Genomic DNA, 144,179 nt, shown 5'->3' on the forward strand with positions numbered 1-144,179 from the left:
AAAGAAGCTGTGTCGCTCTTGTTGAGATATCACTGACCTGCAGGTAGCTGAGTGGGGGGGGGGGTTTCTACCAAAAAGACCTTTTTAAGGGATTAAAGTCTAATGATAATAACACAAGGGGATTTCTAGGGTTCACAGTGTTTCACATTCATTGTCCCAGCAAACCTTCAACAGCCTTCTAAGGGAGTACAGTATCATTAGCTCCATACTGCAGCTGAGAAGAGCATTGAATGTTAACAGCTGAAACTCTTGCTCAGCATATTCAATCATTCTTAAATCTACATTATTAGTGACTTCATTGGGACCAACATGGTTTTATTTCTTATTTATTTATTACATCTATATCCCTTCTTTCTCCCAAGGAGTCATGCATGGTTCTCCCACATCCCATTTCATTTCATCCTCCCAACAATCCTGTGAGGTAGGTTAGGCTAAGAGGCAGTGTGATTGGCCCAAGGTCACCCAGTGAGCTTCATGGCTGAATGGGGATCCGAACCCATGTCTCCCAGGTGCTGGTCCAGCATTCTAACGACTACAACCACACCGAAGTTCTCTGAATATGTGAGTATTGGCAAGGGACAATCATTTGATTACAATAAAGAGATCTGTTGATTCCATTTCAAATGTCTTGTTTCTTTAGAATATGAATCACTGGCTAGGACTTCTCACAAAAAAAATTAAGTGCTGAATAAATAAAACATAATGGGTTAAACATTAGAAAACCTAGATTGTTGTCAAGGGCGCTTCCAGCCCAAGGAGCGCAGATGGCAGAGAGTTCGTTCTTGTTTGTCAAAGATAACACTTACAGTAGCTTCTACAGCTCTGAATACCTACCTACACACAGGTAGGCAGCTAAAATGTAATTCTGAGCATGGTTGGCTCACCAATGGCATGGTACAAAGGTGAGATTCAGGGTCATAAGATGGTTATGTAAACTGGTCTCCAGTTACCAATTCATTCAATAAATTTCAGATTAAGAATTTGGCTACTTGTGGAAAACACATCTATGGAACATGACTTTGTTTCTGCTTTCTTCTTCTTCTTAGTTTTGACTTCCTTCAAATAGCCAGGATTAGGAAACTAGCGCAAGGCCTTTGCACACAGAATTCAAAGCAAGGGGTGTCATCTCGAGTTGCAGGCAAGTTGGTGCTCCCTGTTGTCTTCCATAAAGAGAAAATACTTGATATGTGCAGAATTGCCCTTTTCTGTTCAAAGCCCACTGATGCAAATGCAAGAGCTACTCGATGCGGAACCGTGTAACCAGGAAGCCACTGGATTGCAGTCAAGGTGTCCCATCCTAATTAACTGTACAGATACAGTTCAGAACTCTGTTGCCATCCTCTGTGCCAGGAGTAAGCAGGAGCAAAGCTGTTGCCAATGGGGTCGTTTGAGCCAGAAATCTTTCGGGACGGCCTGAGTGATGTTGAAGAGCTAATCAGACCTGACAAACCAAAGAAGCTGCCAAACTTACAGAAATGGCATAATTATTACCTGATTTAATGAGGAACTCAAAGGCCTGCTATGACTATCTTATAGACGACCTCTTGAATTCTGCATTAAGTGGGCACACTGAGTTGTACTTGGAATGTGGAATTGCTTACCTTACAGAAGGCATGTCACAAATCTAATCTACTGTATATACTTGAGTATAAGCCTAGTTTTTCAGCACATTTTTGTGCTGAAAAAGCTGCCCTCGGCTTATACTCGAGTGAGGCGGGCGATGGGGGCAGCGAGAAAGAAGCCCTTTCTCTCCGCTCGTGCCGCCACCCACTCTCCCCTGTCAACCATTCCTTAAGAAGCGTACAATAACGGCGGTTCTTTACTCTCCCCAGGCAGCTTGTTCCATTCCTGAACTGCTCGCATAAATGCAAACTTGGCAAAGGAGGAAGAGGAAGGAGCAGCCCTAAGGGCTGCTTTCGGGCTGCTCGTTCCTCCTCCTCCTCCACAGCGGCAAAGGTGAACTGGCTTATACTTGAGTCAATAAGCTTTCCTAGGTTTTTGTAGGAAAATTAGGTACCTCGGTTTATATTCGGGTCGGCTTATACTCGGGTATATACGGTATATCATTGTATATGGAACACACATCATGCTGTATGAATAGGCCTGAGGCATGACCGCCATGACTAGGATCTTTGCCACAGATGCAATTAAAGACTGCATTTGTAGCTTGGAAAAGAAGTGCTTGAAAGCTATTTTATTAGCCACTGCATTGCACTTGCTAGCACGAATCAAAGGGCAGTGTGTCTTTCTTCACCACTGCTGGATTTCCAAACAGGAACGCTAGAAAGTAAACTTCCTATAAAAAAATGAAACACAGTGTAAACAAGAACAAACGTAAGCAGCTGAATAAGGGAAGCTTCTGATTCTGTAGCGATGCCTAGGGATGTTATGGTTCCACAAGTGACTTGAGCTGATATAGCCACAGGGCAATCTCATGCTTGGTATATGGACGCATGGATTCTGCTGTTGACTTTTGGTTGCTCTCCTTCTATTAAAAAAAATCGATTACCAGACAGCAAGGCAAATATCAGGAGTGGCTAACACGTGGCATTCCAGATGTTGTGGAATTACAACTCCCATCAGCCCCCAACAGCATGGCCAATGACCAGGAATGATGAGTTGTTGTTCAACAACGCCTACAGCACAGAGGTATCAGTCAGAGGGCTTTCGCAAGACCTGAGACTTGATATTCTCTAACTTGAGAAAGAGGAACTTGTGGCACCCTGGGTATTGTCTGACTCCAGCTGCCATCATCTCTAGCCGGTGCAGCAGAGGGCCAGAGATAACGAGAGCTGTTGTGAATCAATGTCTGAAGGGCCACAGACATTGAAATCCCTGGAATCACTGAATAAGCCACGTGAAACCCAACTGGGATGCAATTCACTCAAAGTATGTGCTTCTTCGCTGGAGACCCCTCTCCCTCTCTTCCCAAGGGGAAGGCCACTTTGGGAATTGGATCTAGAAGCCGTTTTTAATTGTAGACTGTAGGCAACTTTTCACCAAAATGGTTCCAAAAGGGTTCAAAGAGCATGTTCTAGCAAACATTGGATAAGAAGCATAACTCAGTTCAAACAAACTGGCTAGATCAGGGCTAGCCAGCGTGGTCACCCCTGGATGTTGCTGGATCACAACTCCTATCACTCCTGAACATTGGTCACGTTGAATGGGATGGATGGGAGTTAGAGTCCAAGAACATGACTATGACAGGTCCCCTGGAGTGGATGGTTTACTATGGAATGTGTTGGATCAATTATGGACTCTCTGAAAGACGAAGGGAATTTATTTTGGGTATATAAAAACCCAGAATCTCAATGGGGTTCTTTCATGAGCTTTATCTGATATTTTTTTTCTGCAGCTTTGTACTTTTAAATCGAATGCTTCAGCATAACGATGGAGACTTATTTTATGATTATTTCATTATTTATAAAGCACCCCAGCTATTAAGACGGCGCTGTCCAGTTACTAAAATAGCAGTTAGGAATCTGGACTGGAGAGAGAGAGAGGGAAATCAAAACCAGTTGAGAGGCGGGGAGGGAAGTCAACTGTTATAGGGCTAAGCTTGTTATCATCCCCGCCATTCTTGAGGTTTTATTGGTTTCCTTTTTGGCAGTTTGTTACAGACAAGCGCAGGCTTAAATAGCTACGGAGGCTGAACTTCTTCTCACCCTTACAGGACTTCCAGAAGTAAGGCACAGTTGCGGCCCATAAAGGGGCTAGATCATGAATTGACTTTCCCTTTGACTTCAATTCTTGAAGGTCTGAGACTGATTGTCAAAAGAATAGTACTTTTAAAAAGCAGTTCACAGGAATAGGTTGGGAAGCAACAGAAAAGTTGGTGCTTTACTTGCTAACAGAAGCGGCAGATAACATTTGTTTATTTATCCCACCTTTCCTCCAAGGAGCTTGAGCTGGTGCCTATTGCCCTCCCACATTTCATCCTCACAGCAACCATGTGAAGTAGGTTAGGCTGAGAGACAGTGACCAGCCCAAGGTCACCCAGGGGGCTTCATGGGCTGAGTGGGGATTTGAACCCTGGTCTCCCAGGTCCTGGTCCAACAGTCTAACCACTGCATCATGCCAGCTATAACATTTACAATGTTTCTATGCCTTTGCTTATTCAGTTGTTATCCCGCTTCCTTATCCCGAAGGATCCCCAAGGTGGCTTACATAAAAAGCCGTTTCCAGGTCTTGTGGGTAAAATCAACATGCACGAGGGGGGACAGGGATGTGCCAAGTGGCCTGCTCCCCCCACCCCATGGCATAGTGGATCATGAGTAATGCCATGTGTCAGAGGTGGTTAAGAGCAGCATGAAAGGAACTGCCTTTTTAACTTTTTGGATCTGTTATGCACACCCAGGCATTACTCTCCTGTGTGAAATTGGCACGCAAGGGGGCAGTGGAGCCACACCCAATTGGCTTGTGGGATTTTTTTCAACTGGAACTCACAGGAACTCAGTTCCGGCACCTCTCAGGTGAGCGTCATTGCCATTCTAAGAGAACAAGGAAGGTGTTCATGGTGAGTTCCGGCACCTTTTAAAAGAAAAACAGCACAGCCAAACACCATACCTGCTGAGCAGCTCCTTCTCCTGGCATCCATGCCTACAGTGTGCACACCTGTAGGCTGTCTGGGGCTGATGGGAACTGTAGTCTAAAACATCTCCCAGATTGAGGAAGAAGGCTGTCTGAAACCACTCCCTGGCACTTCCACCTGCCCTCTTTTCTTCCGCACAAGAACCATTGTTTGTAGCAGCAAGGCACTCTTGCATGACTTTGGAAGCAGGAATGGTAAGTGCTTCTAATACAGAAGCCTAGGATATTGTGGTAAGCACTGTGAAACAATATAATTGCTCTTGAGTGCTCATTTCCATTGAATCAGCAGTGACTTTCAATCTCCAGCAAAGAGACAGTATTGATTTTTGGTCTCTGCAAGAGTTGAGAAGATGAGGAAACTCGTGCTTGCAAACGCCAAGTTACTGTACTCTGTTATTTTACTCAAGTTCTTGGTGCGCAGATATCGAGAAAGCTACCGATGTGACGTGACAAGTGCACCAAAATTGGAAAAAAAAACTCTGGCTAATGAAGGAGCTATCGTTCCAGCATGGGCCACATCTGATCTGATCAAGCACTCTTTGCCAGTGCAAGGAGATTGCAGATTAATTTACTCTTCCATGCAACGAATCCAGCTACTTTATTAGGGGAAATCAAAGCTTTATGTTTGGAAATACTAAGAAAAAGAAGGCAAAGGTGTGGGGCTGGGGGAGCAGGGGCGAGAAAACCACATGCCTGTTTCTTTGTGAAACTCAACTTTTTAAATATATATATTTGAAATGGCGGATAACAGGTGCTGCTAAGAACTTTACTGATTTAGAATGGCGAAGGAGAAGTGGATTGGCAGCGGCAGAAATCTTGTATGTACCGCCTGCCACGGGTCTACATCACTCTTTGAAATGTAGACGCTGTTCTCGGCTTGTTTGTACACCATGTTCTAATGCTCAGTGTGTGCGCTGGCACAATTCTAATAAAAGAACGAGAGGGGGAAATGTGATTTGCTGAAAAGCAGGAGGCATCCCCCCCCCATACCTTCCCCCAGAAGTTGTGAGAAAAGAGTGAGGAGAAAGCAGATGCAACTGGTAGCCACCATTATAGTTTCAAGTGTGAGAAGGGATGTCCATATTCAGATTCCAGATGAGCAATCACATTGCTCTGCTGCAGCAAAAGACAAGAGGGGAATCTAGTGGCTCCTCAAAGTGTGTGTTTTGGACTACAATTCCCATCAGCCCCAGCCAATGAAGGCTGACTACAAAGACTAGCATTGTAAGACAACTTTTATGGGAATAGGCTGATTTCCCCCCCCCCTGATAACTGTACAAAGGTGTGGTGTAGAATTGCTCTAATTAAACCTGTCTAATGGAGCCATCCTAACTTCAGAAAGCTGGCATAAATTACACTGGCATAAATGAACCCTATTCTAAATTCTCGTTCTATAGGAATCAGACTGGCAAGTATTCAAACTGCCTTTCAGCTTAGTCACATGTCTGAGCAACCCAGTGGAATTAATCAATATATTAATATAGTAATTTAATACATAATATTAATTAATTAATTAATTCAATAATAAATAGTTGTAGTCTAACAATGTCCAGAGAATGCCAATGCTGGCCTTTCCTATGCTAGGGCCTGCATTGAAACTTTATTTCTGTAATTTTTTTCTGGAGCGTCGCAGTTTCTGAAGTGTGTGTTTTTCTTCCTCCCCTCCTGACCCAGGGCCACGGGGTGGGGGTGGTGGGGACTAGTGGTGGTAGCAGTTGTGGGGAAGGAAGAATTCAGAAAAGAAGCATCCGTATGTGCAAAATAATTATTATACGGTTTGGTTACCCTGCTGGAATGCACAGGGGAGCTGTACCAGTTAAGGGAACACTGCAAACACTGGAGCACCTGAATCTGAAATCTGGGCATCAGAAGCATCCTGCCAGATGAGAGCAAAGGACCGTCTAGTCCTGCATCTTCCTTGCTCTGGGATCCACCTGGGAAGGTTACAAGCACAGCATGAGAGCATTAGCTCTCTCCCACTGGTCCTTCCCAGCAACTGCGATTCAGCGGCAATCTATGCATACTGCCTGCAAATATTCTCTACAGGTTTTAGAACGTTGCAATGCGCAAACACGGCAACAGCCCCCAAACTTGGGAGCCTCTGAAGCTGTAACTTCACCTTGAGACCGTTGCTCTTATTGGGGATGTTTATGTCTTTCCTTTAATTCTCTTTCTCAATCAAGATGCGATTTCGAAACACAAGCAAACAAACGTCAAGCCCTTGCTTTCTCGCTTCTTCCGTTCCCGTTCTGAAATTGGGCCAAATTGTAAATTTCCATTCAGAGTGACTGCCATTTGCAGATTACCTTTATAACTAACAGACACATGCACACTTCCTAAACTAGTGGAAGCCTTGTAGTTCTTTGTATGGCGTTTTGAGACCAGCTGCCTTTGTAGACCTCCCTAATCTAGAAAATAAAAACTCAGTCAATTGCCCATAGCTTGACTACAGTCATTCAGCACTACTGGCATCCCAGCTGGATTACTTTAATTTGCTCTTTGTGGGGCAGCCCTTGAGGTCCGTGCAGAAATGAGGAGAGGTACAATATAATTTCTATAAATAAATAATGGGGGGGGGCGGGGGCAAACACCAGCCAATTAGTACCAACCCCTAAAACAGAGAGCAAAACCTACTATCAACAGTAGGAGATTTATGTTAATACATTTTCCCTTTGACTCGTTTATTTATAAAAGCGTTTATTGGCCACAACCTAACCAAGGCAACTCACAATATCATGACCAATAACAGTAACAACGGCAGTGCAGCGAAAAAAACTATGGCAGCAATATGGCCAATTATTTAGGACTTTCGTTTGAAGTCTTTCTCAAACGATATATTTTATATGTATGTAGAATGTAGAAGGAGGGGATGCGGAGTGCATTAACCTGAACACAAACTCCCACTGGGAATCAGCTGTGACATGGGTGCCAGGATGGAGTGCCTTCACAGAAATGAGCAAGGACTGGATTTGCGAGAGTTTTGACTGCACCTGTTGCTGCTTCTGACCATCTTGATAGCTGCTGGCAGGAGCATTCTCAGAGAAGAGCTGCGGTCTGCCTGCTGTCCAGCTAGGTCCCACCCTTATGCCCTTGAAAGTGGGAGGAGGAACCCAGCAACTAGTGCTGCTGGTGAAACACTTCCCCTTCTTTTCTGCAAATGCAAAGAGGCAGGTGAGCAAGCAGCAGATCCAGGCAGCGACTGCAGGCCAGAACCATAGCTACGGGGGGGGGGGGGGCTAGCCAATTTGTTTGTTTTTTGGCCCGGGTGAAGTTTCCAGGGGCGCCATTGAGGCTCCCAGCCTCTGTGTGTGTACACAAATGCACGTGTGCGTGCCAAGCTGGGTCTTTGGCCCCGGGTGAAATAAAGCCTAGCTCCTGCTGCAGGCAGATGACTATCAACCTGCTCACTGGGAAAAGCTACCAGAGTCAGTTCCATGGTTGGGGGGGGGGGGCTCAGACAGTAGACTAGACCCGTGGTGGGTCATGTGTGTGTGTACAGTGGTACCCCTGGTTACGAACTTAATTTGTTCTGGAGGTTCATTCTTAACCTGAAACCGTTCTTAACCTGATGTACCACTTTAGCTAATGGGGCCTCCTGCTGCTGCCGCCGGCGTGAGATTTCTGTTCTTAACCCGAGGTACTACTTCCAGGTTAGTGGAGTCTGTAACCCGAAGTAACACTGTGTGTGTGTGTGTGTGTAAAATAAAATTTGATATCATTGTCAAAGTTTATTTGTCGTTGCAACTATCCCGGTCATTTCAACCAAAAAGGAAATAAAAGTATTCTATGCATACTGTGCAGAATTGCATAGATACATTGTTAAAATACAGTACATCATATAAAATACAGTATACTATATAATCTGATATAGTAACTGTAATTTAAATGGAAATACAGGTGACCTCTCCATAGTGGAGAAGTCTGTGACCAAGTGACCCGTGTTACCTGCTAATTCTGCTCCAAACCCCTTCCTGCTCTCCCTTCTTATGACTCTTTATCTTTAAGCAGGACTTAAATCCAGCCTCTCTCTGAGCAGAGGACTGTAAAGTAGGAAGATAAGGCCACCTTTTGAACAGTTCAACTCATGAAGGACCAGCAGGGGAAGCAGATCACCTGAATATACACTCTGTGGGGGAGGGGATGCACCCAAGGATGTGGGTTTTCTTTTTTTTGGGGGGGGGGGTGCGAATTCGAAAAAAATAAATCCAGAAATTTTCCCTTTATGCAAATTAAGCTGATTTCCTTAGGGCGCTTTGCATTGGGGAAATTTCCCGATGCCCTAGAGGGTGATCTAACTTAGCATGTTTGCCTTACTTGTATTCAGCCAACAAAACAAGACAAAAGTCAAAACTGTCAAGCTTGCCTAATGCTATATTTGCAGAGTTGACATCCCTTCGTTGTTACTAATGAACTTACGAAACATTGAGTTTCCCGTGGGAAAAATATAAAACACTGGAAAACTTTCCACCTTGTTTCACTGGGTGCACCCAGTGCTTGGGCTGGTGGAGAGGGGAGGTGTGAAACACCATGCTGTTTCCGCCTTAACATCCCTTGTGTTTCTGTGTACATGTGGTCCTAGTGTACCCCTGGCACACTGTTGTCACCATGCAAATCCTTTCTCACAGGCTGGAATCTGTTCTCTCAATGCAGAAACGTGCAGATTTCAGGCATGTGGGATCTACTTGGTTCCCCCCAATCCCCCCCCCCGAGATTAATCAATCTTAGCCAACCTATGAAACAGTGGCTTAAACTGGTGGAATTACATTAAGGTACACATGCTCAAGCCTAGGGATTTGCAATCAGTACCAAAACCAAGCCACACAAGTCCTTTCACATAAAAAACTACTTCTGGTTTCTCCCAAACCAGTCATTTTTCAGCAGTATAATTGTAGGGAGAACACTCTTTTTAGTTGCTGCTATTATGACATGGGTGGCGTTGTGGTCTTCTAAACCACTGAGTCTAGGGCTTGCTGATCAGAAGGTCGGCGGTTCGAATCCCTGCGACGGGGAGAGCTCCCGTTGTTCGGTCCCAGCTCCTGCCCACCTAGCAGTTTGAAAGCAGTCAAAGTGCAAGTAGATAAATAGGGGCTGCTCCGGTGGGAAGGTAAACGGCGTTTCCGTGCGCTGCTCTGGTTCGCCAGAAGCGGCTTTGTCATGCTGGCTACATGACCCGGAAGCTGTCTGCGGACAAACGCCGGCTCCCTCGGCCTATAGAGTGAGATGAGCGCCGCAACCCCAGAGTCTTCCGCGACTGGACCTAACCGTCAAGGGTACCTTTACCTTTATTGTGAAACAACTAAGTCAGAAACTTTTGCTGATCTTGTACAAATCACTCAGAGTAGCCCCCTTTTAAAGACACTTACGAGGCCAGGGGCCAGAACGTTCTTTTGAGCCCACCACATTCCAGTTCTCTTTTATACTTCATTCATTTTTATGAATTGGTTCCTGTGAAACATATCAAAGTGATGTAGCAATATGTTCTAATTGCACTGCATGTCAATGTCATTTTTCTCTTACCTGGAAGCCCCCCCACCCATAAATTCATATAATCATTTATTTTATTTTAAGATCTATATTTGATATCAGATTCCTGATCTCGAAAACGCAAAGACAAAAATTACAAGGGTTTCACTTGCATTGTATTCAGGGGTGTGTCCAGAAAATTTTGCTTTGCAATTATACACACATAATTTGTGTGCATATTGCTATAATACACCTGGGCATTTTCTCTCTCTCTGTGTGTGTGCATGTGTGCATGTATGCTTTGTTGCTGGAGTAACACTCCATGACATTTAGAAGCCTACACCGAGTTGCAGAAAATCTGAGCATCTGAAAGCACTCACACAGAAAACATGGACACACACACACACACAAAAAGGCGGAACTAAAATAAAAGTCAGTAATCTTTCTCCTTTTTTATCTTAGGGGCAACTGAGTGTGTGCCCCACAGCACACCTGTCTCTTTTGCTGCACTGCTGCTGACAGTAAGCAGCTCCCTGCCTCTTCCTCTCCAACTGGGCCAATCAAAAGGAGAGGGCAGGGACTAAGCTGCAGGGCAGCCTCTAGAATCAAAGGGAGGGAAAAGGAAGGCCCTCCTACATTGCTTTCGAAAGTGTGCAGGAAAGCAGATGGAATCTTCTCCACCCAGCCAGCTGCTTTCTTCTTGCAAAGCAGCTCAGACCCTTAGTTGGTAGAGCATGAGATCCTTAATCTCAGGGTTGTGGGTTCAAGACCCATGTTGGGTGAAAGATTCCTGCATTGCAGAGGGTTGGACTAGATGACCCTTGTGGTCCCTTCCAACTTTGCAGTTCTATGATTCTGGTGTGGCCAGCAGCTGAGGCCAAGAGGCTTTCTCTCTCTGTGGCCAGTGCTCCCCATTGCTATTAAAAAGAGCCTGTCCCAAAGATCTACCGTTACACATTTTGACGTCACCAAAAATGTTTACACATGGTGGTGAAAAAATTGCATAAAAGTTGTTGATATTTTTTTTAATGAAATGTATATACTTCTTGATCAACAAAAAAACCTCTAAGCAGTTTGCATAAAAAGAATATAAAATACTGATGAAAAATAACGAATGAAAGCAAACTTTGGAAACAAGTAGGCGTAATAGGTATCAAAATAGAGATAAGATGAGCAAATTGAAGAACAAATATAATAGTCTGGGTAGGCTTGCCTCAACAACAATGCTTTTTAAGCAAACGTTGAAAAAAATGCAGCAAAGTTGCCTGCCTATTATTGATAGTTCCGGAAAGTAGACCGGGAAGCATCATGCAGAATCGCCCATGTCCAAACCCTGTCATCACCAAGGAGGGCTGGGAATGTCCCCTGCCGGAGAGCTGTTGCCAGTCAGTGTTGGTAATACTGAGCTAGATGGGCCAGTGGTCTGACTTGGAATATGAGGCAGCTTCCTATGTTCCTAAGACACGCTGGTGTGAAACAATCCTAAACCCAACTACAATGTTAATTTCACATTGCTTGTGTGCAACGGCCTTTGCAGTGTGGTCTAAAGTTGGAAATCAGTTGGCATTCGACTTGTCTCCCCCACAAGCAAGTTCTTCATATTAGGCTGCGGACCTGGTGGCGAGCTTTGGGCCAGAATCTGGCCACCGACTAGGGTTGTTGATAACAAACACATCGCACTTGTTATGTTTAGTGCGTGCATTTGCTGGCACTGTGGGTATGTGGGGGGTGGGGGGGGGTCCCTCCAAGTTCCTTAACAGAATCATTTCGTGCAGGGGTCGGGGGCGCAAAATTACCTGATCTGGGGGCCCCGGTCTGTCTAGAAGAGGTGGTATGAATCCGAGAGCCGTACAGATCCTTTGCGTAAAGGAGAGTTTATTTTGGAGGACCTGTCTTTTTATTTTTTTAAACATATATTCGAATCCCCTGCAGAAATCCGTGAGGATCCGTCTTTTCCCTTTTTCCCTGAGGGGGTGAGAGGCAGTCTGATTGACAGGCAGAAATCTGATCCTGTGAAAGACGCGGAGAGCCAATGGGATGCGGAGATCCATCAGTTTGGATTGGAGGCCCCTGGAGGAGAAATAGAGGAAAAACCACCGAATAAGAAACCCTGTCAGTGGCGCTTTTCGCTTCCAAGGGGGAAGTGCTGGGAAATAATTAATGTTTTTTTTAAAAATTAAATTTGGAGGGACTTCTTTTGGGGCGTGCGTGCGCGCGTGTGCGCGCAGCCGATCGTCCGGCGGTACCTTCAGGTGGGTCTTTGCAGCAACTTTGTTGTTCGTAGCTTCGGCTGATTACGTGGTTGTGGTTTGCCAAAAAAAAGAAAAAAAAAGGTAGCTCAGCCTTCTCTCTCTCTCTCTCTCTCTCTCTCTCTCTCTCTCTCTCTCTCCCGTTAGGTGCAACGCGAGTTTTGTCGTGCGCCATTGCTAGTTCTGCACACGTTTACGAATGAGCGGGGCTAATTTTCTCCCCAGCGCGCTCCAAGGGACGAAACGGGCATGCCAATAAACAGCTTTCCTTCTCCATTTGATTTCTTATATTAAAAAGTCCTTTCCTTCTTTCTGGCTGCCTTTTTCCGGCTCTTGCTTGTAACCCAGCAGAAGGCAGCGCAGAGAGCGAGAGAGCGAGAGAGGGAGGGAGGGAGGGGTATGTGTGTGTTTTTTATGAATGGGACTCTGGGAGGATCATTAGCTATGCAAATTCAAGCGGTTCATTCATGAGTGTGTGCGTGTTTTTTTTTTTGGTTCTTTGTTTTTTAAATAAATAAATCTAAAAGCCATTTTGTGTTCTTGTTTTTAGGCTGCTGGAAGACTACATCTGGAGAAAGCCTCTTTTAAGTCCAATGTCCAGAAAATAATAACAATAGCAACAGCAACAAAAAAACACTCGGCAAAAGTCTGCAGAATGGATGGATTTTATGACCAGCAAGTGCCTTACATGGTCACCAATGTGAGTGATCAGTTCCAAAGTTGTTTAAACTTGGATTTCTTGGGGGTTAGGGGGAAATAAAGGGGAGGGGGGAGGAAAAGCTTTTCAGAGGGAAATATATATATATATATATATATATATATATATATATATATATATATATATATATATATATATATATATATATATATATTTGCAGTGAGAGGAGGATTCCTGTGCCGTTTCTGTGAGGTAGACTTTTATTTCGATATATTCTGTTTTTTTCTTCGAAAGACCATCTCAGACTGGATAAAAACAAAACCATCACCCCCCCCCGCCTGCCCCCCCCATTAGTGGAAGAAGAGAAGAGCAGCAAGGGCTGATCCTGCTTTCAAAGTTTCTGCCAGAGGGAACAAACTTACATTTTTTAAAAAAACCTGTCCATTTTTTTTAAAAAAGGGGACTTTGATGACAAATAAGCCTTGAAAACAAAGCAGCCTCTTGTTATCAACTCCCTCTTCTCCCAACTAGCTTTAATGAATGGTTGACATTTAAAAAAATACTTTTATGTAGGTGTTAGTGTTGTAAATTTCTAAAAAATATGTCATATGCTTAATGCAGTGTTTCTCTGTACAGATGTGTGTTTTGAGTAGGTGGGTTGAGACATAAAATATTCCCCTGAAGAAGAACAACGATGGTGATCCGGTCACAAAATTCTAGTTTGCAATTTAGCTTTTGAGCCATTTTAAAGCAGTTTTACCACCTATCTCTTTCGGCTCTTAATTTTTTTAAAATTTTTAAATATACTGCCAGTGTGAGTTGTTGCATTGCCTTTCCTTCTCTCCTCTCTCTCTCTCCCCCCCCCTTTCATTTTGTTTATTCTTTCAAAGTAACCAGTCTTTTCTATTTGTAGAATCCCTGTGGGAGAAACTGTAATGAGAGACCAACAAATGTCAGGAAAAGAAAATTCATTAACAGAGATCTGGCTCATGACTCAGAAGGTGAGGATTTGTGCTGGGGGGGGGGAGGGTGAATAATTTGTATTGGCTCCCCCCCCCCCCGGCCATGCCACCCTTGACAACATGTTGCCCTATGGTGTCCCCCCAAAAAATATTTTGGTGTTTTTATTCTCCTCCACCTCCCCAAGCTTGGATTCTTGTCTACCTCTATTTATAGAAATGAGACAAGAAAACCACATTTAATGATGTGACACAAGATGACAAAAGCAATTCACCGCTAAGCTGCTGTATCTCTCCATGAGTCACCCTTCTCTGTGTTAGGTATTGCTGCACAGAAGGGACATAAATAATGCCGTACACCTGAGGTGAGAATTAGGCGAGGATTGACATGGTGAACCCTAGAAGCGTGCGTGCGGATCCTTTGCTTGGAGGTCTTGCTGGCTCCCCATCGCAAGAAAGTTTATTTGTGCTGTTGACCCTATTGCTCTTCGGAGAGATATCGAACTCGTGACGTAGACTGCCTGCCCAACCAGGTTGTTTTCCACATCGGTGATAACAGAGTAAAAGGATCTGTGGCACTGTTAAAGGCCGGCGTGAGCCTACCCTTAGCACCCTGCTCTCTTAAGTTGGCCAGTGGCATTGACAATACCATGAAACACAAAGAGGGAAATGGGTAGCTTATACCTTAACCTCAGAAAACAGCTCATGCCAGTAAGTCCCCCAAAGCCAACTTCTTAGGAGTTCATAGCAGTGTCACTGCAATCCTTTTTCAGGTTGTTTCAGCCAGGAAGGAGATTCCTGCGCATGCAGTGATCAGCTGTTCTGCAGTGGCATTTCTTGTACAGATTGTTCTGTGTGATGACAATCCCTTGGGCGAGGTGGGTATATGGAGACCCACACAACTTTTTTTCCACACTGCAAGCGAGGCGCTGCAGCCCTTTGTGAAGTTGGCTGCCCTAAGACTTTCATTTAGAAACCTTCACAATGTCCACACAGTCTGGACACTTGCAACAAGAGACCCCCCCTCTCTCCTCCAAGCTTGGTTTTAGCCCACAAACTTCACAAGCATTCAACATCCACCTGCAAAGACTGATCTGTAGCAACTTGGGAAGTGGTTCAGTATTTGCGAATATTCTGTTAAACTCTCTCTCCCTCTCTCCCATAAGAACGTTTTTTGATCATTCTGAATCAGTTTCCCAAACCGAGGACTGCTGCAGTCCTGCAAGTAACTAAATGTAAACCAGAATGACTTAACTCTGGAAAATGCAGACATTGGGTTCAAATTCTGCTCAGGTTTGGATCTGAGTGTGTGGTATAATAAGAAACATAGAGCCCTTGCTTTACTCTGACATAAAAAGGGGGGGGAAGTGCTGCATATCCAACATGGGTGCAAATCACCGCCGCTGTTCGTGCAAAGCTTTATGGAACAGGTCTTCAGTTGTTTTAGGGAGAAACAGATTGTTTTAAATGAAAATGAGATTGGGATACTGTGCTTGGTTACCTAGGAGTAAGTCCCAGTGAAATCATTGGGACTTACTTCTGTACAATCATGCAAACAGTCATGCTGGGCATTTGTCTTTTGAGTGACTGACTAACAGCGCAATCCTATGCACGGCTACTCAGAAATAAGCCCCACTGACTTCAACAGGACTCACTCAGAAATAAGTGTGCCGGGGAAACAGACATGCTGTGCCATGTGTGCAAGTTAGCTGAAAAGGGTACTGGTTATTATTGCCTGGGTTGATAGTGAAATAAAAGCGTTCGGTTACATGTGTTTTTTTGTCTAATCGAAATCATAATAATACAGCACGATGGGGGTATTTCCAGTTTGAATCTAGGCTAGAATAGAATTAACAAGTATTTGTCTTTACAGGGGTTGGGGTTGGGGAGTAAAGTACGTGCAAGCACTTTATGTATAAATTGAAAAGTCCTTTATCCATCTCTTCCTCTTTTCCTAGAACTGTTTCAAGATCTGAGCCAATTACAGGAGACATGGCTTGCAGAAGGTAAGGGGGGAAAGTCCTTTGGCAAAAAAATAAAAAAGGGAAAAACAACTCTGGATGAAAAAAAAGGGGAGGGTGGGTTGGTGGAGCGGGAAGGGGGGGGGGAGAGGAAAAAGTCCTGAACTTGCTGTCTTAATGTTCAGCCCAATTAATTGAGCTCTAAAAAAGCCACCTCATGTGTCATGCATACATTAGAGCCTCTGATGAGTTTGTCTTTAGGGACTCTGGGGCTGCTCTACCCAATGTCATCACAAATTACCAGGAGAAATTGCTTCCAGCTCACAATCACATCTGCTTTTGGCAAGAACTAATGCTCCAAGACTTCAAGTTCCAAGCCTCTGTTCAGATTTTAATTGCAATTGATCAGGTTTATATTATTGTACCTCAAGAGACTGCATACAGCCAGATCTGGGCTTGCTCTTTCCTTTAGAGCAGTGCATACAATTGTTTGGTCTTCTGGTGGAAGTACTTTTCTGATGGCAGAATATAGTTTCTCTGGGTTCATCAGGACGGGATGCTTCAAGATTTAGGTGCAGGTGTCTTCTTCCCACCTTGCTCACAACACAGAACATTAGGTGTGTATCGAAATGCTGAAGGGGCAATGTGGTTTATTTGTGTTTTTTTTTTGTTATTTATCAATCCTCTTTTTTTTTTTAAAAAAAAAGAGAAACTGTCTTTCCTCCCCCCTCGTTTCTTTTATTTGTGATCATTTGAAACCTGATGCCTTTGCTGCAGCACTGCTGACAGTTTTTAAGAAAACAAGTTGTAATACTGAAGTTGAATAGCTGTGAATTTTTGACTCGAACAGAATGAGATGTTAGAAGTTTTGCAAAGGCAAGAGAAGTTGTTCCTAGCTGAGTTACATTTCGATGCTGTTTTCTGTGACGCATTCGGCTATTTTAAATCTTGTTTATTTGCACCATGAAGATGACTCAGTATAGATTATCTTGTGTTCTTTTTAATATATATTACCTTTAACTAGAAACATCCCATCTCATTCAGATGTAACTAGTACTGTACATATATTCTGACTTGCTTGTACACATTAGGAATTCAGGGTTTTATTTTTATATTTTTAAATCTCTTGCTGAATGTGCATTATTGTTTGTTTGAATGGACATTCTGTTTCTTTCGGAGGGGAGAAGCAGAAGGGAGGGTTGAATGTGATTGCTTAACATAGAAAGGAGGAAATGTTGTAATGGTATATAGACTGACTAGCTTTTTGATATTTCTCTATATAGTTTTGCCAAGTTGTTAGCACATATATAGCGTAAGCTTTTCCGTCCTTCTTTCTAATCTTTTATTCTTAGTCATGCTTTTTATATCCAGCATTAGTTATTGAGAAACCAGGTGCCTTGTGTACATAATAGACAGTTAAACTTTAAATTGGAAGAGCACTTGAAATAGGACCTGCTCACTGAAACCCCCCCTTAAAATGCAACAGTGACTCATTATGTTAAGGTAACTTTACCAAACATCTCTGAACAACTTCTTACTCAGCTTAATAAACCAGAACATTATCAAAACTGCAAAAGCTGGAATGAGGCTATTAATTCTCAACTGAGTGATGCAAGTTTTTTTGTTTTTGTTTTGTTTTTTAATTACAGTTTGTATGTTGGATTTGGGCTAAGTTGATAGTACCTAGGTATTGGCAGTCATGAAAAAAATTATTATTGGAGTCAGTATTCTTGCTGTGGAATCACTATTTTTGAAAAGTGATTGAGTATTTTCATACCTTCCATAAGAAAGTTTCTGTTGCCTGTTATGTTCAGGAAGAAAGGATTTGAAAATCAGTCATCAGTTTGTGTGTGTACACATCCATGCAGGTGAATTGAGAATTTAAACTGCAATCCTGTGCATTTACCTTGGATCCAGCCCAATGGAAGACAATGAGACTATCTTCTTGGTAGACATGTACTGTATCCTATATCCGCTTTCCTGGGAGTAAGCCAGGAAACTTGGTGACACTTATTTCTTCAGTAGACATGTGTAGGCTTGCACTTTTAGTGAAGCTAAGTAAAATAAGATAGCATTACTGAAATATGCTATTTGAAATGAAGGACTGCACAGAAATATGTATATATTGTGAACTGATTCAACCACTAAATGAACTTTTAAAAGGTGACACTGATCTAGTTACTTCCACATTACTTAGAAATAACTGCAGTTTAAAGTTTGTGTGTTGGAAGAAGAGGACTTCTTTTTTTAAAAAAAAACAACAACAACCCCAAAAACAAACTACACCATCACAATTTCTTAAATCTCTTTTTGCATGTTGAAGGGGGTGCAAGGATGGGATTTAGTGCAAAGGTTCAAGAAAATCCATCAGGGGTGCGGCGCCAAATGCAATTTGACCAGCGATGACTTTTTAATCTCTAAACAGCTCTTTAAACTAATCTCATTTTTTTTTTTACCTTTCCCTCGATTTTGTCAATTGATGTCCTCCTGGTTCTTTATAAAGTTGCAGCCCTGCCAAATTGGCCACCTTGCTACATGTTCACATAATTATTTCCATGAAGCTCTGTAGCCAGGAAAGTGACCGTGACATTTTGATTCTCTCCTCTTCCACCCCCCCACACTTTCTTTCTTTTTTTAAAAAAAAACTTGGAGCAATAGCAATTGACAAGATTCTCCTATGAGTTGGAACTCCCACTGGGTAGTAACCAGGTCAGGGAAAAAAAAAAAACTCTTCTCTATTGCACTGCAACATACTTAACTCTGTGGATATGAAGGATTGAGGGGGTGGGGATGAGAAAGAATTGCCCTTAATAGTTGAGACGCTTCAGCTGCATATTTATCAGCATCCCTATTCTTCTGCAGAGAATGTTGCTTAAAATGAGTAATCATAAACAGTCTATTCTCTTTTCAGTGTAGGCACAAAAAAGTGCCATCGGTAACAATGGGATTTACATATGTATTGGAGGAAGAATATAATTCAAAGTGGTGAATGGAAGCAGGCCATCTTATTTTGTCGCTGTTGTGTGATGTGTACACTGTGCCAAGCCCAGAATGTCACATTCAAAAATTTGTGGCATCCTGTAGTGCAAGGACGCTGCAGAGAGTTTGACAGAATTTGTTCCTGTTTTACATGGGAAGAACAGAATTAAATCACTGGCCCCTTCAGTGGGGGACGACGACGACGAAACAAAACTCCTGTTCCTTTTTGTAGTGGTGCTGAGCCTTTGGAATTAGCAATCGATACCAGGGTACTAAGAAATAATAATGAAAGCCTGTTAATAATTTCCTCATTTAGTCAAACATTAATATCGTCTCCTCATAGTGAAATACTACTTGGGCGCTTTTTATGCACGCATGTAAAAGTTCCCTTGAATCGGGGGAACTTGCTGTCAGGTGGTAAAAGGATTTCAGTACCACTGTGTGTGATTTCTTCCCCTGCCACTCTCCATACCGTCGCTGCCCAGGGTGAAGTCATGGCGGCCCCATTCTTGACCCAGCATTCTGTAGAACCCTTGTACTGAATCTGTAGCTATTGCATAAGTTTGCCTTCATAAATTGAAGTTAACTATTGACTTGAAATGATCAGCTCAAATATGAACGTAATGCATTTTTTTATTATGGGAAGCTCCAGCTGTTTGTTCTGTAACAACAACAACAACAACGAAGAAGAAGAAGAAAAAGAAAAAAAGGGGGGAAGTAACGTGCTGAAAGCCTGCTGTGTTATGTTGGAAACACTTTTGTGGTTGAAAGAAAAATAAGCTAAAAGGGAAGTATGCTTTTAAATCCTTCTTGAAAACATTAAAAAAAAGATGGATGGAATAACCATAATGTAAATATTATAGGAGGGACTATTAAGCCCCTCTTTCTGTTAACATAAGTATTGATTTGGCAAAATGTCATCTGGAATTTTTATGCAGGCTAATCTGTTAATCAGAAGGGTAGGTGAAGGAATTGCTCCTCTCTACAAGGTGGCGCCCAGGTAATAAGGTCTTGATTTCTTTAAAATATATTGGTCCTGCTGAATATTGGTCAGCTTTGGTGAGTAAACTTTTTAAGAAAGGCTATGCATCAGGTCACTTTATACTGTCGACACCTGTATATTATGGGCACCCTTGTCAGCTCTGACTCTTGCCTCTCTCTTTTTAAAATGAAACTAAAAGTTGCCAGTAGTAGTCGGTGCCCCCTCCCATAACACTCAAATTCTCATTTCAACAGCAATGCAAAATGTGCAACATCGTTGTTGTTGTTTTCAGGTGGTGTGTAAATCAGACCAACTTCCATCTCCACCCCGCCTGTCCCAGTCAAGAGAGTTGAAATAACTTTGTAACTGCAATCCTATACAGTACTTGTTTATTCAAAAGAGAGTATCACTGACTTCAATGGGACTTGCTCCATGTTAATTGGACATAGGATTGCAGCCTTATGTCTAAGGATCTCGCTCTGCACTGGTCCAGTGCTTAATAATAATAAAAAAACATGTCTTCTCTTTCTTTTTAAGACCACATAATCCCATGCAGGAAAGAATGTCGAGAAATCAATCAATGGGATTTTGGAACGAACCCAGTACAGTAAAAGTCTAGAAGTATTTGAAAAAAATGATATTGAAATCTAGCATACATGGTTTTTCTTCGTTGGGGGACAGAGGTGGACTTTGGAAACAGCAGCTTCTTGAAGTTGGGGGGGGGGGGAATAAGCTTTTAAGTGTAACAAATGATGTTCCAAATGGGCAATTCTGAGCTTTATGAGGATCAGTGAACTATTTTGTGCCATTGAGGATTTCTAGCTTGCAGTTCACCAGCTTCACAACCTTCAGAGGCTGCTTTTAAAAATGCTTATAACTTTATGTTAAGTCTGAGCCGCACTTTTAAAATCGCCTCAAATTTTATACACTGTTCATATTTCATGAAAGGTGTGGGTTGCTAAAAGTTGTTTGCACAAAACCTTCAGCACTGCTCACAATTTTAGTACCAGAAGATGCAAAAATGCCCTGGCCTTTTTTCAGGTGGTGTCGTACTGTCTTGTATAGTTCATTTTTGAATATTCGTTGGTCACATAGACGAGAGCAAGGTCCAACTGATTTGCTAAATTTTAGCCACTCGATAACTTGCTTCCAAAATAATCAAACTAATATTTATTCCAGGTTTGTGTTCTATATCCTCTACCAAGGTGTCTTTGAAAGGCGGGTGGGAGACTTCTTTAAGGAAATACCTAATCCCTTCATAACCCGAAATTACTGATATCACGAGTGGAAGTGCTGCCATACTCTGAATAAAGTTCTTTAGACAAGCAAGGGGATATAAATAGGAGTCTCTCCTCTAATCCACTCTATCTACACCTCTCTTTTCCAACCCCTCTCCTCCTATGTATGTCCTATAACCCTCTTCCTTCAGAGAGCACCTTTTTAGTTTTTCCCTTGACTTCCCATTTATATTAAGTTTGCCTGTCCTTGTAGAGCCTGTGCCGTATGTGAGACTAAGCAGGGAAATAGATGTGTTTATGTAAAAAGTTCAAGTTTACTCTGTTTTTTCTCTCTCTCTCTTTTACTTCTTCTTTTTTTTCCCCCTACCGGGGTGTGACAAAAAAAGATTGTGGTTGAGGCCAGATGTTTCTCGCTGGATTCTGTTTTTTGTGAATGGAGGCAGCGCTCCAGTTTTGACTGCTTGTCTTGAAGAATTGCTTAGGAGATCAGCTGTCTCATTCACTGGCAGAAAGAATGACTCCTACGTCTTCTGCCTTGTTTGGCTCCAGGTCATTGTTACAGTGGGTAGAGCTGGTTTTAATTAAATAGCAGCTTCTTCTTTTTTTGTATAGGCTGGTGCCTAGTTTTCCATCCTCTTCTCCCCCTCCTTCCCTTCAGTGCACATACTTTTTTTTTGTATACTTTCCAAGAGAAGAAAGTAAATTGATCCTCGGCTTTTGGTCTTTCTTTTCCAGCCTGCTTCTGGCTTGCTTCATGCGCTAAAATGCTGGTGTCTCTCCTCTCCTCACCCTGCTCCGGCTAATTCAGATTTCTTCTTCTCCTTATTAAAAAGGGGTCTGAGATTCATTTCAGTACTTGTAATAATAATAGCAACAACAATTTGTTATTTATATGTCGCCCATCTGAGTGGGTCGCTCCAGCCGCTCTGGGCAGCTTCCAACAAATCAAAACACAGTAAGACACCAAACATTAAAGACGTCCCTAAACAGGGCTGCCTTCAGATGTCTTCTAAAAGTCAAATAGTTGTTTATTTCCTTGACCTCTGATGGGAGGGTTTTCCGCAGGTTGGGCGACGGCTACTGGTCTTTAAAATGCCAAGAGATCAAGCTGCACGGTCCTGTGCACACCTGTGCCCATCCCATTAAGCTCAGGTCAGACTCATGAGGATGCAAAACATCCTGTGTAGGAGATTAGGCTGAAAGGAGTTCATGATTTTTAACTAAGCAAGTGATTTCTAGGGAAGTGTGTGTGTGGGGGGGGGAACCCCATCTAAACCAAGAAAGCTCCCCTGAAAGATCTTAATGCAGTGTTGCCTCGACTTCTTACCTGTGGGAAACGGCGAGAATTTGTGTGGGGAGAAGGAGAAGCATTTGGCAACGATCAGTCTTAACCAAAGAACAGATGTTTGTCTCTCAAGTCGGTGGCAACTTGTCTATTACCTTAATGCAGAACGAACCTGACAGAGCTGTTCCCAATATTGCCACATGTTTGAGCTCCTCCAAATGCTTCTGGTATTTATTTTCCCCTTAGTCTTGCTTCATTAAATAGAGTGGGGAGATACTCTCCATCGTGTGTGTGTGTGTGTGTGTGTGTGTGTGTGTGTTTGTTTGTTTTTGTTTTTAAAAGATGTAACCATTACATGCATCTAAACGTTTTCCTTCTCCTTATCCGCGTTTGGCAAACACTTATGTTGACATGCCCTCTGCCTCCCCCCCCTCCTGTAGCCACCCCCCTACACACACTGTCACTGTATTCAAAACCACTGTAGCTTTTATGACAGCCTCACAGAATTGCAGCGTCGGCATTGACAAGAAAAGAGGAAATGAATGATATATAAATGTGCCTGCAGTAACAGCACTCCAAAGTCATATTTTTCTTTTCAGGCATCCATGTTTTTAGCCCTAGTTAACCGCCTGCTTGCTGGTCTGACTTGTAAGTCCTTCAAGGCTGAGGTGTGTATATTGCGGGGGGATATTGTGAAGGCATTATTGACAAGTAAGGGCCTTAATACACACTTACCTGGGAGTGTCCCATTGAACCCAGTGGGTGTAACTTCTGAGGCGACATATGTAGGGTTGTACTGTAAATCACTAATGTGCGTCACCAACCCCCCCATTTTAAAGGGAGGTTTTGTGGTGTTGCGGGACACGAGCTTTAGTACTCATTCTGATTCCTTCTCTGCATTTCATCGACATTTTCATTTCTGTTGTTAAGAAGAGGTGTGAATATTTGCTTGTATTCTTCAATATGGGATTGAGAACATCTCCAAGGGGAAGCGTTTGCACCCAAGGAAAAGCAAAGAATGTCAGAGCAGGGGCTCAGTCACGATTTAATTTACTCCCCAAGAGAGGTAAAGCTGCTACATTTCAGACCTTCTTTCCACAGAGTTTTGTAAATTGTTTTGTAAAGTTGTTTCTTTAAAAAAAAAAGCAAGCTTCTTCCCCCCCCCCCCCGTCTTTATAAAACTGTGTGTCCTTGTTTCCCTCCCTCCCTTGTATATTTTCTGTGATAGGCAACTGTGGGTGCCCCTTTATTGTGAAGCTGACACATCAAAAGTCAGGGCAGATGTAAAGCCAGTAATAAAAATGAATGCTAATGGAGGATTTGTGCTGCAGATTTTCATTCCTTTGAAAGGGGAAGCTGAAGCTTGGCCCTGGTTTGTTTGCAATACTACGAAAACATACTCAACTGGTGTGTTGCAAAGTATAACTTCTATACAAATGGATGTAAAGACCACATTCTGTAGCTGCCATATGTAGTTTTTGCTACATGTGTCTGGATTCTATAATAGAAGGGTGTGTGCTGATTTACAAATATTTTGGTTTTGTTTTGTTTTTGCTTTTAAAAGAACTGTTTTAAAATGAATGCTGGGCTTTTCATCCCTGGGCCTTAAATATATTTCCTACTTCCAGTACAGAGAGACTGAAGCTATAGGTGCTGTTTCGTTGTACCAGATTCTGAAACGCATGATGTTGCTCAAAAAGTTTGTTTTATCCTTTTTATAAGTTTTTAAAGAAATGATTTGTTGCATTTTAATAGTTTTTAACCGGAAGCGTGGCAAGTTAGTTTGGGGACTTTCATTTATATGTCAATTTCCCCTCCACAATATGCAATGAATATTCTGTTGATCTGAATAAAACAACCTGTGCTTTTTCTCTTGGCCTTGAGAACCAGCATAATATGGCCGCTATGTGTTTAGCTTTGATGCGGGAAATCTGGCTTCAAATCAGTCCCAAATCAGCCAAAGCCTACCTCGCAGGGTTGCTGTAACACTAAAATGCTTTCATTTTAAAAGAAAGAAAAGAGAAGTAGGACACCTTCTGTTCTGAGCACATTGTTGTTTCTTTTGATGTGAAACGAAAAGGAAGGTTAAGTTGTCATATGTACTACTGGAATTCAAATGGTTTTTAAAATCCAGTCCATGTGGCATCTTCATAGTAGTTGGTCTTCTGTGGAAATAAGGGAGGGCAATGGAAAGGATTCCAAACTGTAACCTGCAGTTTGTCAGCTGTTTTTTCGATGGTCATGGCTTCCTCAGAAGCATTTAAAAGCTTGGTGGTTGTTCTGACACCTTTTCTCCGTAGCGTGTAAACAGGAGATGCTAACTTGGCTATATAAATTAAGTTGTATAGATAATGATGGCTTTGCCTCAGATATGCCTTGAGTCTAATGATGTCCAGTTAATAAAAAGATGATCAAGTGGTGTTGGGACAGGTGTGATCTCGAAAAACCAGGCCAAGATCTAGACAAAGGGGGAAAACAAACTTAATTCCAAGAGCCAAAGGAATCCTTACACAAGGCTTGCTCTCAGAGGAGTCATTGTGCTGTTCGGCAATCTGTCATTGGAACCCCAGGGGCGATTCAAAAGGAGCTCATCTTAGGATGTGGGGCCCAGTTATTCAAAGAACAACTGGGTTGGCGCAAGCCGCACGCTTGAGTCTAAGCAGCTATTTGGATCACAGCCTTAATAAACATTTTTTTAATTGTTGCCTGTATGAACTCATCTCGTAGTGCTCTATTCTTTCTTCTTAACTCATCAACATGATTTCACTTTAGCTTTAATAAGAGTGGTACAAATGCATCTCTCTTGTGTGTGCTAAGATAGGAAGCCTGTTTGAAAGTGTGAGTAACACTACCTTCATTTATTAGGGGTGGAAGGGTCCAGCAGTAAGTTTTTGTTCTGCTTACTCTTTTGCATAATGACATACAGTCATACCTCTGGTTGCGTTCCCTACGGGATACAAACGCGCTGAACCCGGAAGCACCGGAACAGATTACTTCCGGGTTTCGGCGCGTGCGCATGTGCAAAAGCGCTAAATCACGCTTTGTGCATGCGCAGAAGCGCCAAATCGCACTGCGCGCATGCGCAGATATGGCTCTTCAGGTTGCGCTCTTTTCATGTTGCGGACGGACCTTCGGAACAGATCCCGTTTGCAACCAGAGGTACCACTGTACTGTATATAAAATCTCTCTGTGTGTGTCATAGAAGGGTTGGAAGGGACCCCGAGGTTCATCTAGTCGAACCCCTGCCCTGCAGGAATAGGCAGCTGTCCCACAGCGGGATTGAACCTGAAACCTTGCTGGCGTTATCAGCACCACACTCTAACCAACTGAGCTGTCCATGTGTATATGGGTAGAGATATTGGAAAGCGCGAGAGAGAGAAACAGTGTCAACTTCTGTTGCTTGACGTGAAAATGACAGTGTTTGGTGGTATCTTAAAAGCAAGCTCCCAAACTAATATTGATTTTAGATGTATGGTAATATTAATAAGGGCATGACTTGTAATGCTCATTGCTGATTAATTTCCCCATATGCATTTCATTAAGTGACCCCAACGATGGTTCTGATCACAAAGCAAACTAACCCGTATTGATCAGCATGAATGTCTGGTTGGGTGATAAGCCTCTTGGTGAAGATGGGAAATAAATAAAAAAAATATTTATGAATTAAGATTCACAGGATTAGGTGACCTAGCTGCAAATCTAATTTTTCTAGGAAGTAAATTGGATTGAGCTCAATGGGCTTCATTTCTGAGTATCCGTGCATAAAGAGAAGCCTTGAGTTATATGCGGCTCACTTAGACTATGGAGACATGAAACTTTGCTATATAATAAACAGGTTGTTTAGCACCACGTGTCCTTTAAGCACACCAGTAGATGCGTAGTGGATCCCTGCTAATCTTAGCACCTGATCTTAGGGTTCTTTGCAGAGATGCTCTTAATCTCTAATCTAAATTGTGAATGTGTAAAATATATTCCTGTCTTTAGAAGCATTGAGCCAAGTTCCCATCTGTGCTCGAATTTTGTGTGTGTGTGTGTGTGTGTGTGTATGAGCAGTTTGGAGTTCTTGGTACAATTAACAATGTTTTAGATGGATCATAGAATTTCATAGAATTCACTAGGAAATGCATCCTTTTTCATCTCTTATTAGCAACTATTCCATTCCTGCTCCCACTGTAGCTTTTCTCTTTTCCATAAACTGCAACAGTTGTTCAAAGGCAACAAACTAAAACGCTTCCTTGGACTTCTGCATATATTATATTTGACACCCCCCCCCCCCCCGGCCCTTTGCTGCTTTCTCTAGTGGTACCAGCTTGATTTATTACTACAGAGATGCAGTTCTACCTCCTCAATGTTGGTCAGATGCAAGCATAAATCTAAGGTGGGCAACTACTGCCTAACACTAGTTTTACTGTTGCGGAGTACTTGGCAACTAAGGCATGGCCTGATTTACCGATGTACATGCTGCCATTTTCTAAAACGGGTGTAAATGTTCAGCGGTAACAACAAATGCAGAATTCCCACACTCGGAGTTCATTTTGGGTTGTTTCTTGTACATACGTCGATGTTTTGTTGATGCTAAATCATCTTCTCGATTTGGGTGTTGGCTAGTGCTAAGAGTTAGGATCACTTCGATGTTTTGCTGGCTTGTGGATGTTAATTCCTTTCTTTCTGTTTTCCCCCCACCCTATCTTCAGCTCAGGTACCTGACAATGATGAGCAGTTTGTGCCAGACTACCAGGCTGAGAGTTGTAAGTATTGTATGACTCGCCACTTTTGCTTCACTTAAGAAAATGTCTTACCTTTCTTGTTTTGGTTAGCCGGTGCTCACATGATAGGTGTGGTTATCAGGCCGTGGCATCACCATAAAAACATGTGAGGAAAGAAATTGCCGAATTGCAGCCGGGGCGGTTTTGGTGGCGGGGAATGGTTTGGCTGAAGGCAGTGATAACATTTTTTCCTTTTGTGGAGGGGCTGGTGGGTTATTGCAAAGAGTGCATTCTTCTAATATAGGGATGAGCAAGCTCTGGGCCTCCAGATGTTGCGGGACTACGGCACCCATCCTCCATGAGCACTGGCTATATGAGCTATGGCTGATGGGAGTTGGAGTCCAATGAGGCCCAGAAGGCCACAAATTGCCCATCCTAGTTCTAACATTATGAACAGCATAGTTTCCATTTTGTTCTCCAGTGCATAGATGAGGGACCTGTGACTCTACCAAAACTGTTGGACTCCCAGCTCCCACAGGTTCTCCTAGCACATAGGTTGCCAAAGTGGGCAGCATTTTGCCTTTTGAATTTCCTGCCACAATTTTACCTTCCTTACAAAATGCAGTTCACTTCTGTCGAAATGAGATGTGAAAGTTGCCTTGTTTCTCCCGGCTAAGATGGAATTTGACCTTGAGAGTGGGCTTATCAGAAGCGGGGAATTTTGCGCTGTGGCTAATAAGCCATCCGAGAGTTTATGTCAGGTGTCGAGTGGGCAGTTCGGGGCTTCCTGCATTGTATTGCTGGAAAGAGATTCACATGCGTGCACATAACTAAGGTGAAGGGGGTCCCTTGAGAGTTCATGCCTGCCCCCAAAGTTATTGAGAACCATTTTTAGTAGGTCTGTTGTTGTTGTTGTTGTTGTTGTTTGTTGTTTTTCCCCTTAAGCTGCAATCCAATATACCAGGGATGAGGAACCTCAAGTAGAGGGGCTGGATGTGGCCCTTCATGCCTCTCTGTTTGGCCCTCAGGCCTCTGCCTAGGCCACAACCCTTCAGTGACCCTGCTCTATGTCTCCAGTGATTTTACCTGACTGGAATGTGTCATTGAACCTCTTGCTTGCCTGGATGGAGAGTGGTCTGTGGCCACACCTGCCGTTGGATGGCTGCCCATGAGAGAATGTGACCCTCAAGCTGCTTTGCACATTCAACCTGGGAGTACAGTGAGCTTGCTTCTGAGTAGACAGCAATAGGCTGCTCTTCTGGAACCACTGGCAGTTCTACCAACTGCTTTATTTAAAGAGTAAACCTCTTTTCCCCATGACTGATTCTGTGGCCAAACAGTCACCACTGGTGATTTTCCCCTCTCATTTTATGTGATAAAGAGGTTTTGTGAAAGAACTCCCCACCGCCCTGTCATTCGCAAATCATAGATACTGAAAATAACATCAAATGTTCCTTTCAGAATATGGTAATGTGGTATTTTGCCATGATCTTGTGTGTGTCTTCTAAAAAGAGAGAGAGAGAAAGACCCATCTTCCTTGAAACAAAGCGACAAAGCTTCAAGAGTGGCCCATAACACAGATCCTTCCCCTCTACACATTTAAACAGCTTTAAAGTATGACTGGATTATAATCCATCATTCCCCCTGAGGTAAATATGACAATTCCAGTCAGCTTGGAATTGTTTTCTCAAATTTGACTTCCTTGGCAACCCTTCCGTATTCCAGCAGACTGTATAACTAATTTTTCGCTTGCTTAAGTAAGTTATTGATTGGGGGGGGGTGACCTTTGAAATCAAGTACCTGTTAATTTTAACATTAAGGTGTTGTTAAGAAGATGACATTAAACAGATACAAGTGAAAGAAACATATTGTGCCATGTTTAGCGATATGAGTAAAACCGTGAAATAATAGCCTGTGAGCCCTATGTCATATGGTATCTCTCCCCCCCCCCACTGCCCCGCATGAAACGAAACCAGCTGTGTTGCCTTGAAATGGAGTTTGGACAAAATAGTTGGGAGTTCAAAGACAGTATGTTAAACTTAAGTTTTCAGACCAAGGACTCCCATCTGCACAATGCATTTGGAGCAGTATGATGCCACTTTTAACAGTCCTGGCTTCCCCTCAGGAATCCTTACAGAGCTGCAATTCCCACAGTAGTATAACAGTTAATCCCTCCTCCCAGGGAATAGGAGTCTCCTAAATAGGTACTTTCAGCACTTTCAACAAACTACAGTTCCCCAGATTCGTTGGGGGAAGCCATGGCACCTTGAAGTAGTATCACAGAGCTTTAAATGACCCATGTTTTCATTGCCACTTCATATATTATAATACTGCTTCCTATATTATAATACAAGAGCCCTTTTAAAGGATTTCGATGACCCTCAGGGTCCCTGCCAACTCCACAGTTCTATGTGCAAAAACGATAGTGGAGAACTCAGTTCATATATTTTGAATCTGTGACCCTTTGGGCTCCTTTGGAGGAAAGTGTGGCTGGAAAACTAATCTTATGATATCATTAAAAATATATATATAGCAGGGGTGTGTGACTTGTGACCCTCTAGATATTTTTGCACTCCAGTTCCCATGAGCCCAACCACCATAACACCAGAGATTTCCCACCCCACTGAATTGGGTGTCTACTGAGGTCAAGGTCCATTTCTGGATATTACCCAAATTCTTTCTCTGGGAGTGCAAAGTTCTGCTGATTGTTTCACCAACTATTGTACAAAATAAATCAATGATTCGTAGAGAAGGGCTATGAACTGTGACTGAGAAACCCTGTCAAATATTATCAGGGTCTCTTGAGTAAGCACTTCCCCCTTGGATATTAATGCCCTAATCCAGTTAGAGGCTTTCTGCAGGCATAAGCAGACCTGTGTCTAGCCAAATAACAACAACAACAACAACAACAACAACAACAACAACAACAACAACAACAACAATTATAATGTAGAAATGGATGCTGCATGCATAGCTCTCATATCTGATCCAGTTGTTAGAGCTGTGCCTTTCAATCTGCCATTGGTTTGGTGAGGAATCTGTGGCAGGCAGGGGAACTTGAACCCAGCTCTCACTTCCCCTGTTTGGGTTGCATTTTAAATGGCTTGGAAGGAGTTCATATGCATGATTTCGGCTGTCCTGAGCACACACAACTTTCGGATTGGGGCAGGCACCCCCAAACTTGGCCCTCCAGATGTTTTGGGACTACAGCTCCCATCATCCCTAGCTAACAGGACCAGTGGTCAGGGATGATGGGAATTGTAGGTGTTTTCTTAATGTTCTTTGTTAACTGGAACCACCTCAGCTGCAATTTACACAATCCTATCAAAAGAGCATTTGTTTTGTTTTGTTTTTTCCCCTTGCTTTCCCTTTCCAAAGGAAAGGTCAGGAAGCTTCCCGGGGAGTTAATCCGGCAAAGGTTGCAGAGTTTCCAACACAGATTTAGCTATGTAAGTTACATCCACGAGCTGCGTAAAATATTGGAGTAAGCAAAGCGGTTGGGTGATTTAAAGAGGTGAACTCGTAATCTCTTAGAGGTACATTATATAGATTTGCTATGTATAGCGCCATAAATGCAGGCGTACGGTTTTGATTTTTGCAACAGAGAACTTTGCAGAAGTAACAAAGGTTACGCTCTGCGAGAATTGTGAAGACCACAGAGAAACTGCAAATCTATCTAGCGGAAAACAAGAACTACTTGGGGCAGAGGGTGGCAGAGAATGGGGGCGATGTACTTATACGTAGGTGATTTTCATAAATTTCAAAACTAATGGGAGTGGGAAGGTGGGTGGGTGGGTGGGAATCAATGCCAAGCCAGTAGCAGATTCGAACTGGATACAGATCCTTATACAGTAGTGCAAAGTGACACAGGCTTGAGCAAATTGCAAGGAAGGAGAGGTCCATTAATATGTCTTGCACTGTCATGCAGGCCAACAAATTTATTATGACACAAGCTTTAGTGTACTGAAGTCCCCTTTATCAGTTAACATGTAGTCTTTAGTACATGAAGGTTTATACCACAATAAATCCGTTCGTCTTTAAGGTGCCACAAATCTCTTTGCAACAGGGTACGATGGGTACTACTTTGAAGACCATGAGTGGGGTGTGTTCAAGCGTGCTTGGGAAGTAAGCTGCAATATATTTTCTTTTCTGTATATGTGTCTTAACTCCAGATATTTCCATCTCCTTTGGTCAGGGCCGTATAGTAAATTTCTGCGTTGTTGTAGGGAGGAAAACAGGGATAGTTGGTACATATGTAGAATTGGCTGCAGCAACAGGTTGAAAGTTCCTTGAGGCTCCTTTGCGTCTCATGCAATCACCAGGCAGGTGGCTTGGTTAGTTCTTGGGTGCGCCAGTTTGCTTGGAAGAACAGATTCAATCTGGAATAGTGCCTGAGGGCTCATTCACTCATGCACTGGTGTGTTCTACTCAAATATCTTTCTTAATCAACAACTCCAGTGCTGAATTGCCTCTTTTAAAGTATTATAATTTGAGATAATGTTGAGTGATGTGAATACTTTGTTTTCAGGTATTCAATCTGCTACGTTTGTTTCTTATATGCAGGGCATCACTTAATGTTACTATGATGGAGTAATTCTTTTTCTGTGTGTGAATTTGACTCAAATTAGGTGATACTTAAAAAGAAAAGAAAGCAGGGGCAAAAGACTGAGTAGAAGAAGCTAAGGTATTTTCTTCTTTGCAAATGCTGCTGAGGGCCCTTAAAAAAAATTGATGTGAAGATACTCTTATCAACAGCCTTGCAGAATAGTTCCCTTTGAAGTTAGAAAAAAAATCCCATCTCATCTCAAGGTTTTTGCTTTCTGGGGAATGTTTCTTAGCAAATACAGCATTGGTGGTGTTAGAAGTGAAAATATGGTGGTAGTTATGGCAAAAGTAGCTTCTGGTTTTAAAAAAAGAAAAAAGAAAAAATATTGAATATATTTTTAACCTGTATTTGCAAGGAGCATCTGATTAAAGCAATGATGGAACCCTCCCTGTGACACTCGAGATGTTCTTGGACAGGCTTCCTCAACCTTGGCCCTCCAGATGTTTTGAGACTACAATTCCCATCATCCCTGACCACTGGTCCTGCTAGCTAGGGATCATGGGAGTTGTCAGCCAAAAAGCATCTGGAGGTCCGAGGTTGAGGAAGCCTGTTCTTGGACTTCAGTCCTAGGCAGGATGGCCCAGTGCTCAGGGATGATGGGGGTTGTAGCTCAGAGTCATCTGTAATCCCAGAGATTAAAGCCACCATCAGGCATTTCTCTGCAGGTGTGTGTGTGTGTGCTGTGGGGGACAAGCATGTTAGCTCCATATTGTTTTGCTTGTTTGATCATCACCTTCCCCGAGTTGGAGGGAAATGACTGGAGAAGCAATGTGGGACAAATCTAGCTTTTTGTTGCAAATCCCCTCCTCATGAAGAATGCCTAAAGAGTTTGTCTGTCTGTCTGTCTGTCTGTCTGTCTTTGTCTTCAAAGCAGTCATCTGCCCAAAGATTTAAGCAAAATCTGTCTGCCTATTGCACTGAAATAATGCACACTTTAATTTTGCAATATGTCAAGCTCCTCTAGCAGTGTAAAATCTCCCTTACACATGCCCCTTGGGATTCTTACTTGGGAATCTTTCGTTTATGCTGGGCTCCCTGCCTGCTGATTCTACAGCCTTGCAGTTCATTGTCTGTTGTTGCTTTGTGTGCTTTGGACTTGTGTACAGATAACCACTACAACATCCTAGGATTGCTGGAAGAGCCCTTTAAGTCCAAGCAAAGGACTTAACCTAGTCCAGCATGCTGCTGATAATTTCTAAGGGCACTTCTAGGCAGGCGTTTTCCACTGGGGCTGTTGCTGCGTTGACTTTGCAGTCACCTCAGGCCGTCGACTATGTTGTCACTCTGAGCTGGAGCCATCTTAGGGAGTTGCAGGTGGCATTTACGCATGACTGCTGTTATACTGCTGTGATCTCATTGCTGCCATCTGCAGAGGACCATAGTAGCATTGGCCTGGGTTCCCCGTGTTGCTTCTCTATTCTGTTCTTGAGGTTTTAAGATCTGTAACAGCCTCCTGCACACTATGTGGAAGCAGTAGTACTTCCTCTTTCTTTTGAGCCTGCTTTTGTGTAAAGACTAACGATGATGATGATTTTGCCTTTATAGCCCACTTTTTATCCATGGAGTTCAAGGTGGAATATATGGTTTTCTCCCTCCCCATTCTATGCCCATGACGACAAACCTGTGAGGTAGGTTAGGCTGAGAGATGGTTGCTGCCCAAGGTTACCCAGTGAGTTTCATAGCTGGGTGGGGATTTGAAAGGGATGTTTTAGGAGCAGGTAGTTCAGTAATATAATGATGATGATAATAATAATAATAATAATAATAATAATAATAATAATAATCTATTTATACCCCACCCATCTGGCTGGGTTTCCCCAGCCACTCTGGGCAGCTTCCAACAAAATATTAAAATACAACAGTGCACCACACATTAAAAGCTTCCCTAAACAGGGCTGCCTTCAGATGTCTTCGTTAATGTTTGTTCTGGATCACAGTGGCTCTTCAGGGTCTCAGGCAATGGTTTTTTCACATCACCTGATGCCCGATCCTCTTTAGAAAAAACTGAATCACTCCACAATGTTAAAAAAAAATAAAATATTATGCATCTTTATCCAGAATCTATCCAAGTCAGAAATGTTTACTAGTGCTGTGTCAATTTTTTTTCTTTCTGACCATATATTCAAGAACTATACAGTGGTGCCTCGCAAGACGAAATTAATTCGTTCCGCGAGTCGTTTCGTATTGCGAGAATTTCGTCTTGCGAAGCGTGGCTTGCATTGAAACGGTTGTGCGCGGGGGGGGGGATCGCAAAACGTTTCCGTCTTGTGAAACACGGCCATAGGAAAATTCGTCTTGCGAGTCACCACTGTAATCGCAAAACCCTTTCGTCTAGCGAGTTTTTCGTTGCGCGAGGCATTTGTCTTGCGAGGTACCACTGTAACAGGCAGGAGAAGATATTGGATAAATTTTCACAGGCGAGGTGTTGCTGTGCTTAACCTTTCCAACAGTGATGTGGGTTTTCTGGGACATATTTAATTGGAAAACTTCCCTATGCAAATAATTTGCATTTGAGTATAGTCTGTGTAGGGTAACTTGTATCAGAAAATTCACTGGTGCCCAAGAGAGTGCTCTAATTTGGCATTTTATTTCACTTGTATTTAGTAAACAATGCTAGAAAAAAAATGCTGGATATTCATTTGCAATTGGCATCCATTCATTTTTACTAATGAACTTAGGAAGTAGAAGATTTTCAGCAGGAAAAAAATAAAGCACTAGAAAAAAAATTCTGCCCCATATTTCAAGGGGGCCCAGGGGTGATTGTGAGTGTCCTTTCTTCCCATTTAATTACTCTGGTTTTCTGCAACTGCAGCCACCTTGGGTGCCTGCAATCTACGCCTTCAAATGGGCTTACCTATAAGTAGGGGAAGTTGGGGAGGCTGCCTACTATGGCTCTGACAGCTGTTTGTAATTTAAAGAACAAACTTCTCTCATGGGCCCTTTTTCAGATTGAAGAAGTTCAGGCAGTTGCAAAAATGGGGAGAAATGCATAATTCTGGGCAGAATGGAAATGGATGCCTTCTTCTATCCGTATTTGCAGGGCAAGGGAAGTTTCCTGAAATTGGAGGGAAGGTTTTGGCCCAGCATTAGCTTTTACAGATGAGAGTAAAGTAGTCTTCCTTGACTACTTCTCCTCTCACTTCAGCTGAGTGAAATAATTTTAATAATATAGTCGACTGCTTTCCTTTGCACCTGACCTCTATGGTTTCATTTTGTGGTTAGCCCCAAGCATTAGTCTGTATTTAGCCGTATTCCTCCCCCCCCCTGTCCCGCTCTTTATATATAAGGGTGGAAGACCTACTTAAATTTGAGGGAGGCTATTCTTCATGAATATAGCAAGAGAAAGAAGGCTGGCACTGGGTTCCTTCTAGTCAATAATGCCTTTAATCTGTGGTTGTAGTAGCAACTTGAAAGCTTTATTTTGGTTTTAATAAGTAGTTCTTGTTTTTCTGCAGACTCTGGAGATTTTTTTATTAATATGTAACTCCTAACTCTGAAGGGTACAAAGACCTTGATATATTTAGCCTCAGTATTGATCTGATACACAACTGGCACAATATTACTATAAAATAAATGGCTGCTCGCTGCCAATGTATATAGACAGTATTGATGTTTAATCCTTTTGGAAACTTTTTCTTTTTTTTAATGACCTTGCTGCTATGAGGTGAACACACTTTGCTTACTGAAATTGCCCTCTTGCCATACATGGAAGTTGGCACGTCTTGGGCATTTATTCCTTTGACTTACTTTTTGACATTTAATGCACATGCGTGAGATTTAATGACCTGTCTTTTCTTTAACCTACGTATGTTCTCATTGTTGAGGTTTTTTTTTTCTCTTCACTTGTCAGGCCAAAGTTTTATTTCGCTAAGCTCTGTTGTTCACTCTTTTATTAGGGGTTTACATCTTGGTTTGCATTAAGAAGGTTAAATCTCCTAATCTTAGGTCCACCAGATTCCTTCCACATGGCCTCAGATACCTAACCACTCCATATATTTTCTTTTCTTTTCTTTTCCAAATTGTGACATTTATTTATATTTTCAAATGTTTCCTTCCAAGGGCTATAATCAGGGCAGCTTATCTGAAAACAATACATTGGGAACTTTGTGGCATGTTCTGTCTGTCTTCTGTTGCTGTGATTTCTCTAAACAAGTCCTGTGTGCTTAGCTATTGATTTAAGAAAAACTTGCTCACCTGTGTTTGTGCTTGCAAACGCGCATCTTGCCTTCACATTTACTTACCACTGAAAATGCAGGTTTGTATGCAGTAAAGTTGGTGTCCATTTAAAAGTGTGAATGGCACTCAGCTTTGATTTCATGTAAATAAGCTTTTTGCTTGATTTTGCATACTGTATGTGATGGCTCAGTTCAGGTGCTTACAACTGCAAATCAGGGGTTTTTATTCTTCAGGATTTGAAGTGGTTATGGGGGCCTTGGATATGAAAGGCAATTCAAGCTCTTTCTCTCTTTTTGATTTTTGTCGCCCTGTCCAGCATTCGGTCTTGCTCATCTTTACATCTCGTGTTGGTGTGCTTAGGCTGGAAAGACACAATAGCTTTTTTCAGAGAGTTTGATGGAGTTTTAAAGGGTGAGAGTTTCCAGTAAATCAGGTTTTGTAGGCATTTGTTCAATAACCTCCAAAGCCCACTTGACCAGAAGAGAGCCCTCCTCTCAACTGGGAGAACAATCATGTACCCCAGGACTCTATTCCTCTATAGAGGGCACCACCCAATAGATAACACCAAACAGTGCAATGTAAAGAAAGCCGCACGTGAATGGGTAGAAGGATCCAAGAAGAACCTGTCCGTACATTAAGCATTTCCAACTGCTGGTTATCTCCCGCGTGGATTACTGCATTGCGCTTACATGGGGCTACCTTTGCAGGTGACCCAGAAACTACAACTAATCCAGAGTGCTTCAGCCAGACTGGTGACTGGGAGTGGTCACCGAGAGCATATAACACTGGTCCTGAAAGACCTACATTGGCTCCCAGTACGTTTCCGAGCACAATTCAAAGTTGGTGCTGACCTTTAAAGCCCTAAATGGCCTCAGCCTAGTATACCTGAAGGAGCATCTCCACCCCCATCATTCAGCCCGGACACTGAGGTCCAGCTTCGAGGGTCTTCTGGTGGTTCCCTCACTGCAAGAAGTGAGGTTACAGGGAACCAGGCAGAGGGCCTTCTTGGTGGTGGCGCCCGCCCAGTGGAATGCCCTCCCACCACATGTCAAGGAAATAAACAACTATTTGATTTTTAGAAGAGACCTGAAGGCAGCCCTGTTTAGGGAAGTCTTTAATGTTTGAAGTTTTATTCTGTTTTTAGTGTTCTGTTGGGAGCTGCCCAGAGTGGCTGGGGAAACCCAGTCAGATGGGTGAGGTATTTAAAAAAAATATTATTATTATTATTATTATTATTATTATTATTTTGAAAAGTGCTTAATGAAGAATCTGATGTGGTAGACTTTTTAAGAAGGATCAGGCAGTGTGCTCCTCTTTGCCTGTAATAAAACTAGAGAAGAAGTTATTACCGGTACTCCGTGACTACAAGACATTTGTGTTTGCTCCCAAGTTTTAAATTTAGACCCTGAAGTGTGTGTAATAGAATCATAGAATCATAGAGTTGGAAGAGACCACAAGGGCCATCCAGTCCAACCCCCTGCCAAGCAGGAAACACCATCAAAGCATTAATAGAGAGTGTACACAATAGATGTCCATCTTAATAAAAACCAGCTTTTTAATATTCTGTCTTGCCTCTTCACAAACTTGATACCTGCCCCATAGTCAACCTGTGCCGGATCATGAGAAGTGATACATAAGGGTGAATGGCAGTCCTTAGATCTATCTAATTGGATACCTTGGGAAAGAGATGGATCATGCAGCCTTGGCTTTGGAAATCAGCCTTTTAATAGCTGCGTTGTATGCCCTTATGTGAACAGCAGATTGCTTTCCCTTTTTAATAATCTTCATAGTCTTCAGCATCCTTTAATTGGAGCATTTTCCTGTCCCCTATTACAGCTGAGGGAAGTGTATGCAGTTTATCGACATAAGTAATGGCTCTGTCATAACATGAAATAAGCATATGCTGTTCATTAGATTAGACATGGTTACTACTTACATTTGGAAGAGCAGTGTAATTAATTGAGGTTTGACTTCGGAAATCAGGGCTGCTTTTAAATAAAATAATCTACGGTTTGATTGCGAGTCTGCCTAAAGGTGAAGACTGAAATGTTATTTTACATTTAGCAGGTGGAAGTTTGCCTGAGAGAACTGAAGATTGCTCTCTCTCTCTCTCTCTCTCTCTTGTGCGCACACACAATTTTCTGTTCGCTTGATATATATATATATATTATACAAAGGATTTGGTATGGAAAAAAGTTGAAGAAACTAATAATGATCCCCTACAGATCTAATAACGTCCATCCTCAATGGGAAAACTATTCCTGTTCATTCACACTATGACATATTTGTCCTCAGGCCTGGCACTGTCAGGTAGAGGCCAGGCCCCAAGAAGGTCCATAGGGGATGGATGCTATATTTTTCTGGGGTTTTGGCCAGCACTTTGCTTTGCTGTGTGCCCAATACTGTGGTAAAAATGTAAAAAAGGGACTCCTGCCACTCACTTCTGCCTTGTAGGATTACTGAGGGGTCCCCTATGAGGATGGTGCATATGGTTCCTAGAGAGCATTTTGCCCAGGGCCTTCTTAAAGATGACACCAGGAAAGTGTTGAGCAAATATTCTTACTGTTACCTTTCTGGTCACTGGAATAGCCTCTGGCATTTATCAGACACAGCCAGGGCTTTATGTCACTTGGCCCTCCGATCAGTCTCTATTCCTGGGCTACTTTTCTGTCCTCAGGTAATGCAATTTTTTTTAAAAGGCTCTGGGGGGCAGATCCTGGTAACTACTGGCTAGTAAGTGTAACTTCTATCCTGGAAAACTGTTGGAAAGTATTGTCAAAGATAAAATAACCAAGCATATAGAAGAATAGGTCTTGCTGAAGCAGAGCCAGCATGGCTTCTGCAAGGGAAAGTTCTGTTTCATGAACCTGCTAAGACGTCTTTGAGAGTATCAACAAACATATAGATAGGCACGATCTGGTTGACATAGCACTTGACATTCAAAAAGCTTTTGACAAGGTTTCTCACCAAAGACTTTTGGGTAAGTTTAGCAGTCATGTAATAAGAGGAGACATCGTCTTGTGAGTCAGGAATTGATTAAGTGGCTGCAAGTGGAGAGTACTAATAAATGGATAGAATTCTATACAATTCTCCAAATGGAGAGATGTAGAAAGGGGAATACCTCAAGAAGAAGAAGAAGAGAGTTTGGATTTGATATCCCGCTTTTCACTACCCGAAGGAGTCTCAAAGCGGCTAACATTCTCCTTTCCCTTCCTCCCCCACAACAAACACTCTGTGAGGTGAGTGGGGCTGAGAGACTTCAAAGAAGTGTGACTAGCCCAAGGTCACCCAGCAGCTGCATGTGGAGGAGTGGAGACGCGAACCCGGTTTCCCAGATTACGAGTCTACCACTCTTAACCACTACACCACACTGGCTCTCAAGCATCAGTATAGTATAGATTGGGGCTTCTTGGTTTTGAAAAAAAAAAAAACGTGAGCAAGATGTGGCATGATAGAAGTTTATAGAAATTATGTATAGCATGGAGAAAGCGGATAGATAAAAGTTTTTCTCCCTCTTTCATAACATTAGAACTTCCGGACATCAATGAAGCTGAATGTTGGAACATTCAGGACAGATCAAAGGAAGTATTTCTACACACAGTACACACTGTTAAACAATGGAACTGGCTCACACCGGAAGCAGTGATGGCCACCAACTTGGATGGCTTTCAAAGGGACAAATTAATGGAGGACAAGGCAGTGTCTATGCTTACTAGTCATGATGTCAGTGTTCTGTCTCTACTGCCAGAGGCTGTATACTTCTGAATACCATTTGCTGGGAGTAATAGGTAGGCAGAGTGCTGTTGTGCTCATAGGCTTCCCACATACATCTGGTTGGCCACTGTGCGAACAGGATGCTGGGATGGATGTGCCATCAGTCTGATTCAGCAAACTCTTATGTTCTTAAAGTATTCAGAAACAAACTGGCTTAAATACACATCTTGAAAAGCAGGAGTAATTGGCAGGCATGGTTGTAACCAGCACTCAAAGCTATTATAGGCAGATATATGCTCATCTGTTCTCAGCACCATAACGGACATCCTCCTTGTGAGTTAATAACAGCAGAATTACTATACTCATCTCATCCCATTCACTGAGGGCTCTGGGAAGGGAGTGTGCTTTTCATGGAATGTTGGTCGTCTTTCAATTCTGTCAGCAACTTGGTAGCTTAATTCTGCAAGTTATTCCTCAGTCCCATCTCACTTGGCACAGTCAGATTGGAAAGGTTTGTTCCACCACATGCTCCAGATTGATCTGATGAAGGGCAGAAAACAGGAACAGGCATCTGTAGTTGGAATGCTGACCTGAGAAATGTGTGGTGGTCGTAAATATGGGCAGTATAAATGTGTGGTGGTCGCAACTGTGTGGCCTACAGAGAATTAAACAACTTGCTTGGCGAATCATGCCGTGAATGATTTTGAGAATAACAAATGTTAGATGGGTTGAACAGAAAACCTGCTCAGTGGAAGAAGTCTAGTGATCTGCTCTGAATATATACGGTACTTTGCAATGTTTACACGTGGTCTTTTGGGTTGTGGTGGCACTTTTTAGCAGTGTTGTGGAAGTGTTCCTTTCAACTTTATATTGTCTTTCCCCTTTAATTTTTTAATTACTGGCAAACCAAGGAGCAGCTCTGAAGTTAGGAGATGAGATTTGTAAGTGTTTGGAGTTAGGATATCTGAGGAGGGTAAGGGAAAGAAGAAGCATGGGTGCCTGAGACTCTCTCCAACCTTCTTTTGTGAGATGCCTGGGGATTGTGGGACTGGAGATGTTCAGATTCTAATTTAATTTTAAAGCTCTTTTCAGGTGTCAGAACCAGGGACAGGCAACACAAATAGAAAAGTACTACATTTTCGAGCCTGAAACCCTTTATCACGCAGCTCCTTCCGGCTTCCTGTGTTCTAGTGTTACTTCTGTAACCCTACATCTTTTGCTTGCCTGGCAGAGTCACTATCTTAAGCTTTGTAACTGTGAGGCGTTGGAACTTTTTAGCAACATCAGCCTTGTATTGTGCTTACATCTATTTTCCACCTACAACTTCCTTCACTACTGGAAAAACCAGGCTCTTTAAAGGGGGGAAAGTGTGCCCAATGCACATTAACTGCCCAAAGTGGGTGATGCTCATTCCTTAATGCTGTCTTTGCATGTGAAGGGGTGGGTTTCTGCACAGAGGTAAGATAATGATGGAACTATATGCTGTTCACCTATTTGATGTGAATTTCTTCATTTTGGACTTAAAATTCTGTCTGGTTGGTATGTCCATTCATCAGAGGTGTAAGGACAGTATCTCAGTTCCTTTTCTTTTTTTAGCAACGTGCTTCTATTTAAGCAGCCTGCGAACTTGTTGGCTTAAGATAAGGAACACGTGCAAGGTCTGATAACAACTTGGCTTACATTTCATGACACTGTCATTGTGAAATTCAAAAGACTGTGTTCCAAATGGCAGTGATATCCCATGGTGTTTGTACTTAGAACCAGGGCCGGCGCGTCCATTAAGTCGAACTAGGCAATTGCCTAGGGCGCCAAAATGGAGGGGGCGCTGGCCAGGCTTGGGCATGGGGGCGGGGCAGGGCGGGCTAGCAGCAGCTTCTCCGCTGTAGCGGAGAGGTGCTGCTTGCCCCCTACACCACCCCTCGGCTCCCGCTAAAGCAGACTTTGGCGGGGGTGGGACGGGCGAGCAGCAGCTTCTCCGCTACAGTGGAGAAACTGCTGCTTGTCTCTCTTCCACCCCCACCTCCTGCTAAAGCAAGCTTTGGCGGGGGGTGGGCGGCGGGGGGCGCCAGAAGGTGGTCTCGCCTAGGGCGCAAGAAACCCTAGCACCGGTCCTGCTTAGAACATTCTGAATATTCCAAGTATTGATGTACTGTACTGGAGGGTCTTGTAGCTTCTCAAGATTTGAGCAGCCTTTTGTATACAGAGCCCATGTTAGCAAGTGAGATTTTTCTATAACTTGATCCACCTGACAAGAGTGCCTAAATTGCAGGACAGTGATGTTTTGTTTGATTCATATCAAAATTTATGGTGGATGTGAAATTCACCATAGTGATGCTGCAAAGGATATTTCAGGGATATCCTTGGTTGCCTTGTTCTTGGTATACCTAATCCACTTTTGCTTATTGTGACTGGCAATGGTGGCAGAGGTCAATCAAGCCCACTGAAAATCATTTCAAGTAGTGGTGTAGACAATACTTGCATATTTCATGGCTCGAAAATATGAAATGTGGGATTGTAATGTTCGCTTCAAATATGAGGTGATCATTACATCACCATAATTCTTCTCTGGCTTGGATTTTAACCTCAGGAGAAGAATAAAACCCCCTCTCCCCACTTCCCGGGCAGCAGTAGAGAAGGAGGACAAAAATGGGGGAATGGCGTTTCTCCCCTGTGGTTCCTGGCATTGAAGCAACACACCACAGTGTGTATGAATAGACCTGGCAGGTGTAGTTCTCCAAACTTTGGAAAACTATATTTCCCAGGTTTACTTTCATGGTGTTCCTGCACCTGCAGGGGGAAAAAAACCTCTTTGCTGTTGCAGGTAATCAGAGGGGACGGATGAAGATTCAGGAAGGTGAAGGAGAGAGACTTGCAAGGATGGGAGAATGATTGGATCCCATTGCGTCCCCAGCTGGGGACATGATGGGGTCTGAATAAATTCATTATTTGGACATAAACAAGCTAAACAATTTCTTGATTTATTTATTTCTTTTTGAGGTGAGGAAAATAGGCCAATTTACTCTAATCCAAATTGAGAGTAGGGGGTGTTTGCTTGTCATTACTTGAATATGTTAGATATTGCACCTAGAGTATATTGCAGAGGAAGCCCATACTTTCCCATTTTGCTGCGAGCTGTTCCCATATGATATCTGGGCCTGTACAATAGCTCAGTCAGTAGAGTATGAGGTTCTTAATCTCAGGGTTGCGGGTTCGATCACCACATGGGGCAAAATATTCCTGTATTTTAGGGGGTTGGGTTAGATGACCCTTGGGGGTCTTCTGATTCTGTGAAATGGCAAATGCCTTGTTCCTGTGGTTTGTTTGAACTCTATCGCTATTTTGCTGCAGTATGCCTATTAATAAATCAGTATTGTTGAGCATCTTATTGTTCTTTTATTTCTGGTGGGTGTTTGGGGAGAGCAGGCACTTGAAGTACAGAGAGAGAGAGAGAGAGAGAGAGAGAGAGAGCAAGCACTAGCTTATATAAGAGGCAAAGCAGAACCTGAATGGCAGTCATCAGGCTCCAGTGTTTTTTGGCAATTGTTTTTTTTTTTTTAAAAAAGAAACCACATACCAATTAAATGAGGTATGAAATGTTTCAGGAATTCTCATTCTTGGAAGGACAGTGTATGATTGAGCAAGGTTAAGAGAGTTGAAAACCTGATCTGTGACTCTTTACCGTTCCACATAAAACTGTACTTCATGATTTGTGTGCACTGCATCTCCAGTGCTTTGAAAACTTTTACAAACTTGGTTTGGTGATCCATAATACACCTCTAATTGTGTATTGAATTGTTATGGCTGGTGGGTAATAATAATAATAATAATAATAATAATAATAATAATACGTTTGATTGGATCCAACAGCTCTTAAAGAATAATGTGTAAATAAAGAGAGCAGAGAAATCTTACATGTTTTCTCTTCTGTTGCAATACTTCTAATTGCTCTATTATGGTGGGCATGAACATATAATGGCATCATCCCTGACAATTGACCATGCTGTCTAGGGCTGGTGAAAGTTGGAAGGCCAAGATTCCCCAACCTTGTCTTCCTTTGGTATAAAATGGATCTGCATTGCTTGTTTATTCTTAGCCTATCCTTTTGTCTGTCCCTCCCCCTAGTCAGATATGCACACTCCTCAAAATGGTTCCAGATGTTGCTAGACCTATAGCACACCTTATACCTGACCATTGACCATGCAGGCTTTGACTGGTGTGTGTGGGGGGTGGAGTCCGGCAACAGCTGGAGGAGCATAGAAAGCTGCTCAACACTGACTTATTCATGTCCAGTATTCAAGGGGACAATTCCAGGATACGCTTGTGACTTTCTGCTAGCATTCACATCTGAATGAGGCTCCAAAATAAGCCAGGAGTAGGCTGAAGGTTTGTGGCCAGAACGCAGACCGCTTGGTTAACTCGTTCCTGACTCCCTCACAATAAAGTGCAATAGCTAAGAAACAGCTGTGCCGTGTGCAATAGGTATTGTGGCTGTTTTTTTAGTGCTTTTTAGAAACAGAGTAATGCAACCGAAAGAATGGTCCCTATTCTAAGGAGCTTCAAGTTCAGGCTTAATCTTGCTGGGGTTATGGATGGAAAAAGAGCGGCAGCACAAACTTCAAGTGGAAAGGAGAGGATGTGAAATATACATCTATATATTTAAGATAGCTGCTGCCCTGAGTACAAATGGATGCCTACTTCTAAATTACTGCATTCGACAGGTTTTCAAACACCCCTTTGTTTTCTTTAAGATGGAGCATTTCCATAAGAGACAGGAGGAATTTCCTTTTGGGAGGAATATTCCAGGGCAGAGAAGGAGGCGGATGGGATTCTGACAGTTTTCTATTCATCCCTTTTCGCCCACCATTATTATGCAAGCATCTTCTTCTGATTTTTTGGGGGTTGTTGTTTATGTCTCTTTGGTGTTTTATCACCACATCAGTTATTGCTTTGGGATGCTTCTTTTGTCTTACTCTGTTTGCATTTGATGAGGAGACATATAATTAGGGCCATTTCCAGAGGCAAACAGGCAAATGTCTAGAGTGAAATTAAAGCATTACCATACTACAACCAATACAGGGGAAAGCTCAGAGTAGGTTTAAAATAACTGTTTTGAGATTGCATTTCTGCACAAAGTTTCCTTTTGGAACCTAGTGAGACTGTTTGTATTGTATCAGCTGAGCCGGTGTAAAATATTCCAAGGCACTGAGAGAAAGAGGATTCGGAAGCTTTCACCAGCAGTAGAGGATAGGGTGTTCATGAATGAGCTTGCAAAATGTGTACTATAATTTGGTATGTATGTCCTCCACCTGCTTTTTATAATTTCTTTCCCCCCACCCTCCTCCTACTGTTGACAGAATCTTCTCAAGTCATGTGGATTTCCAGCCTATTAACAGCTGAAACAATTTAGGACACTATCAGTCATTTGGCCTAACAAGGTGTTTACTGGCAGTGTATTGAAAAGTTTTCTTCCTTAATTGCTTTGTCTCTGCTGTTTTGGAAGCAGGTTATATCCTTGGCATTTAGTGGAAGCTTCTCTTTGACTGCAGCAAGCTGACTTTCCTTGTCTCTCTCCCTCTCCCTCTTTCTTTCTTTGGTGTGTAATGTGCACAGGAAGGGGTGGGAATATCCCTCATTTGATATTTAGAGCATATTTACAATTGTTAATCAGTGGGGTGTCTCCCCCACCCTTCAACAAAAAATAAAGAGCTAATAATGCTTGGTTAGGCTTTAATCATGTCGTCACTGGAAACATCAGCACTCTGCAAATGTAAGTCCAGTTAATTGGCTGACCACCTCATTCTTCCCTAATGTCACAACGACTCTGAGTAATTCTAAATAAGTGCTTCCTTTTTAGGTTTCAGGCAAGAGCAATATGTGGCATGCATGGCTTATTACCCAAAGATGGCTTGGAAATACTTTCCTTACAATAGTTTTTTTTCCCCTAACTAGAGGAGAGGCACTGGGGATCAGCAGTTTCCAAGACCAGCAGATTCCCAACTGGGGTTCCCACCAGTGGGCAATGAGTGTCTTACTGGTCATTTCCCTGAATATCTGCAAAGCTTGTTGGGTGCTTGTAGCAGAAGAACCAAAGGCATATTTGCTTCTGAGGTGGATTGGTCGGTGGTTGCTATTAGTGTTGAAGCCTTATGAATGAGATAAAATATTGCCTCACCTACAACAGATTTAACCTGGCACCTTTGTTAAACATTGTTTTAAACATTTTGCTCTTGTCCTGTAGGTTTTGTTAGCCTCCCTGGCTTTCTCTTTCCAGCTGAAATTTAGCTGTTGACAAATCCTCCAAGGAGATGTGGCTGGGTGTTCCTTTGAATTTCAAAGCACCAGAGTTGTGGAGGCGAAATATCAGTGTCATTAACTCATGGATACTTCTCCTGGTGTTACGTTTAAATAGGCCGTGTTTCCCACCCCTCTTTGCTTTAAAAATGTTGCTGCAAAACTGTTGTTGTTAAAATTTATATACAGTGGTACCTCGGGTTACGTACGCTTCAGGTTACATACTCCGCTAACCCAGAAATAACGCTTCAGGTTAAGAACTTTGCTTCAGGATAAGAACAGAAATTGTGCTCTGGTGGCGTGGCGGCAGCGGGAGGTCCCATTAGCTAAAGTGGTGCTTCAGTTTCAGGTTAAGAATGGACCTCCAGAACGAATTAAGTACTTAACCAGAGGCACCACTGCACTGCCCTCCATCATAATATTTCAGGGTGGTTCACAGAATAACAAAATATTGGAACTTGGGAGTCAAAATTCCTGATTGAAACCAAGACATGCCATTGGTTGGCATCAGGTTTTTCCATGTTTAGTCAAAAGAAAAGGGGTTAGGAAACCCTTTTCAGCTTGAGGGCCACATTCCTTCCTGGGCAACCTTCCAAGGGCCACATTCCAGGGGTGGGCAGAACCAGGGGCAAAAGTAGGCCAAGCAACAAATGTTCATTCTACCTTTGGTATATTAGAATGGGATCTTCTATAATCTCACAAATACTCTCTATCTTTTGTCCAGGCAAGCAAGTGGCATGACCAGAGTTCAAGAACATATTCTAGGTGGTCAAACTCTCCAGGAGGTCGAGAAGCAGGGCCAGTGAGGGGTGTGGCCTAGCCAGAAAGGGTGTGGCTGGGGAGGTGATGGGGTCTGAGGAGAGTCTCAAGAGCCAGATACAGGTGGGGAGGCCCACATTTGGCCCCTGGACCTGAGGTTCCAACACCAGTCCTACAGGGAGTGAGCAGTGTGAGTGGAAGTGGCTACTCTTCTCCTTGTTCTTCACTCTCTGAGCATTCGCAGTGACAGTGACAACAAATAGGAAGAACGGTATGGGCCTCTGGAGGTTGATTGTGGGCCTTGGCAGGTGTGTGATAATGCTGACCATTGCTTGGCGCAAGCACAAAGGCTCACAGGCATTGCATACTCATGTGTCAGGAGGGTTGACATTCAGTTGCCATATGTTACCAGCTGGGATGCAGCATCCATGCTTTGCATTGGAAGCATTTGGGCAACGCCTTAATTGGGAGCCTTCCCCTTTTCAAAGGACTTGAGCTAAAGCAAGGTCAGCAGCACAATGTATTCATAACTCTTGCCGGTGCATGACTTTGGTTTCACTTGTGTAGCCTCTTGTCTGTCCTTGCTTCCTCATCTGTGTGATAGCCCTTTGGTGCTAGCATTAGGCTTGTTTCAAAGTGGTGAAATATAGTGAAATGAACTGTCTTGCTACTGAAGGGTGTAGCATCCATAAGATAGTTTTCTTTTATGATCTTAATATGTGCTGCTTTTATATTGGAGGTGGAGGGGGAGAATTGTTGGCTGGGTAATGGATTTGGACAGATGATATTCTTAAATTGTCTACTTTTCTGAGCCCTTATTTTCTAGGAAAGGTAGCAACTTTTTCTGTTGCTGTACTTTCCTTCTTCTTTTTCTTTTGGGTTAGATAAATGTCCCACATGGCTTCATCTCGCCCACATGGTCCATTATTGCCAGTTGGCTCAGCCATCCAGTGCTTGGGCTCATCATACTGAATTAGTTTCCAAAAAAGAGATGCCATGCTGTTTCTATCCACTAATCTAGTGTGGGTTGGAAGGATCTGATCTGAAGCCAAAGCAGAACCAGATAGGATTGGATTACATCTAATATCCTTGCCAAAGTATTGTCAAGTTTTGCAACTTTGCTTTCTGGGAAAAGGCTGCTTTCAGCATTAATGTTTTTGTTCACATAAGTGATTCTGCAAGTAAATTCCATGATGCAAATTGTAATGTGGGAAGGGCTTATGCTATAATAAATCCATTAAGCAAAGTGCCATATGTATTACTCAAGAGTAATGGCTACTATGCACAGGTATAAATCCTTCATAAATGGTGGTTTGTAGGAGCATAAAGGATAAGCCCACGATGTTGTCCAAACTGACAGCTAGTGCAAAAGCATGGGCAGGTTGAGGCACTTCAAAAGAATGGCAACCGCTCATAATCTACTGGAATAATGTACAGGAATAATACATTCACAAATGTTAATGCTTTACTGTAGTTTACTTACTTTCTAACACACATAACTGGCTATCGCAAAAGTGTTGCATGCAGTTTGCTTTCTTCCATTTTGCATTTGATATTTCCAATGGATGCGTTTGTGTAATTGTAATTTCACCAACAGAGGAAAGGCCAGCTGTATGGATGCTGTTGAATTTCTCCACATATGCAGCTCCTGAGGGCTGGATTTTTTGGGCCAGCAACACCATTTGCATAGATTGATGCACCACAGCAATTCACACTTAGTGGTCCAGGCTAGAGCCAGGCCCATCCCACAGCTGGACCAAGTCGTGTTCAGAAGGTCCAGAAAGAGAAAGGCTTCTGCTGAAGAGGAGAAGGGCATTTTGAGAAGCGTGTTGGGGATGTAACCGGGGGTTGAAAGGTTACAAGGTTTGCCAGGGGCCCTGGATTCCCCAAGCTGTGCCCTGGAGGCTTTTTGAGGAGGATGGTCCAGGATCATGTGCACATTTCTGGGTCCTGGAAACTAGGTTTTGGCTGATGGGACAGGGTGATCTCCATACTGCCCTTCACTCCAGTCACTGCAGTTTTCTCAAAGCCTCCAGGATATGTCAAGGGGCCTGTGCCCTTTCCCTCTGACTTGGCCAAAGCTACAGCTCAGTGTCTACTGCTTCTGTGTCTGATGTGGATTCTTGCATGTTAGTGGCAAAAAGGCTGAATACTGGGGAGTTTCTGAGAGGGAAGTACTTGAGGAAAGAAGCTCATAGGGTCTAAGTAGTTTTTCATGCTAAAATAATACTTGAAAGCCGTGTTTTGAAACCTGTTAAGTCTTTGTGGTCTTAGTCGTCCTGTAATCGGAATTTGTACCTGCATAGGTGAAAGGCTAGAGGATTATTTTTGGAGCATGAGGTCATTGTTCCCCTTCCCTTTAGTAGTATATTTTGGGTGCCAAGTTCATTGATGATGGAGCAGAGCCAGGACCTCACACACTTGGTTCCTTTTCTCTCTCTTTTGCTACCATGGCTTTAGGAGAGAGGGCTCAACAGGGAGGTTCTAGAACACAGTCTACCCCATCAGTTTGAAGTTTCCCATAAATTATCTGAAGACGCTAAGGCGGTATCCCTGCCAAAAAATGCTGGATTCCTTGAAACAAAAGGGAGACAGTGCACCAAAACAATATTGTGTCCAAGCAAAGAGGCCAGTGGATTCAGAAAGTGGATTTTTAAAAAATAAATAAATAAATCTTACCTATACTTGGATAAGTTATCCCAACCTGTCTTGGGCTGATGGGAGTTGCAGTCCGTTATAGGGCACCAGGTTGAGGAAAAGAAGGGGGCTATCTGGATCCGAGTCTCATGACATTTGTACAATTCTAAACTAAAGTGCTCCTGGAAAATATCTCTAATATCATTCTTCATCTCTGTTTCCAGCACACTTCTGTGGTGGGACTCATGGGGACTCTATGGTTCCAAGATCAGGGAAGAATTCCACTTCTGTTCCTCATAGATATTAAACCCATAAGCTTCCTGTGAAGGCTGAACTGGATACATTCCCATGGTACACATAGTGAAAGATGATAGGGCTAATAAAAATGTATAATAATTAGATTTGGAGTTTGATGTTTATTTAGTGATGCCACTATATGTCTTCTATAAAACAGGTGCACATGTATAAGTGAACAAATCCTGTTAGCAGGGACTATAGCGTTTAATTTTTCAGCATTGTGGGACTGAGTCCTGATTCTTTGGAAGCTTAACTCCAAATACAATGGGCAGGCAGTTGTAATTCTTTTCTTCCAGAAGCTTTGATAACATGCCCTATGGTAAATGAGCATCTTTATATTTCCAGCTTGGAGAAGACAGTTGTGGAATCCTCTCCTGCTGTCCCTTGCAAGAGTTCATTCCCCTCATCCCACATATTTTAACACACAAACAGAGTGCACCCATCTTTTGGGGATCTTTGCAGTCTCCATTTAAGAGCATTGAAGATCCAGGTTTTTTGGGGGTGGGGGTGGCATTGAGTATGTCTATAAAAGTGCCACACGCAGGATGGGCATAAATGGATTGCTCATGTTCTTTTCCCCAAAGCCCTCTGATCCTTTCCCCTGTGTCTTGTGGTACATTTAAAAAAAAAATATCTAGAGGAGGAGTAATGTAGAAACTCATTTAAAGTTTACTTGGATGCTGTCTCAGCTAATATATCCCAGTTTAAAGGACATTATCTTCTCTCATCCAAAGAGAAGTTTCTGAAAGGCGTATTTCACAAGATTGCTCTAGTCCACACTGCAGCACCACACTTTTAACTGATGTGAAGTCCTCTGATGGTAAAGGTAAAGGGACCCCTGACCATTAGGTCCAGTCGTGGACGACTCTGGGGTTGCGGCGCTCATCTCGCTTTACTGGCCGAGGGAGCCAGCATACAGCTTCCGAGTCATGTGGCCGGCATGACTAAGCCGCTTCTGGCAAACCAGAGCAGCACACAGAAACGCCGTCTACCTTCCTGCCGGAGCAGTACCTATTTATCTACTTGCACTTTGACATGCTTTTGAACTGCTAGGTTGGCAGGAGCAGGGACCGAGCAACAGGAGCTCACTCCGTCGTGGGGATTCGAACTTTCGACCTTCTGATCGGCAAGCCCTAGGCACTGTGGTTTAACTCTGAACCACTTACTATATGTTCATTAGATTGTCTTGTCTTCAGCATTGTGCTTTTGTAGCATTTTAGTTACTCTAGGAGAATTGGTAAGCAGGGGCTTAACACGGCAACACTTGGTTTCCAGAAATGGATGCAGATGACCTTTTTTCACAACCCAGTTTAGAATGTCTCTCTTCCCCTCTGTCCTGTGTTTCCTGCTAACCAGGACATAGATCTGCTTTAAATTCTGAATCCTCCTTACACTCTTTGTGTTCGCAGAGCTCTTACCTTTTATCTGTACACATGGGACTTATTATTCCCCAGACAATACCTAGATGGATTATATCTGCAACTTAACTGCAAAGTCAGCAGATTTGTCCTTTCACTTTGAACTTGGATGTTCACTCAACACAGGCCCAAGAGGGGGGTCAGAAACTGTGCAGAATGACTGCTTGGTTGTCCATCCCTACTCAACTTTGTGAAGTGCATGGACCCATTGATATTGATGGCAGAAAGTAAGCCAATGTGAGCAGGGCCATCTTCAAGAGCATTGGTGTGAATGAGCCTCTACGGTTCCCTTCTGGACAACTTGAGAGCCAAACACCATCAATGATGGGTGAGGTCACAGGCAAAAGTGGATGTAGTAACCCATGTCAGCTGGTTTCTTCACACACCCCTCTAGCTTCCATTTGGAAAGGAAAGAGGCATTTTCGGAGTCCAGGGATACATTCCAGGCAGCCTGAAAGTGAGGGGGTTGCCTGGGAAGGGTTCTGAGGGCCAGATATAGAAGCTTTGAGGGCTGTATTTGGCCCTCAGACCTGAGGTTTCCCACCCTTGCTTGGCCCTCTTCTCCAGGTGCAACATGAAAAATCTCCCAATTGTGGGACTGCACAGAGGCTTTGAAAGACAAAACAGAATCATACTTGGCAATAAGTGTTGCTTTTTCAAAGACATCAGTCAAACAAGGGAGGGTAGGAAGAGTGATTCAGACTCCAAAAGGTCTGGGAGTTTCCATGTAGACCTCAATTGTTGGGCTGCAGAGCCATTTGAAGAGCAGCAGATAAATGTAGCTATATGTTTTTAATGCTGCATCTTCAGCATTTTCACATAAATACGCCAGACTAGAATGCATCTTGAAAGTCCTCAGTCTTGCATCCATCTCTTTGGCAAGTCTACATAACTAGACTCCAGTTTTCAGGATGGATAAATGGATTTAAACATCATGGGTAGGGCAGTATCATTGCTATTGTATTTTAAGCATCTCTTTGCATCAGAAATTCTTTATTCCTCTTGGGGGGGAAATAGTATTGATCGGTTCAGTTTGTCAAGAGCACTTATCGGTAGTAGCAGAGTCTATGGAGGCAATCCTTTAACATTTTTTAATATTTTTGCGGGGGGTGGTGGTTTACATTTCTGAGTGATAACCTTTTTGTATTAACTAAAGATACTTGAGATGATAAACATACCTTGCCTTGTGTAAAACACCCACCCACAGGAGTTCCAACATTCCCTGTAAGACCTGCTGTGTGTTTGTGTGCGTGCAGGATCTGTTTGCCCAACTTGGAGCAGGTAAAGAAAACTGCAAAAACAAAATCAGGGCCCCTGTCCTTTAAATGTATTTCAGTTTGCATTTTGATTGCAGTTTAGAAACGTTATCACCCACTTTGTCACAGACATAATTCACATCTTTCTTCAGGCACTGTAAACAAGAGAAATGGTTTAATGGCTCCCTAAAAGGCACTCTGCACTGATAGCTGAGATTAGACCCTTTAGTAATGGATTTTTGCGTGCTGGAGAAAGAGGGGGGAGGGAGGGCTTGGCAGAGGGAAATGTACTGGAAAAGAATCTTTGAGAGGCAGTGATGATGTATCTGAAGTGCCTTCTGCTCTAAGTCTTATGCATGGGCAGGTAGATGGGTTTAACGAGTCTTCGACATTGTGGGTTTTATGAGTACCCTTTTGCCTCTGGAATTTAACTGCATATTAATTGAGGTCATCTCAATCAGTTCATCACCTGGAGACAGAGTGAGATCAGCCGAGATAGAGGAGTATGGCTGGCCCATCTTTTCTACTCGCTCTCATGAAAAAGCGTGTGCCCTGTGCACGTTGCTTCGTTATGAGACTCTTCATTCCAGAGCACTTCTAAAAATTCCTTGATTGGGCCGAAAGTGAGTAAAGCTTTCTTGAAGATGCAGCTTTTGCTTTGTGTCAGAACCAACCCACACACCCATTTCTGGTATATGTTTCTGTGGCAAGTCTTGTGTCTTCTGTTGCTTCCTTTTCTGGTAGAGTGCAAAGTTTCTCTGGCGTGCATTTTTTTTTTTTTTGGATCTGGCATAGATAAGTTGCATGAAGGTTTGCAGAAGCCAATGATTTGTAACTGGCAGCGTTTTGCACCAGTCTCTGCATTGAATGTGTCTGTACTTTGATTGGTTTTTAAATATACGGATACCTTTTGCTCTGGATTCTACACAATGCAGAAGCTCAGTGTCTAGGGTGGGAGCTTGTCAAAGATTGAATAGTAAGGGTCTCGTGTGTGTGTGTGTGTGTGTGTGTGTGTGTGTGTGTGTTTGTGTGTGTGTGTGTGTGTTTGTGTGTGTATGCAAACATGGAAGTCTTACTCCATGCTTAATCTCTTTCTCATTCTGATCAGGCCAGGCATCTTAGTTGAAAAGACTTTTAAATTTGATGCATTTTCCAGCCTTTGACTGAGAAGTATCCAGCAGGATTTGCCTTTGTTCAAGCTTCTCCCATCATTCATGAGTTGTTCTGTTTAAAAGTCATTGTAATTCACATCTAGTACCAGCCTTCATATGACGCTTGTGCACTTGACTCCTTGAGATGATGAGGCCTTGTCTGCATGTATGTGTTGCCTTTAAAAAAAAAAGTGTTCTCAGAGATTTGAAAAGTGATTTGCAGGAACTTTCCTTGGACTTGTTCTTTCTGTGGATGATTCATTTCTTGTCACCCTGCTTCGTACAAGCATCCTAGGTGAACATCAAGATTCAGGAGGTTAGCAAAGGAAGCAAAAATGAAGGGAAAACCTAGGTTTCATGAAATCTGTACAGAGACTTGCATGTAAACACAAGCTTCTGCCCAGTGTAAGTGCTTGTGTTTGTTAATGTGTGATTTGTGGAAGGGACATTTCACTAAAACTTCCTGGACTATTGGATTTAAGAAGATGTCCTGAGGGTCATGCCAAAGGATTTGGTGATCAGCAAATTGCGCTCCCCATTGGTGCAATAATCCACTTCTAAATGCAACAGTTCATTCTGATCTTCCAAGGAGTGATACTTTGTGTAATCCAGCTCACAGTGCTCAATCTCATTTTTCCTACTTTCCTCCTATGGCTTAGATTTATACTAGATGATATGTGGTCTTAACGCTGAAATACTTAGTTGTAGAGAACTGAATGACAGAATTATTTCTCCAGATCAGCAACAACAATCTGTATAACTTGTAGTGTTATAATCTTTCATAGAGGATATTGGTACAGTATGTTTGAAATCTAGAAATGCTCTCCAGAAGCAATTTGGGGGAGGGAAAGTTCCTTTTCCCCTGTATCCAAGGAATTGAGAACCAGGCAGCTGAATTGCTTAGCTTATTTATAGTTGTGTTACTCTTTCCATATAGATGCTGATAGAAGGTAACTACTGGTAGTTTATCCAAAGTCCTTCCCCACTTTTAAATACCATTTTGAAGATTCCAATATAGCATGTAATTGTAATATGACATCAACAGTGAAAGCGGGCAACAATGGATGTTTGGCACTAACAGTCCCTGTTCTTAGCACCTGGTTAGTGTGCTAATATAATTCATTGAAATTTTTAATATGGTCCAACAGCTACCATTTGAAACAAACACCAAAGTCTGCCTCTTTCTTCAGCAAGGTGGGCCGTTTTTAAATGACAGTGCATAAAAGTTTTGCATAGTAAACATACCTGCGGAACACCTGAGGATTTATTCAAATTTTATAACCATGTTATCCAATTTGGCAGCAGTGAAGATCAAAATCTTTGGAAGACCACCTGCCAAACACTACTTCTTTGACCTCATTGCCCTCTCTCAATGAAGATTGTACAGAAACAATGCTTGTTGAATTGCTTCTTGGGAGTTTTTGAGGGTCCTGTCCCCTAAAGAGGGGAGGGGGGATGACATGAAAGAGTTAACCTCCGTAATCAGAGATGCTGCAGTTTAGAGAACCCAAAATAGTGGGGGTGATCTTAAATTAAAACTCCAGCACAGCAGCTTCCTAGCTCTGCACTGTGGACCTAGCTAGTCCCTTTTCTGTAAAGCAAAATAAAATGTACCTTGCAGCTGAAGCAGAAGGCAGGAGCCGTGTTCAGTGAAAGTAATTTAATTAGTGTTGATCATGACTCCAGATGATGGTGATTTGATAAGGAATAATTTAGTACTTAACAGCCTTTTACATCTACCAACTCCATGTGGGAAGGTAAAGCAAATTGCACAAAATGAATGTGCTGCTTTTGCTTGTCTCAGTGCCAGTGAGCTGGAAAACTGCCTGTTAGCAGCCGCTCAGGTTCTCCATGCTGTGGGTGAAAACACTCCAGCATTTCTCCACATTGGAATGTGATGTGGGAGTTTCTGTGCTTTCCCCCATTTTGAAATAAAAACGGGAAGCTATTTTTACATACAGTAAAATTCGCTGCGGGGAAGGAAACAAAAAAGCAGAAAGTTCAGAAAGTAAAGTGGGACCGGTATGTGGTTATGTGCTGGGGTACGGGATATACCAGTTTCTGGAAACCAGAGGAGGGGAGAGGGCTCTTGGTCTCAGGTGGTGGTCCCGACAAGCATCTGGTGGGCCACTGTGAGAACAGGATGCTAGACTTTGATGGGCCATTGGCCCGATCCAGCAGTCTTGTCTTATGTTCTTATGATTTAAAAGGGAAAGGAATGTTCTGAAAATAATTTGTGTAAAAGGTCTGGTTCTCTTACTACTCCTTTAAAAACATGAAGAATGGAATGTAGGCCTTTAGATCCTGATAAGATGCTCGATGACCATAGCACTCATATCTTGGAAGCGCAAGGATGACTGCTTGATATCAGCACATCCAGATACATTATAAGGCATTGAGGAACAGTTATGCCATCACTCTTGGGCTTTTCAAATTATTGTTTATTATATTGATATCCCACCTTCAAGGAACTCAGTATGATATACTCTGTTCTCCCCAAGGCCATTTTATCTTCACAACAACACTGTGATAAAGGCTCGAGGGGAGCGGTTAAGCTGAGAAATGGTCACCCACTGAGCATCATGGCAGTCTTGGCCTCCCAATTCTAGTCAAGGGTTGGAGATACCTGTGACCCGTTAAGATGCTGCTAGAATACAGCTCCCCTTATCCCTGACCATTTGCCATGGTGACTGGAAATGGTGGGATCTGGAGTCCAATGCCACCTGAGGGCCACGGGTTCATCTCTCCACTCCCTTCCAGCTACACTATACTGGCTCTTCATTAGACTGCAGACTTGGACCACGATGGTGAAGAGCTTGAAAACATGTTTCCTTGTCGACTGGGTTCTTTTTCTAGAACAAAGCTATTGAAGACTTCTGGATAGTTTGAAAGTTGCTAGTAGAGGTTGGTCTAGTGATGCCCTTTCACCTATTTTGCATCTTATTTTCTAGAGCCAATATAACGTTTGTCGGCGCCGAAACCAAGTTGGTGCCTTATAAAACATGGGTGCTGGTGGCCTCTTTCACATGTCATGCTAAGCGAAACCACTGTGCTGTACGTGCAGTTAGGGTGGCAGCAGAGGGTTGATAGAAGTATTTTAAAAGTCTCACCGCTATATTAATCTTAAGTAAAATATCAAAACCGAAGTGGTAGTCTACTTTCCCATTCTTCTTCTACACGTTTAAAAGAGTGAATGTCTTTTGGCCCCCTGGCAGTGGACAGCTTCTGCCCACTGGGGCAAACAGGGCAAAGGACAGGGAAGAGAGGGCAGGGAAGCTTAAAGCAGGTGGTGCTGGGGTAGACACAGCCAGAGCACACTGACACACGCAGAGAGAGATGCACACAGAGTTTAATTGAGGGAAGGACAGAGGGAGAAAGAGAGCAAGGCCGGTGGCTGGGAGAAGGGAAGAACCAGAGGCTTTCAGGGATAGCCAACATGGAGCCCTCCAGAAGTTGTGGGATTGCTGTTCCCAACATCCATGTCGTTGGCCATGCTGACTTGGCAAAGAGTGAGTAATATGGAGAAAGGAAATAGGAGAGGGAACTCTGGGGTTAAGAGCTATAGTGCTGTAGGTCGATTTCTGTCCCTTTTGCCGTTATGGTCCACAGCCCAAGTCTCTCAGGCCATAATGTGTTTTGCACAGGTACATTTGCTCCCAGTCTTAGAGCAGCTGTCCCCAACATTGTGTCTTCCACATGTTTTGAACTGCAACTCCCATTAGTCCTATGGAGCAGGGCCAATGATCACAGAAGACTGGTGCTGTAGTCCAACAACACAGAGTTAGGGAAGGCTGCTCTTTACGTTCGTGGGCCATTTCTGCGGCTTAGAATGATTGAAATGGTTTTTTTAAGCAGCTGTAAATATAAGTCATAATGAACAAATTTTTAGTGTGTTTTTATTTATAATCTTTTTATTTATAAGACCTTTGTTTCCTAGTTTATATAGCAGATTGAAGGGACACACCCTGCCCCAGGGATTAAAAAAGCAACAACAACTGCAGAAAATATTCTGCGGTGGAATTGGCCACATAATGGATTGCATCCAGCTTAATTTTGGCTGTGTACACATCACACATTACACAGGTCTCCTTTTTCTCAATTCGGATTGAAGCTGGATTGGGAAAAAACATAAAAAGAATGTCAGGATGGATGTGGATTGTGGCTGTCATGTGAACTCTGCTTCCCAAAGCAGTGGTGGGAGAGCACGGGATGCAGAGTAAGCAGGAGTGTGTACACAGGTAGGTCTCATTGACATAAATGTGAATAGTCATATTTTTGTCCCACTTTATTTCAATGTGACTCAATGCTTAGGCTGCAGTCCTAGTATACACATTTATTTGTTGAGCATTGTAGGACTTACATTTGCGTAAACCTGCAGCGGGTTGTTCTGGATCCAGCTGCACATGTTCTTGAACATGTGAACAAGTGCAAAGAATGCTGAAGAGCACATGGTTTGTAACAACCCTATATTGTTTGTTATATAGTGGTAGTTATGCAGTACGATGCCCCTGCATGTGCTTTTGATAACTGGTGAACAGTGTTAGAAACAGATATGAAAGCTAGGAGCTAAATGGCACATTGAACCTAGATTATGGGTGCAACAACGGAATGTCTAGGTGCATTTTTTTTTAAAAAAAAATATAACAAGCATACAAAGCTTAAAATGAGTAAACTGTAGCTAAAATAGTATGTTCATTTTTACATGGTATAGTCGTTCCCATGCCCACCCCCCCTCTACTATTCTTAAGAGGGTCTCTTCTCCAGTTTTCAGATAGTAGCTGGAAGTGGGGAGGCAGAAAAAGGTCCTCTCTTCCTTCCACTCTGCAGTTTTGATCTGAAATCTTAGGCGCAGAACTGCGCCCAGAGCTCAGAAAGGGCTCGCGCTAATGAAATTCCCTGTCCCAAAATGCGCCCAGAACAATGGGAGCCTCGAACACTGCTGGCGAAGGCCTTCTGCTGTTAGGCTCTGAATTCATTGGATCAGCATTGCATTCTGCAACCAAAAGTTACTCTTCTCCTCTGTACTCCGGCTCCCCAGCCCAATGATATTTTGAAGCCCTTTCTCGTAGTAAGTACAATGCCTCTGACATAAATTATAGTAGCTAAAAACAAATGCAAATGGGTCATTGTTTGTTTGCTTGCTAATGAGCTGGAATCTTGGCCATGCTTCAGTTTTAAAGGCTAAAAGCACTAATAACACAAAGGATCCCTGGTGCCTCCAGTGCCTATTGACACCCAGAGATGTTCCTGATAATTCTCTCTCTCTCTCTTTCTTTCTCTCTCTCTCTCTCTCTCACACACACACTGCATTTTTACTCCAGTGGTTTAATTAATCATGCATTTTGTTAGTCGCACTAAACCAAGGGGAGCGGGGTGGTTTCCTTGTCCCACACTGAAGGCAAAATTGGAAATACGATCAGCTACTGGGCTGCAGCTCATTTGCTTACTTTAGATATGTTGAGTTAATATAAGCACGGGATTTGCATATCATTTGCATGAATCCTGGAAGGTGCCGAACTGGAGTTGATGGACATGTGGTGTTGATGCACCTGTTCTTTCCTTTGAATGTTCTATGCTTCTAATAGGCATTCACCACTTGCGTATACAGTGTAGCCTTTGTAGAGGAGAACAGGAAGCACTTGTATACATGGTTGGGGTGCTAGATTGTGTCAGCTATCATCCAACATGGAACAAAAAATTAGAGTGGGAAACTTAATAGTTTGCTTGGAGGATTGTGAGAATTGCAGGTTGTGTGTGTGGGAATACATTTTTAATGTGTGTCTTTCATTTTGCTACAATCCTGATCCTTAAGCATTTTTAAAAAATCTATTTTCATGAGGGTTAGAAATGTGTTTTATGTCTTTAAATTCTGAAATCCAGCTTTACATATTCAACATGCTTTTTGATGCCCTTTTTTTTAACGTGAGACTGCGCAGGCTGAAATATGCGTGTTTGTGAAGCAAGCCACGCGGCCAGGTCCATGCTGAAATTCAGGCAGCACATGATGCACTAGTGTTGAACAAATCAGGATGGTGCTGACTGAGGCTACAGTATCATAAGCTGAGCCCATACAGTTTTGAAGTTCTGATGGGAGGGAGAAAGTATAGTCAATAGGGTGCACTTCAGATGTGCAGCTCTCGTCATCCCTGATTGGTGGGGGCTGATGGGAGTTGTAGTCCAACCACATCTAGAAAGCATCACGTTTGTTGCCCCTAAACCAGAGTCTCCTCCGAATAGGAGATACCTGTTGTCCCGATGCCACACGCACATCAGTAGAAACCTGATTTTAGACAGGAGGCGAGAGCAGTAATAGAAAGGCAATTTCATTCCGCTCGGTGCCAGGTTTAAAATGGAGCTGAACCTACTTGATTCTCTCACCTGATTGCTATTGCTTGAAATTGCTTAGTTTCTGTTCTCTGTCTTCTTTCTTTCCAGTGGCTTTCCATGGTCTCCCAGTGAAAATCAAGAAAGAACCGCACAGTCCGTGTTCTGAACTCAGCTCGGCTTGTAGTCAAGAGCAACCATTCAAATTCAGTTATGGGGAAAAGTGCCTGTACAGTGTCAGGTAAAGTAGCAGGTGTATTTTTGTAGTAAAACTAGAACAAAACCACTGATAGAAGGGGGGGGGGCGGTAAGGGGACAGAACTGTATCTGCCTGGAGAAAGAGATTTTTTCAGAGCTGTCACGTTTTAGAATAATTCTTCTTCTTTAAGGAACTTTTTGTTGGAAGTAACAATTCTCGTCCAGTGCATCAAATTGTATAGTAAATAAGAAAGGGTATTCCAAAATGCATTCAGCCTAAAATAAATCAGTCTTCAAGCATCTGGGGTTCATTCCTAACTCCCTCCCCTCCCCCCCTCCCACTGTATTTTGTGGTAGCATTTTCAGTGACAAGCTGTAGTATCAAAGCTATGATGGTAATTGAGCTGTAAAAGTTCCCCTTCCCCTGCAGCTGCAGCCTGGTCTAAATACACAGCAGAATATAGTTGGAAAATCCTGAGGCGTTGGAATGGACTATACTACTCCAGATTGAAAGTGGGGGTAAACAAATATTTTAACTGTCCCCTCTGCAGAAAACTAGCACAGCAGGAGAGTGGGCTAGATAGAACCATTCTCTCTGAAATATTTGGGGGTGTTGTTGTTGTTTCTTACTTTCATTTTAAAGTGGTACAGTCCACTCTACTGCCTCAGGATTTTTCCCACATCGAAAAATAAATAAACAAAACCACCTTAAAATACAAGCATTCGCTTCCTTATTTTTGCTGTTTTTTTTTGCTTTTTGTGTATTAGAAAATGAAAATGAAAATTATAAAAACAAACGAACCAATATTACGAAGCTTTAGACCCAGGCACCCCCAAACTCGGCCCTCCAGATGTTTTGGAACTACAACTCCCATGATCCCTAGCTAACAGGACCAGTGGTCAGGGATTATGGGAATTGTAGTCCCAAAACACCTGAAGGGCCGAGTTTGGGGGTGCCTGCTTTAGACTGATGAGAAGAAATTTACTGAAGAGCGATGGATATATTTACATCCTTACCTGACACATTCTAAATGTGGGTATCCTGGAATTTTTCCGGTGTGGTTGAGGGGGAATCAAAACACTGAAAAGTGGGGTGGGAAGCAAGCTAGTTTCGCTCGCACAGAAAGAGAAGAAGAGTGCCTGTACACTTTGCTTCATAGCTCAAATTCTACAAATACTAAAAACTGAAGGGGGAAAAAAGCTAGGGAGTTGGAGTTTATGGTTAATTGGAGGGGAGGCACCCCGTGATTCTAAACTCATTTTAAAGTAATAATATTGTTACATATAGCCACTAAGCATTTGCCTTCCCTTAGAATTTGAATTCCAAAAGGGAGGTTCTTGGTTGCCCCAAGGTTGGTAGGTAAGGGTGTGTGTGTGTGTAAGTACTTTTAAAAAATGCATTACATGCATTAGGTTGAAAGAGTCCTTCCTGCATAGAAGACAAGCCCGGGCAAAATGCATTAGGTGTTCTGTTAAGTTTTGCAGATGATATGTGTGTTCATTCATGGATGATTACTAAAAATCACATTTCATTCGGCTTTACAGATACTATTATCTCTTCAGAAACAGGTTTCTTCCCTTTGGGGAACGAAGGGTGGAGAGCAAGACTTTTTTAATGGCTTGTAGAATAATTTTTAATTGGTGTGATAGCATTATGCTCTTTAATAGCTTTCACTTTTGGAAGCTTTAGTTTGCCGGCACAAAGTTTCTCCATGCATTGCTTCTCCAAAATCTCAGAAGAAGGATTTGTAAGTTGACTGCATTTATAAGTTGACTTATTTATCCGTAGGAACTTTCTACAAAATGGTCAGCAAATTTTTGCACCACCAAAGGACGACAGTCCTCTTATAACCGGCAGTGAGAACACTGATCCAATTCTTGCCCATTATATTTCCCCCAAAAAATGTTGTAGATAAAACCTCAGTTAACAAAACATATATTTGACATACAAATATGCTGTCCCACTTGAGCTAGTTCCGTAACCTACTGAAGACCTTTTTGTAGTTAGAGGTTGGCTCTAGTATTTTGAAATGTCACCATTGTCTACATTGTGTATACTATTCCTACCAATTGGTAGGACAGTTTCCTTTTGACAGTATTTGGGCTTTTTCAAGAGCTTGTCTTCAGGATGGCATTTGGATTTCTCATGTTTATAAATTTAAAAAAAGAACCTAGTTTGCACGTCACATTAAACCATAGTTAAACACAAATAAGAGTCTGTGGGTGCACACGGCTTAAAATACTTCACTTTGCTCCTTGTAGTGCTGGTAGCAACAAACCATAAGCCTTAAAATGTGTTGTTTGAACCTGGACTTGTGACTTGTGTCTCTCCAAACAAACCATATGCAATAACAGAGACTCGTTTGGGCTTACCACTCAGGGAAACAAACCACAAGCCTAGATGACACACCAAGCCTTGTTCTTGTTAAATCATACTTAAACATTGACTGTCACTTGTTTGGGCAAAAGGTCCATGTTGCTTGAAAGTTTCATCCTGTTTTTAGAGTGGGTTTCTTCTGCTTGCTAATGCTGGGGCACAGAGCGCTTTCTGCTTGCAAGACACCTTGGTCGTTTCTCGAAGAGAATGAAAAGCTTCTGGAGGAGCATCCTCTAAAAACATAGCTATTGGTTTGAAAAAGCTGGGCGTGGATTGAGGAAAGTGCTTTTGCACAATGTTTTAATACATGGAAGTGTAGGTCTGTCGGTAGACTAGTTCATTTATAACGGTCCTGGTCTAATAAAGTCATCATTAGACTGTGAATGAGTATTGTGCTTGCTAACTCATCTCTCCCTTTGCTCACATTCTCCAATAAGAGACTTACCTGGCTTCATTAAAGCATAGTTCTTTTTTGCATCTGAACCAGAATATCTGTGGATCAGATCCTGGTTTCATGCACTGAATTGCAGAATGTTTTGTATGCTAGTTTGTAGCCCCAAGATTAAGCCACAGTTTATTGGTTCAGTTGCACTCTGCAAGAACGGACAGTCAGGTGATCCTTGGGTCTCGCACAGTCTGTTGCAAAGTATTCCACAAGACACTTCTGTTGCACAGCCAGTTCACAATGGGCTTCTTAAGACAATCAGCTGATTGTTGGGTCTTGCAAAAAAACTGATTCTTGGAGTCCTGTGGGATACTTTGCAGCTGACATTTCTAGTCAACATTTATTTGTTAGGTATATTACACCCCCAACTGTTCTTTCCCTAACTTTCAAATGGAGACAGGAAATGCTGGATAGAGAATGTTTTGTCCACTAATGAGGTGTTAGTAAAACCCACGTTTCCCATGTCTATGACCAATGGCAGTCATTGGATCATATAGGGCTGCTTTATACCAAGTCACACTACTGGCCTGTCTAGTTCAGTATTATCTACACTGAATGGCAGCAGCAGTCTAGAGATGTTGGTGATTGAACTAAGGACCTTTTCACATGCAAATCCATGTGTTCTTCCACTGAGTTTGCGACTCTGTGCTGGCTATATGGCACTGCGTATGTGGGGCTAATGTGTCAATTATTTGCAACTCTTTATTTAACTGGCAGTGCCTATGATCAGAAGCCACAAGTGGGAATGAGGCCCTCCAATCCACCAACTCCATCCAGCACTCCAGTCTCACCACTGCACCATGCATCCCCAAACTCAGCTCAGAATCCTAAACCTGACCGGGTTTTTTCTGCTCACCTGCCTCCATCCCAGCCCATCCCAGACAACAGCTTCCCCATGGACCACAGGTAAGAGATCACTTTTCCTTACTTCCTTCACAACAGGTGCTGTTTTCAGTGAGCGTATTGTTTGTTTGCTTGTATCAGTGTTCCTCGCAAATTTGGCCATCGCCATTCGCCATGTTTGCAGTTTTGGAAAGAAAACGATGAAGCTAAGTATCCTTGGGCAGCCCTTACTACATTTCACCCAATTGCCAGGAAGATTATGTATGTGAAGGTGATATCATATAAGGGAAAGTAAAGGGTAAGGCTGTAGCTGTATATTCCCTTGATTATTATTCTTGTTGTTGTTTATTAATATTTATTAAATTTATATGCCACCCTTCATCCAAAGATCTCAGGGAGGTTCACAAGATAGAAATATGGGATAAAAGCACAAAACAAATAGTCAAAATGAAACAACAACTCCCCCCCCCCAAGCCATAGAATATTAATCGGCCAAAGGCCTGGTTGAAGACTGCCTTTCAACAATTGTGCTGTCTTCCATACTTGAAGCTTTTATAGAGGAACAGGGAACTTGTGATTCTCCATATTCTTTGGAACTACAAGTCCCATCAGCCTCAGTCAGCATGGTCAATGGTAATGGATGGTGGCTGTTGTAGTTAACAACAACAGGAGGGCCACAAGTTCTCCATTCTTGCTCTAGTCTAGTGCCTGCTGCTTGTGTCTCTGGGTGTCAATGAGCAAAAGGCAAACAGGAACGTCTTTAAGGAATGCGAAAGGTAAGGCGTTATTCAGAAGTAGTGGATGTTGTAAACTGACAGCTCTAGGCCCATATTGGTACTAACTCTGAAGTTCCACTGTAGCAAATATGATGAAATGTAGCATAATATTTCTAGAGATCATACCCACTGTATGGGAGTAGGACAGCAAGTGTAGAGTATATGTACATCTATGCATTTGTTTTTGTGGAGCCAGGTTGATGGGTAATGCTGTGTATCAGGGTTTCCCAAGCTTGGGTCTCCAGCTGTTGTTGGACACCAACTCCCATCATCCTTAACTAGCAGGACCAGTGGTCAGGGATTATGGGAATTATAGTCCAAAAACAGCTGGAAACCCAAGTTTGGGAAACACTGTTGTATATCATTCAGTTCAGGAGGATGTGGCTTTTCAATACAGCAGGTTACTAGAGTTTATATATATATATATATATATATATATATATATATATATATATATATATATATATATATATATATATATATATATTCTGAATTAAATTCTTTATAGCCTAGGACTACAGGTGTTACTGCTTGTTGTAACAATTTGCATAGTATCCATTGAAAGGGTATGGATTCCCGCCCCCCTCTGAGCTTTTTGAAATGCAACAGCTTAGGAAAAGGAAGTTAAGCTGCCAAAACAAACTACGTTCAAATAACTCTAGGCTGAGCAAAACCACAAAAGCTAAAAAACTGAATTGAAGCTTCATCTCTACGTCCCTAAATCACCCTGCTTAGTCTTTGTATTTGAAGCTCCTAAGGCAAAGCATTCATTGACTGAGCTAAATCTATTTTGCTTAGATTTTGCTGTGGCTATGTTTGAATTGTGATTGTAATTGTTTATGCAAGTCTGATCAAACATTTACTTATTTGGTTATGTTCTAACCTGCTCAGAACATACTCAAGGAGCCAGCTCTGACGTTGTGTGTCTCTGCTTCCCCAGCACCTGTGAAGTAATGTAAAGACTCACAAATGGCATCATATTTAATGGATTTTTCCCATTGTGGCACAATTTTCCCATGATGGCCCATGTAATTTGATGGTGGTTCCCTGCGTAGTTTTGACTTATGTATCCTGGTAGCATGAACATTCCAACACCATGTAACTGTAGCCTTAGGCTATAGCAGTGTTTTTCAACCTTTTTTGGGCAAAGGCACGCTTGTTTCATGAAAAAAATCACGAGGCACACCACCATTAGAAAATGTTAAAAAAATTAACTCTGTGCCTATATTGACTATATATAAAGTAATTCTCTTGAATTTTTGAATTTTTCCCACGGCACACCAGGCAACATCTCGCAGCACACTAGTGTGCCGCGGAACAGTGGTTGAAAAACACTGGGCTATAGGAGTCATCCATGGGTTCATTATTGTTGCCTGTGCCCTGCTTATATAATACTTGATCATTGAACGTGCCTCTTGCCTTATAAATGGCCTCTGTTAAATCACACATTTCAAGAGCATGGCCCAATCTCATGTATGCTTGCTTGGAAGTAGACCCATTGAGCTCAGTGGGGTCTTACTTCCAAGTACCTGTTCAGAAGATTACATAGCCATGCTGCTTTGTAGATGATGTTATTGCAGCAGCCTTCTTGGCAAATTCCTTTTTTTATCCATGATGCTGATGACCTCTCTTGGCATTCTGGCTCTCCTGTAATTGTATGGTGGCAGGGCACAGCAAGGTTTGGGGTGGGTGGGAAACAGTGCTGTATGGAAGAAAGAAAACTCCCGAGAAGTTTGCAGGACTGAGTGAACCTCTGGCTTAGCATACCTGCTGCTTCAATAACACAGTTCATAAAAAGGAACAAGTATGTGGAATATAAATGGTCCTAACAAGCACCAACAGGAATCGAAGCCACTTGTATAAACACATGGCCTGATTCCATACAAAACTTCCAGTGCAAGTATGATTAACTTCCTTTGAGGCTTCATAAGTGAGACTGTTTCTTATTTTAAGTTCACTCCTTGGCAGTTTTTAATGATGATTTCTGCTTCTTTTCTTTACTAAAGGGGAAAGGGGTGGGGGCAGAACATAAGCGTAGTGCCAGTCAACTTAGCTATTTTCTTGTGCTTTGAGGTTAATACTTTATTTTCTGAATGCGTGGGCAGACTGCAGAGGCAACACTCCTTTCACCGTGGCACAGAATATTTTTAGCGGTGTGAAATAGACTTGCTTCCACACCATGTCTTTTTTATCTTTCCTTGGAATGAATGAGTTCAGCATTACTTTGAATGAATCTGTAAATTTGAATTAATCCAAGCACAGGTTTTATTTCTGATCATACTTTTGGCCCAATCCTGTTGTTGCTGTAGGCAACGCTGATATAGCTTAAACATGGCACACGGACAAGATGCACTATATTACCGGTATATAAATAATAATACTCTTCAGTGTTGGGGATGCTCTGCCTACCGTAACTGCTCCAACTTCATTTAATTCTGCTTGTCTGAGTCAATACAATTGCCCAAATAAATTAATATTTCCAGTTTCACTTTTAAAAATAACTTTGATTAATTGCTTTGAATCTCTGGAGTTAAGATAACAAGAGAGCTGTCATGGAACACATGCTAATTTGTGGTTTACATGTAATGGTCAGACTATGCTTTGCCATCGGGACTGTGTTTTAGGCTTGCTGAAACAAGAAAACATTCAGTGGGAGTGTCTAGTGCAGAGGTTTTCAACCTTTTTGGGTCCACAGCTCCCTTGACCAACTACATTTTTTTTCTGCGGCACCCCTGTGGGGCTCAGAAACCCAGTTATATCACCCCTTGCCTGCAGAGCTGGCAGCCCCTTAGCCCTCCCTTGTGGAGGGTTCCCTCAGCCTCCTCTCTTTTCCTCTCTCCTTGGGAGTCATCTGGACAGCTGCAGCTGCCACCCCTGATCTCTGAGCTGTCCCACCTGCCCCAAAGAGAGGTGCCTCCTCTCACTGCCCAAAGGAAACACCCCCTGGCCAGCCCCTGAGAAACAATTCACTTGGGAAGCTTATAGCCAAGGCTGCTGCAACAAACAGCTGTGTAAATCTTTGGGAGGCAGAGATGCGAGAAGGCATCAGAGGAGGGAAGGAAAAAGGGACAGAGGCCAGTGTTTCCTGCGGCACCCCTGGCCATCATTCAAGGCCACCCAGGGTGCCACAGCACACTGGTTGAAAACCACTGGTCTAGTGAATCACCATCTTTGTCTTCTAGGACTTACCACTCTCGCCTTTGCTTATATGTTTAAATTATCTCTCAATTCCTGGTTCCATAGTTTACCAAAACTTATCCATGTGCAGTAAACTGTGGTTTGTACAAACATTAGTTTGCTTCAGTAAACCATAGTTAATATTAACCATAGTTAGGGGTTTTGACATTACACTAAAATACAATAGAATTAGTTGACAAAAGTCAAGCAAAAGCTGCCAATCTCTTTATGGCCACGCTGGAGTTGGTTGTGGTGGGAGGGATGTGTGAGCCTTGAGGACACTGCTTCTTATTCCCACTATTGTTGAGCATGTTTTCTGAACCAACTCATAGTTTGCTGCTGAACATCAAGTAAAATATGGTTTATTAGGGACTCCTTGGCCTATCAAAGTGAACAACAAAGTGGCTGAGGGTCATCTAGTCCACCCCGTGCAATGCAGGAATCTCAACTAGATCATATATGGCAGATCGCCATCCAACCTCTACTTAAAAACCTCCAATGAAAGAGAGTCTACCACCTTCCAGGAGAGTCCATTCCACTGTCAAACAGCTCTTACCATCAGGAAGTTCTTCTTGATGTTTAGTTGGAATCTCCTTTCTTGTAAGTTGAATCCATTGTTTGGGGTCCTACTCTCTGGAGCAGGAGAAAACAAGCTTGCTCCAACTTCCATGTGACAGCCCTTTAGATAGTTGAATATGGCTATCATATCTCCTGTTAGTCTCCTCTTTACCAGGCTAATTGTACCCAACTCGCAAAACCATTCCACATTAGGCTTTGTTTCCAGACCCTTGATCATCTCTGTCATTCTCCTCTGCACACATTCTAGCTTGTCAATATCCTTCGTAATTTGTGGCACCCTGAACTGGACACGGTACTCCAGGTGTGGTCTGACCATATCTCTGCTCCAACAAAAACTACATAACTGAGTGTTTTTCTTTCTTTTTTGCTAGAGCAGGAACATGTGCAGAAGAGGGAAGTACAAAGTACATTATAATATGTTAGAGCTGGGAATATCACTTTAGCAGAAGCCAGTGTTTAAACCATGATCTTCTGAGCGTTTGGAAGTGGAAGTGGAGAGAGTAAAAACTTGAATAATATGTGTGTTTGATTTTTTTCCCCATATCTCAAGTGACCAAAAATATTGAATATTGTGATTTCTCATAGTTGGTTGTTGTTGTTGTTTTTTTTAAAAAAATCAACGCACCTAATTTCTATCACTTATGAGTGATAGTAAACTAAGGAGAAGAGAGCTCTCCATTGGTGGTGCTAGGAAAATAATTTTATTATGAAACCCTTCTCTGGGACAACTCTCCTTATCTAATTCTTGTAGATAGATGCCTCTTGCGCTGTCTCATAGACAGGCCAGTCATGGCATTACTCTGCAAAAAAAATTATATAAGCAGTGTTTACCTTGCAGAAGGATTTCCTTCCCAGAAAGCATACCACCACAAATTGTATTCCTAGCACCTGTTGTGAGAGATTTTCCCATTTCTCAGATTTTTCATGCTGACTCCCCCTTCCACCTTTCCCCCACTCCTGTAGTAACATAGCTCTGTATCTCAAACTGAACTCTCTCTGTGTTTCTATCCTAGATTTCGCCGTCAGCTCTCGGAACCTTGCAATTCATTCCCTCCTTTGCCTTCCATGCCAAGGGAAGGACGCCCGATGTACCAACGGCAGATGTCTGAGCCAAACATCCCTTTCCCACCTCAAGGGTTTAAGCAGGAGTACCATGATCCAGTGTATGAACACAATGCCATGGTTGGCAATTCAGTCAATCAAAACTTCCCCCCTCCTCTGATGATTAAACAAGAACCTAGAGATTTTGCGTATGATTCAGGTAGGTAGAAGGTTATTCTCCTTCCTCTTTTGTTTGGTAGGCTTTTCTTTATTCAGCGATTTGCCTCCTCAGTAAGTCTCATAGGAGAGGATAACTTTCCTGATAAATAAGAATACTGTACTCCTTTGAGTTTCCATGTTGAGATTGTTGTGGTAGAAAAGGCTTTATTGTACTAGACACCAGACTAGCAGCCCTATCTCATCAGAACAGATAAAGCTGCGTTCAAATTGCCTTTGCCATACTTTCTCTCTCTCTTGAATACTTTCCTGTTAAATTGCAATGGAAAGAAATCATTTCAGCTGTTGAGGAAGAGAACTGGTTGTTGAACTTGATGCTGTAGCTCGTTATACAGTTATACACCTGTCTATGTAGTGATATCTGAGCTTCTCCAATATTTTAGGAACAGAATTTAAGCCTTTACATTCATGTAGCCTTATTAGAGACTTGATTCTTCATCTTGAATGCACTGGGAATTCAGCAGGCCAATTGAAACAGGAATTGGGTGTCTATGGCCCTCCATCTCCCATCAGTTCCAACCAGCATGGTCAGTAGCCACCGGTGATGAAAAGGTGTCGTCCTCCAGCAACATCTGGAGAACCACATGCTCCCCACCCTCCTCCTCTGACAATATCTATATCATTGTATCTCTCCATAAACACCACTTCTATTGATCTACGAATTCTCCAGAGATTTTGATATTGAATATTCAATTCAGATGAATTGTGTTTGGATTGTGACTTATATCCTGGCTTTCAGCTGATACTGTTCTTTTCTTTCTAAGTAATTAGTAATTGTGAGTACAATACATTTTGACTCTTCAGGAGACGCATCATGAATGCGCTCACTTTTTTGGTGCAAGGAGTAGACGGCCAATTTCAGGTTAAAGTTCCCATGGTGTGTTATTGCCTTGTATGGTTATAAGATAATTTGCCATGTCTGGGAAGCCAGGTCCACAGCATCAGAGCCTGCTGTTCAGAGAACCCTTGTCCTTTGCTAACAAAAGGCTGATGCTATCTGCCACCTATTAAGTTGCTCAGGAGGGGCTAGTTAAGGTTCCAGTCAATAAAGCTTGAGCACTTTCCTCTTAGAATTGATTCCACCCCTCCAACCCCACACACCTTACAGTAGGATTAAATCTGGAAAGATTTGTCCACGATTTAAGAGTTGCTCAAAGCCTTGGAACTGTTTCCTTTTAGCATAGCATAGCAGATGTTTCTCCTGACACAGAAATAAAAGGGCCTACAGTCCCAGTTACCATGTTATGATCTTTACAAGTGCACTTGTTTAGCCTACTAAATTTCAAGGGCAACAAGGGTCTATTGTCAATGTGCTTTTATGTTTAGGCAAGTAGTTTGTGCAAATTCCCCCACCCTTTGTTTCCACAGGAGCTCCTACTCATTCTTTCTCATTTATCCATCAAATGATTTCTCCCCCTAACCCCTTTACCTTTCACAAAGATTATCATCTGGTGCAGTAGTCTGCAAACTTCTGTTTTCCATTTCTGGTAGGGAAAACTTTCCCTTCTCCCCCTACAAGTTCAGTGGTACCTCTGGTTACAAACTTAATTTGTTCCGGAGGTCCGTTCTTAAGCTCAAACCGTTTTTATCCTGAGGCGTGCTTTCGCTAATGTGGCCTCCTGCTGCGCGCGTGCCTGTGGCACACGATTTCCGTTCGCATCCTGGGGCAAAGTTCGCAACCTGGAGCAACTACTTCCGGGTTAGTGGAGCTCGTAACCTGAAGTGTTCGTAACCAGAAGCGTTTGTAACCAGAGGTACCACTATACAGTTTTGGACAAATAGGGAGGCCACCTCCATACTGTCGGTATTTTGCAGGAGGTCTTCAAGCATATCCTGGAAATGTTAGATTTGCTCAAGTAAAGTAAACTAAAACACTCTGTTACTGTGGTACAACACCACCCTGCCTGAACCCTTTGCAGTTAGGGTGGTATACAGGGTTCTCCGTCCCCTGTTTTATCCTTACATCAGCCCTATGAAGTAGGTTAGGCTGAGAGTGTGCGATGGGCCCATGGTTACCCAGTGAACTTCATAGCTGAGTGGGGATTTGGAAGTGGGTCTTCCCAGTGCTAGTCCGACACTCTTAAGTCAGGCATGGCCAAACTTGGCCCTCCAGCTGTTTTGGGACTACAATTCCCATCATCCCTGACCACTGGTCCTGTTAGCTAGGAATGATGGGAGTTGTATTCCCAAAACATCTGGAGGGCCAAGTTTGGCCATGCCTGCTCTAAGTGCTCCACCACACACATACTATGTGCTTATGTCTATTAGATGCCTTCCACACAACGTTCTTCTTAAAGTCGTCATCATTACAATTTGACAAAAACACATTGGGCAATCCCTCCATCCACTTGTGCGCTTATGGTTCACAACCGGGCCCAATAAAACCTCCTCTCCTAAGCATGTGCAGATCACATTCTACCAGCCATTAATCTAGTCCTCCATCACTCTCATTTATTTATTTAAAGCACTGTTACCCCATTCTTCAGCCAGAAAAAAAAAAGCTCTTGGAGTGGCTTTGAAATGTCAGTGATAAAGACTAACCCTATTCTCAGGCTTATAATATAAACACATGACGTGAAAAGAAAAGAAAAGAAAAGAAAAGAAAAGGGAGAAGGAAAACGGAACACACAGGTTACTATTTCTCACCCACCTATGGAGTGACTCTGAATTTGCATAGAGTGTTGAATTTGAGTATATTCTTCGGTTGCCTGAAACATTGACTGTGCTGTCCTCCCATTCTAGGTAATGGATAGTTTGGACACACAATGAGGAATGTGATGGCTGGCTCTGGCGGGGCATTATTCTGACTCCTTGGTGCACTTTTATTTTTAGTACTCAATATGGAGCACACACACACACACACACACACACACACCTTATTCCAATATGTTTGTTTCTGATTCCCCTTCCGTTCTGCCCATCACTATAAACTGCAGGAGTCGGTCTCTTTGCTCTTGCAGGAGAAGAATTAGTTCTAAAAATGAACCAACAGTGTAACTAGTGGCCATTAAAAATTGATTTGTGGCCTCAGAGTACTTCTTATTGACTCCAAAAACCCCACATTTAAGTTGACACATCTGTACACAACATAAATTGCAGTCAACAACTAGGGTCTGATGATATTTTGTCATTTTGCCATCTGTTCTCCAGAAACCATCATTTCCCCTTTCCTTGCTCTAAGGGTACATTAAATAACCCTTTTGGAGACATAATGCATTTGCCATTGAATCATTGATTTTATTATGCTTATGGATGTTTGGGTATAAGTCGCTCTGAGAAAGAGCTTGCATAATATTACTTTGCTGTCCAGATAAAAATTCAAAAATCTGTTTTGCAAGATTATTACACTAAGATGTTCCTTCTGGGATATTTTGAAAGAGCCTCATAACTGCTGATTGCTTTTGAGCACTGTATTCTTACCCGTTTTGGAAATCTGGTGAATGAAAACCATTATTATAGAATGATTATAACTCTATTAAAACATGACATTAATTATGACATCGGAAATGGCAGATCAATTAGTTGTAATTGTAATTGCAGGTATGCAATTTCTATTGCAGAATGTTGAGATAATGGAACATGGAAAAAAAGAGAAATGTCAACAGAATAGAAGCTGTTTTATTTTTCCACGCATCCTAGGAGCCATGCTGAGGGGAAAATCAAGTAACATAAAATAAGGCAGTGCCTTTGATTTGACTAATTTCTATTGGAGGAAGAATGCACAAGCTTTTCAGTTACACAGAATTCTGCCCAGTAAAGTATTCTAGGTAATTCAATAGCTTGTGTAACTCGAATAGCCAAATGAAGTTAGAAGCAAATTCCCATTTTAAATTGACTATCATGAGTTGTTGTTTTTAACAACCATGAGTACAGAACATATCCCCAGTCAGCTATCACCCTAGCCCCAATTTTCCATTCTGGGGAACTGTTTCAAGTGTGCCTGGATACCTGCCAGCTTTTTTTTTTTTTTTTAAAGCTCTTTTAGCCTGAATATAGCACCAGGACTGCTCTTGTGGCTTAGATTATCTGTGCTTAGACAACATTAGGATAAATTGTACCCTATTGTTATGATTAGGCTTGATAATACTGGAAGTGCAGATTTCCCTGGGACTTACCTCAAGCTGATCTGTTCATTTTTCTGAGGGGAGGCATCCCAAAGTTTGGTGTTGAGCAAGGGCTTATCCAACCCCTCACTTATCTGTAGGGCTCTGCAGGGTTTATACTTGCTTCCCATCATCTTCAGAATATGGGTGCAATCCTATAAATTGCATAGCGTACCATCTGGTGTGGTAATGCCACACAGCTGTACGTACAGCTCATTTTCATTCAACCCACTTCCTGCCAAATTATCATTTTTCTTATTGACAAAATGGACTATTAAGTATCTTCTGCTTTAAAGTGGTTTTGCATATTATAAACCAGCAGTGATAGCAAAAGTTGCAAGACACTTGTGTATGTCCCGCCCCCGCCCCCCCCCCCCCCCGTCCTGGTTTAATATGTCAAGTGGATGGTGCTGCGAACAATATCTGGTTTTCAACATTGCAATATATCACCAGCTAAACATCACAACATACTGATATATCACAGTGTCTGAAATAAGGACGGAACTATGTAGAGACATTGGCTGCCTTCACAGTTTTTCCCACATAGTGATTTTTGCATAGCACACGTGCGCGGCTGCGCGCACACACACACACACACACACTGTGATTTGCAATATATTGCAAGGTCAAAAACTGAAACCAATATCACAATATGGACTTCAAACCGGTTTTGGGCGATATATCGCCCAGCTCCACTGTACACACATGCATGTATGTACCAGTCCTAAAAGACCCACATTGGCTCCCAGTACGTTTCCGAGCACAATTCAAAGTGTTGGTGCTGACCTTTAAAGCCCTAAATGGCCTCGGTCCTGTATACCTGATGGCGCATCTCCACCCCCATCATTCAGCCCGGACACTGAGGTCCGACTGTGAACCAGGCAGAAGGCCTTCTTGGTGGTGGCGCCTGCCCTGTGGCATGCCCTCCCATCAGATGTCAAGGAAATAAACAACTATCTGACTTTTTGAAGACATCTGAAGGCAGCCCTGTTTAGGGAAGTTTTTAATGTTTGATCCCCCCCCCCGTTTTTAATCTGTTGGGAGCCACCCAGAGTGGCTGGGAAAACCCAGCCGGATGGGCAGGGTGTGGGTGTGTGGGTGTGTGGGTGTGTGTTTTATACCCCACATTATGCTCTGTATGCAGACACTTTGTGTTTCCTCCATTGACATCATATCTGTAACATCAGATGTAATCTAATATCCCAGTGTTGTGTTGGGAGGCTGAATGTGGGTGAGCTTGTTGAAGCTGGACCATAGTGAAATAAACAAGTCTTTCACTTTTACTTTATTTGAGAGTGTGGGGAGGACTGAGAGAATAGTAGAGGGTGTTCCATATTTAATGGGTTCAGCTTGTAATGGTGAATAAGTTTCACAGCCTTGAACAGTTCTGAATCCATTACTTCACCTGGATCTTAATTAGATGTTGGGACACAAAGTATATCTCTCCCGCCCCCCGCCCCCCCCGCAGTTACCACCAGCTTTTCAGTCACATTTAAAATGTATTAACTTTGTTGCCTCATAACATTGATTCTTTAAAAATACTTGACTGTCCTTTGACAATATTCAACAGGTCAGTTGACCAAGCCTATTGCTAAACTGTTGAGTGTCATAAAGAAAAGGCAGCCTGCAATTGCAGTGCCTTGCCGAAACTGAACTACAGTGAAAGCTCTATGTCTGGAACAGAAATTTCTCTGTCAAAATATTCTCTCTTCACAGTTTGGGAATGCTGTTTATTTTCTTCTGTTTGAAATATTCAGAGAAAACAAGGCACAAGCATGACAGCAGTCTGTCACTTGTAAACTTAGTGTGCAAGTAGAGAATTGGCATGGGAGTTGAAGGAAGGATAACCAGAGCAACAAAACTCTTTCAAAGACAAATTACAGGATTCAAACTCCATGGTATTATCACCATATAACGCAAGATTACCATAGCATACAAATTCTTTTTTTTTGTCATTGCAAAGATGAGTAAAAATCTGGTGTTTATGCTGTTTACTACATATAGGAGTCAGAATGAAAATATTTTTTTAAATGGAGCGAGAAGAGTGCCAGTGGCGGCGAGGGCGGGGCATGGAGAGTCACATCATCAAAGCAATACACTATCTTGCCGCAAGAATATTAATTGCCACAAATTGGAGAGGAGAAAAAATCCCAACAAAGCTGGAGTGGCAAACTAAGTTATTAGCGTACTCCAGGTTGGCAAAAATGACAGAAAAACTGAGAGGTAATACTGACCAAGCATTTATTAGGAAATGGGACATGTATTAAAAATATCATTGAATACTGAAACAATATGATGTCAGTGGCAGGATTTGAATGACTTCTGTGGTAGGATGAACAACCATGAGACACAGTAACATTGATGAAAATTAACAAAAAGAAAATGGAAGTTAACAGTGCACTAGATACCGTATTTTCCTGCGTATAAGATGACTGGGCATAAAAGACAATCCCCAACTTTTCCAGTTAAAATATAGAGTTTGAGATATACTCGACCGCAGATTATCCACCCGGCGTATAAGACGGACCCCGACTTTTGAGAAGATTTTCCTGGATTAAAAAGTCTGGTAGTTGTTTTTCTCTTTGACATCTGGTGGGAGGGCATTCCACAGGGTGGGTGCCACTACCAAGAAGGCCCTCTGCCTGGTTCCCTGTAACTTGGCTTCTCATAGCGAGGGAACTGCCAGAAGGCCCTCGGCACTGGACCTCAGTGTCCAGGCAGAACAATGGGGGTGGAGACGCTCCTTCAGGTATACTGGACCAACGCCGTTTAGGGTTTTAAAGGTCAGCACCAACACTTTGAATTGTGCTATGAAACAAAGCTATGAAAAACTTTTATGGTGATTTGGCTGGTTGTGCCCAGGTTTGTTTCTTCAGTGTAATATTTTAAGTGAGCAGAGTTTCTGTATCTTACCAGATGAATGTCTCTGTAGCAAGAGCAAATAAGGCCAAGGTGAAATATTATTCTTAATTTGTAGATTTGAAGAGCTGACCTTCTAATATTTATGCCTTTAGATTGCCTATCTCCCCCACCCCTGCCCCGTCTCTTATGTTTCAAATCTTTTCTAAACGCCTTTTTATCTTTGGTATTCCATTCCACTCTGTAAAAGAACCCTTAAACTGTGATGTACACTTTTTAGGAAGTAAAACTCATTGAACATAGCAGGGACTTCTGAGTAAAATACACATGTTAGCGCTTTTAATGATGAGATATACCTTAATTTAACACAATTATTTTCCATTTGCTTAGTAGGTTAACATTAGGGACAAGTACTGTACAAATTCATGTAACTATCCTCTGCTCTACTACTGCCTATATATATTTTTTCCTTAGTATTTTTTGTCTGGAGTTTTCTAGGGTTTTGTTTTGTTTTTAAGTTTACACTAGTTTTGAAGTTCCCAACAGTACAAAAGAAGTCGTTTTCGATGAATTCCTAAATGCCTTATAATGTGGAAACAACTCTTCTGTTAGTTTATACGGCAGGTGGCAGCTACAATTTATTGTCCTGTTTTATCCAATACAAAGAGTTGTAGGGTCAAATATTCAGTGCATTTTGCTTCACAACATTCAAGATTGTTGTGTATAGTTGTTTCTGCCAGACAAAAAAATGGTCACAGCTTGACATACATATATAGTAATGGCAGCGATTGTCCTTGATACATCCTTGGAAACAAGTTATATTGATGGCCCTGGTAGTTTTAGTTTTTGAGCCCCTTCAAATAGCATAGCTATATTGCAGTAGGCTGCCACACTTGTTAATTGTTCCACAGCCTCTATAAAGCTGAATGTGTTGAATCAAGCTGTTCGGAAAGTTTGTTTTTCTGATCAGCAATTGTTCCTTTTTAAAAACCCCGACAGTAAACCCTTGTGGTGGTTGCGTGTGCAACACAGACTTGTTAACTTTGCCCTTATGAGTCGCTAGGACAGCCTGATCTTGCAGGGAAACATTTCTTGAACCACAATCCTGTGCTGCCTGTACAAACAGATAAAGCCACTGAACTCTGGCTTGCCTTGCACTGAAAAGACTTAATCTCCTCTCATTGCTAAATCTTTTGCTGCAGTAACACAACCACACAAGGACTGCTCAATTAGGCCCTAGCATGGGGATGAGTTGTGTTCCATTTTCAGAATTTATACGTCAGGCTGTTGCTTCATAGTATGAATGAATGAAAGAAATGATAGATTGGCTGACTGTTACTACTTTCTTATTTCTCACTGGTAAAGAAAAAAGAAGAATGAAGGGAGAAGGAGATGGGGAGAGAGAGCAGGCCCACAGGTGTTTGTAATGGAGACAGGGGCAGACATCCTGTTGGCTTTCAGCCCACGCAGCTGTAGTGTTGTTAACATATTTGCAACCCCGCCGTTCATCTGTACAGATACTAGGAGAGAACGCAAGACACACACACAAAAACATTTTTAATTTATTTATCTGTTTGTTTGTTTGTTTGTTTGTTTGTAGCAAGTTTTACGTACTGCTTAATCAGAAAAAAAAATCAAAGCAGTTTAAATGGTGTAAACTGTTAATTAAAGATAGAAAAAAGCAGACTTGAAAACAAAAGACACAATAGAATTATCAAAATATAAATAAAAACAGTTTACAAAACCAAATGTACATAGTGAAACTGTGTGGGTAGGCTATCTTAAGCAAAGTTTTTTAGCAGGCATCAAAAACATTACAACCGCATCTGCCTAATATTAATAGTACATAAATAAATTATATGTGGACAGTTCCTAATATCACATTCATACCCAATGTTAAAACCATAAAATATCTCCCAGCCAGTGGGGAAGCTAAAGCCATAGAGCAGGGTTAATCCAATTCCAATCAGCTAAACTACTAAAAGTGCCTGTGAAAACAGATGGGTCTTAACTTGGTGCCAGAATGATGTGGTGTCACCATCAACACTAAGGGGAGGGTATTCTGCATAGCACACTTTGCTTGATAGTGGAATGTGGAGAAACTTTTCATCTGAACTTCATTGGAATGGACAGGATGGGGAGAGATGATCCACCAGGTATTAGGGTCCCAAGTCATTTAGGGCTTTATAGTTAAATGCTGGCACTTTTGCAAATCAACACAAAATGGAGTTGGAAGAGAGCTCACACCTAGGAACTTGTGGCTCGCATAGGAACTGCTTGCACCCATCTAAAAAGGCTTGCCCCATGCTTTGAAGGCCAATACCACGTACATCACTAAGGAAATCATGTGACTATGAAATCCAGCAATTTCAGTGATTAATCAGTTGACTGGGTGATCTTGCCTGTTGGCCATCGGCACTCCTCCCACACCAAGCCTTTTGATAGAGGTTCACTCTGACCGCTGTAAGAAGAAAATGGCATAAACAGACAGTTTTCATCATGGCTGTCACAACAAACATGGAAATGGTGCATATTATAGATAGAGCATTGTGCAATTTGAAACTGTTTGTTCACATTCAAAAGTGCCTGCCTTAGCTGGAAGTCTTCCTTCACTTCCCCCATGCCAATTTTCCACGTGTACACAAAGTTTAAAAAGTTAACATTACCAAGATTTTTATTCTCTTATTTAGAGGTATAACCCCATAAAATCCATAGCTCTCTTGCAGTGAGTGCTGCATCAATTCGAACAGGCAATATCTATAAAGTTTTGTCTTGCCCCTCCATCCCCTTTCAAAGAAACGGATAAAATATCCTCTGAATCTACAGTTACAGTAAGTGGCACTGGCTAATGATTTGATTTGAGAATTGAGAATACAGTCTGGATTTACTCTCTATGCATTAACGCAGGTCAAATGGACACGGGCTGCATTTTAAATCAGTAATGGAAGGCTGGAGCTTTTCTTAAACCAATCACATCGGCCTTTCCAAGACTGACTGATCCCTAGAGGCCGAGCCTAGTAAGCAAAGCTTTTATATGAATGGACTCTGTGCAGCCTGGAGTTTCATTCATAAAATGGATGCTGAAGGGGGGAAAGGGGGAGGGAGGCGGCGGGAGGAGTGCACACATTGGAATGTCCATTTATAGAGAGCTGAAGGGTGTAGTGTTCCATCAGCTGCTTCTCTTGCCCGTTGACTTAAAGTAATGATTAATGCTTGCTGGCCTCCTCTGCTTGTAACTTGACACCATTTATGGCCTTGGTGCGTTCCTAATGTATGGTGAATGAGAAGGCTACATAATCCAATCAGAAACATAAACAGGAACTGGTTGGTCTGAATTCCATTCAAATATGTCACTCCAGCCAGGCAGTGTTTGTAGAACTTAAATTTTATAGACTGAGAATGGGATGAAGGAGAAGCCATGCAGATGTGTGTTTTTTACAGCCATGGCTCACAAAAGAAAGAGGAGTCTTTTTCTTTGTGTGTTTTCTGTGTGTTTCTTCTTCTTGTAAATAGCAACTTAACGTACACATAGTTTGAAAGTGATCCCATATGACTGAAATAAATATAGAGCATAAAAATGGAGAGCCACCAGCTGGGACAAGATGGTATATATTTTCTTTTTAAAAAAATATGACGTCCTTTTAATGTTTTGGTTCTGCTGTCAATAACAAGTAGCCTTTTGTTGAAGGAGGCTGCTGTTGCCTAATGTGTTCTCTGAAAACCGGATGTCGTGATGATGCCAGAGTAAATCAGCAGTTCGCTATAGAAAGCAATCTGGTGTATTTCAGGGAGGAAAACTGTGGATTTTCTTTTGCATGTGTTTTGGTTTCTTTTGGAATTGCTTTAGCCAAATTAGATTACAATTTGTAGGTTGTTTGCCAGATGAGAGGTAGGGATTACATTCCCTCTCCGTGAAGCCTGGCTTTTGAATTTATTGGCATCGGTCGTAATGTGATGTTTCTGTTACTCCGAATTAATTTTAATTTTTAACTTGATTTTTCAGACAAACCTTTTTTGCATCCTCCTTTAGGATAACCCTTATGTCCTTACCCCAAGTATTGGGAATGTTGCAGACAGTACTCGCGTGCGTAAATAGAATACTTTAAACTAAATATTACCTTTATCCAGCATTTCTTGGTAGAGAGTGTTGGTACCCCTATCTGCATGGACTCTGCTCAGCTAAGCGAGGTAGGAAGTGCTCAGTGCAAATTCACTAGTTATTAATAGACAGTTCTCTTTCTCATTCACACACATCCAGCGCCGGATTATGAAATAGGCAGAGTAGGCACTGACCTATGAGCCCCACACCTTTTAGAGGATCAAAATAATATTGATGTGATCTTGAAAGAAAATTACAAAAACGTATTAGGCAGTGCTTTTTTCTAAAAAATAAATGTTTACGGGTACTCTCATTTTCCTACTCATATTGAGATACTGCCCCTTAATGAGGCCAAACTTAGATTCACAAAATTTTTAGGGATATGCGTACCCCTGTGTCCCCCCCCCCCCCAGAAAAAAGCACTGGTATCAGAAGATATTTTGCGATGCCCCCCCCCAATATTTCAACCACCTAGGGTCCTCCAGAGGGTTTAATCCAGCACTACACATCCCAGTATGCAATATAGGAATAATAATAATACTGGCCTAATTAACAACAATTACTGAGTGAAGGTTACCATATGGAGTGCTCTGATCCTTAAAAGAACTATATATTGGGAAGTGGTTTATTTGTCTGTCTGTTCTATAAGGGTTTGAGCACCAGTTGAGAGATTGCCACCCCGCAAGAAGGGTTCAATTTACCTGCTCCCTGCAGTGCAGTTGACTCCTTCCCCCATCCCCTCTCTTGACGTTACACAGTTTTAGAATCCTAATTGTGAATGGGTCTAAAACTAATAGATTACACTGTCCATTTAAAAACTCCAGTATTTGCGGGTTTCTTAGATTTCATGGGCAATGCTTTAATCTAGCAGCCTATAAAAGAAAGGTGTTTATTGTCTTCATTTGAATCCCAAATGAAAATTAAGATTGTCTTGTTTTTCTTTCCACTTCCTTTCTAGAGTCATAGCTCAGTTATGTCATCCACTGTGTCTTTGATTCTTAAATCCTGGAATGTTTCACATGAGAACATAGGGAAATGCCTTATATCTTTGGCAGGGTGTATTTGATTTAAATAAAATCGATTTAAATCACAATTTAAATCACTAGTCAGTAAGACTTGATTTAAATAAAAAAAATAACAGAAAGACTCATTCTTGCTGGTATCATCTTAATATTGACAACCACAGGAAGGTTACATTTTTGGAATAATAAATTTTCAGAGTCGTTTTTACAGTTATATCAAAAATTACTGATTTGGTTATACTATTAGAAATACATAGACCAATTATTATGAAATTATTGTGAGGTTTAATAAGTTAACTGTTTATATTTGGACAACTTTTTTGCTGTACTTTATTGGAAGGAGAAAAAGAATCATTTTCTTAATAACAATTTAAACAATTCATTTAACTAGAACAATAACATTATAGCATATGTATCCATGTTTGATAACTGATGTGGTTAAATGATTTAAACACACACACACACACACACACACACACAAACCATAGACTGAGTTTTAGCATGCATGATAAACTTAAAACAAATGCTTATTTCCTGAATAGCTTTTGGACTATAATGTAACCTAAATAGAAAACTATCTTTAGAAAGATTTTTCCTCCAAAAGCATTTTATTTTAAAAAAAATTCTGAATTTTGTTTTGTTTTGTTTATTTTAAAAAATAGTTGATTTTTATCCACCCTGATCTTTGGACCATGGAGCTCATTATTACCTGCATTCACAGGCACTGTCTCTCCAGGATTTTGGGCAGGCATCTTTTTCAGACTTTCTCGGAGGTGCTGGGGGGGGGGGGTTCTACCCAGGGCTGTCTTAAGCATATGTGGCGCTGGGGTGCAAAGATCCACCCGGCGCACCTGGGTTACCTTTAGAACAGTTGCGGGATGCAGGGACTCACAGTGCCAACCAATGGGGATGCCAGCGCCCCACGCACATGGGACCTCCAGAACGAATTAAGTACGTAACCAGAGGTACCACTGTACTGTAGTTTACCCCCCAACAGAATTAAAATTCCCAGCAACTGAATTAAAATTCCCAGTGTGGGTGGCCCTGAGCTTCTTGGGCTTGCTGATCAAAAGGTTGGTGGTTCGAATCCCTGCGACGGGGTGAGCTCCCGATGCTCTGTCCCAGCTCTTGCCAACCTAGCACTTTGAAAGCACACCAGTTCAATTAGGTAAATAGGTACTGCGGCGGCAGGAAGGTAAACGGCATTTCCATGCGCTCTGGTTTCCGTCACAGTGTTACATTGCGCCAGAAGCGGTTTAGTCCTGCTGTCCACATGACCCAGAAAGCTGTCTGTGTACAAACACCGGCTCCCTCGGCCTGAAAGCGAGATGAGCGCCACAAACCCATAGTCGCCTTTGACTGCACTTAACTGCCCAGGGGTCCTTTGCGTTTACAAACCACAGTGGCCAGAGTTATTTGAGAAGGGGGAACAGTGCTTTAAATGGTATATTGTGTTCACCGCTTTATCCTCTTTTAAAGCATCTGCGTTCTATTCCTAAATGGTGTGGTGGTTGGAGACTTTCAGCATCCCCCCCCCTTTTTAAGACAATGCAAGTTGGTTCCATCACCCTGTTTACTTGTTGCATCTTGCTGCTGATACATGATTCAGTTTACTTCCTCCAACTTTGTGAGGAATACGGTTGTGAGTGATTTGTTGCGTCTCCATTTATATTATGCTCTCCCTTTACGCAAGATTGCTTCTTACACTCCTGCAAGTTTATGGTCTGGAAGGGCTGCTATGGTTCAGCTCTGCTTAACACAAGCCATATATTTTACGCTGCCGTGTCAGTTTCTGCATCTATCTTAACAATTTGTGGCTCAACTAAAGCAACGGAGCACAATTTCTAAACTGAAAACATCATAGGGGTGGATGTTGTCTAGAGTTTTGCTGTCTGATAAGTCCTCCTGCTCTCTTCCCCTGTTCATTTCCACTTATGACTGCAAGGATAGCCCCTATTAGTATGGCAGGCACCCAGTGTGCAAAAATGTACCCAAACAAGGAGGAGAGGGCCAGAGTATCTTGCATTTGGGGGTGGGAGAAATACCACACCTACCTACTTAAATAAATTAAGCCCTGGCCAGATATGGGAGGATTTAATTGTGTTGGCCAAACCACGGTCAACTGGCACAGTTTTGTTCTGAGACACTTTACCATGCTGGTCTCAGAGCTCAAAATTACTAAAGGACGCAGGAAACTGCCTTACACAGATTCAGTATATTTGTCCATTCAGCTCAGTGCAGCAGATCTCTATGGCAGGGGTAGGCAACCTAAGCCCGGGGGCCGGATGTGGCCCAATCACCTTCTTAATCCGGCCCATGGATGGTCTGGAAATGCGTGTTTTGACATGAGTAGAATGTGTGCTTTTATTTAAAATGCATCTCTGGGTTATTTGGGGCATAGGAATTGGTTCATTTTTATTTATTTTTTCAAAATGTAGTCCGGCCGGTCTGAGGGACGGTGGACCGGCCCACAGCTGAAAAAGGTTGCTGACCCTTGCTCTACGTTTTCAGACTGAACATTCGAAGGCCTACCTGGAGGTTGCAGGGATTGAACCTGGGACCTTCCACAAACAAGACAGATGAAGCAGATGTTTCAGAGGCAAAAGTGGCCATAAAATATGGCTTACAAACTATATACTGCATCTCATGGGGAGATATCAGGGGTAGGCGGGGAAATGGGTTTAGAGACTGTGTGATCTTAGGCACAGTGTCTCTAGGCTCACATCTTTTCCCCCAGTCCTTCAGGGCCAAAGTTGAACTATTGGTTTCAAAACAGTCACTGGTGGAAGGGATTTCCCCTGTGAATGTTGTCGGGTGGACACATTTGTATTTCCCTCTTAAGAACCAGCTGACTTCTTTTCTCCTTATTTTCTAGGCAGCAAACTCCCTTTAGCACAACAGTTTCCTCTTTAGACATCTCAGGTTACCAGATGACTAATACTTCATCTTCTCTTGTCTCGGGCAAGGGGTGTTAAAACTGCCAGGGCCATGAATGAACAGAGGTTTTGATCGACCACATCCCCTCGCCAATGCCAATGTTCTCTGTTACCCATGTGGCAATGGGATAGGAGTGGCAACTTCCTGCATAGAAACCGGCCTCAGGATTTAGGCTCATTGAATAAAATGTGTCCTTTGGGAAGTCTTGGGTTTAAAAATTATAATGGGAAAAGACTGTTCTGTTTGTAGATCACGCATATGGCTCAAGACGGCAACTTGTTTTGCAGTCTGAATACTACTGCTGTGGAATCTGCCCCCCCCCCCCAGCATTTGTTGCTCTGATTCCTGCTCACTGTTTAAACTCATATGTAGGGCTATAAGGCACTGACGTTTACCTTGTACAGTCTACCTAGGTCAGCATTACCAACACTGACCGGTCATAGCTCTGCAAGGTTTTGAACAGGACCATTTTACTTGCATCACCTGGAGATACTGGGGACTGAATCCAGGATCTCTGCACACAAACAAAGTGGATTGGCAGCCCTTCCATAGTGGATTTTAATCTGGCATAGGGTAGCAGGTCTTGCGCACAACAAAGTATTGCAAAATATAGAAGGTGAACTGCTGAATTATGTTGAGGGGGGTACATGTGCAATTTTTAAAAAAATCTAAAAAGTTAATGCCTCTGTTCTGCCCAACAGATTCATTCCATCTTGAAGCCAGTACCTAAACTTTGCTGCATGGCATCTTTCCTTTCCTCCTTTTTCTCTTTTAAAGGCCATCTTGGAAACAAGAAGTAAACATACAGTTTCTGTTCTTCATTTGCCACTCTATAATGTAACCCCAGTTAGGTAGTTAAACCTATTCCTGGGTCTTAGTCAAGCATTTAGCACAATTTAAAACTGCAATGTTAAATTTCATTGGTTGGCCTTTTTATTAGATAAAGTAGAAATGAAAGCAGAAGGCAATTTAATTGGCAGTAATTTTTCTGGGCAAGTCATTACTTTGATGAACTTCAGAGCAATGTTTATGGCTCCTAATTAACCATGTTAGTCATTTGATTGAATAATCACTTTGGAAATGTTTCTACAATTTGATTAGAGTTTGACCCATTCTGATAGTCATAAATTAACCAATAGCACTTTAGAATAATAAGACTTTAGGTACTTTGCAAGGAACAAAGTCTTCTCAGACGTATCCCCCCCCAAGTCCTCTGTGGATTGTTTAATCATATGCTTATGCTGTAGTTAACGTTGCTAAATACAAGTTGCCTCTTCACAATGGTTAGTTTTATCCCAGACATGGGGATCCTGTGACTCTCCATGTATTGCTGGACCACAGCTCCCATACATAATCCCTGACCATTGACTATGCAGGCAGGGCCTGATGGCAGTTGGAGTCCAGCTACATTTTGAGGCTGCAGGTTCCCAAACCCTGTCTTATCCTAACCAGACATACACAACATACAGTCTAATGCAGTGGTTTTCAACCAGTGTGCCATGGCACCCTGGGGTGCCTTGAATGAAGGTCAGAGGTGCCGCAAGCAATACTGGCCTCTTTGCCTCTTTCCTTCCTTCCTTCCTCTGATGCCCTCGCATCTCTGCCTCCCCAAGACTTGCACAGCTGTTTGTTGCAGCAGCCCTGGCTCCCCTCTCCCTGAGTTTTTGTGCTTCCCCACTACAGGGAATTTCAGAGTCGCATGCTGGAATTCAGGCAGAATGATTTTGGTTGAGTAAACCATGGCTTGTCAGACCCATGATTCTGAGCATTTTGTTTGTGCCTTCGTTCCTCCATTTCTAATGTCAACGTACAGTCCTGTTGCATTCCTACCAGGAAGCTAAGGCTAAATGCCACAATCGTAAATCAAGACCTGTTAGATAAAACTTTGACTGTCTTATCCTGCAAACACACACACCTATCAAACTTACCTATTTTATTATGCAGCTAATTTTTTACAGGTGGTTTTGCCTTTTTTCCACCAAAGCTGCATATCTCTAAGAGAAATAAAGGTGATACTTAACAAGTTCACCCCACACTTTTGCTAGGGTTCAGGTGGACTTACCAATGTGATTTCTCTATAAGCAGTAACCATTAACTTGGTGTTGATGTGGGGAGGAAATGCAAAACATGAAGTTGCAATACAAGTAAGTCAGGCTAAACATTTACGGGAAGAATTTAGCCCAAGGCCCTCATTTTTGGTGGCAGCCTCCTGTCAATCATTGCATCGGGTTCTGTCTTGAGTTTTTTTTAAAGGGATTCTGAGATACCGGTGGTCCCAAGTGATAGACACACTTCATAGTGAAAAAGAGTAATGAAAATTTGTGGAATGAGACTATGGGTAGATGAACTTTCATTGTAATAAGAGCACTTGCTTAGTGAATTCAGTGTAAAATCTCATTTTCTTCTCCTTCCAAGTCCTTGATTCTCATCCCTAGTCAGTGAACAGTGAAATTCAGGATTGCGTTTTGGAAAAGACTTGCACACAACACTGGACAAATTATGTTTGGTCCTGTTGGGGGTTTTATGTGAGTGCTTCTCCAGTGGCTGATTGAAGAACAGAATGCAATGGTGTACTGAACAATATTTTAGCTTTCAAATAGTTAAGGTTCAAATGCTGGCTACATGGGAATAAGCCTCGTTGAACTCCACAGGACTTTATTCCAAGTAAACTTGCATAGGCTTGTGCAATATGTGTGGTGCATGTTTTGAACATGAATACCTTTATTAGCAATACAGGTGTACCCAGAGCTAAGTCTCATTTCCCAGGTTTACTGCTGGCCTACGAGTGCAGAGAATTGCGATGTAAGAGAACAAAAGGTTTTTTCATGTATGTGTAGATACTTACATTGTAGCAAGAGTGTGAGATTTAACAGAGTTAATACAGTTTTAAACAGTTCATTTAATATTTCAACTGAAGAGTTAAATTCCCTTAAAACCAACAATGTAAGTTCAGTACACACAAGGTACACCGTGTCCCCATTCCCATGTAATGTTAAAATGTCGTTTATTTTAAAACATGGTTTAATTTGAACAAGCCGTTGCAAACTACTCAGAAGTTCCCACTTCACTCCTCTGCTGCTCATATATGTGCCATACCAGGAGGAAAACAAACCAGAAGCTGGCTTAATGTTTAATCTGAACCAGCACTCGTGGTTTGTTTCTCTCCAAACAAACCGTGAGCAGAAGCCAATGTTTGTTCTTGGCTTACTGTGTGTGGTTTCTTTAGAGGAAACAAACCACGAGTGCTGGTCCCCATGTTATGCTAAGTCAATCTCTGACTTGCTTCTCTCCTGCCTCACCCGCATAATCGATCACAGGACATGACGCACACATCCCATTTGAATGGCAACTGGGGGGGAGGGTCAAATATTTTATTAAGGGTCCAAAGGGACCTCAACCCCTAGGAGTTGGCTCCTATGATCAGTACCCAACAAGACTTGAGCCTCCAAGTGTTCAGGTTTAAGGATCTGCAAAGTAGGGTTAATGGTTAAAGAGAAACAGGCGTGGTTCGAGTGGCCAGGTGGCGAATAATGTACAGTGGTACCTTGGTTCTCAAACTTAATCCGTTCCGGAAGTCCGTTCCAAAACCAAGGTGTGCTTTCCCATAGAAAGTAATGCAGAATGGATTAATCTGTTCCAGACTTTTAAAAACAACCCCTAAAACAGCTATTTAACATGAATTTTACTATCTAAGGAGACCATTGATCCATGAAATGAAAGCAATAATCAATGTACTGTACTGGAAAATAAATTAAGACAGTATTGTAGATGATAAAAATGTAAATTAATTTTTTTCTGATGATAGTCATTGTTTGGATAGGTTTTTTTTATCCCTTTCTGCAGTCATACAATCAGTAGCTGAAATGGGTTCCACACAGTCACAAAAACAACTTAACCGAAAAAGCCTCAAAAACAAAAACGCAAAATAAATAGTGAAAACAAAAGCGCCAAACTTAATCCGTTACGGAAGTCCATTTGACTTCCGAAATGTTCGAAAACCAAGGCGCAGCTTCTTATTGGTGCAGGCGCCCTGGAAACAATAGGCGACAACTGCATCGGACGTTCAGCTGCCGAAAAACATTCAAAAACCAAAACACTTACTTCCGAGTTTTCGGCGTTTGAGAACCAAGGTACCACTGTAGTCCAAGATAAGGGGAAAAGCCAGGTTCTGCAGGTTGTAACAGGCAGGGGCTGGGCTCCAAAAGCGAAGTTGGTGAGGTCCTCTCTAATAGTTGAGCTGCTCCTACTGCACAGCCCAGTACTCAGGCTAGCGCTTTATCGGGGCATCTGGGCAGCCTCTGCAGAGAGCTGAAACAATACTGCAATAGCTGACAGGATCAGAACCTCGGCAAATATGGTAGCCTTCTGGAGGTTCAGAGCTAAGTCTGCCAGGCTGGGCTGTTGTGGCACAGGAAGTTAAGGTGCCAGGCTCTTGTCTACTGGAATCCTGGGTTGCAGCAATCTCATCACACCTTGATGTGGATGCGTTGATCTCTTGTTACAGGTGGAGGTTCTGTGGATGAACACCTTCCCCTTTCCCTATTTAGCCAGCACATGGCAGAGCAAGGCTATCACCTAGGTGAAGCTGCATTAGTAAATTGAAAAAATAAAATAAAAAATTATTTCCAGTAGCACCTTAGAGACCAACTAAGTTTGTTCTTGGTATGAGCTTTCGTGTGCATGCACACTTCTTCAGATACACTGAAACAGAAGTCACCGGACCCTTAAATATAGTGAGGGAGTGGGGAGGGGTATTACTCAGAAGGGTGGTGGGAATGGGTGATCAGCTGATAGGTGTGGAAAACCTGTTGACGGAGCCTTGTTTTGACTATGGCAGACCAACACGGCTACCCACCTGTAACTAGTAAATTGAAGCCTGGGTACAGCAGCTGTATTGATTTTGGTAGAACCTACTCCCACTTAAGAGTGTTTTTGGAATCCAGTACTATTGCTGATCACTTCCCTTTTGTATATGCTGAATCATTAGAATATCATATGTTTATATGTTCTGGGTATACAGGTTCAACTTGGTTAGCATGGAAACTGACCATGTGTAACCCGTAGCCTTTTTCACTGGGCATGTCAGAAGTTTTATTGAAACTTGACTGTGAGGCTGATTGTGACGAATTTGAGCAACTGTTCTTTGTGGAAATAGCTAATCTTTCAAAACCTCATCATTTTGCTGTAGGTTTCTGTTCCATTTAGCCACAGTCCTTCATAAGCATGCTATGTCACTTGCATGTTCAATAAGGAAGATTCTGAATTATTATGCCATATTATACCAAATTTGACATATAACTACATTTTTATTTGGACTTCATTAGTTTTTCTCCCCCCCCCCTGCCAATTGTAATGAGCTTCACCAAAAGTTCCAGTGATGATTTAAATACTTTGTTTAATGATCTATGTTGGATATGATTTATATTAATCACATTATAGTTTTTCTTTCCTTTATTTTGCCTACCACATGCTATTCTAAACACCTAAATGTTGACAGGCTGCCATTCCCCGTAGCTTCATGTGTGCTCCTTTTCTCTCTACAGCTTACCTTATTTGTTGACTTGTGTCATTCCAAACAATATTCTAACTAGCTTTGGGTGATACCAAATTGTGGCAGTCCTCCTCATGCAAGCAGCATTCCACTAGTGGGAGCTTCGTTCTTAGTGCAAACCCAATGGGCGTTTGCTCCAGATCTCGTGCAACAACAGCTGTTATTATGGTATATTGTTATTCTCAGTAGCAATTAAGGTTATGCATTGCTGCTTACACAATGTTGCTCTCAGACTTTACGTTGAAATCTCACCCATTGCATTCTCTTTCCAGAAGTGCCTAGCTGCCATTCCATTTACATGAGGCAAGAAGGCTTCCTGGCTCACCAAAACAGAACAGAAGGTATGTAAGTAAGTGTGTGTATGTGTGTAGTTCTGTTTCGTCCAGAGGCAAAATTTAGGTATCCACATAATACTAAAAAAAGAGGAACACGATGCTGCCTTTGAAACCCTATTCTCATAAAGGTTATAAATAAGGCTGGTTTAATCATGCATTTATTTATTTTTTTCCCTTTTGCAGAACAGGCACCTGAAAGCTCTAGGAGAAATTCTGGAGCTTGCATGTCTTTTCCAACATAGCAAAAATATGTTTAAATTGCAGCACACTTTCCTTTATGTTGAGGCATGTTGTGATTCCCTGAAGGCACACATCTGAATTGGTCATTTAACCCCATCCCTTAAGGTATAACCTCGAGACAGGAAAAGGCTAGTGCCTCTTTAGAGCTATAAAGCCATCAGCAAGGGGTAATGATTTTTATTTTTATTTTGAAGTGAGAATACGTGAAGAGTAGGCTTTCCTTGACCACTTCTCTCTGTGTGGAGAAGCACCGTGCACTGTATAGAGTACATGCAAATTCTCACCCATGGTGATTTCCTCAAAAATGTGACCGTGGGGTTTCTGGTTTTAAAGACCATGAGCAGCTACACTGTGTCTCTCCTCCCATATCTCTCTTGTATGCTTCTTCGTCTGAGCCTCTTCTGGTAGCTTCTCATGGCAAGGCCATATGAGGTGGTGACAGTACCGGACAGAGTAGTGGGGCCGTGCTGCTCACCTGACCTCCCTGCAACTGTGGTTTTGCTGCATACCAGGTTGGGTTAGCAAGGTCTGGTACTCCTGCCAGCACATTTGCATAGCTGCCGCCTTGCCTCTGCTACTGTTCCTCCTGGTATGCAACAGCAGCACAACCAGAGGGTGGTGTGGCGAGCAGCTACGCTTGTGGGCGATTGCTTGGAAAATTCAGTTGCTGCATGAAGCTTCCCGTTTTTGCCTTTTTGACCGGGCAAAACCACCGCTTTAAGAATAAGCAGCAGTGGGGATTCTCTAATGGTGGAGGCTGGCATTGTGTGCAGGACTTTCCATTACTAATGCATTCTCTTGTTTGGAACAACAACAACAAAAGACCAACACAACATACACACGTACCTTTATTGCTTAGTTTTAATGGGGATGCCTGCTTTAAATTGGTAACCTTTTCTCTCCCCCTCCCCCCCCCATTCTGCTTGGTAAATATGTTTCTCTTTCTCCTAAAAAATTCCAGGTTGTATGTATGAAAAGGGGCCGAGACAGTTTTACGATGACACCTGTGTTGTTCCAGAGAAATTTGACGGTATGTTAGATGCCTGCGTGTTTGTGTAGAGCTGGAACAGTAAACGAGTCGTTTCTTTTTACTTGATAGTAAAAATGAAATGGAATGGAATGAAAGGTTAGCAGCATTCTGACTCCAGGCCATTTAATAGACCATTTGTCGCATGTCCAACCAGAGACTGACCTTTCCCTCCAGAAACCAAAGACTGCTTTTCAATAGGATGTCATTCTATTTTTGCCAGCAAGAGATTCTATACGCAGAGACAAGATAAAGCACTGTCGTTCTGGCTGTTCTGAGAAGTAATAGGAGGATTTCCATTGCACTGATGATCACATACAGCTTGTTATTAGAGATTTATTGAAAGCTGATCCTTTAATTAACGAAGCAGAACAGAAAGCAGCTACTCTGGATTTACTGATGACTAATGCAAACTCTTGTCTTTTTTTATCCATGAAGAGATGAATTATGGAACACAAGTGCCACCGAGCTATTCAGGGGTTTCTGTGTGTTTAAAGAGAAAGCTGTGCTTTGTTGAACGTTGCATTAGTTTGCTTAATGAAGCTGATGCCTAAAGAGCAGAATGTATAATATCCGTTTATTTTTCTGAAAACGTTCTTGGGGATGGCTAACTAGTATCAAATGGCTTATGAAACAAAACATAGCCTCCTCATTATTAGCTATAAATCCAGCGTGTATTCTGTGGGGAGGAGCGCTAATGAGGTTAATGTTGCTTTTGTAGCCAAAGGAATTTGGACCGGTGTTCCTTCTCACAGTAATTGCGCCGCTCTCCGGCTTTTGGGGGAGTTTGGTTTGCAAAACAAGCAGCTAATTGATTTAGTTGCAGGTATGGTGTCATCTCCATACTGGTACAGAGCTAAAAATAATTTAGGCAATGTTAGTTATTGCTGCCAAAGAGTGAAGACAGGCATAAAATGAAAAAGGGGCTTGCAGCTGGAAAGACGTGTGTGTATGCCATTTCGGAACTGAGCTTAGCTGTCAGGCTTGTTCCTGCCCTGCCAGTCCACTGCTACCATCTTCAGCTGAGGACAGTGAAAAAAGCACTCTGCAGCCAGGTGCCTGAGATGCGAAAAGGTCATTCCACTCCCTCCTTCCCCTTCCTCCTTCCCTCCCTTCCTTCCTTCTTTCCTTTCCTTTGCGCAGGGCCCCAATGTGAGATGTTCAGGCTCACCTTTCACCCTTCTGCCCATTCTGCTGGGCAGTGAATGATGGTCTCCTCAGTTTCCACCAAGCTCTGAAGGAAAGGGAGGAAGTGATGCAAGATTCCCTCATCCTAGCCATCCAGTTGCAGGGTGCTCAGTTAATAATAATAATAATATTTATTATTTGTACCCCGCCCATCTGGCTGGATTTCCCCAGCCACTCTGGGCGGCTTCCAACAGAAATCAAATACAAAAATATTTAATTAATTTTTCCCTACTAGGACAGGTTGAAGAGGTGGTTAAGCAGGAGGAAGCAAGACCAATGGCTGAATTCATGTGTTACTTATTTCACTGGTGGGCACCACCTGTCTTTCACATATGGGCCTGGGCTTAGGGTATTTTGTTTTGTTTTGTTTCTTTTTAAATTTATTTCATTTATATACCGCCCTTTACCTGAAGATCACAGGGCGGTTTGCAGCTTGGAAATACAAAATGAAAACACATAACGTAATGACACAGACAAACAAAAACCCAATAACCCTTTCCCCCCCCAAAAAAAAACAAAATTAAAAGACCATAGATTGTTTAATTGGCCAATGGCCTGGTTATATTTATTTATTAAATTTATATGGTGCAGCTATGGCGTACACTGGGGGGGGAGTCTTCTTTTTCTGCTATTTTAATTATTATTATTATAATAAGCTTGACATAAGCTCTTCTGTGCCAGGGGGGCAAATTGAGCCTTCCTCTGTGGGCTGGAGATTATTCCACATCTTCATGGTGCCCAGAGTTGGAAAATTTACTTATTTTATTTTCATACAATTTTGTTACCTATTAGTGGCAGGATTTGAATGCCAGAGTTCAACTTGTACTACCCGTTTTTGATACTGAACTGCTGTATCTAAAAGACCGTATTCCCTCATATGAACCTGCTCGGTTCCCCCCCCCCTTGAATGCTCACAGTTCACACAAGAATGTGTGTGTGTGAGTGTGTTATTATGGCCCTGTCTTTTCCCTGACAACGGCTCAAGGTGGCTTGCAAATGAAACAAGAACAGCTGAAAACATAGGGGGGGGGGACAGGGACCTGTTAACATTTGTCTTTGATTCACTAATGTTAATGAATAGAATTTACTCACAGCTTGGAAGGGTTCCAACATGAAATGTTCGTTGGGATAGGGCATGCCTGCTTCTGAATCATATTCTGGGTTCTCTTCACCCAGTGGAGGTGGCACTTCTCTGCACAATTTAAAAATTAGTTTTCCTATCCATTTTAAAACTGATTTTGCTAACATAAGGCTGACACATCTATGCGCAGATGACTTTCCTGAAAGTCAGCCTGGTACTCTGGGAATTCAACATATGCTAACTATGGTGGGGGGTTTTTTAGCAGCTCATATTGCCTGTTCCCCCCCCCCCCTGGAGTGCCAGACCCTGGAGTCCTCGTTTTTTGTTTTCTTTTGGCTTCTACTGCAAATTTCCCATTTAGCAATGAGGACATGTCAGGCTCTTGCATATATGGTTAAATATCACCAGATACCATGTAAAGTAAGGGTGAGGAACTGGATCCAACTAACAGTCTGGATCCTTCTTTTCTCTCTCCGCACCATAAACTGAGGGAAGAGTTTGACAGTTGAACTGGGCTGCCCATCAGCCAATCACAATAGTCTTGGGCGAGCCATTTTTGCATAGTGCTGTTCACAGGTTCATGAGCCACAGATATGCCGCTTGGTGCCTGCAAGCCCCCTTTTGGCCCAGACACACATTTACCTGCCACATAAAGGTGTAGTTACAGGTGGGTAGCCGTGTTGTTCTGCCATAGTCAAAACAAAATAAAAAAAATTCTTTCCAGTAGCACCTTAGAGACCAACTGAGTTTGTTCTTGGTATGAGCTATCTGAAGAAGTGTGCATGCACACGAAAGCTCATACCAAGAACAAACTCAGTTGGTCTCTAAGGTGCTACTGGAAAGATTTTTTGTTTGTTTGTTTTGATAAAGGTGTAGGGCAGGCTTGGTCCAAACAGCAACAGAGGCCTATCTGGGCTGCAAGCTGTTCTAAAATAATGTAAGTTGGTGAGACAGAAGAATTAATTTCGCTTTCAGAAATATTCATTCGCTCCACCTGTACTCTGTCCTGCATGTCCCTCTCAAGACATATCACAACACTTTGTGGAATGCTTAGACATGAAGACATAAAGTAAATTACCAAATTTTTCTGTCTATAAGACACGCCATGTATAAGATGCCCCCCCCTATTTTGGGGGACTCCGGCTTAAGAAAATGGGGAGACATCTATCCGTGTATAAGACACCCCCAAATTTTGGACATTATTTTTTAGGGGGAAAACCTAGTCTTATACATGAAAAAATATGGTAATCAATCGGTCATAAAGTATAGTTTATCATCAACCCTTTGTGCTGCCCAAAGAGTGGGTCAAAGAACAGTAGACGGTAGCAAAGGATTGGCTTAATAACATTTGGAACATTGGATTCCACTCCTCTGCTTAAGAATTCAGTCATTTTTTATCTGTTTACAGATTCCTCAGATGTAAACAGCAGTAAGGATCTAATTGAAAGAAGGGCACTTAAATAGCAATATTTCTATTTGGTTCGAAACGATAGGGGTGCTAGCATGTTTGTAAGCGTATTGTTGTGAATAGCCTTCTTTTGCCTATACTGTATGAACAGGATTACTGTAAAGTTGTTATGTACCATAGCACAGGGATTCAGGATGCTTTTTATATAGATTCTGTACTTTGCATCAAAGTGGGAAATAATGCATTTTTGCTCCAAGATCAGGCATTGCAGTCATCATTAGTGGGGGGGGGATTGTAATCTTACTTCTGAGCTTTTCAGCTGACAATTCTGTGAGCTTCTCAGTGAGATTATATTAAAAACTGTCTTCTGTTGAGCATTTGAGTTTGGTTGGCTTCCCCCCCCCCCCTGGGGACAACTTATGATAAATTTTCAGATTGCTCTTGTTTTGTCTTTGCAATTGATATAGTGTTTTTCAGAAGAATTGCTAATGCACAGCTAAACCATGCTAAATATGAACCCATTTTGCATGCAAGTCCAATATGCCAAAGAGGAACTTGTCTATCCGCAGGATTTGCATACCCATACCCATACGTACATAAAGCTCACGCTGTTTAAGTCCTAGTCAAATACTCTGTCAAATTTTTCTTAGAAGAATTTGCATGCTAAAGGCACTTCAGTCATAGGGTTTTGCAGATGTATAAATCATACATTGCGTTTCCAAATGAGGGATTGTGCAAAGTACTGTATACAAATGGAGTCCCTCAAATACTCAAGTTGTTATAAAAGCGGGTCACCGTCTTTCAAAGCTAAGTCTTGCGTGATGTTTGCAAGTTGGTTTTGCATAGATTGGGAATGGGACAAACAAGTGAGACAGCAATTAATTTTGCCGGTTTTGGAAGACTCGTATTTGGCTAAGTTGATAGTGATTTATTAATTGCTTTGTGTACCCTGTACCCATATATTGTGTGCTGGACCATTGCCAAAAGGATACTCAGTACTGTAGGCTAGAGGAACATGGATTCCTTTCCTGCAGTGGTTGGCTTGTATTGATACTTGATGTGACAAATTGAGTCTCATTAAGCTCTGTTTCGTTTCGTTTTGTGTAGGTGATATCAAGCAGGAGCCAGGAATGTACCGCGAGGGGCCCACATACCAGCGACGGGGCTCCCTTCAGCTGTGGCAGTTTTTGGTCGCCCTCCTTGATGATCCGTCGAACTCGCACTTCATTGCTTGGACTGGCCGAGGGATGGAATTCAAGCTGATCGAACCGGAAGAGGTGAGCAGCATCTCCGTTGGAACGCATGTGAAGGTTTTGACTGAAGAGCATGGATGCCTTGTTCTGCCGAAGTATACTTTTCCTTCCATAATGGTTTCTGCAAAATAGGAGCTAGCACGTTTATGCTGCAGTGGACTTTGAAGATAGGTTTCCATGGGACACTCAAACACTGGAAGGGAGAGCTGGAAAAAGGGCAGTCAAAATGATGAAGGGGCTGGAGCAATTCCCCTATGAGGAAAGCTTACAGCACCTCTTTACCTGGGCCCTTGACACCTGAGATAGGTGTTTTCAGGACCCAACCTGTTCTTTTGAATGTAACATTTTAACTGTTTTAATTCTGAATTTTAGATTGTTGTACCGCATTCCAGGACCTGCTGGTGAAGGGCAAGTAGTAAATTGATGGCGATGGGGCTTTCTAGTTTAGAAAAAAAGGTGACAGCATAATATATTATGCACAGTGGGGAGAAAATTTGTCTCCGTGAGATTCAAGGCCAACTCTGGAACTCACTGCCATAAGATGTCTGTCACAATGGCCACCAACTTGGATAGCTCTAAATTTCTTCTAGTTTCAAAAGCAGCATGCACCTGAAGACCATTTTCTGGGGGTCACAAGTGGGAGAGGGCTTTAGTCCTCCTGTTTTCTTGCAAGCTCCCCATAAGTGGTATCTGGTTGGCCACTGGAAACAGGACGCTGCACTAGATGGGCCTTTGGTTTGATTCAACAGGGCTCTTCCTATATTCTTACAATCTGATTTGTTGAGAAATGCTTCCCTGTCATTAGAGTAGAGCCTCGTTATCTGGTGGGGCCTTGTCCTTGGGAACATGCATGCCTGGCCCCACCCAGATTAGTGAATTGGAATATGCCATCTATCTTGAGATGCATTTTCCTCCCACCTTGCCAGAAAGGAAGGCAGACCAGACCGATTATGTGAAGATCAAATATGTCATTGTGCGTATTTGTAGGCTCAAGCTACATTGCTGGATCTGGCCAAAGACCCATCTAGTCCATCACGAAGCAATCAAATTTATTATTTGTACCCTGCCCACCTGGCTCTCTACTAGTGAATCCCAGCAGCTGGTATACAGAAATACATTGCCTCCAACACTGGATAAAGATTTCAAAAATCTAAACTAAAGTTAGAGAGATTCATATTATATCTAGAAACAGCAAGCTGGTCTTTATGGAATGAAAATGTCCCCATTCACACAGAAGGGGCAAAGTATCAAAGTTTGCCAAAAGAGTGTGTGTGTGCGTGTGTACACAGTATACAACTAGAGGGGGGAAAGGCCTCTGTGAGGGCTGAGTATGCTCCGTGGGTATGGCATCTTTAAAAAAAAAAGGAATTTCATTGTTTCCCGCAAGGGGACAACAACAATAAAGATTTATTCTATCCTATTCTATCTGGACTGACTACTGGAAAGCAAGGAAATGGAATGGAGTATCCTGGAATAAGACAGAGCTGGAACCTTGTTGCCAGTTCCACTTGTGTTCTGGAATAAATTGCATACTCGAACCCTGAGACTTCTGTATTACAAAACCTTTGGTTTGTATTTTTGACCTCTAGGTTGCCTTCTCTTTTGTAAAATGCAGCTGCAGGTAAGGCCTGCTTGTTAAATACATTTTAACAAATCGGTGCTAATCTCTTTCTGTGACAGGTGGCACGTCGCTGGGGGATTCAGAAAAACAGGCCAGCCATGAACTACGATAAACTTAGCCGTTCTCTTCGTTATTATTATGAGAAGGGAATCATGCAAAAGGTGAGCGGTTAATGTGGTGTTAAATATTTCATTGGAATGTTGCATCTATAAACTGGGTTTATAAGGGCAAAGCTGTTGTAAATTGCCTTGTTCTGAAATGGTTTGTTGCCAATATTAGGGAAGTGCTGCGAACCTTTTAAGATTTTTATCTGCTTATGAAATGGAGGTTTTTCTTTCTCTTGATGCAGAATCCTTGGGCCCACATTTAGAATTTCACCACCACACTGGTGAAAATCCAAAAATTGCACATTCTGGATTGGAATGGTGGTGGTTTGTGGCGGGTGGCGGCTATGAAAGCTCAGGCTCAATTACCTGGGTCTGCACTAAGAGACCTGCAGGGGCGGAGGAAGGGAGGTGCGGTGGGTGCGGGCCACCCTGTGTGTCACCTCTGAGGGGGGTGACAAAATGCCGGGCGGGACTCACCACGGGGCCTGCAGTGCACCTGGGAGAGACGCAGTGGCTTGGGTACACGCAGGCTCCACGCTGCCCAAACGGTCTGCGCACTGCCTCCCCCCAGCTGTAGGGCGGCTGAGTGGGAGAAGGCAGGCAGACTCCGGAGGCCCCGCGATGCATCCCGCCCCTATGGGGCCCAGGCGCCCAAGCAGCTTCTTCCACCCCTGGAAATCTGGTGCTTGGCAGACTCCGAGGTGCTGACCCTGGCAGCTCTTCACTTCTGTATACCTGATGGAAAAGCAGATTGAGGGCAGTTTGCCTGGAGCACAGTGCATCCACACCTCCTTTCTAACCGATCCACACACCCTCATGAATGGTACTTGTATGCAAGACAGAAAGTTAGCTGCCTCACAAGCCCTTGGGCAGAGGGCATCTTTCCCCTCCCACAAGGCTATGGTTTGGATTGTTCAAGTGGCATTGCGTATAAAATATCCCAGGCATCTCCAGAAAGATTCCTGGCTGTGTTTCACCCCTGAATTTGGTCTCCACCGTCCCTATACCAGATCAGACAATTGGGCCATCCAGCACGGATCTGTCTACGGACAGCAGCTCTTCAGGGTTTCAGCCAGGAATCTTTTTGGAGATGCAGAAGCACTCAAGGAGGGACCAGGGCTGGTTGGAGGGTGTAGTCTGGGAAGGAGTGTAGTCTGGGAAGGGTCCCAAGAGAGGCCTGGGCCTATGGTTACTTATTCCAGTTTGATCATGCCATTGCTGCCCGATTAAGGACTGAAATGTGTCCTTGAACTCCAGTAATGTTTCTTGCTTGCCTGGATGGACAATAGAGAGAGGTGCATGAGTGTAAACAGAGGCCTGTGACGTTTCTATACAAAAGTAAGAATCACTTTTGCCTCTGGCCTTGACCACCAGAAGGCTGCCCATGAGGGAATGTGGGCCTTGGATTGAGAAAGGCGATAAAGTGATTGTTGTGAAGGTTGCATTTCAAGAGTGCAATCGTTCGATCTCTCATTCCTCTTAATCGGGGTCTTCTGCTTCTCTTGTATGTGAGGATGAAACAGTGCATGATCTTGCTGCTGTAAGGAGATTCCACGTCTTCCTCTTACACCCTTTCCCCACCTTCTTCCCCTTCTCTGACCTTGTCCCTAAGGTTGCCGGAGAAAGATACGTCTACAAGTTTGTGTGCGACCCCGAAGCCCTCTTCTCTATGGCCTTCCCGGACAACCAGCGCCCGTTGCTGAAGACCGACATGGAGCGCCATATTAACGAAGAGGACACCGTGCCTCTGTCCCACTTTGACGAGAGCATGGTCTACATGCAGGAAGGAGGCTGCTGCAACACCCACCCTTACAACGAAGGCTATGTATATTAACTGCTGTGACACTGAAGAATCCCACCCCACCCCAAGCTTCTCCTCTTTCATGAGACCAGGAGGAAACCCGAATCCCCTTAAGTTGGTTTTGTAAAAAAACAACAACAAACAAACACAAAAAATTAAAAAGAATAAAATAGTACTATAAAGGGGCTTTTCCTGTTGCATCACTCCTGTGGTCTCCCATGGACAGTGCACTTTATTTGAAAGGGGGAGATTGGGATCTATTGATTTTATTCTGTGGAACAAGAAGAAAGGGGTGGGCTTGTCCCCCCCACACAAACACACACCTTAAGGTTGGGAATAGAACATACAGGTTTTAAGTACAACGAAGCTGTATCATGTCTGTTTTCTGTTTCATATTGGCTTCAAGATATTGTACAAGTTCTCTGGGTATCCATAGTACAGTTAATTCTAGATGTGATCAATAACCATATTTATACACGACTTGGGAAATTCTATTAACCGCAGACATGGCCCTGACCAGCCACACCCTTTTTTCCACACCCTAGTCTTTTTTTTACATCTGAATTAATTAAAAAAACAACACCCTAATCAGACCATTTGATCCAGCTTAGTTCAGGTACTGCATGCGCACTGACTTGAGCAGATCTCCAAAGTTTCAGACCGGAGTCCTTCCCAGTCCAACAAGAAAGTGCTTAGGGATCGGACCGGGAACATAGTGCATGCAAAGTGTGGGCTCTGCTGCTGAGCTGCGGACCAGTTTTGGAAGCTGCAGAATTAGATAGGAGCTAGGAGTGCCAGTGCACCTTTCTGGTTTTGTTTTTCAAAAGGCACTCTTTGTTTTGTTTTTTGTTTCCCCCCTCTGTTGTTGTTTTTTTTTAAAAAAAGTTTCTACATATCATTTCTGTTGCCTTGTGCTCGTTAATGGCTCATTAAGGAAGGCATTCAGGGTGGGTTGGAGAGCACTATTCCTGGCTTGAAGCGGATTGTGGTTTTGCTCCTTGTATCTGGTGCCGTCTTGCTATGCAAGTACAGCGAATGTAAAGCCTTTTAGCCTTTTCCAGAGCCACCTGAGTACAGTAGTGCCATGTGCTGAACCGTTCTGGATATTATTTCAAGACTGAAAACAGAATTGTGATCACAGAGGAAGAAGTCGCATTGTGTCCTTCCATTTACTTTTATTCATGAATAAGTTATTTAATCGATAGGAATTAACTGTACTAGGTCACATATCTCATGCTGTTTAGACCACAGCAAGCACTCCAATACACGAAAATAGGTACTCTAGTAATGTTTTTTTTTAGACATGGTACCCATTAATATGCATTTAAACCTTTTACTGCTGTGTTATGTTGATAACCTATATAACATACTAGATAATGCTAATGCTTCTGCTGCTGTCTTTTTTTCTGTAATATTCTCTTTGCTGAATTTACTATGCCCATTTATAAGCAATGCTGTAACTACAGGTAGCATTTCAGGACAAAATAGATGACTTGAACCATTTATTGCTTAGGGAAAAAAATAGCTTATGCCACAGCTGTTCTATAAGCAGCTTTTACGCGTGTTGAGAAATGAATAGTAAGCTTCAGCTTGCTAAGAGGAGCTCTGCAGAACATTTTACACCTTTCAGTGGAGCCAAGACTTATACAAACCGTCAAAGAATACAATGACTTTGCTGTATGATGTTGTAGTGCTGGCACTGATGCTATCAATCAAACTTTTGTTTTTTTGGACACTAAATGTAAATGTGATCAGATACGTTTGGGAGACGATTTAAAGGTTTTTCTGATTTTTTTTTTACAATGTTTTTTATTTTTAAATTTTGAGGAGGGTAATAGTGAAAGCAAGAAACACCTTATTCTACATATAAAAAGAGAGAGAGAGAGAAAGTTTTAAATATTTATGAACACCTTTTCTGAAACGTTGAGTTTCCTAGTTTGAAAAGGATAGAAATGAGATTTGAGCTGTCCAGTGAGTATTTTAGGCAGTGACTCTTCCAGGTATCTTCCCCGCCCCCTGCCCCCACCCCCATGCCCATCTTTCCCAGATGCTAACAACTTTGGAGAAAAAGGAAATTGGGAATAGGACTCCATAATTGTTAGCTGCAGAAATAATGTTTCATTGTAAATGACATGATATCAAAGATGCCTTGAGGTAGTGATTTGCTTTGCACTGTGTGTTGGTCAGGAAACCAGTGCAGTTATACATGATTTATTATGCAATTCATTTCAAAGTAACAAGTGTTAGCCACTATAAACCACAGTTACGGAAAAGCACACTGGATATGCGTCTTAATACACCTAGAAGCTTAAGATATCTTAATAGGTGCATGTGTACAAATCCAGGGCATGCAACCCCCTAGAGAAACCTCAATAGAAAGCCTTTTACCTTATTCCCCCCAATAATCAATAGCCCTAATGCTCCAATTGACGAATAAGAGAACAGACAAAAAGCACCCATTGGTGCAGACTAGAATCTTTAAACCAGGGGTATGGAGCCCTGTAGCTCTTCAGATGATGTTGGGTTCCAACTCCCATCAGCTCCAGCCACTTTGGCCAACAGTCAACTTGTCTATAGGCCAAACCTAGCTATAATACAGGAGGGGCCAATTTTTAAGCTGCTTTTCTCTATGTGTTTACTTCCAGTATCAGAGCTGTTCCCAAGGGCAAGTGGCTTAAAGCAGTAGAACATGGGTTGGGTTTTGCGCCCCCCCCAAAGCACTGACAACACCCGCCTTGCATTAATAGCTGATAAGCAAGCATTTGGTTTGGGCCTAGGCAGGGCTTTTCCCCTCAGCCAGAACTTGGTGGGACTCTCAGGTGGGCGCAATTGTCATTATAAGAGAACAAGGGAGGCGCTCATGGTGAGTTCTGGCACCTCTTTTTTTCTAGGCCTATGACTGGTGGGTAACCTTTATACCTGCATAGGTTGGATTACAACTCCTAGCACCCCTGATATTTGGGCATACTGGCTGGGGCTCACGGACACTGAAGAAGTATAGTGTGGGTTAGGGAACTCCTAAGGTAGATGTTATTTTCAATGAAATAGAACCCCTTTGAATGAAAAAGTTATTTGAATGCTTTCAGTTCCATCAATATTGGCATGCAGCATTTATTGTCAGGAAGAGATGTATATTTGGTGAATGGAGCAGGTGGTTTAAAAGAAAAAGAAGCCTAACATTAATTCAAATGTCTAATACTATTTTTTACAAAATTATATATACTGTATAAGGTAGTGATTCACTGAAGAAAATAGGCACTTCACCCACCATTGAATGAATTTGCGGGGTGGGTGGGTGGGTGGGTGGGTGGGGGAAGTGGTACAAAAAGATGTTATATGGAATTGATTAACCCTTTTGAAACTGTACCTTTTAAAAGAGTTTATTTTAAGTTCTGTTTTTATTCCACATTTTCCAGGTAGATTAATAAATCTGGCAGCTGATTTCTGAAAGGTGGTGGTTTGGATTTCTCATGGTGTTTATATATGTTCATTCACTCTTTCATCGATTCAAGACAACTAAACCATTTTCTGGAGGAGGAGCAGAAGAAAAACATCCCATTGCTGCATCCGGAACAGCAGTACCACTTACTGACTCAGGAGCAATGGGAGCCAATTGATCATGTGCACTTGAATGTCAAAAATGCACCCCATAGCACACCCTGGCACAACTAGCCATGCATAAATACCATATCAAGCACAACTAGAGTTGGACCAGGGCAAGAAAATAAGAAAGAGTGAATTTGATGAACATCAGAAATGGTCTAATCATGGTGCTGAAATGATGTGAACAGTGCCTTTCCTTTAGATGGGTGAAATAGTGTAGGGCTGCCATATTTCAAAAGACACAAAAACAACCCTAAAATAGAGTTCTCCAGTAAGACCTTTAGACCGAGAAGAAAAGCATTTTACAGAGGTACAACCTGTCTTAAAAAGAAAGCAGGTTAAATATTTTAAAACGTATTAACATATAATATCAAATTGCATAAAGCATGTTCAAAGGAGGCAATTTAAGAGCAGTATACTCTGAAGTCAATAGGACAAAGTAATGGCACTCTTATCTGGAGTACAACTTTGGGCCCACGGATGACATATCAGCAACCCCATAAGTTCTCATTTCATCACATCAACATCCTTTCTTTGCTCACTAAGAAGTACTGCTTTGTAGTACCTTGGGACAATCAGTTTAGAAAAGTGCTTGGTTTCTTTAAACATCTATGCACATTTTTGGGAGGAAGATGTTCAGATAATTAAAGCATCATGGTAATTAGGAAGAAATACTACAATGAAGAATAAAGAAAGAATGTGGTAGATAAACAGCTATAAGGTGAATAAGCAGAGGCTTGTAGCGGGTAGATTGAGAGAGATGAGGGCTGGGCTGTAATGCAAGGAAGATTTTAAAAAAAAAATTGGGAGAGGTCAGGCTACAAGTTGAATGTATAAATAACTCAGAGGACTTAGCCACTGAAAGATAGTTTGCTTCCCTGTGGCATGGAAACGTAATGACTCTAGAGTCGAGCCCAGAGGGGAAGAAGGAAGTTGGATAGCACTGGTTTATCATCTGAAACTGTTGCCTGTCAGAGTCAAATAGGGGTATAATTTTATGGTCTCATTCTAAGAGCTCCTGATAACTAAAGATCAGCCCTCAGGTGGCCAGTGTTCATTACCTGGAATAGGAAGAGGCTTTTGAGAAAGATCTGATAGAAGATAATCCCACATTGATGTATAAGGCCAACTGCAAGAAACAAGATCTGATCTATGATATTTATCCTTCCATCCAATTATTTCAGTTCCATTGCATTTTGTGATTTGGATCCTGCAGGACCTCACTTATCCCCCATGGTTTTCAGCATCTACATAAATGGCCGTGGGAGGTCATCTTTGGGATTTTTTTTTTGGGGGGGGGTGGTAAGGTGTCATCACTATACCCAAGTCTAATTCTCTTTTATCAGGTGAGGAAGTAGGAAGGCTGAATTGATGCCTGGAATGGCCTGGATGAGGGCAAAAAAAAAAAAAAAAAAAAAACCAAGCTCAGCCTTGACAAGACAAGGGTTTTGTGGGCAGACAATGTTTCAGTTCAGGGAGATTGTGTCTGCAACCTGTGGGGTGGGAGTGGGGAAGAGCTATTAGATCCAGCTTTAGAATTTGAGTCCCATGTGAACTAAGTTGCACGAAGTGCCTTTTGCCAGGTCAGGTTGGCACACCAGAGCCAACCTCTCCTAGAAGGAGATAGTCCAGTTACAGTTATCTATGCTTATGCAACACTCATGAAGGAAGGCTTGCTTTGATCCTCTTGGACCTTTTTGCATTATTTCCTTGCCACTTTTAATGCCATTTTATTTGCCATGTTACCATTGCCTTGTGGTGGGATTTTATTTTTGTTACCCCACCACCACATGCATTTGTGACATTGCGATTCCATGAAGGCACTGGCACCACAGTCCTTCCCCATTCACAATAGTAGCAAGTTCTTCTTCTGGAAACAACGACTGGCATTCCGGAGTAGGAGACAGAAAAGAAAGCCCAATTGCTCTTCTGGAATGTAAAAACTCAGCCTGTCCAAACAGCTTGAAATGTGACACTTGATTGCATGGTAGTAAAAGGGCACCTCGGAAGGAGTCAGGAATCGGGATGGAGCGGAAGACAACAATTATTTTAATTGCAGTGCAGATGAAATAAATATTTTAAGGGAAAATTAAAAAAAAATAAAATCTTAGATTACAAACGTACAACATCCTTCCACACGTCCCCCACTTACACACACAGAGGGGGGGGGGAGGAGTGTGAGAGAAAGAATCAAGGACAAAGTAAAACAGAAAATCTGAGCGATTGAGAAAGAGAACACAAAATAATAGAGTTGGAAAGAACCGCCAGCCATCTGTTCTGGCTCCTTACAAATCGGTCCATAAGTAAAGAGCAGGTATACTTTGGAATGAGTGAGAGCAAGGATGTCCCAGCAGCTTGATTCATTCGTAGATGACGTAAAGGAGGCCTGGCTTAGCACACTGGGAGATTGCTGAGGGCCTCGTCATACATGATATGTATGGGAAGGAGGAGCAATAGCACAAGCTTTTCCAACTTGCCCTTTCCCAAACGGCATGAGAAAGAGTCACGATGCAGTGATATCCATGCTCAAACATAACACAAGAAGAGTGTGCCAAATCTCCAGAAGCAGAGGACTTCTGGGTGGTTGTGGCGTGTTATAGACTTTGGCTTGTTGTCACAGGAGGATCAAAGAAGTGGATGTAGCCTATCTTGATTTCAGCAAGGCCTTTGACAAGGTGCCCCATGATATTCTTGTAAAGAAGCTGGTGAAATGCGGGCTAGACAATGCTACCATTCAGTGGATTTGTAACTGGCTGACTGACTGAACCCAAAGGGTACTCATTAAAGGCTCCTCTTCATCCTGGAGAGAAGTGACTAGTGGGGTGCCACGGGGTTCTGTCTTGGGCCCAGTCTTATTCAACATCTTCATCAATGACTTGGATGATGGGCTTGAGGGTATCCTGATCAAGTTTGCAGATGACACCAAATTGGGAGCGGTGGCTAATACCCGAGAGGACAGGATCATACTTCAAAATGACCTTAACAGACTAGAGAACTGGGCCAAAGCAAACAAGATGAATTTTAACAGGGAGAAATGTAAAGTACTACACTTGGGCAAAAAAAATGAAAGGCAAAAATACAGGATGGGTGACACCTGGCTTGAGAGCAGTACATGTGAAAAGGATCTAGGAGTCTTGGTAGACCACAAACTTGACATGAGTCAACAGTGTGATGCAGCAGCTAAAAAAGCCAATATAATTCTGGGCTGCATCAATAGGAGTATAGCATCTAGATCAAGGGAAGTAATTGTACCACTGTATTCTGCTCTAGTCAGACCTCACCTGGAATACTGTGTCCAGTTCTGGGCACCACAGTTCAAGAAGGATACTGACAAGCTGGAACGTGTCCAGAGGAGGGCAACCAAAATGGTCAAAGGCCTGGAAACGATGCCTTATGAGGAATGGCTTAGGGAGCTGGGTATGTTTAGCCTGGAGAAGAGAAGGTTAAGGGGTGATATGATAGCCATGTTCAAATATATAAAAGGATGTCATATAGAAGAGGGTGAAAGGTTGTTTTCTGTTGCTCCAGAGAAGCGGACACGGGGCAATGGATTCAAACTACAAGAAAGAAGATTCCACCTAAACATTAGGAAGAACTTCCTGACAGTGAGAGCTGTTTGACAGTGGAATTTGCTGCCAAGGATTGTGGTGGAATCTCCTTCTTTGGAGGTCTTTAAGCGGAGACTTGACAGTCATCTGTCAGGAATGCTTTGATGGTGTTTCCTGCTTGGCATGGGGTTGGACTGGAAGGCCCTTGTGGTCTCTTCCAACTCTATGATTCTATGATTCTAAGTAATGTAAATATCCCAAGGAAGAAGAAGGACCATAAAGCAAACATGACAAGGGCTACATAACACTTCCTTACCCCTAAATTTGGTTGCTGAGCTGAATACAAATCAGGTTAAATAACAGAGGCAGGTGTTGTTGTTGTTTTAACCATCAAGGAATGTGTATGATTAGAATTTGCACACACACAAAAATGTCTCACACTGGTGCATTCCCCTTGTGTGTGCATAGATGCTTTCTTGCCCCATCTGCACTATGCATTTAAAGCACTATGATACCAATTAATACAGCCATGGCTTTCCCCAAGAAATATTGAGAACTGCACTTTGTTCAAGATGCTGAGAGGTGATGGGAGTCCCTTGTACCCCTCTCAGATGTACAGTCCCCAGAGTTCCCTGGGAAAGGGGATTGATTATTAAACCATTTTGGGAAATGTAGATCTCTCTCTCCCCACCCCATCCCATTACTGCCCATTTTGAGTGTCTGGCTGCCCACTTTTAGCAGGCTTTTTTGTGGATTTTTGTGTGAGAGGATTTATGGGGTTGGTTCAGATCACAGCATACTGGGAATCCAAGAGCTACAGTTCCCAGCACCTTTAACAAAATACAATTTCCATGATTTTTCTGCAGGCGGGGAAGCCTTGTGCATTAAATGTGATTTAAATATAGGGTGTGGGTATGACCACAGACTTGAAAATGTCTCTGGTGTTCCCACTCCCATCCTTAGGTACACTTAGCTGTAGAGCTCTGTAGCTGTGGTTATAAAACCCTGGGGAAAATGCCTGCAGGAGTGTGCCTCTGTCAGCAGATATCCCTGTACCTCTTGTCAGAAAGCAGAATGGTGCCAATTAGAGGCCACCCATCTCAGAGAAGATTAGTGTGAACAAGACCAGGGGCTCCAGAAACCTTCACTCTTCTGGTTGCAGGTTCCTATTTTCTATGGCTTCAGCAGTCAGGCCGAGACTTCCCCTTCCATCAAATTACACTTCATTCAGAATAATGCAAAATACTACTGAAACCCACATTCGTAAGTTAAAACTCAAAACGCTGCTACTCCTTGTAATGCCTTCTGTTACTGACAATATTGAGACCTTACCCCTTATGTGATATTATGTTCATTTCAATAAATAATCTATAAATGGCTCCCAGCTGTGCTGCCTCCATATATCCACATTTCCTCTTTTAACTATACTGTTGCTTAGTCATTAGCATTCTGTACCAATCCTTCCTTTACCATGCCCATAGCTGCTATCTTTTTATCGTACCATATGTATTTATTTTAATTCTTCTTTCTATACCCCCTTTTTCTTCCATCATGGTGTACGACTTGGTAAACCGCCGACAATATTTTCCTCTGAAAACGTCTTGAAGAACCTTAAAACTACCACAGGAGCTATACAGCTGCTAGCACAGTATACAAAAAATTAAGAAATAATACTGGACTTGCCTGTGGGAACACAATACAGGTAGAAGGATCCCAGGTAGGGCTGGGAATGTTTCTTGGCTGTAGCTACCAGTCAGAGTAGGCAATAATAGATAGACCAATGGTCCAGTATACAGTAGCTTCCTGTGTTTTCAAAGACTAGAGGCATTGAAGAGGAAAGAAAAAGTGAAGAAGATTCCATCATAAAGAGCCAGGAGAATACGTGCGTCTTAAAGAAACACTTGGATTTAAAAAAACAGAGGAAGAGAGTTAGCAGATGGAAGAAAGGTGTCTAAGTGATGGGAAACGGCAACAGAAATGGAGCAAGGTAGAAAGTAGGGATGTGATCTTTACTACAAGTACAGAAAACGGTTTGAGAAGCAGCATATAGAGAAAGAGGAAAAGATAATATACTTTTGGGTGCAAAGTTCCACTGGAATGGTATATTACAACAATTCTCTTTAAAAACCATGTTTAGTAAAAATGATGTTCCTACTTTACGAATGCATTTCCACTGGTGTGTTGATACACTTTCCCTATGTTCATTTACCTATTTATTTTTTTACCTTTAGGCAACACCTGAGCACACCGTGAACTTATAAAAATATAAGCCATTAAAAATATGGTGTTCTATAGCGACACTGTTTTGTCTTCCTCGCTTCCCTTCCTTCCTATTGCCTATTCCTTTTAAGCCATTGTGGGGAACTCCCAGCAGCCCCAGCAATTGGAGGGCCCCAAACCTGCTTTAAAGGCATTGGGATAGAAACCACTGTGGAGAAACCACTCTGAATATGTGTGGCAAGATAGCATCAGTCCCATTTGTGGTCATTGGCCCCTATATGTGTTCAGCGTGATGTCTGAAAACACTTGTGCACACACAAATTGTGTGCCTATTGTCACCGCATGTTTATTTGGAGAATCCTGGACATTTTCTTCACACATTGTTACTCTTTCAGACCTCACAAATGCTGCGTGCAGGAGGCAAGGCAAGATCTCGCTCCTCTTTCCACATACCGGTACTCTCCGTCTAATCAAACCTCTCGTTCAAGACGTCTCGAACAAGAGGCATAGGACATCCAGGGAAAGGGTAGGGCATCTGAGTTTCATGCAGGTTCAATATTTCCAGGTAGGGTTAGGGGAGACTAAGCCAGGTGGGCCTGTGGTTTAACTCAGCATATGGCAGCTTCCTGTATGCCGACCAACTTTAATTGTTTCCTACCGCTCCTATTTGTTTCTAGCCAACATTACCACTAATACAAGCAATAATGCTTCTTACAGTCGGTGCTGCCAAGATATATCTTTTTGTTGCACAACCCCATCCTTGGTGGTTTGCTGTTCTCAGATAAAGCATCGGATCTAGACATAATCATGACAGGAGTAGACCCATTGAAATCAATGAGACTTCAGTTAGTTGGGAAAATCTGTGGCCGTGCTTGAGGTCCCTCACCTACAAGGGATCCTGAGGTCACGGTGCCAGCCAATGGGATACAGAAATCTTATAGTGACTAAACAGCCACTGCTTTTATAACTTCAGTTTTCATTAGGGATACAATTACATAGCCCTTTAAAAACAAGTTTAAATTTGTCACATAGCAGCTGGATGCAAGACTCTTTAAAACGTATTCTAGTAGAGCAAAGGAACTAATTTGGGAAAACACTGATGATACACTTTTATGCTGATTAGATCATATAATTTCAGGGATGATTAAGGCTTCACAGCAAAATTTAAGACTTCTTCTTTTTGTCTGATGTAACTACTGATTTTAATTGTTGAAACTGTAATAGGTTTATTCCTCTGACAAAGGCCAGCAAACCAAATACCTCAGGCTACCTGTATCTCTCTCTCTCTCTCTCTCTCTCTCTCTCTCTCTCTCTCTCTCAAAAAAGCTTTCCAAGTAGGCATAACAACCTCTGATAATGCTGCTCATTTTTTAGCCGTCATGTCAAATTTAGGGGAAATGATGCTAAAAAGAATACATTGCAGTGTGGTCTACAGTACAATCAAATGATCGCAGTGGGTTCCCCCCCTCCCTTTCTTCATCCAACCAGATGGCTTTAATGATTTTTGCAAGCCATCGTTAATTCATCTGCAAATAACAGAGATCGGCTTGCAAATGCGTAGGGCAAGAGAGAGACATTACTGTTCATAAATGCTCCCGAAGTTTGCTTTGCCCTGTCATTAGCGACAAATGGTGTTTGCTTAAGGTAAATTATTTGTGTGAACCACCTCAGAGTCAGTGTTGCTGGCACAATAAATTACCTGTAAAGTGAAATGAACATCACCTGGTTAATATAGTTAGTGAAATTCGCTGTGTGGAAGATGTGAACACCAACTATTTCCTTTTAGATTAAAATGGCACTGTCCACACAGTTTACATCTTTGCTGAATGCAACCTGCTTAAGGTTGTGCCTTCTTTTTACCCCTCTCTCCTTCCCCCCCATTCCTCTTTTTTACCAGTTTAATTAATGTAATACTAATGTTGCTGATGAGATGTAAGGACACGCAGGCAATGCCACATGCTTATTCCCTGTACTAATAACCTAATAATGGCATTAAATTGATTTGGACTGAAATAAGTTCAGAGCAGATCTAATTACAAAAATGTGATGTACAGTAGGACTCCAATTATCTGAATCTCATTTAGCAGGATCATATTTTTTATACAAATTAACAGTTTGTATCCTATGTATCCCAGTGCTAAACCTGTTAATAGCACTCTCTTCTAATTATTTGTTTGTTCCCCAGACAATGTAGATCAAAGAAGGATGGGTTCCCATGAACATATCAATTAGTGCTGTGATAAACTTTTCACATGCAAGATTCTTTCTTTCCTCCTTGAAGAACAGCTGCTTTCATGACCAAAAGGCTGTATCCCTGAGAGGCGGTACATGCTAGAAGTTTCAGATAACCAGTTGATTGCATGTCAAATGCACTCATCATGCACAAAGGCAGAGGACATAAGGACCCATAAGTTGTTCGATCTTTGATACCTTCTTACGCGATTCTTGTTTGGGGCTGGACTGAGGAGGAATGGTGGGAACCACCCATCCCCCTCTTCCTGCACCCTTCCCGAGAAGAGGAATTTTTTACTTCCTCGAACAGGCATTTGTCACTTATAGATGTGAGTAATGTATCCAATTAGGCCATCCAAGACTCACTTTCTTTCCAAAAGCGATCTTACTTGAAGTTAAAAGATGCTTCTTGATTTATGATTGATGGTTTGCCAGTTGTGCCATTTAAAATATTGCAGGCATATAGGCAAAGGTGTTTGGATGACATTGACTATAATAAATAACATGAGATATGTGTTAAGAAAACTGTGAAATTAGATATTGAAGAGCATTGATGCTTGGGGTTGTCTTGATTTTCAACAGAAATTATAAACAACAAAAAAAGAAAGTTGTATTAGATTAAGCCAAGAAAGTTGCTTTGGCATTACTGATGGACAGGGCCAATATTTACTCTCTCTAGGATAGCAGAACAATATTGGCAATGTATTGGTTTAGCCAGTATGGCAGCCATAGCAAGACATAGTAGGGACAGGAGTACCATATGATTGCAAGGAATTGTTCCTTTCTAGTAAATGCAGAAATGCCTTAATTTTTCATCTTTCATGTGGAGCACCTGCTACAGGCTAGCTGCAATGAATGGTATTTAGACACGAGGATACAGAAGGACTCTGTGTTTCTGATTGAAGACCAGTCCAGATCATCACTTGTAAAAACTTATTTATTCACCCTGATTTGTGATGTACTATCTCATCCTGCCAATTGTCATGAAAGAACAGCAGCATGCCAGTGCTTGCACAGTGCTGAAGTTCCCAAATAACAGCAATCATGTCAGCTATCTGGCATGTCGCAAGAAACAACAGCAGAGGTGGATATGCGAAGAAAGTACAGATAAGTAATGATTTTCGAACTGAGATCCAATTTCATTTGGAAGGAAATATATGAACATTGTGTTAATGATAAGATATCATGATTAGAATAAAGTAACCTTCCCTTCCACGCCTCCTGATGCTAAGATGGCAGCAGGCATTGTGAACAGAATGCACATTAGTGGAATATATGGGATCTTTAAATCTCTTGGAAATATATGGTACACCATCCCTGGAGATCCAAAGCACATATGGAGAGGTCATTCAAGTTTTGCACAAGCAAAGTGAATGAAAATGACCCGATAAGTCAGCTTCTAAAGCAGAGGTGGGAAACCTCAGGCTGAGGCATGCTCTCCACTCCTATTTATTTATTTTTAAAAAATACTTGTTACTGGCTGCTTGGCCAGAAAAACTGGAAGCTGGCAGTCAACTTAATTTTTGAGCAATGGCCCAAGTTCAGTAAAGTTTGTAAATTGAAAAAAGGACTTTAAACTTGAGTGATAATAGATGGCCAGCCAGTGTAGATGTTTTAACAATGGTGCCACATGTTCATGGCCACGTACCCTCAACAGCAGCCTGGCCAATGCAGACTGCACCATATAGAACTTCTGGACCAAGAGCAATGCATTTCAGTAATCCAACCTCAACATTGCCAATGCATGGACCACAGTGATCAGGCTACCCCTGTCTGGGAATGGCTATAGTTGATGAACCAAATGGGGAAAAAGGCATTCCAAGTCACAGAGGACGTTTGGACCTCCAGATGTAGGGAAGAATACCTACAAGCTGCATGCCTGTTCCTTCAGAGGGAATGTAACCCCCACCTAGAATGTGTAACTTGCCTATCTGCTAGACGTGGAAACCCAAAAGAGCCTCCATCTCCCCACAATTTGAACACAGCTTATTGAGCCTCATCCCATCTAGCACTGCTGTTGTTCACCACAGCCACTCCTGGTTCAGCTGTTATGACCGTCTGGCCCGTGGGAACTTCCCTGGGCTACACCCATCACAGCCCCCTGCCCTGTCACCTCCTTGAGTGCTTTTGCCTAGCTGGAACCTGTCATCCTGATAATGCCTCTTGTTTGTCTGGATGGAGAAAGGCATGTATGTGTATGTGCATGACAAAACCTCTCACTTTTTCATGGCTGGAATGACCAACTTCACTGCTCTGTTCACTTTGGCCTCTGGCCATCCCACTAACATGCATTCCCTGGATGGTTGCCTACAAGGAAGGATGCCCCTTGGGCTCAAAAAGGTTCTGTACCCCTGCTCTGATATGATACAGAGGCCCACTAATGCCCCTAATACTTTAGTGAGCAGATGAGAAAGAGGAAAGAAAACCAATCAGGGATTGGATCGATGGGCAGGTAAGTTCTCTTGAGTTAAATTGAACTTTTTATCTTGGGTAAATGTGCAGATAAATGCCACCTCGATGTATTCAATTTTTCCACCCCCCCCCTTAAACATATATTTCTCCTTGAATTTATGCTGTTCAAAATTAAAATAATTCAGAAAGAAATGCCTGCTTCCATGGATTCTGAGATATGGCACTCCCGTTGAGTGCTTCATGCCTTCAGTCAGATGGCTTGCACTACAAATGACAGATTCCGTAGCCAAAGTAGATCTAGGATGACAACTTTTTTGGGTGGGAGGAGGTTTTACCCCGTCATTTTGCAGGGATGACTTGGAAATGGAAATGCCTACCAACAAGGCATCTCAGAAAGCTCTTGAGCTGCTGGGATCGTGGTTTAGTTGGGATCACAGTTTAAATCTTGACTTTGCTAGTTAGGTTGTCAGAATTGAATGGGGACTTGCCAACTCTGTTTATTGGGGAATAATGAAGGAAAGCAGCCAAACATCAGAAACATGAGCTCGGGATGAGCTTGTCATTGGATCTTAGCAGCAGGAGACCTGCAGTCAGTAATCGTTACAACTGTCTAATCTATTGCATGTTTACTTAGTCAGTGGGGGATTAGGGTAATGGTGCTAAAGAAAGCTGTTGAGAATATGACTAAAGAGGCGTAATGAGAATTATGTGTAAAAATAATATACATGGGACAATGTGTCAACCTTTCTGTATTAGACAGCATTGGCCTAATAAAACTGTCATTTGCAGCAAGGTAGAAATCCCCTTTAGGAACCTAAGTTCACATTGGCGATAGTTTTGGTGTAGCACTATCAGAAGACTATTTTAACAACTCAGAACCATTAAAATGCAGAATAGGTTTAAATTAGTTTAAGTCTAGGAAGGAAGGAAGAAGTTATATTATTGAGTAATGCATACACTCTGATCATAATTATTACAACTAGAAGTCATGACTAATGCTGTAGTTCCTGCTCTACCAATATGATAAGATGAGTTAGCTGCCCTGCTTTTCAGAGGCACAATGTCTGTCATTCAACAATGCTGAGGAGACACACATAATAACAGAAGATGGCCCTCTCTATTATGTCCTGCATGGGCTTCCAAGAAACATCTGACTGGCCACTGTTGCAAAACTTTGAAAAGGATGTCTGAACTGGATGAACCTTGGGCTTTGGTCCAGCAAGGCAATAAGGGCCTTATGATGTCTTTGCCTTGTCTTTAACAAAGCATGGATTTAGCATTTCAAAGGAACCTTACGATTCCATACATTTCATATGTAGACCATTTCAAGAACTATTTTGAAATATGTGCCATCCATAAAGGCAGTCTCACAAGAGTTACTAGAGGAAGAAAAGTTAGAGGAGACATCTTGAGGGAAAATATGTGGAAGGATTATACACGGCAGATCCTGTTGGGTCCATCAGGACAGTCAGCCGAAACCACAGAGACTAGATAACAGTCTGTCACTGCACAAAATGGACTGTACACCTACCAGGAATCTCAGTGGTCCCCCTAATTCAGGTGTATGGAACCTTTGGCCAGCTAGATGTTGTTGAACCCCAACTCCCATCATCCTTGGCCATACTTGCTAGAGGTGATGGGAATTGTAGTTCAGCAACATCTGGAGGGCAAGGGTATCCACACTTGGCTTAATTATTAAATTCTTAAACCAATTTTCAAGAGCACAATTATCTTTTTGTTTCAGCACCATTTTGATTATCCAGGTACTTTGCACCAGGGCTGGGGTTCTGGTTGCCAGAATCAGAATGGTCATGAATAGTCCTGCCTTTGTAACAAAATCTTGCAAAGTAACTTCCTAAACTTTTATTCAGAAAAAAATAGCATGTACCAGAGATGTGATGAGAACACGAGGAGACTATTATACAAATGGGATAGTTTTTATTTAAAGCAAAGCGAAATGTTAAGGCTTGTTCTTTGCAGACTATGCTATAGTGTGGAAAAGATACCAAACAGCTGACTGGATATGTCTACCTATGACAATTACCCAACTGCCTTTTGGCAAGTCTGGTCTGCTCAGTGTTTAACCTCTAAGCTGATATGTGCAAATTGCTTTGCAGCGGTAATAAATGCATTCATGATCAGAAAAAGGGGAGACATAAATGAATTTGCATCTGAGTGTTGAGGTTAGTGATTGAGCAAGCTGAAGTGATGGAACAGTTTTGTGAACATTGTTGTTTCCAGGAAGATGATTTACGAACTGTGAGCCCACCCTTGATCCACTTATATGCCTTTAATATCTTTAGGTTTTCTGTGGAAAAAAAGTGAAGACAGTGCATCATTATTCATTAGCCAGTTTCACAGCTCTGAAATCGTGCACAACCGGGCTATAATAAGGTGTGTTGAAAATGCATTTGCTTATCCGTGATTTTAAAAATTAAACTCTTGCATTTGTGAATGTGCCTATTGTGCAGTAAAGTGTTCCTCAATTCCCAGAGGTCCAGTGGTAGTACTATAGGATTTGGGTCCCTTTGGATGATAGAGCACTGAGTGGAGTCTTACAGTGTAGCCTATTTGTAATTTCTGGTTTCTTTACAAATGCAGAAGTAGAGCATATTGGAAGCAAGTACTCAGGCAACAAAACCACTGATCCTACATTAGATACTTGGCGAGTCAAGAAGCCATTTGTCTGTTTACAGTCCAGTGAAACTCGCAACTCGAAATTTGCAGGCCTGTTTCTGCACTTGTCAGACTGCCAGGCAAGGCTTGCCTCCCCCCTTTCTGTGTAGATAACAGCACGAAGCGAAAGCAGTCTTCTGCAGCAATAGAGAGGTTTATTAAACACAGCACAAACATTAAGCATCCATTCTCATCATGCAGGTGCTTCAAATGGAGTTCCTACCACTTCCCTCTAGTTACTTCCGTCTTCCCATCTCCTCGCCATGTGATCCCTCCACCACTGAGCCTTCTGAGAGGCTACCCTATCAAGACGCTTGGCTCTAGGACTCATGGGCTGCACACTTTCTAGTGAGGGAGATTCAACCAGCATTCTCTCTTCCCGTTCCTCTCCCCTTGATTGTTCTTCTCCCAGCTCAGCCCAGCCCAGCTCAGCTGTCAGTTCCCAAACTGTGACATTCCGTGAACCATTGCTCTAGGTCAATACTATCCTCCTGCTCCAGAGGAGCTTCAGGATTAGGCCCTTGAGCGGGGGGGGGGGGCTCCCATAATTCTTCCTCAGAGCAATCCCCTTCAGTCTGGTTCCTGACAGCACTGCATTGGTCACAGACCTGCCCTGAAGATTGTTATTAGGCTAGGAAAAAAAATCTAAACATTTGCTTCCATTCAGTATGTCTAACTTAGCTTCTTCTCCAGCCAAGTCAAAGATTGTATACAATTTCATTCATGGGGTGGGGTGGGGACTGGAACTATTGTCTTTCTCTTGCCTGATCTTCTGTCAAACTGGCTAAAACCTTCCCTCTGCTAAGCTACATGACTTGTTCATTCAAAAACTCAATTGAGCATGGAATCATTTATTGCATGCTGTCTTTGTTTCTGAAATTCAATACCATGAAAAGAGGTATCATAAACCACCAGTGTAACAGAAGGCTTTCATTTAAGGCCCAAAGCTGAATGCCTTAGCACCGCTTAGTTACGGTAAACCAGAGGGTAGTGGCGCGTCCCTCCAGATTTTGTTGGTCTCCATTGACCATCAGCCCCAAACACCATGGCCAATGGCCAGGGATGATGAAAGTTGTAGGACAATACAACTGGAGCACTGTAGGTTCCACTTCCCTGGATTAGATTGTCTTGGCTAGAGGGACCACTACTTCTATGTCAAGAAAAAGCACTGCAGGGAGAATGAGCAACAGAAGAAAACACACAGCTGCAGGGCATTCATTTTCTCTTCTTCATTGCCACCCCCATTCCCTCCTGCAGCTGCGTCCAGGAAAGAAAAGTCCCCTGCAGCCGAGTGCCCGAAACTGTCCATCTCCTGCATTTCCCCAGCTGTGTTGCATTTTGTTCTCCAACAGGAAGAGGAAGAGGCGGTGTCAAAGACGGACCATCCAACGAATGGAGGAAGAACATATTTACTTAGCCATCTCTTAAACCACGCTTCCTCAAGAAGAGGTCCCAGGGCAGTTTGCAAAATACAACTGCCATCATAAAAATTCAGGGAAGCATTAAAAATACAATATGCCAGTGTTCAATTTGCTTATAAGCGACAGCTGCACATGTTTGGGAAAAAAAGAGAAGAGAACTCAAAGTGCATTTGCAGCCCTTTGAACTTGTTTTTAATGGATACCTGTGTGCATCCAAAGAATCTCATAAGCACTTTTTTCAGGCTTTCGGTTCTCAGGCCTGAACTTCTAACATTGGAAAATCAAAGTCAAACTACCCCCCCCCCCCAATTCCTTCCCTCTCTCCTTTTCGATTTCTTTTTCTCTTACTTTCTCTCTTCGCCGCGATGACTGTATCATACTGTGTTGCTGGTTACCGAGGTGCTGCTTCACCTTCTGCAATGTTGCTTGATCTTTGATTTCCTGTGAAGCACAATGAATCTTACATTAGACTGTTCAAAGTCAGGTGGTGCACCATCTGTTCCCAGGCTTGGAAAACACTGAGTAACAGAGATCAACAGAAAGCAACAGCTCTACCAGTTTCATCGGAATATTCATATTCACACAGTGACAAGGAGGCAGATGACTCTTGTCTTCCAGCAGCGGAGAGGGCGGCTTTTTCCTTTGCAACCCCCCCCCTCCCACCCACCCACCCCAAAAACAAAACAAAACCCTGATGTGCTTTACTGTGGCTTGAGGTTTTTAAATGAAATAAAAACTTTATTTAAAATGCATCAATAATATTGATGAATATGAACTGCATGGGTAAACTTGTGTTTGTGAATATGGGGTTATTGGGGGCTGATGCTACACAGACCACGTAAAGCACAGCACAAAGGATGTTTAAAATAAATGGCACTTAACGACAGTTGTTCATAGGAGCTGCCAAGGCAGAAATAGCTGACGAGCACTACTAAGAAGACACAGATACAGCAGAAGATATAACAAACGGAGAGATTAATAAGCCCCTGGTTGGCTGCACTGAAACATCCCATTTAAAATCGCAGCAACTACTCTGTCTTCCCCTCTGCATTTACTGCTTCCCTTACGCACTGTAGTCTTCATACATACCCTTTCTTAGTAATTAAGCTGTACTAGTTCTTCCTCACGAGCAGTTTATTGCTAGAAGGATTTCTTTATTAGTCTATCCAACCTCATAGGCAAGGCCCTGAGGGCAGCCCACAGAGTTATCATGATAAAAGGAATAAGCTCAGCTCAGTACAGGGACTTCTGAAGATAGTGTCTCATCTCCATTTGTTTCAACTGGTTTTAATATATATATTTTTAAAACCCACTCTTTGTATTTGTAACCCACTCTGGAACCTCATGGTGAAGGATGGGCAAGAAATGTTACTACTACAAGTATTATTATTATTATTATTATTATTATTATTATTATTCTATTTACTTTGAGGAGTTGATTTCTAGGCATAGAAATGCCTCTTAAGATATCATAATTGAGATCAGGGAGTGGGTTTTTGTCTATGTTTGAATACAACTGGATGCTATTTTGAATCAAGATGGCATACCCTCCCACATTTCCCCAATGAAAAGAATGATAATTTTTCTATTTATACCCTGCCCATCTGACTGGGTTGCCCCAGCCACTCCAGGTGGCTTCCAACATATAAAAAAACATAACAAAACATTAAAAAAAATCCCCATACAGGACTGCCTTCAACTGGCTCAGTTGTTGGATAACTCCATACCCTCCAACATCTCTCTGATGAAAATAGGGATGTCCTAAGGAAAAGTGGGACATTCTGGGATCAAATCAGAAACTGAGATGTCTTCTGTAAATCCAGGACGGTCCCTGGAAAATAGGGACACTTGGAGGGTCTGAGATGGTGAGCTGAGGCTTTCAAAACTGCCCTGATTTTAATCACTAATTTTGAAACTGCCCTGATTTTTGGGCTTTCTTAGAATTCCCAAGCAACATTGCCACCACTAACATCAAATGGTCAATTAATGGGTTCACTTCTGCATGCAGTATTTCATTGAATATGGATGCCCAACGCAGCTAAGGAGTTTTCTATGCCGGACTTCACTCATTGCAATAGGACCCATAGGTAGAATTATGATACGCATTCAGACGTGCATTCAAGTGCTGACACCGTTGGTCCCTGTTGTGTTGTGTCTAATGGTACATGCATACAACCATGCATCTTGAGCCACATTCTGTTGCAACTTGACACGCATAAATACTTTTTGAAAGGCTCATGGAGCTGGACTGGGATGCTTCTGTGTACAATTTAATCCCACAGATTTGTAGGCTGTGGAATATACTGACTGACTGAGAAGAATAATTCAAATAACAGGGATCAAAGTTTCTAAGACAGATAACCCATAATGGTTTAATGTTCCATCCCACGCTAATGCTAACGCAGCTCAAGTCAGATTTACAGGAACCTGAAATTGCTTTAACTGCTTTGCTAAATATTGTGCCTATTATAGAACAAACTGGAGGAAAGATTTATCACATTTTTAGCAACCGTCTAAAAAGGCTTCATTGATCTCCTCCTTGCACTTTAGCTTTCCAGCACTTGTTTTCAAGCATTATAATATAGAAAGCTAGAAATTAAGAACTGCCAAAAACAAAATGAGGAAATTAGGTCAGAGAGAGAGAGAGAGAGAGAGAGAGAGAGAGAGAGAGAGGATGACAACATTGGACCCTATATGCCTCTCCTCAGGATTCTGCTTTTGGATAATTTCAAAAACCTGCTGCAATTTTCAGTCCTCCTCTGCTAGCACAAGCTTTCCTGGGAAAATTCTCTGCTCTGCTTTCATTTGTCCTTATAGCTCCCATGAAAGCAAACAAGAGGCTGAGGCTCATGGGAGCTATTTGGCTTCATCTTCTTTTGTTTTGTATCTGTTGGGTACAAGCAACCTTGCATGCCTCCAGCCAGAAGAGGGCATGTTTAAGACTAACAGATAGTTAGGAAAAATACATTTTGTGGTGTTTCCTGCCAAACTCCTAAGCTCCATCCTTCCTCTTCCTTGCTCTCTCTATCTTCCCTCATGCAAGACGCAGCCCTGGGAAACTAGCTCTCAACCATGTATGGAGCAGCGTGCAGTGATTGAAAAAGAATGATTAAATGAAACATAAGTTCAAACATTCATGGAAACCATACTTAAACTGTTCCAGTCGGCATACAGTGCTGCAGAAGGAGAGGACATTTGATCTAATATGTTGCTCATTGATCCCTGAAAGCCAGGCCAAAGAGGAATTTCTTAATCTGCAGTTGAAAAGCAGAAAGCAATGGGCTTTGATGCATTTTGGAAGGGAGGGAATCCCATGACCTGGTGCCCATAATAGGTGTCACCAGTGCCGGATTTACATATAAGCTAAACAAGCTATAGCTTAGGGCCCCACTCTCTTGCGGGACCCTCCCAAAAAATAAAGAAAAAAACTGGAAATGGCTTTAGATACCTGTTAGGTCCATAAATTACCATATAGCATATATTCAACACAAAAAAGAGCGATAATTTGTTGTTGACAAATGACAGCTGGACATATAAAGGGCCCCATTACCTTCAGTAGCTTAGGGCCTCATCAAACCTAAATCCAGCCCTGGGTGTCACAGATAGATTTTGTTGTCCAGGAGTGCTACACTTGGGGGAATGGCACACTCTAAATTGGGCCGGTGTCCTCCTCTTAGCATGCAAAACAAATTGTAAAATTCACCCACATTTTGACTTGCGGAGAAAGAGGACAGCTCCTGACAGGCATTGCTCTGTACTATATATGCAAGCATAACATACGCCCCCAGATTGACAAGTGAAGATTCAAAATAAGCTTCAAGCACTTCCCTCTGGGCTGTCTTGTCTATTTCACTCTCTGGGATAGACGAACACTGCCAGAACTGGCAGCCTCAGCTTGGCACCTTCCAGTGTAGTAACAGCGAAAATGTTACAATTCACAAAACAAACTCCACACATCTCAAACTGATATTGTATAACTCAGCACATCACCAGCAGCATGTGCAGCAGAGAGGTGTTGTGTATCATGCTGTAGATGCCTAGAAAAGCTGTCTCTCTCCTCTTCTTATTCTCCCCCAACCCAACAAGAAAGCCCTTGGAAAAATCTCGCAACTGATTTGGCAGACCTGGGCTTTTGCTTATCTTCAGGTTCTGGGGCATTCTGAACTTAGCGAAGGGCAAGCTCCAGGCACACTTTTAGGGGACTTTTTCCAGTTCTTCAAGGAATTATTACTATTACTATTATTTGATAGCCTGCATTGAGTTGGAAAGTGTTGAGCAGTGGAGATGACTGCGTCTGTGAATTTTGTTTCCTCCCTGTTTCTTGTTTTTCCAACCTTCAGTTCACTTCATCACATCACTTCGTCACCATCTTAATGTGCCTTAAAGTCCTTAAAGTCATGGGATTGTTATCTATCACATGACGGTGTGTGTTTACATTCCACAGAGTGGGAAGTGACGGAGACAGGATGTTTGTGTTACTGTGTTCCGTGAAGTGGGACTATTGTCCTTTGTTCTTTCCCTTTGCTGTCTGATGCTAGAGAGAGAGGGAGCCATGTTGCAGTGCTCCGTGTGTAAATTATATGTAAATAAAGTAGATTAGCCAAAATGCTGAGTTGCTGAGTTCTGTTACGCAACTGCGCAAACTCTGCGGATCCGTAAGTGTGCTGATGTTTCTTGGCATTAGTTGCTGCGATGTTTGGGCAGAAAAAAGCTTTTGAAGCTCCCGAACAATTGCCCAGGAGCGAGGGAACATGCCAGTCGGGCATGTGTCTCTGCCAGGGTCCTACTTGTATGTAGGAAATCCTAACAGTTTGCCCCAAATACATACATTTTTATGTCCACTTTCCCTTAATATTTTGGCATTTACTTCTGCCTGGAGAACTGCATCTCCAAATTCAAAGAAGTGTGAATTTGGAAAGGTAGCTCTTTTTTGGTTTGTGCATTGTTTGAGGGTGTGTGGATTAGGTAGGGTCATATTCAGATGCAAACAATTTCTCCCTCACCCCTAGTGAGCCATGGGCTCGCCTGTAAACTAGACACCTTAAGGATTGCTGGAGCCCTTATATTCCAGCTCCACCACTGAGATCATCTAGTAGAATGCTGTCAGTTGCCCCCTGCCAATTTATAGAGGCCTAAGTGGCCTGAAACAGAATTTGGTGGAGATTTAGGGCAGATCTGCACCATACAGTTAAAACATCCACAGCACATATTTAAATCACTTCCCCCAAAGAATTGTGGGAATTGTAGTTTGTTAAGGGTAGTGGAAACTAACTCTGTGAGAGGGAACTACGGTTCCTTTTTATTAAAAAAATTAGTGTTTATAGAGAAAAATACAAAACTTAATATCAAATATATTTCCCTTCTTTTTTGCTGAAACTAAGACTTTGATCTCAAGACAATAAAAACATAAAGAGAAAGGGTGGGAGAGAAAGGAATAAAGAAAGAGAAATAGAGAAATAGAAACAGAAAAGAGGTTAAAAGAGAAAAAGAAATAAAATTCAGAAGGTAAGGGACTTCCGATTCTTTGCCTGCCCGCTACATATAAACAATATTCAGTTCATCCACTCCAAAATAACACCCAACAGAGACACTTTCTATGCACAGACTATCTTCAATCCTCAAATCCAATTGTCATTATTTCTTTTTCTTTTTCAAGCAAAGTATCTACGAGAGGTTTCCAATCTTACCACATGTTAACAATGACTTTTCTCTGACAAAACATGTCAATTTTGCCATCTTAGCTATGCCTGTTAGTTTTAACAGCCATTCTTCCATTGTTGGTCATAATGGGTCCTTCTATCTTTGTGCATACAAAAGTCTCGCAGCCGTAAACTACAGTTCCCAGGATTCTTTGCAGGAAGTCATGTGCTTTAAATGTGTGGCGTGGATCTGCCCATAGCCTCATGCTGGTCCCATGCTTTGGAACGCTCTTCTAGCAAGAGATTCGGTGGGCATCTCTTGAAGGCCTATGTAGTTGTTAAAAAAAATTCTGGAGCAACCATTCATTTTTAAGTATTGGTTCATACTCTTTCTAGTGGGTTTGTAAATACAGTGGTACCTCAGTTTACAAACAGTCCTGTTAATGAACTATTCAGTTTACGAACTGCACAAAATAGGAAGTAGTGTTCCGGTTTGCAAACTTTACCTTGGTCTATGAACAGAAGCCGCAAGGGTGGAAGGGCACAGGTGGCGGGAGGCCTCATTAGGGAAAGCGCGTCTCGGTTTAAGAACGGATTTGGTTTAAGAACGGACTTCAGGAACAGATTAAGTTCGTAAACCGAGGTACCACTGTAATGTTTTCTTTTGCTTTACACTGCCCTGATATTAAACCACAGAGCCTGGGGCTTGCTGATCAGAAGGTCGGCAGTTCGAATCCCCGCTACGGGGTGAGCTCCCGTTGCTCAGTCCCTGCTCCTGCCAACCTAGCAGTTCGAAAGCACGAAGTGCAACTAGATAAATAGGTACCCCTCCAGTGGGAAGGTAAACAGCGTTTCCATGCGCTGCTCTGGTTTGGCAGAAGCGGATTAGTCATGCTGGCCACATGACCCGGTAGCTGTACACCGGCTCCCTCGGCCAGTAACGCGAGATGAGTGCCACAACCCCAGAGTCAGACACGACTGGACCTAATGGTCAGGGGTCCCTTTACCTTTAGTATATTGACACGTCTATAAACAAATAAGGAGACCAATGACCTGCAGATCTAAACCAACACGCTGGATGGAGAGAGTTCTTAATGCCCTTTATCTATTGAAAATGTGTGCAGCTCAGTTCATAAGCTTCCCCTGTGTCAAAGGGGCAAATGCGACCTTGCAAGGTAAGTCAGTCCTGCATCACACATCCGAGACCAAGGTTAATGAGAGAGTTGCAGGAGAGAGAGCGCTGCACGAGTACTTCAGTCAGGTTTGATAAAAAAAGCAGCCAGCCAAACCCCTGCCACTATCCTCTCCTCTACTTTGTACCAGCCCACTTCAAGCCTGGCTTGGATTTTTAATGCCTCTCAGCATACGCATGCCATGCAACTTCTTCTGGTTTAATTAGAGATCTGTGAGGAGTGGATTCTCTAGAGATGAAACTCCCATGCTCACCCCAACCACTAATTATCTGCCTTTACTTTGAACAGGTATTTGATATTAGAAGCTACTGTTCTTGGGGGAGGGAGGGGGAAAATATATATATGATGACCTTTGATGAAATGTAACACAAAGTGAATGAATGTAGTAGGGGCTGGTGAAAATGCGATTAGCTTGGTCCCGGCAACACTGATCCACAAACTAGTCAGAAAAATAAAAAGAAACGGGGAAGGAATTCACGCTGGCCTAACCTTGTTCTCGTAAGCCCCAATATCAATTATATTTATAAGCCAGGAGAAGCTGTTGTTCATAAACAACGGGGGTTCGTAGCTTAGTATGTTTCTGCTAATGAATTAAATGCTGATTGCACTGTTGGTTTAATGGAGTTTCTGAATCAGGCTGAGATTGAACCACTGCATACAACAAATATATTTAATCTTTCTTTTTTCTTTTAAAAAAAGGCATATGCTCCAAAACGATAACAACTTTAAGGGCTGCCAAAACAGCAAAACAATAGTGTAAAGATGAGTGCGGTATTAAAAAATGGGTTTTGTCCAGGTTTATTTTGAATATATGCAAGTATATTAATGTGTTTGCCACAATGTATATTCTTTGTTTAGAAGGTCTTGTTTTATGTATGTGTGATGGATTGGCCCTAGGATGGAGGAGTAGCATTACATCCCAGCGCAGAAGGAGTTAATCCACCTTCATCTTGATGGACAGTTCATCCTTTGGGGGTGGGATGGTCCCCGGTTTAAAAGGAGGGAATGGCCGTTTTGGCAGTTGAGAAGAGGGAGGGTGTGTGTGGAGACAGGGAAGAAGAGGGGTGTGGGGCCAAGATAGTGGTGGTTAGGCTAGGATAGGATGAAGATTAGTTGGTTATACTGAAAGAGTTTATACTTTAGATGTAACTAAGCTGATGAACTGTTGAAGTACGTGAAACATGATGTTCTGAAATAAATAAAGACTTGTTTTTGTTGAGCCAAGAGAAATGAGGCATTTATTTGGTCCAGCGATATATGGATGCTCATGAGGAGGTGAACTCAAGGAAAAGACAAAACTGACCTGCAGGGTGATAGTTTGTGTCTTGGAGTTTCACTCAGGAGGGGCAAAAGGGCAGAAACCCTGGTAAGGCTACACAGTTACTAAAAGGGGTTAGCTAACTGACGCAGTAGGGGATCTAATGAGAGAGAGAGAGACACGGAACTGATAGAGCTGAGAGGTATTCTTAACCCAGGAGCCCAGAGCAAAAAATATATATAACAGGCCACGACAGCTGGACAAGAGAACCCCGTTACTAAGTTATCCCTAGTTATAATAAAAGGGGATTCTCCACACAGACAGACCTCAAGGATTGAGGTGGGGTGAATAGCAAAATTGACCCGGAACACCTCAGAAACAATACACTTAGTAACAGAGGGGAAGTTGGCAGGGAGGTTCGTCGCATTTTGCGACTGCAATAATAACGTACCCTACAACATTTCTCTGACAAAAATAGAGGTGTCCCATTCCATAATGATAATTTTACTATTTATACCCCAAAACTTTTACTGGGTTGCACCAGCCACTCTGGACAGCTTCCAACATATATATAAACATAATAAAACATTAAACTTTTTTTTTAACTTACCTATACAGGATTGCCTTCAGATGGCTCGGGGGTTCAGATAGCTCCATAACCTCCAACATTTCTCCAATGAAAACAGGGACATCCTAAGGAATGGGTCTACTCTGGGACATTCCAGGTTCAAATCTGAAACCGAGACGGCTTCTCTAAATCAGGGACGTCCCTGGAAGATAGGGACACTTGGAGGGTCTGTAATAAGTTGTATCCACTGTTAGTTTTATTCCGAGTAGACCCATTGAAATTAACAGACATGAGTAACTTAGATTCATTAATGTTAGATAATGCTTTTTGTTTGCAACTCACCTTAATTAAAGGGGCATTGATGTATGCCTTTAATATGGGACACCAAGGGATGTATACAGCTTGGTCAGTTCTGCGTATCACTACTTTGGCCACCTTATGAGAAGAGAAGACTCCCTGGAAAAGACCCTGATGTTGGGAAAGATGGAGGGCACAAGGAGAAGGGGACGACAAAGGATGAGATGGTTGGACAGTGTTCTCGAAGCGACTGGCATGAGTTTGGCCAAACTGCAGGAGGCAGTGGAGGATAGGCGTGCCTGGCGTGCTCTGGTCCATGGGGTCACGAAGAGTCGGACACGACTGAACAACTGAACAACAACAGTTTACACAATGCCACATGGCTTTGAATACACCACAGGCATGTAGCAGCACTCAATGGGAGGGTTGGGGTTGGAGAGGGGTTGGGGAGCTAGGACCAGGTTAGATGAGAGATCACCAAATCTTTTATATACCCAGTAAGTCACTGCAGTCTGTGGAAGAGTTTCTCCTAAAGGTTCCAAAGAGATCAGAAGCTCTCTTCACAGTAACTCAGAGCAGGGTTTTTAGTGTGGCTGCCCGTGTTCCTGTTGGGATAGGACAAGCACCCACTGTCTGCACTTTATGAAAACAGCTGAAAACAATTCTGTTCTGACAAGATTTCCCACTGGATGAACATGTCTCTGCCATGGGTGACTCCTTTTATTGTTTTTCAATGCATCTGCTCTTATTTTTTTTTTTCTGTGCTATTTTAACTGGGGTTTTTCAAAAGGCTGTTTTTGTTACTTTGTGTACATTGTCTTGAGACATATATTTAGAAGAAGATTAATAAATTAATAATATACAACCCAATTAACCATGTTCTCTGGGCAGGTCACAAATTTAAAATTCAGTAAAATAAAAATAGCCTCGTGGGGGGGGGGGCAGGGGCGGGAACCAACACAAAATATCTATTTATAGGGTGCCCACAGCTGAACTTTGTACATTTGGCAATGCTTGTTGCTGATCTTTAAGAAAGCTGTGACTTTTAATGCTTAACTCATGTCATGCCTTATATCTTCATTCTGGTTGGGAGTGTGGATGGCAATGGGTTTATATCTACAATTTCAACAATGCCTTTTCCTGCAACCATTGAAGATTAAGAAAGAGACAAAAGAGTATTCTTCAGTTGTTGTTTTTTCCAATACATGGAAGGAAACCCATCTTCCTTTAACATTGCACCTTTGCTCAAGGGCCTAATGTCTGAACAGGCAGGATGCCAATGGGGTCTGCACTGCTATGCTCTTTCTATATAAACAAGGAACAAAGAAACAATGGTCCTACTGTAGATAGGGCCAAGGCTGCAAGAATCAGAGTTTAGACAGTGACTTTGGTGCGTTGAAAGGCATAATCCTCTCCGGTGGTCAAGTCAGTGCCAAGATGCCATGCAAGTCAGGCTTGCAGAGACAGGCTTACAGATGGACCAGTTGATGAAGCAGCAGAACAGACACTTTCAACAATGCCTTTTCCTGCAACCATTGAAGATTAAGAAAGAGACAAAAGAGTATTCTTCAGTTGTTGTTTTTTCCAATACATGGAAGGAAACCCATCTTCCTTTAACATTGCACCTTTGCTCAAGGGCCTAATGTCTGAACAGGCAGGATGCCAATGGGGTCTGCACTGCTATGCTCTTTCTATATAAACAAGGAACAAAGAAAGCCTCTCCTCCTCAGCGAGGGGAGGGGTTGTGAACGGGAGCTGCCTCCCGCATCTGCGCGGGGGCGTTAGCCCCCAGCCTTACCTGCCCCGCCGCCGCGCCCCGCCCCTAGCAGTCAGCCAATAGGGCTGTCTTGGGGGCGGGGTTTCTTGGCTGTACCTTACCAGCCGCGGCGGCCGCCATATAGCATATTGGTAATAATAATAAATTATTAGATAGCAATAAATAAATAAATAGAATAAATAAAGTAAAATAAGGCGATTGGCTGGTTGTTTATATTATTAAGTGCTGGTTGTTATATTGTTATCGGTGGTAATTTTGGTGTAATTTTTCATTATGTCTAAAAGGAAACAAACAGCGGGTGATGGTCCGTCTGGCAGCAAGCGTGCCAAATCAAGGAACCGTAGGTCGTCAAGTGGAGCACGTGAGCTGGACAAGGACCCCAAAACTGTAGCTCAATTGTTTTCAGCATTCAAATCTTGGATGTCTGGTTTTGAGGAGCGCCTAGCGCGGCAAAATCAAAGCTCTTCTGCTTCCATTTCTTTTATTCCAGAGACGCAAAATCTTAATTCTTCTGCTTCCATTACTTGTATTCCAGATACGCAGGACGATGCGATCCCGGGTACATCAGCTGCGCTGTTTCCTGACTCTCGCTTTAGTGGACCAAGTACCCACCCGGGAGCCACTGAGGGCCCACAAACAAGAGCCAGGGTCCAAGTATCCAAGGCAATAGCGGAAGCAGCACGCACCTCGGAGCATGATGCCACAGCAGGGGGTAGTAATGCTTCGGCAACAGCTGAACCATCACGCACCTCGGGGCGTGATGCCTCAGCTGCGGGTAATAATGCTTCGGTATCTCACTCCTCTTCATCATCTTCACAGCGTGACCGATCGGGCGCATCGCGTTCGGATACTTCATCGGAAGGGGAAGACGAGCAGCAGCAGGGCAGTGAGAAGCCCCCTGGGAAGAGACGTGCGAAGAAGAAACACGTATGCAAAAAGAGCAAATCCAAACATCACGACACGGAGGATGAGTCAGGTACTTCCTCAGATTATGACAGCGATGCCTCCCTTGGCTCATACTGGGGAAAGGGGGAGGAGATTTCAGGCCTTCCGGACTGGGCGTGGTCTCGTAGGGCCAGCGCCCACCGGAAAAAGTTTGGCGGTACGCAAGAATGGCGGGACGGTGCTTTGGTGAAGGATACTACTGCCTCCACCCATACAACCGCAGATGTGGTGCCAGGTGATCACTTGTCTCCAAAGATCAGGGCTAAGGTCTTGAACGGTGAGTTTGTGGACATGTTTCAGTTAGTCCCTCCAGCAGAGGAAATGGGCCGAGGTGAAAAGCGGGTGTCGTACGGAAAAAGGAGGAGTAAGTATCCCAAGGTCCCGAGGACATTTGAGAACTGGTTGGATGGTTTTCAGGCGTATATGGGTACCATAGTGGCTGCTTATCCCAAAAGAGCAGTACATTTAGTAGCATATTTGTCTAACATAAGAACAGCCTATTCTCTTTCGGGTGAAGCAGCTGCCATTGCATACGATGAGAAATTTCGTAGGAAGGCTTCCAGGATACCACATGCGCGGTGGGATCAGATCGAAAATGGCATCTGGAACGTGGTAGTGGGTCCATACGTTGAGAAAAAACCCCAGGATGCATTTCGCACAGGAAGGGCAGAGCAAAAGAAAGAACCTAGGCGGAAGTTTTGCTGGGAGTTCAACAGGGGGACCTGCCAGAGACAAGTCTGTAAGTATCCGCATGAGTGCGAAAAATGCGCAGGTACTCACCCAGCATCCACATGCTTTAAAGGGAGACAGCCCTTTCGTGGGGGCCGGGGGTACCACCAGAATGGCTCCAGGGGTGCCTCCGCAGCAGCAGGGAACCGCAGGTAATCTATCATTGGGCTTGGCTTTCTCACCCATTAAGTTGCCCTCCCTGTATCGTCTACTCTCGGCTTATCCAAATAGAATCGCAGCTTCTTATCTTTGGAATGGTTTCTCACAAGGTTTTAGGATACCGGTGTCGGGTTCACTTGTCTCTAAGGAATCCCCTAATCAAAAATCAGTCATTGAAAGGCCTGAGGTAGCAAAGAAGAAAATTGGAAAGGAATTGGCTGCGGGTAGGGTGGCAGGTCCCTTTCGGGCTGCCCCCTTACCTAACCTTCAAATATCACCTTTAGGCATTGTTCCAAAAAAGACTCCGGGGGAATTTAGGCTCATCCACAATCTGTCATACCCCAAAGGAGGTTCTGTAAATGACGCCATCCCTCCGGAATTGCGCTCAGTTAAATACACTACATTCGACCAGGCGGTAAAACTCATTCGTAGTCGCGGTCAGGGCGCACTTATGGCAAAATGCGACATCGAGTCAGCCTTTCGTTTGCTTCCAGTACACCCGGAGGATTTTCACTTGTTGGGCTTTAAGTTTGATGGCCAAATTTACATTGACAAAGCTATGCCAATGGGCTGCTCAATTTCTTGCGCGGCATTTGAAACCTTTAGCACATTCTTGGACTGGGCTCTGCGTTTTAGAACCGGTCTTTCTGGGGTCACCCATTATTTGGATGATTTTCTGTTAACGGGTAAACCTAACAGTATGGAATGTGCGTCCCTCCTCGAAGCTTTCTCATCCCTGTCACAGGAATTAGGAGTACCACTGGCAGCCGAAAAAACGGAAGGACCGGTTACACGCCTCACATTTCTTGGCATCGAGCTGGACACCGTAGCTCAGTCGTCACGTCTGCCGCAGGACAAAGTAGACGCTCTTAGGGACATCATAGTTCAAACCCTCCCACTTAAGAAGCTTACATTGAGGCAGATACAGTCATTACTGGGTCATTTTAACTTTGCTTGCAGAGTAGTTTCCCCGGGGCGCCCATTTTGCGCCCGTTTGGCAAGGCTATCAGTAGGCCTGAAGCGTGCTCACCACAGAGTTCGTCTTCCAAAAGAGGTCAAGGCTGACTTGGAAATGTGGCTGGGTTTTTTGCAGAATTATAATGGCGTGTCGCTTTGGCAAGACACTTTAACTTTGCAGTCTGATTTTCAGGTTCATTCGGACGCCGCGGGGTCATTAGGTTTTGGCTTGTTTCTAAGAGGTCGGTGGTGTGCGCAACGATGGCCGGAGGGTTGGCTGAATGGGCCCATTACTCGTGATCTCACTTTCTTGGAATTTTTTCCCATAGTGGTGGCGGTCCACCTATGGTCGGAGGTATTCAAGGATCGTAGAGTTTGCTTCTGGACAGACAATCAATCAGTCGTGAAGGTTCTTGCCAAGCGTTCTTCGCGTTCAGAGAGGGTGTCTTGCCTGCTGCGTTCTTTTGTGCTGGTTTGCCTAGAATATAACATCACCTTTTCGGCAAAATTCATTCCGGGTGTTAACAATGATATAGCTGATGCTCTATCTCGATTTCAGATGGAGCGCTTCCGGTCTCTAGCACCGTGGGCTCAGCAACTACCAGAACCCTTCCCGGAGCACCTATGGAACCTTGGAAGTGTGATGTGATCAAGGGAGTATTAGCTTCTGTGGCCCCATCGACCCTGCGGTCATACAAAAAAGTGTGGTCTGATTTTCTGGAGTTTAGGTCTAAGGCCAGGAATATCACCTTCTGTGTGCCCCCATCAACCGATGAGGTTTTACAATATCTTTCGCATTTACACGGGCTAGGCAGGGCGGCAAAGACTTTGCGAATTCACACGGCTGCCATAACCTTCTTCAGCAGGTCCATATTCTCAGTAGACCCTTGCTCAGATTTCATTGTGGGCAGGGCAATTGAGGGTTGGGTCGGTTGCAACCATCAAATAGCGTAGCAAGGAAGCCGATAACCTTTGAGCTTCTTTGCCTAGTAAGGAGGAATCTCAGGTCCATCTGTTGGTCGAAATTTGAAGCTAGATTGTTCTCGGCAGCATATGCCATCGCTTTCTTTGGGGCCTTGAGAGTAGGCGAGGTGGTTGCAGAGCCCCAGCAGGACGGTTCGGCCCGTGGCATCCACTTGGAAGACATCCAATTGTCTCATTCAGACTTGTGTCTGCTGATCCGTCAGTCTAAGACGGATCAGCAAGGTAAAGGTGCCCTAGTAAAAATGACTGCCTCGGGGCAGCCCGGCCCATGCCCTGTGAAGGACACGAGACGTTATCTACAGCTCAGGCCGCCTGGCCCTGGGCCGTTGCTGATTCATGCGGATAGATCTAGGCTGTTGAGGCATCAGTTCACCCGAGTGCTGCGGATGGCGATAGACGCTAGTGGATTCTCAGCCGAGGGTTACGCGGCACATTCCTTCAGGATCGGGGCGGCCACAATGGCTGCACATATGGGCCTCCCAGCTGACAGAATCAAAGAGATGGGCCGTTGGAAATCGAATGCTTACAAGGGTTATATAAGGAAGAACTGTTAATTACCTATTCGCTTACCTTCCCTTCTTTTCTTTATTTGCCAGGGCGGCACAGGAGACAAGTGTGGATTTGCGGGCACAGTATTGTCTATTGGGCAAGGATGCGCGCCATAGCTTCTGGCATTGGTTCTAATCTGGGCCTCCCTAACAATGTGCAGGTCTCCTGGTTTTCCAGACGTGGCATGCGATGGGAAGAACTTATGCCGTTGGTCAGAGCAAAAGCGGCTGCAATCGGCCCCCCTGACATCATGATAATTCAACTTGGCGAAAACGATTTGACCTGTAGAAAGAGTTTGGACTTAACCTTACACATTAAAAAGGACTTGGACGAATTAGCGCTTTCTTTCCCGGATACTACTGTTTGTTGGTCCTCACTTCTAAAGAGAAGAGTCTGGTGGGGAAGTCGTTCTCCCGTGGCAGTGGATAAGTCCAGAAAACTGTTGAACCGTGTTATCGCGCGCAAGTTACGTTATCAAAATGGCCTCGTGATTGAGCATGCCGACATCAAATACGGCATTTCTGCTCTGTTTCGGAAGGATGGCGTCCACTTCTCTGATATGGGAAATGACATCTGGTTGTCTGATATTACCAAGGGTCTTCAGGATTGGTTGCAGCTGTGAGGGTATTTGGCGGCGAGCCTTTTCGGCTCGGGTGGCGGTTAGGCATTGGGTTTAGTGTGGTGTTGGAGGGCAAGGTTCGGGCCATCGCCTAACCCTCCTAAAATTTGGGTATTCCGTAAAGGAATCCGGAGGTCGTGGATCCTGTCCAATGCCCTGTTGGTGGCTAGGGGCCATGGCACGACCTTTGGTGACTCCAGTGGGTGGAGCTTCCAGTTGTATCTTGCATCAACGGGCTCCGCCTTCTGGGCGGTAAAACCCTTGAGTGACTCCACGCTCTGCGGGGGGAGTCAACTATAGTCTGTTCAACCCAATGCCTAAGCCAATACCACTCACATGCTGTAACCAATAAAGTTGTGGCCTTTTAATCTCCATTTAACCTAAAATCTATGTGTCGTTGTGTTTTTATTCCTGACATGCGGGAGGAGGGTCCTCGAATCACAAAGCCTCTCCTCCTCAGCGAGGGGAGGGGTTGTGAACGGGAGCTGCCTCCCGCATCTGCGCGGGGGCGTTAGCCCCCAGCCTTACCTGCCCCGCCGCCGCGCCCCGCCCCTAGCAGTCAGCCAATAGGGCTGTCTTGGGGGCGGGGTTTCTTGGCTGTACCTTACCAGCCGCGGCGGCCGCCATCCGCCATTCCGCTCGTTCCTGCGTCGGATCACCCGCCCACCCTCCCTTAGGTTGCTTTTGGTTAGGACATTGCTATGGACTTCGGTTGGTCGCCTTGTATTCTCAAGGGGCCTGGTAGGAGTTTTTGTCCAATGTGGCAAATTAGCACGGCCTCATTGGTTTTTCGCCTACCTCGTAGCAAACTGTCACAACTTTGTTAGATTGGCGGTTAGGCATTGGGTTTAGTGTGGTGTTGGAGGGCAAGGTTCGGGCCATCGCCTAACCCTCCTAAAATTTGGGTATTCCGTAAAGGAATCCGGAGGTCGTGGATCCTGTCCAATGCCCTGTTGGTGGCTAGGGGCCATGGCACGACCTTTGGTGACTCCAGTGGGTGGAGCTTCCAGTTGTATCTTGCATCAACGGGCTCCGCCTTCTGGGCGGTAAAACCCTTGAGTGACTCCACGCTCTGCGGGGGGAGTCAACTATAGTCTGTTCAACCCAATGCCTAAGCCAATACCACTCACATGCTGTAACCAATAAAGTTGTGGCCTTTTAATCTCCATTTAACCTAAAATCTATGTGTCGTTGTGTTTTTATTCCTGACATGCGGGAGGAGGGTCCTCGAATCACAAACAATGGTCCTACTGTAGATAGGGCCAAGGCTGCAAGAATCAGAGTTTAGACAGTGACTTTGGTGCGTTGAAAGGCATAATCCTCTCCGGTGGTCAAGTCAGTGCCAAGATGCCATGCAAGTCAGGCTTGCAGAGACAGGCTTACAGATGGACCAGTTGATGAAGCAGCAGAACAGACAGCGAGCAGGGAAGCAGTTGTCCTATGGGTTGTATAGAACAGGTAGGGAATGCATGCAGGGTGAAGAACAGAATTAAAAGCTGAAACCAGGGGACGTACTTCTAAGCAGGGGAAGGAAGGATAAAGCAGGTAAGACCAGTCTCCTAACTAAGGTGATTAAGATGGTTCTCTACCTGAAGAGCTGTCAAAGGACAGCTGTCTTGTTTGAAAGACCCCTCTGCTCAAAGGGCTGTTGGGTCCAGGTTTGGTCTAAAGACCATAAGAAGGGAGAGGAAATTGCACAGCAACAGTTATCACCTGAAGAGCAGCTGAGCAACAACTCATCTTCCCTATGGCGTATTTCTATTTAAATTATAATAATTATTTCTTAATTGTGAATATATATAGATGCAAATGATATATATATTCACAATTAAGAAATAATTATTCACCAGAATCAAATACAAATCTGACCTGAGGATGGATGAATCTGTCATTTTCAGATTCTCATGTTTTCAGTCTTCTTTTCATTCATTTTTTAAAATAAGAAATTCAACAAAGAAAGAAAAGAGAAAGAGAGAAAAGTGTGAAAGAACCCGCTCCCCAATCAGCTCACATTAAAAATGCAATAGCCAACAATCCATCCATCACAATTTAAACATATTGATCAATATAAACCATCTGAATGGCCAAAGTATCCACACAAAGTTTATAAGAGGTTAAGGCCACTAGCCATGTCTTCCTCCTGTGCTTTTGCAGGCTAGGCTACTGGGAGCTCCTGGCGGGCAAAATGCTGTTGTCCTCCTGCCCTACTCCTCCCAAGCATCTGGGGGGCCACTGATGCAGTAGGTTCATTTAATGTTCTTACATTTTGGCTCATGTATTGCTTTAAGAAAAGCAAATGACTTCAGTTCATATTATAATGTAAACTGTACCAAATTATTATTATTATTATTAATTAATTATTATTATTATTTGAATTTATTCACCACCCCATACCCGGAGGTCTCTGGGTGGTTCACAGAATAAAATCATAGTACTAAACCACAAAATACATACAGTCATACCCCATGTTGCATCCACTTCTGGTTACATGTTTTTGTGTTGCGTCCCGCGGCAACCCGGAACTACCGGAACGGGTTACTTCCGGGTTTTGCCACTTGCAAAAACCCAATAACCCCCCCCAAAAAAACCCCACACATCTAAAAAGGGCATAGGATCCTCATAACATTTAAAGTAAGACAATTAACAAACCTGGACTTGTTGGAAAGACCATGATCTCAGAAATGTTTGCAGCAATATTTATTGGCAACCAAACTGGGCAGGTGCCTTTCTGATACAAAGGCAAAAATAGCTTTAAAATAAGAGTGGGAAGGGGGGAATTAGTTTTGGTTGTTGAGCTAGTCTGACCCATTCCAAAGAGCCAAGTATGCATGTTGGCCTCTTATACTAGGCAAAAGTACCTCCTTCTTCAACCCATATGGAAGTTTTAAAGCCACGCAGAACTTTTCACCAGTTAATTAATTAATTTAGAAAGTTAATTCCTAGATAATGCCTCACCCAATTTCCATCTCTTCTCTGAGGTGGAAAAACTCTCGATAAGACACTGCAATGAATTTCCAATATTGGTTAGGGGTGGGCTTCACTCCTGCCCCCCTGCCCCCCCCCCAGAAACACACCAAAAAATGGAAAGCTTAATCAATATTGAAATAGCTTCTTCCAAAACAATGCAGATGTTCTGAATAACTTATCCTTATTTAACCAATCTGCCTTTATTTTCCAAAAGGTTTACCATTCTGAAACCCCCCCCCCACTGCCCATGTGTAAATGAATTAGTCATAATGCTAAAGCAAATGCCTCAGCTCAGTTTGTGAAAATAGCGAATGGTGGGTTGATGGAGTCCCCTTGCAGGGGATGAAGATGTTTGCTAGATATTTGGTTAGATGAGTTATTTGCCTTCAGGCAGAGTTGCCATTTCTCTCTTCATGTTCTCACTGGGCAAGTCCATTGAAAGCACACAATGTCCTCCAATGAATCCTGGCAGTTGTAGTTTGTTAAGGGTGCTGGGAATCATAGGTTTGTGAGGGGGGGAACTACAGTTCCAGAGTTCCCTGTGAAGAGGGATTGTTAAACTACTCTGAGATATGTAGCTCTGGGAAGACTCCCAGCACCATTAACACACTGCAGCTCCCAGAATTCTTTGGGGGAAGCCATGACTGTTTGAAGCGGCATCATAGTGCTTTAAATGCGTGATGTGAGTGACTGTGACCTGATTCTCTTCCCTCCCTCCCCCAGCTGCATCTTCCACTTGTATATTAGCAGGAGACAACAAAGCAGGCACATTCCTCAGCCAGCATCGCCTCACAATAAGTTTTGGTTTAAAATATTGCATGATACGTAATGTTAGTCAGAGTAGACTGAAATAAATGGAATTTAAGAACTAAATCCCACTGATTTTAGTCAGTGTCCCCTGAATGTGACCTAGCTTGATCTCACCCAGTGGTTGACTAGACCTAGCCAACATTTATGGATCTGAAGGTGGATTTTTGCTGTTTGCTTTGGATAAACAGGATCATTCACTCCTAGCTTGTTCCCTGCCTGCCTCCAGAGAGCCAGTGTGGTGTAGTGGTTAAGAGTGGTAGACTCATAATCTGGTGAACTGGGTTCGCATCCCCACTCTTCCACATGCAGCTGCTGGGTGACCTTGGGCTAGTCACACTTCTTTGAAGTCTCTCAGCCCCACTCACCTCACAGAGTGTTTGTTGTGGGGGAGGAAGGGAAAGGAGAATGTTAGCTGCTTTGAGACTCCTTCGGGTAGTGATAAAGCGGGATATCAAATCCAAACTCTTCTTCTCCTCCTCCTACCAATTCATGTTATATTTCATATATTGTCTGTTTTTCAAGCACTTACTGTTTTTAATATTTGATTAATCTGTAAGAGTGCGTCTATGTTAATGGAATGTTGTGAGTTTGACCCGAGTTCCGATTAGTTTATGGAGTCTAACTTCATTAGCGAAACTTTCAAGGGCATGTAAGGGATCTGGCCTAATTTAAAGAGAAACTCGAGCTTTTCCAAAAGGACCTAGATATTTCCTTCTGCCTTAATTCTAAACCTAAACGAAATGCAATTTTTTAAATATGCAGATTGTTCCATCCAACACGCTCTCTTTCTCTGCCTTGACAATGAACCTTGATTAAAGATCAGACCAAACAATCTTTAAGATGCAGCGGGCTTCGGTGATAGACAGATGGTGGCTTTCGTGATGTCAGGAAGTGTCAAATATTATGGTTGGCTGTACAGCGATGGCTACTTTCCAAGCAGATTGAGCAACAGACAGAAAGAGCAAGAATACCATTTGTTGTAGCTAGAACCATTGTGAACAGAAGGAACTGAAGGCATAGCACACTTTGACACATCCCCCTGCCCCATATGCAAAAACAGTTTAGGGTTTGTTATGTTACATTAGCCCTTTCATTATTCAAAAAAACATGTGAAAACTATAGAATCTGGTTATTTCTTGTTGATGTTGTTGCTTTGTTTTGCTTAAGGAAAAGGTTTCTGTTGTGACTCCCTGAGAAATGTGTCTATTTGCATTGCAAGGAGTAATCAGACTGGCTGGCTGGTCCTAACAAGCTGCTCTTAATTCAAAGTGAAAACTTTTTTTAGTTGAATTTTGAGACAGTTTCCTTAACATTGGTCCTCTTTGGCCAAGCAGGGAGATATGGTGGATATGGACAGAGATGGATGTAGGGAGTGGGGAGACAGAATCATAGAACTGTCGAGTTGGAAAGGGACCCCAAGGATCATCTAGTCGAACCCCCTGTCATGCAGGAATCTCAGCTAAGGCACCCAGAACAGATGACCATCTATTCTCTGCTTAAAAACCTCTAAGGAAGGAGAGTCCACAACTGCCTGAGGGAGCCCCTTCCACTGTTGAACAGCTCTTACCGTCAGAAAGTTCCCCCCCCGATGTTTAATTGGAATCTCCTTTCTCGTAACTTGAAGCCATTGGTTCGAGTCCTACCCTCCAGAGATGCACTACAGGTGATGTTGGAAACAGGGTGTTTTGTTCTGATCCAGTGGGGTTCTTTTTAAAAACATTCTTAAAGCCAGCTGTAGCGTTATTGCTTTCCTTCTTGTGAACACATGGCAAATAATCAAATGAAAGAGGAAAAAGTAATGTAAGGAAGGGAGGAAACGAGAGAATCTCTGGGAGGTAAGAAGCTGGAAACTAGGGCAGATGTCTCGCATGTGTGTGTGTGTGTGTGTGTGTGTGTGTGTGTGTATATATATATATATATATATATATATATATATATATATATATATTGTACTCATCTCCGCAATCTACATATAGATTTGCACTTCCCTCACTGCTCAGTTGCCATCCCTATTTGTTTTCCCAAAGTATTGTCTGTGCTCCCCAAATAGTCTGAGGGAAAGTAATTGTTTACATTTACATGAAATAAACCTCTTTCCATGAGAATGAATGTCTATATCTAGTAAAATTCTTTTCTTCTCTCTTGCCTCTGTCAACTCAATTATGGATTAGCTGGAAGCATAAACCCACCACGCAAGAGCTATTTACACTTCTAAAGCAAAGCAGCATTTGTAACCGGCACACCATCTTCAGTCCACAAGGAAGGAGTTTTGAAACTAACTCCTTTTGCTGTAGCATGAAGTACCGTCTTGAATTACTGAAATGCAAGACTTGAGAAATGGTGTGCGTGCATACCTTATTTCTGAAGCTGTTTCTAGAGACAGGGGTGGAAGAAGGGGGTGTGGTGGCGGCCGACCACCCTGGGTGTCTTCGCTGGGGGGGGGGGTGACATTTGGCGCACCACCCACCGGCAACTCCCAAGCCTACCCCAAGCCGTCGGGGGAAGGAGGGAGCTGCACCGCTTTGCCAGTGGCATTCCCCCTTTCCTCCTCCAGCTGGGGGAGGCTTGGGAGTTGCGGGCAGGCGGCGTGCTGAATGTCTGCCATTGGTGGCTCGCTCCACCCCCAGATGCAGGGCGCATGTGCCACTCCATGCACCCGAGCGGCTATCCCGTGGCTGGGATGGCACACTCTGTGCCCCGCCACCCTCGGGAGTGCACCCACCCTGGGCAGCGTGGGCAAATGCTTCGCCGCTGTCTAGAGATAAGATATAAAAAATAAAGCTGGATAAGAAAACCCTGGCCATTGATTCCCCACTCCTATTCCATTACTAAAACCATGTTCTCGCCCTTAACTCCATTCCCCTAGCTGCATCTCACACGGCACTGTCATGGTGTTAAGAAGGCCGATCCCTTCGTATCCATCCATTTGATTCCTTCTGGGTCATCACGAATTGACACATCGGAGTACAGGAAATTTGGTTGTGGGGAGATGTTCCCAGTGATGCTTTGCTTGGAATTACTCTATGTCATGGATATTGCTTATGCTTAGGGTGCGACGGTTCGGCATGCATGGGCTCAGTATGAAATTTTGTTCCAGGTCATATTGGCGAGTGCTCCCACTTTCATTTCTACCTGAAATGTGTAAATTGGTTACCCTTTCATGAGTCATACATAGCAAGCTGTTTATGCCCTGGTCCTCTGTTATTAGGACACTGCAGTTTTCATTGGTGTGTGTGTGTGTGTGTGTGTGTCTGTGTGTGTTTGTGTGTGTGTGTGTTAGCAACACAAACTCAATCCAGCTCGCAGCTTAAAGTTTATCTCAATTTGTTCTATCGTCTACAACGCTTCTGAGATGGTCTCTCTGAAGAAAGCATACTACTTTATGACTGTTTCCTAGTCATCCTTTTGTTTAATTTTATTGCTCTTAATGAAATTAGTTCCACTGCATACTGCTATATTGCTTACGCTAACCCAGTCCACTGACTCACGCTAATTCCCATCATTTGTGAATATGTGCTACAACAACACGGGCAGTGCGAAGTCCCAGATGCTCTTGACAGCCATGAGAATAGTCTGACCTTCAACCTGAGCAGAACTGCTGCATACAATTTTGATTTGTGCTGGTGGTGATGATGGAGGAATAAGAACTGGGGGGGGGGGGAGACCAATATTAAGATAAGCTTACAGGGCTGGCACCTAGAAAGCTCTGAGACATAAATTAACCATGTCAAAATTATTAGGTTGCGATCTTGGGCTGCAATCCTAAACACACGTTGGGGGAGGAAGTTCTGTGGGACATAGTGGGAGATACTTCCAAGAGAGCAAGCATAGGATTGCATAGCATACATATGTACATAAGTGTGTGTACATATGTGAATACTTTATTGGGGCATGTAATGCAGGACAAATGGCAGATTGGCTTTTGTGGCTGCCATCCACAATTACTTTCCACTAGTTTCATTCAAGATAAATGCCTTTCTTTCTCTCTCTCCCCCCCCCCCATTATTTGGAAAATCAAACACTGTTGCAGAAGCAATGGCCAGATTCTCTTGCAGTCTCTTGCAATGCATTTTTTGGGCATTTGCTCCCTTTAAATCCCCGATACAAGAACCCCAAAACTATATTTGGGCAGTGCTTTGCCCTTCCAAATGATCACTTGTCACTGTTGAATTCCCATTATTTTAGAATGAAAAACATAGCTCCTAGAAAGTGCTGAACTTACAGGAAAAATGTTTTCTGATCTTTCAAAGGAAAATGTAAGTTTTTCTTTGGTATAGCTTCATTTTAGTTGGGTGAACTTAATCCTGGATGGGCAACTTTAGTGAAGAGACCAAAAATCATTTTGTTATACATTATACATTAGAAAACATATACTGGAAATTATTATTCTATGCTTGGAAAGTACTGGACATTTTTTCAATGATGAATATATCTGACATTTCCAAAGATGATTTAAAGCAAAGTTTACTTGCAAGCTGTAACCTGAGACCACCAGGAGCGATAACACAGTTTTATTATTCTTAATAGCACCGAGTCAGTCCACAGATACTTCATCCCACAAATTTTCTCTCTTATGAAAATGCATAATGTTAATCTCTGCAATCCGTTATAAACTGACCATAAACCAATGTTTATGGTCAGTTAATCATTGTATTACTTTGCTTTAGGTAATTTAGTACATTACCATAATGCAACAATCTACTTAATATAAATTTTAAAGTGAGCCCAGTGAAAGTTGCAGAGCATTAATATATTATGTCTTCTAACCAGAAGCTCAAAAGCACAAACTGAAGTTTGAGTGGAGCTCAGCTCTTCTTTGATGGAACTTTATTTTATTATGATGGGCACAGAGCCAATGCACTGGGGTTATTTATCATCTGTATTGCAGTACAGCCTACTGGCGTCAACCTGAATTGGATCCCCATTGGATCTGTCCCACTTTAACTTGGTCTGAGCAAGGATGCATTTTTAAATCGCAGCACTGAAGTTCGGGAATGGCAGGATCCGGCTCGCAAAAAATATTAGTGTGTAAGATACTGGACAAAGTTGTAAAAGTAAAAGGTAAAGGACCCCTGGACGGTTAAGTCCAGTCAAGGGCGACTATGGGGTGTGGCGCTCATCTCGCTTTCAAGCTGAGGGAGCTGGCGTTTGTCCACAAACAGCTTTCTGGGTCATGTGGCCAGCATGACTAAACTGCTTTCTGGTGCAATGGGACATCGTGATGAAAACCAGAGCACACAGAAAGGCCGTTTACCTGCCTACCGCAGTGGTACCTATTTATCTACTTGCACTGGCATGCTTTCGAACTGCTAGGTTGGCAGGTGCTGGGACAGAGCAATGGGAGCTCACCCTGTTGCAGGGATTTGAACCACTGACCTTCTGATTGGCAAGCCCAAAAGGCTCAGTGGTTTAAAATACATACAAAGAGAATAATAAGAGCCTGCTGGATCAGGCCAATGGCTCATCTAGTCCTGCCTCCTGTTCTCAGAGTGGCAAACCAGATGCCTGTGGGAAGCCCAGAAGAAGAACCAAAACACAACAGCACTCTCTCCACCTGAGATTCCCAGAAAGTGGTATTCAGAGGCATACTGCTTTGAAGAGTGGAGACAGAACAGAGCCCTTATGGTGAGCATCCATTGATGGTCTTTAACTCTATAAAATTGTTTAATTGTCTTTTGAAGTCAAGTTGGCAGCTATCACTACTTCTTCCACTGAAAATTGGAGATGGGATGTTACTCAGGTGACTCCATGCATTATAAAGCTTAAGTCCAAATGATGTACCATGAAATTTTCCCAACTTGAGATATTGATATTGGTCTGAATGGGGAAGGAAATCCAAATGTCAACAGATCCACCCTAGACACGTTAACACAACATGGCCTCAATCTGGGATATAGTTCTTGGCTTCAGCGAATGAAGCACTTCTGAGTGTTTCACCCCCAAACTTTTGTAAACCACTTAGAGTTGTTTTTTCTTGAACAACCAAGTGGTATATAAATATTGTTAAATAAAAATAATTAAAAAGCTCTGTAACTGCCACCTTGATTTCCATTTTTTATCCAGAGCAGCTTATGAAATTGGAAGCTGAATCCTTTTCCTGCATTAAAAAAAATCTGTTGTGTTAATCATGTGTGTGCGTGCACATGTGTACAGTATATGTACACACATGCACATCTTGAAACTAAATAAAATAAATACCCAAACCACCACAAGAATGAGTACAACTGTGTTTTCCTTCCTGAGACCCTTTTTCTTTTTCTTGTTAGTCCAAAATGTGTCTTTTGGGGTCTTCAAAAAATAAAAATAAGAAGCTGGAAGAACCAAAAATGTGCAGACAAGGTTTCCGTCCATACGGTTTTATTTGTGTTCTGCTGGTGGGGTTATAGTCATACAGTAACTAACATAATTTTTTAGTTTTATTATCACCTCTAAAAAGAGTCAGAAATGTGAAAATTGAAGCCAGAAGGTTTGTATCACAGGATTAATTAGGCAAGGCCAAGTGGAGTCACACTCCCTCTGGCAGTGAGTGCCTCAAGAAGGTGCCTGCCTTCAATTATAGAGCACACAAAGCAATTAAAAACCCTGTTTCTTTTTCCTGAGGTGTTACTTGTT

General features: G+C 42.7%; 1 protein-coding gene across 6 annotated transcripts; it reads left to right on the plus strand.

Moving 5' to 3' along the window:
• The first annotated feature begins 12,122 nt into the window (after positions 1-12,122).
• Positions 12,123-100,136, plus strand: ETV1 (ETS variant transcription factor 1). 6 transcript variants are annotated; one of them, XM_033164988.1, is made up of 13 exons: positions 12,124-12,305; positions 12,853-13,002; positions 13,874-13,961; positions 15,878-15,925; positions 27,059-27,112; positions 59,811-59,940; positions 63,437-63,625; positions 69,108-69,355; positions 90,216-90,284; positions 91,480-91,548; positions 96,330-96,499; positions 98,156-98,257; positions 99,816-100,136. In XM_033164988.1, exons 2-13 carry the CDS (start codon positions 12,958-12,960, stop codon positions 100,035-100,037), a joined length of 1,434 nt encoding a protein of 477 aa, XP_033020879.1. In that variant the 5' UTR covers positions 12,124-12,305; positions 12,853-12,957; the 3' UTR covers positions 100,038-100,136. The 6 variants fall into 6 exon arrangements, with proteins under 6 accessions (XP_033020880.1, XP_033020879.1, XP_033020881.1 ...); XM_033164989.1 differs by lacking the exon at positions 27,059-27,112 and having other exon boundaries at positions 12,123-12,305; XM_033164990.1 differs by lacking the exons at positions 12,124-12,305; positions 12,853-13,002; positions 13,874-13,961 and adding an exon at positions 15,564-15,637.
• Positions 100,137-144,179: the final 44,043 nt, after the last annotated feature.

The sequence above is a fragment of the Lacerta agilis genome, chromosome 12 (assembly GCF_009819535.1).
Source record: "Lacerta agilis isolate rLacAgi1 chromosome 12, rLacAgi1.pri, whole genome shotgun sequence".
NCBI classification, from domain to species: Eukaryota; Metazoa; Chordata; class Lepidosauria; order Squamata; family Lacertidae; genus Lacerta; species Lacerta agilis.

Bases quoted from the DNA above. Each gene is read 5' to 3' on its own strand.
- ETV1 (XM_033164988.1), top strand. From the start codon at position 12,958: ATGGATGGATTTTATGACCAGCAAGTGCCTTACATGGTCACCAAT. The intron at 59,941-63,436 runs GTAAAGTAGCAG...TTTAACTGGCAG, and splicing joins AAGTGCCTGTACAGTGTCAG to TGCCTATGATCAGAAGCCAC. The intron at 91,549-96,329 runs GTATGTTAGATG...CGTTTTGTGTAG, and splicing joins TGTTCCAGAGAAATTTGACG to GTGATATCAAGCAGGAGCCA.